Here is a 144179-nt window from a genome sequence, read left to right as displayed (position 1 = left end):
ACATACGTGAAAAATGACATACCGTCACTGAAAAAATGTAATCTGTAAAAATTTGTTTACACATTTCTTCACAGCAAAGAGTAGATCAAAATTATGGAAAATAATGGAGAAAAGAGGATACCCACAACATCTGATAAGAACATTACGTAGCATGTATCTTAATACCAATATTTGCATTGACAAAGGGAAAGGTCCAGGTAAATTAACAACAGAAATTAATGGGGGTGTTAGACAAGGGTGCCCACTATCATCCACTTTATTTGATATACAGACGTGGACAAATTATTAGCAAAATTGAAGATTTTTATTACATATTTTTACAAAATATGATTCTTCAGCTTAGACTACAGTTGACATTTTTGCGTATTTCGAAATTATTAGCAAAATTGAAGATTTGTATTGTATATTTTTTTTTACAAAATTTGACTCTTCAATTTGGACTACATTTGATATTTTTGCATACTTACAAATTACTAGCAAAACCGAAGATTTTTATTGTATATTTTTACAAAATTTGACTCTACAATTTGGACTACAGTTTACATTTTGGATATTTCCAAATTATTAGCAAAACTGAAGATTTTTATTTTATATTTTTACAAAATTTGACTCAATTTAAACTGCAGTTGACATTTTTGCATATTTACAAATTATTAGCAAAATATGAAGATTTTTATTACATATTTTTACAAAATTTGACTCTTCAATTTAAACTACAGTTGACATTTTTGCATATTTCTATCTATTGTAATGATAGAAATATGCAAAATTGTCAACTGTAGTCTAAATTGAAAAGTCAAATTTTGTAAAAATAGTAATAAAAATCTTCATATTTTGCTAATAATTTGTCCACGTCTGTATATCTTAACGAAGCCACTGATGACTGGCTGAATATTTTAAACTGTGACTTTATCTTAGATGAAACACCTGTAAATTGCCTTCTTTTTGCAGAGACCAAGTGGTGATTGCTGATACAGAATACAACCTCCAAAGTGCAGCTTATAAACTGAGTCAAATAACCAAAAGCTATAATTTAAAAATATCACACACTAAAACAAAAACAATGGCTCTCATTGGGACCCAGCATAAAAGGTCGAAAGTAGTTACTGACTCCAAAATTATTGAACAAGTTAGTAATTTTAAATATTTAGGATGCAACATTTCTTATGTGGAAAAAATAGATATGGAAGAAAAGATGCATAGATTTCAAGGTATATGTGGAACAATTAGACGGAGCTTAGGAAAAAGAACAACGAAAGAAACACACTTAAAACTCTACAAAACAGTAGCCCTTCCAGTACTACTTTACGGAGCAGAGACATGGACCTTAACGGAAAGAGACAAAAGACGACTAGAAGCCTCAGAAATGAAATTCCTAAGATCAGTGGCGGGATATTCTTTATTACAACACAAGAGGAATGAAGATATCAGAAAACAATTAGGGATAGAGGGAATAACACAAAAGTTAACAAATCAACGAAATAGGTGGATGGAACATCTAGAAAGGATGGAGGATCACCGAATTCCCAAGAAAGCTTTCCAGTATGCTCCAAGAGGAAGGAGAAATGTTGGTCGTCCTAGGCTTCGTTGGAGAGAACAATTCTAATGGGGACAGAACGGGCCTAATGGCTCAACCCTTGATGTTGATGATGATGAAAGAGTACTATCTGTTTGCTTCGTAAATCAAAACCACAGCCTTCTGGAACTGTATTCAATGTATATTCAGACACGTTTATTTGGTAAGTCAACCTCTGGAATGCTTACAACGGTAGTATTTCAAGTATAGAAGGCTGTAGTCTGTAGCTTGTGGTGGCCACTGTTACCAATTTAGTGACTGTCATTTTTGTTGTTGCACTTTCTATTAATAATTAAGTAAGGCACTTTGAAGCTTTAACATTATTTTAAATGATAAGTCTCAATGGACATTGCAAAATAATCTAACAAATATCTGAAGTAACTTGAAATTATTTTATTAAGAGATTCGTGTTACTGACTGCCAGTGGCGTAGCGTCAATGTAAGCTAAAAAGCTTAGCTTCCCCAGTTAATAATAATTTCATAATAAACCTGCAGTTTATGAAGAAAATTATTTATTAGTTTTAATAGAATTTATATTTATGCATTAAATATTGTGATGCGGCAGCTCAGGATGATTTGTGATGCAGCAGTAAACAAGAAGCCTGCACACACCAGCTTCCAAGCAGACCGGATTCTTCTGTGTAATCCACCCCGCAGATTTTCCATCCCTTCCTAAGCTACCCTAGTCGCAAGGCTCGCAAAGAAGCTAGCTTTAACATTTAAAATAAGTAGTTTCCGCATTATCCCTTTTCGTCTAGTTGTGTTCAGTTGAAGTGTTAGTGTGCATTGTGGCTGATATAATAAATAATGAGCGAAATAAGTTCCTGACACTAATTTACTTGAATTTTTTAGGACAATTGTACTATCAAAACTGACTTACGAACAAAAGTGTGATTTAAAAAACAAATGACCGACTCCCTTGCTGTCAATGAAGGACACAACCAAAAGACAGACGCATACTTACGTAATGATACTAATATTGTGATTTCTCTAAGTATGACAGGGAGTGAGCTAATGTTATACGTATATGTGTCTATTTGTTAAGAGATATGTTTAAACCGTGAAATCATATTTTATTACTTATCATTTGAGGTCATGCCTTATTGGTGTTACTTACGATGTTTCAACCAATCTTCGACTGCTGACTTGAAATTGACTACTATTTATTTTAAGACTATTTTTGTAATACGTTTTCTCATATTGCATGAAAGACAACTTGAGTTAGCTTCCCCTGCTCAAAATTTCATGCTACGCCACTGCTGACTGCACGAAACAATTTATTGTATACAACATGTATGTGTATGTTAGAGAGGGGGTATTCCTTCTTTAAATCGAGATATGCCAGGGGGAATATCTTGGTGTACCATACCTCCTCTGGTTCCCCCCCCCCCCCACTTCCCTCACTGCCTCCATGTAACAATATTCGATATAGAAATTACGAGAAAAAGCACCAAGTCTTTGTACAAAGAAATAATAAATGTATTTCTTGGGAAAATAATTTACCACACTTATAAGTAAAGAAGATATGACAAAGCTATCGTATTTTATTAACATCTCTTAGCTCATGTCTGCTTCAAACAAAATGTAGTTTGGTATAGAAAAGAAAATATCAATTAAAACACAGAGAACAAAACGTAAGTTTATTTTAATCCCTAATTAAGTTACTCAGTAGCTTCATTTTATACAAATACAAATTAAATGAAAAGAAGAGATACAATTTGGTGTGTAAACATTTTCACATTTTAGAAACATATGTCTGTCACACATCTTTCCTCTGTGATGGATGCTATCAACACCTGAATTTTGTTTCTCTTACAACATAGAGTACCATAAATTCTCTTCTTTTTCAATGACAATATATAAATCACGTTTCATAATGAACATTAGCTGAAATACTTTTCATTCCAAGCCATCCCTGTCAGGAAATGGGTAGTTCTGTTTTGATAACTTTAAATATGATAATCTTTACATGTTATTTTTCTTCTTCAATTCAAGGTCCATTGGATCCTACTCCATGATCCTGATTCTCCTTTGAACGATCCATTTCCTGATGTCTAGAAGGTAAGCAATCAATCATAACTAGCAGGATGCTATAATCAATTACTCTTCCCATGCAATTGTTCCAGTTCTGTTGGTAGTTTTATTGTCGCCAATTTAACTATTAATATAATTATGGATTCAGGACCTAGCTATCAAATGTTGAGTATGTGAATACACACATACATGCCTTTTTCTACTTACACTTTGAAGAACTGGAAAAATATTACAGTTAAAGACATCATTCCTTTTATCAATCCCTGCTTCCCTTCCCCTACATATTGACAGAGTGGTCTCTCAAATTATAATTGGCCCAGTAGTAGTCAGTCAGCTGACAAAGACAAAGTGACTATGAGACAATTCACTTTCCATCCTTCATCTAACGTATGATCTTATTACTATGACTGGCCTGACAGCAGCTTAAAAAGAGTGCTAAATAATGAATTCCAATTATAAATCAAGACCACAATTCTTTGCAATTCAGGCTGATATAGAACCATCTTGTGTAAACACTGTAATCAAGCATTGTATGAAGTATTAGCATTTATAACGTTAATGTAAAATAAAATTTTTTTATGTTACAACAACATTCTTATCAGTACTTTCTATATAAAGTCTACAATATTGCAAGTAGAGTTAAAATATCCAATCACGGTATGAATATTAAGTATATAAAAAAACAACATATAAACCAAAACTATACATTTTATACCCATTTTTGTTCCGATAAGTTTTGTTAATTTAACAATATTTTCTTTAAGTCCGTCATAAACTTATCTTATATAATAATGTGATATTTTTATTTCATTCTACTTGATGGACGTTTTCGGTTTTGTAAACCATCTTCAGATCACTGTTACCCCTATTGAACTGTTATACTGATGTGCGATGGGTTACATTAACCATATTGTATTAAAATATAAAATGTGAGATAAAACGTTGATGAATGTACATATTTAAAATGACTATTACACTTTTACTACGTCACACTACTTTTGACCAATAAAACGGTACGAAAGGATGTCTTTCAACCAATCATGGCTGCTTATTGCACAATTTTATTGCGTCCCTAGCATTTGTTTCTTTGTTTGCCAACATTTCAAACTGCACAGGTCTGGACGTCAAACAACAGAAAATTACAAACCACTCCAGTTGATGCACAGCACTTTCAAATATGACTCGCATTGGCATTCAAGAACAAGAATTAATAAAGATTACTGGTCATATATGAAGAGCACCATTCGGAAATCCTGAATAAGTTGAGGGATACATCATGTACATCAATGAGTTCACTTCTTTTAAGCACACGTCCAATATAACATCAACTGAACCACCAACCACTAAAACATTCAAATTTGAAAATTGTACTTTCAATAATTGTTTCTTTTAAAATTATTCATGTTTATTTTTTATTTCATCATCGTTAATTAAAACGTTTCTTGTTTATTTCATCATCCCTAATTAAAATTTTTCTAACACTTGTTTATATTATTTAGGTTATGTTTGTTATAGCTTCTGCTATATGATAATATGGATAGTGACGTATCAGAGATTGTTTAATACTAAGATTTATTGAAAATCATTTGTCAAGTGACATTGATTACTGGGATCCGGATAATTGAAGTGGAATGAAACTGTTCTAATAAAAATGAAACTGAATCAACAAAGCCTTCTTGACCAGTAACCGTCCACAGAGTTCAATGAAGATTTATATAGTTGGCACAACTGATAACAAGAAAACAATCATAAAACACTAGTACCATCTAGCGTAATGTTGAGATGGTACAATAATACATTTGAAGACAGTTGTATTTTCGTAAATCAATTAATATTTTATTGTATTGAAGTACTTTGTTACTTCTAATCTTTATATACTTTCTTCTAATCGTGTAATAGTCAGTTAAATCCCACTCGAGTTTTGATTTTCTCTAGATAAATCAAAACCTCTAGTGAGATTACTGTTGATAACATATTAAATTAAATTATTCTAAGATGAAGGTTTTGCAGCGTATACAGTCCTTTCAGATATGAAACAGTTATTTTCTTATGACCTTTTACATAATGACCTTTTGTAAATGCAGTCTCATGATAGTTTTATTATGTAAAAGGTCATAAGGAAATAACTGTTTCATATCTGAAAGGACTGTATACGCTGCAAAACCTTAATCTTAGACTAATTTAATATGTTATCATTTTAAATAAACTATTTTGCGCAACTACTAAATGTACATAGGCCAAATAGAAATGATCGGGACGAAATTGAAATACAAACTGCTGAGCCATTTATACCCGAACCCACGCTTTCAGAAGTCGAAATTGCGATAGAAAATCTGAAAAAGTACAAGTCTCCAGGTATCGATCAAATTCCAGCAGAATTAATACAAGAGGGTGGGAGTGCATTACATAGCGAAATTTATAAACTTGTACTTGCTATTTGGGAAAAGGAAATTGTACCAGAACAATGGAAGGAGTCCATAATTGTACCTATTTTTAAAAAGGGGGACAAAACCAACTGTGGTAACTTTCGAGGAATATCACTTTTGTTGACGTCGTACAAAATTTTGTCCAATATTCTTTTGAGAAGATTAACTCCGTACGTAGATGAAATTATTGGGGATCATCAGTGCGGTTTTCGGCATAATAGATCGACTATTGATCAGATTTTTTTTATTCGACAGATAATGGAGAAAAAATGGGAGTATAAGGGTACAGTATATCAGTTATTCATAGATTTCAAAAAGGCTTATAACTCGGTTAAGAGGGAAGTATTATATGATATTCTTATTGAATTTGGTATTCCCAAGAAACTAGTTCGATTAATTAAAATGTGTCTCAGTGAAACATATAGCAGAGTCCGTATAGGTCAGTTTCTATCTGATGCTTTTCCAATTCACTGCGGGCTAAAGCAGGGAGATGCACTATCACCTTTACTTTTTAACTTCGCTTTAGAATATGCCATTAGGAAAGTTCAGGATAACAGGCAGGGTTTGGAATTGAACGGGTTACATCAGCTTCTTGTCTATGCGGATGACGTGAATATGTTAGGAGAAAATACACAAACGATTAGGGAAAACACGGAAATTTTACTTGAAGCAAGTAGAGCGATCGGTTTGGAAGTAAATCCCGAAAAGACAAAGTATATGATTATGTCTCATGACCAGAATATTGTACGAAATGGAAATATAAAAATTGGAGATTTATCCTTCGAAGAGGTGGAAAAATTCAAATATCTTGGAGCAACAGTAACAAATATAAATGACACTCGGGAGGAAATTAAACGCAGAATAAATATGGGAAATGCGTGTTATTATTCGGTTGAGAAGCTCTTATCATCCAGTCTGCTGTCGAAAAATCTGAAAGTTAGAATTTATAAAACAGTTATATTACCGGTTCTTCTGTATGGTTGTGAAACTTGGACTCTCACTCTGAGAGAGGAACATAGGTTCAGGGTGTTTGAGAATAAGGTGCTAAGGAAAATATTTGGGGCTAAGCGGGATGAAGTTACAGGAGAATGGAGAAAGTTACACAACACAGAACTGCACGCATTGTATTCTTCACCTGACATAATTAGGAACATTAAATCCAGACGTTTGAGATGGGCAGGACATGTAGCACGTATGGGCGAATCCAGAAATGTATATAGAGTGTTAGTTGGGAGACCGGAGGGAAAAAGACCTTTAGGGAGGCCGAGACGTAGATGGGAGGATAATATTAAAATGGATCTGAGGGAGGTGGGGTATGATGATAGAGACTGGATTAATCTTGCACAGGATAGGGACCGCTGGCGGGCTTATGTGAGGGCGGCAATGAACCTTCGGGTTCCTTAAAAGCCATTTGTAAGTTTGTAAGTAAATCATTTTAAATATGTACATTCATCAACGTTTTATCTCACATTTTATATTTTATATTTTAATACAATATGGTTAATGTAACCCATTGCACATCATATAACAGTTCAATAGAGGTAACAGTGATCTGAAGATGGTTTACAAAACCGAAAACGTTCATCAAGTAGAATGAAATAAAAATATCACATTATTATATAAGATAAGTTTATGGCGAACTTAAAGAAAATATTGTTAAATCAAAACTATACAGCTTAAATTAAACATATTTTTCATGTGTACATTTAATCGCAACTAGCAACAGAGCAAAAGTTATTTTATTCAAGGGAGGTGAATGTCGTCTATGGTTAGGATCATAGATTTGACAGAATTATCCTGAAATGGCTTCCTTGTTCTGAATACTGGACTCCTGGAATATTTCATTATACATTACAGATCCCTGGATGGCAATGTTGTTGCTTTTCTCTGCCATTTAGAACTATTAACGCAATTTTATAAATCATTTTACTTTTAATTATTATAAAAACCGGTGTCATGGAGATAATACAAACTTCCTCATTACATGTTCTATGCATTTCACATCAACTCAGTAGTTTATGTTACCAAATATATTGTTATTTATATTATAATTTACATGGCATACAGAAATGAAGTCATTACTGTGCCTCAAATAAGAAAATATAGCTGTAACTGCTTATAATATATTTTGGTAGTTAATATTGATAGAAATATTGAAAATGTTAGTCGTTAATAATGAGATTCTTACTACATTACCTACTACAACCAACAGCAAACCATACAAGAAGAAAATATTTTATTGCCCGTAAGTTTAAAAATAACTCTTTACAATTGCAAAAGAAGGTAACTAATAGTGTAAAATAAAGAGCTACCCATTTTGGTAACTGGGTAGTTCCTGGCTTTTAGTTCAATTTATTTATAACGAGGAAGAAATTCTGACTATATTTGCAAAATAAAACTTCTTCTGTCTTTGGTCTATTATCAGGACAACTGCGTTATATATATATTTTTTTATTGGGTTATTTTACGACATATATCAACATCTCAAGTTATTTAGCATCTGAATGAAATGAAGGTGATAATGCTGGTGAAATAGGTCCAGGGTCCAGCACCAAAAGTTACCCAGCTTCTGCAGTTGTCAGCAACATAAACAGTTACTTGTGGGAGAAGGCGTTTTCCCAACTTGTAAAATAGTCACAATCTGCTTTCAGAGAAATGTCCCCAAGAACTTCCACACAACTGCAAACCCGTGCACCATTCAGTATTGTTCTCCTGTTTGAGAGACCGTACTGTATTACCTGTATGCAAAAGTCTTCCACGAATGTCAAAAGAAAACTTGTGCTAATTATAAAAAAAAATTGCAAATAAATTGAGCGGCTTTGGAAAAGGGAAACTGTGGTACATGTCGCATCAGAATACGGGATTGGTGTTACAACTGTGTGCTTTTTAATAGAAAACAAGGATAAAGTGCTACATATTACTGTATTTCATTGTGTTTGTTACTTATTACGAGCATAATATTGCACACTGTAGTGTCTGGTATGAAGACATCAGTGGTTGCAGCATGGCAGAAACTTTAAATTATGTACGAAACTGTATTATACACTTAACTGATTAAAACCATTCATGGTACAGTTTATATGATTTTTTTCAATTAACCATTCAGTTCCCCCTTTCATTACCGCAGATAATAGAGGTTCTACTGTATTAAGAATTTTTCCCACAACAGAATTATAATGAGGAAAATGACTGGCAGAGTTGAATTTTGATATAAACAATGACGAGATAATTTTGACCAGAACACTCTCGTTCAGAGATTACACATTCTGAACCTATGACTAGACCCTCTCAGATTTATAGCCCTCCTGAAGGAAGCCATACTAAGATTTTTATCATCCTTAAAAATTCGCCATCCTTAATTAGTAGGGACCGGATTTTCATGTAATTACATATTATATTCCTTTCAACCTAACCGTGCATAAATAACAAATCTTTGCGAATCTTGTAATTACCATTAGTATATTAAAATTTGATACTACATATTTTTACATATTTACCTCACATTACATATAAATCTACATATTTAGGGGGTTTATTCATCTTTACTACTCTAAAAAGAAAGAAAAAAAAAACTTCTGCTAGAGAAGTTTACAATATGAAATACACAGATTTAAAAAGCCTTTTTACCTACCCAAGAAAGGATATATTATGGGACGAAACATAAACGTCCTTAGTTCCAGGAAGTAATAGAGGCCACTGTAAATATGAGTGAAGAAAAGGAAACCTTTCTCATACAACTACCTTGTATTGTACAAATCACTCAGAAAGTAGCATTGCCTTCATGCAGTGGAGTGGGACGAGGACGACATGATTTGTCTCGAACTATAATTTATTGTTCTGCACACGTCTAACAACCTGTTCCCATGCAATTTGCAACCTTACCCACCCTCGGAAAAACCTGTATCAAGTCTGACATGAGCCACAATAAAGTAGCCGACTTTTGAAAAGAAGCTGGAGTAAAGGAACAACTGGAAAGTTGTTGAAAGATTAAAATAAATAATTTTTTCAGATTATTGCTTGACCTCTTTACTTTAAATTTAGTAGACCTATAAGGAAATGGGATTTTCTGAGCAATTAGAAAGTATGGTTCTCGGCTGGAATAATCCTACCCTTCTGAATGAGACAGGAATGTCACTTTTCAAACAACAGTTTGTATAAATGCCTATAGTTTGAGGTTTTAGTAGGTACTTTGTTTCTTACAGGGAGCAACTAAAATGCATGTGTCCCACATCTCCTCTTATTTTCTCCTAATCCAATAAAGCGAAACATACTGTTGTGTTATTTATTTCACTCAGTTCTCTAGTTTTAGTACTTACAGTATAAAGTGCAAGTGAGTTTATCTATTGCTTTTAACTAACTAAAATGGTCCCTGTATCTTCAACCCTAACGACAAAAATAAAATCATGGATTGTGATGGACGAAGCTTTCACTACAGACGGAAAAATAGTAATGTGTCAAGTGTGCGGTAAAAAAGTCGATTGCTCTATGAAATCACAACTGGAGAGTCTTATTTATCCTGTACCTGCCAGATATTGATATTAAATATTTTCATGATTTTACATATTTTGGTACATATTCAGCTTATTTTTCTTACATAAATATGTACACATTTCACACCTTGATATTACATAAAAATCCGGTCCCTATTAATTAGGTTTGAACCCATGAACCTTGAATCTAATACCAAACAGATGTAAGACTTGTAACAATTATCATTTCTCAATTACTTCCTGACCTTTTATAGTAACACACACAGCAGTTATGAAAATAATTATCCATTTATTTAATAAAAAGACAAGCATTTATGTTGTATTTATGAAATATCAGTACTCCAGTTGTAAGGAGGGTTGCCAGAACTGGTTTCTGAAAGTCTGAAACTTAATTGTCATTCAGTACCCATGTAACTTGCAAAGAAAAACACTATATGTGTTATAATTGAATTTGTTTTGATAGAATGAAGTACATGGCCTAAGATTTTCAATACCTACAACAAGACATACCAATTATATAGTATCAAAATTTTTATATTACTTCTAATTTTCAAAAGCAAAGTACAAACCCCAGCATCTCCCAGAAATCTGGCAACCCCAGCTCTAAGTTCTGATGTTTAAAAGTCATTAGTTTATCTCCATTTTTGTAGTAATAGTAGTAATATAGGCGCAATCATTTCATAATACATATAAAACTACCAGCAACAATTCTGGTTTTCTCAAAGAAATTACATATAATCTTCTATGTACTCTATCTGTAACACAAGTTTTATAAAAACACACCTCCTTACTTTCCAAACAATTACGTTATTTAGTGAGCAAATAATACATTTAAAAAATAGCTTTTTTAATTCCGTGTCAGGAACTCAAAAATGTTAAATTGTCCTGAAAATAAAAGTAGAAAATGATGTGTCTGATCTGGTTTAGCTTATTGGCATTGATGTCCCCAAATCACTCATGCTACACACAATATTGTTTAGGAAAAAACCTCTGCTTTTCCACAGTCAAGACCTTTAATGCTACAGTTATTTCGTACTCAAAATAAATCAACCAAAACTTCTAAGACCATAATTATAATACATATAAGTCGCTTCCTGAATCAAATTTCACAACCATTTTCTGCATTATCTCCAATATTTTTAACATCTTTGTTGATTATTTCCGATCTGTCAAATGATTTTACAGATATAACAAATATAAAACATATACTTCTATGTACTTCAAAGGACTTCCTATGAACAAAACGAGAGAAAGGTGTGTTTCATTGCTTTGAACATTAATACATACTCCATAATTCTATCTTCACAAATATATGTAACAGAACTAACAGGATTCTTGTTGTTACCAATTACAAAGTTGCATACAACTATTGCATTTTTCATTAAAACGTAATGTAACTGCATTCTTATAAAAATCCTATCACCCACATTTCACCACATTATGAAAGTTACATTAAATTTGTGTAGTTATAAGCAATCTTACTATGTCCACCACAGCCATATCAAATTTGTGCTTCTGTATTGTATTTTAATACAATAAATATTCATAAAATTATATTTTATTTAACTGATGACATTTCCCGTTTCTGGAGTTATAAATAAGAAATTATATGGCAGGTTTATAAAGTTGGGAAATCAGTCATGGTATAATGTAAGTACTATATTGGCAACGACCAGATAAAGTTTTGGATTAATTTCTGGAACTTTAGAGTGAAACATTACTGATACTGTTGTATGTAAATCACTATAAAGAAATTTCCATTTAAAGTTTCATACAGGTATTTATAAAAATATTTCTATTCTGAATTGAGGGAGAAACAGTAATACATAAATGTTCTGCACTTTGCATAAATACATCACAAACAATACAATTTTTCTTACGATAACTTTGAATACAAATATTAGGTAGTCATATCAAATATGATCAAACACATATATGAAAAATGAGCATGATAAAATTGCCATAGATAAGAGGGTCGCTCATTGGATTTTCCTAAACAAAAGAAGAACTGCTAGATTCAATGTCATGACATATTTCTCTCACCACGAAAATATTTGTATCTACAATAACATATATTTATTATTGCAACTAGTTATGTGACGGGGGGGGGGGATATTAAAACATAAACACCATGAAATGCATCTTGTTCCAGCTTTAAAAATATCTGATATAGAACTGACACTACAACAAGTTTTACTTTAATGTATATCACTATATTTCATATTTCCAAAACAGAAATTAATACACAAATTTATTAATATTCTGTTGATGCAACATCATTTCAAAATACAGCAACATTCCAATTTTATGCCTGCGTGTATTACTGACTGTTTGAACCACTAAGGATTTTTAGTTTCACGAACTTGTGACTCCTGTCAACAGCTCAGGAAATAGGGTCATAACTCAGAGATGAAAGAAATCTGAATAAAGCAAGGAAAGAAGTTACCTCACATATCGAGAAGGAATAACTTTAGAAAACGGCTCTCCTCTACAGAGTGTCTCGTAAGTCTGGAACCATAGATCAAAGCTCTTAAGTAATTGATTAACTAGCGGACTTACTCGTGTTAAGTATGCAAGTCTGTGCGGCTTACAGCTGTTTCGGTGCTTCATCACACCATCCTCAGAACCTACTAGATCAAACCAAGAAATGGATTCGGAACACCTCAAAATCTGTGCTTCATTGGCTGGTCATGATAATATCTTTGAAAAATATTGGAGTGCAAGAGGTCAAATGACTTTATTGTCAAACACCTGGCATTAGAAAACAACAACAACAACTAGATCTCGGCGTCATCTCGAACTTCTCTACCTGTTGTGTGGGTGCGTTTGATTGTTGAAAAGTGGAGTCAAATAGTGTGTGTGTGTACTGAAATTGATCTGTGCGTTGAGAATTTGATCAGGGTGTGTTTTAGTGTGTTTATATATTTCATATACACCCTGATCAAATTCTCAACACACAGATCAATTTCAGTACACACACACTATTTGACTCCACTTTTCAACACTTTTCAACAATCAAAAGCACCCACACAACAGGCAGAGAAGTTCGAGATGACGCCGAGATCTAGTAGGCTCTGAGGATGGTGTGATGAAGCACCGAAACAGCTGTAAGCCGCACAGACTTACATAATTAACACGAGTAAGTTCGCTAGTTAATCAATTACTTATATTCAAGTGTTAAAAGTAGTGTACGCAAGATTCAAAATGGATTATCAAAACAAAGCTCTTAAATACTGTATCTTCTTTTTTACAGGTACTTCTGAAGCCAGTGTGATGTTGTAAAGAGGAGTAATATTCAAGTGGTTCTGTTTGTTAGCAGCTGCAACCACAGGGAAGTTGCCCTGGAATTTAATCGGTTGCACCCTGAAAGAGTGCCAATTATGCAACAGTTGCATAAGAAAACTTATTGTCTGCTTGTCTGTTGACGTTCTCGTGGTCCACTGAGCAGTTTGTCTACTACGTCCGTCATAATTTTAACGAGGTTTTCCATCCAGCTTTGAGGGTGCAACCGATAAATTCGAGGACATCTTCTTGTGACTGCAGGTGCCAACGAACAGAATCACTTGAATGCTTTCCTCTTTACTTAACTACGTCACTCTGGCTTCAGAAGTACCTGTAAAAAAACAGTATTGCAAAGATTTGGCCTATGGTTCCAGACTTATGGGACATTCTGTACAATGATCAACACAGCAAGTTAACACCAAAAATGTTATGTTCATGAAATGCTAGTGAGATATTGCAGCCTCCTTCCTTCTGCTCATTACAAGATACTAGTGGGGGTGTGGAATTGTAAAGAAATGAACCTAATAAAAAAAGGTAAAGGTATCCCCGTAACATGCCATGAAGGCACTTGGGGGGCATGGAGGTAGAGCCCCACACTTTCCATGACCTCGGCACCACGCTCTGACCGCCTTTTACCCCCGGGAAAGACCCGGTACTCAATTTTATAGGAGGCTGAGTGAACCTCGGGGATGTTCTTAAAGTTTGGCAACGAGAAAAAACCCTGTCACCTCCTGGGATCGAACCCCGGACCTTCCAGTCCGTATTTAGTTAAATTTCATCATAAGATAAATAGTCAGCTAGTCTTCTAACTCGACATTAGGAATTCTAGATTACCAAGGTTCTACTGTGTCCCAAGCCTTGCCTAACTGTACGAACCCATTGCAGATCCAGTCTTTGTAAAACCAAGTCCTGTGTTACAGCGTCATGGTCTATGGAATCATGCCTAAGACTTGGATTACAGAATACGTGCTGGTTAGAGTCCTCATAGAAAATAAATTTTCTCATGAAATTTCAGCCAGTGTATGAGACCAGCACTCACCCAATGGAGAGCTATGATAGGTGGCGAGATCTATTCTCTGCAGCAAATCTCCTGTATATAAGAACCAGTCAGAGATCGTTGCGACATTGTAATATAGATGGCTTGTGCGAGGGAGTGACATCTCATATGAGACGGCGATACTGGAGCCAGAGGGTGCATTACATATTTATCACGTTGTAGCTCCTAAGATAGTCAATCAATCGCGCTGTAATTTTTATGATTGATAGGTGAATGTCTGAGGAAAGCATAGAAAAAAATTCGAAATCAAAATTTTTTTTTTAGAAACAGGGAGAAAAGATAGTAACTTCGAAGTGATTTGTTCAAAATAGACATTTACACTTTCAAAAGTTGGTAAGTGGCAAACTTTTTTATTTTTCACGTTAGATGGGGGTTGGTTCAAAGTGAGAGAAATGTTGAAAAAGAATGGAAATTACTTCAATTAAAGTTATTGCTACTCAAAATCTTTTATTATTATCCACTTAGTCACTCATAACGAGTGCACCTCTGCACATGTATGGACATTGTGCCACTGTCATACATCTATGACGCAGTGCATGAGGCTAGGCCACTAGAGGGGACCCAAGAAGTGGAACTTAAACTGAGAGGATTCGATCCGGCATCGGGATGGGAATCCGATGTGGCTTAGTGGATAGAGCATCAGCACGTAGAGCTGAAAACCCGGGTTCAAATCCCGGTGCTGGAGAGAATTTTTCTCCGTTGCACTCATCTTTCATCAAAATCTTTACTAGTTTCCAAGTTACAGCAAATTAAACGACCATTTTCGCTTTGTCGAAGTACTCAAGTCTTTTGTCTGTTAAAAGAGGAAGAACGCTGAAATATTAAAAAAAAAAAATAAATAAATAAATAAAAACTCAAACTCTAAATATCAATTGTGCGTGGTCTGCATAAAATACAATCTTTTATCTTTCTTTTATCACTATCACTTGCTTTACTGAACAACAAAGTGTAACAGAAATTTTCTTTCATATGAATGAGAAATGACCTGCTTTTTGTGCAAATATAAATACAGAGGAAAAATGATAAGAGCGTGTCAGCTTGAACGTGTGTGTTTGTTTTCTGTTTTATTGTATTTACGTGTCTTGAGTGATGCAAGTGTTCTAAACATTACCGCTGTTCTTCTGGAATGTCTTAAGATCAAACACTGCGCTATAACACATATCCTTGTGATAATTGTACAGAGGGAACGGTGTGATCTAAAACTAGGGTTTTTTTTTTTTTCGGACGTACTTATAAATGCATTCTCTTTATATCTGGCAAGCTACTGAATTTCATAATTAAATAAATACCCCACCACCAACGTTCCCTTTGACAGCGATATTCCTTTATTAGGCAACGCTGCATTCCTGTGATTCGCAGGAGCTGTGAAGCTGCTGAAGGTCATTTGCAGGAGATTTGCCGCAGAGAATAGTTCTGAAAACCAGCTGTAAAAGCTGGGTGGATCATCATGCTGACTATATGATACATCTGTTCTGGTTGGACGATCATTCAACTCTACTAAGGCATGTGAATGTGAGGCCAGCAGCCAGCTGGTCAGCCTTGGTCCATCATGGGTTGTTCATGCCATGGAAATTTATACTGTGTTGAATTTCCATGGCCTTGTGATTTCATAAGTGTTGTTGTTCAACTGCAAGATTTAGACTCTATGGTCTGTTCTATCACCAAGGCAATCTTCCCATTTTGTCTTTGGTACTGAAATTCTAAATTTAGTAACATTTATGGTAAGGAGTCGACCTGGTTGGCGAGTTGGTATAGCGCTGGCCTTCTATGCCCAAGGTTGCGGGTTCGATCCTGGGCCAGGTCGACGGCATTTAAGTGTGCTTAAATGCGACAGGCTCATGTCAGTAGATTTAATGGCATGTAAAAGAACTCCTGTGGGACTAAATTCTGGCACATCCAGCGACGCTGATATAACCTCTGCAGTTGCGAGCGTCGTTAAATGAAACATAACATTAATATTTATGGTAAGGGTAATACTTCAATACGTTATACTTAAAAGAATAACTGGATAACTGGACATCAATAAGGAGAAATAACTGAAATTATTAACATTAAAATACACGTAAAAGTTCCAATTCTACCTATGGTATAGTGACCAAAATAATGAATGGAATGTGTTGTCTGTTCTTATTTTCACTCCACGCTAAAACGGAGTAAAAGACTTTCAAATAAATGTTAAAATTATTTTGCGCATATATCATGATAATGTTCAGTTTCCCTCAAACACTACTTCTTCCTCCCTCCCTCCTCCTCACATTCTGATTTGGTCTGATTTTTACCACTAAACTTAACATTTCTTATTCTTTACCCTTCAACCTTAGCAATGAAAGATGTCCGAAGTGCATGTGAAGTAGATACAGAAAAAAAGGTAAAGGTAAAAGGTATCCCCATAATATGCCATGAAGGCATTTGGGGGGCACGGAGGTAGAGCCCCATGCTTTCCATGACCTCGGCACTAGAATGAGGTGGTGTGGTCGGCACCACGCTCTGACCGCCTTTTACCCCCGGGAAAGACCTGGTACTCAATTTTACAGGAGGCTGAGTAAACCTCAGGGCCATTCTGAAAGTTTGGCAACGAGAAAAAATCCTGTCACCATCTGGGATCGAACCACGGACCTTCCAGTCCGTAGCCAGCTGCTCTACCAACTGAGCCACCTGGCTGCTGAAGTAGGTACAGAAGGATTAGAAAAAAGACTTCATGTCCTCAGCAGCAGAAGTGAGGAGTGATTACCGTCAACCACTTTATCCTCAGAAAAGAACGTCCCAACACTAGTTGAACGGGAACTATGTACATTTGTAAGCGCTATTCTGTCAGTCATTTGAAGATATCCCTTATTTCTAACTAATAAATAGTTTATTACTGTATGCATAAACTTTAAATTTCAATGGAAGGTATAAAAATGGATCTCCGTATGGAACTTTTATCATTAATGCATATCTGTATCTTTTAAATGACTTATTTTACATCACTGGTGCAATCAAAACTACTCCAATTGAAGCCATGCAAATAATCACATCTACAGAGTGATTTATATAGAACTGACACATTTCTTTCTTTAATTATTCCGTTGGAAATTCATTCAATGACCCAATTTTAGCACCAAATTAAGCAGAATGTTCTGGAGTTTCGATTCCTTGTCACTAGATGCGCAGATGTTTATGTTTTATTCCTATTGTTGGCAGCACTGACCCAATTTTAGCACCAAATTAAGCAGAATGTTCTGGAGTTTCGATTCCTTGTCGCTAGATGCGCAGATGTTTATGTTTTATTCCTATTGTTGGCAGCACTGACCCAATTTTAGCACCAAATTAAGCAGAATGTTCTGGAGTTTCGATTCCTTGTCACTAAGACGGGCAGATGTTTATGTTTTATTCCTATTGTTGGCAGCACTAGATGCGCAGATGTTTATGTTTTATTCCTAATGTTGGCAGCTGTTTTAGACATTTTGTGTCAACGTGAAAATGCAGTACACATTAAATCAACGACTCTTCCTTGTGAAGCAATACTGGATTACGAATTCAATTACAGCTACTCAAAGGGCATACCAGAGAGAATTTGGTGTTCGCAATCCTCCCAAAAGAAACACAATACTGGGACTGGTAAACAAATTGGAAACAACTGGATCTCTGGTGAGTGAAAAGGGCAAGCATCGTTCATCTAGGCTTCCCACGGTTGTTGTTGACGTAAGAGCATGACTGGAGCAATCACCCAAAAAATCATTAAGACATTTGTCACAGGAGACAGGGTACACCTACTCAATGTGTCAGAGAGCCTAAAGCCATATAGGGTTACGGTTGGTCATCAGCTACATGAACCAGATAAGGATAAAAGACTGAATTATTGTCGTTGGTTTCAGACGTTCATTGTGCAAAATCCTGCCATATTGTCCATCACATGGTTCACAGATGAAGCATGGTTCCAATTATCCGGTTATGTGACGACCGAATAATTTCCAGGAACCTGTGGCCACCGAGATCTCCGGATTTGACAACGCCGGACTTCTTTCTATGGGGTTACTTAAAAGACAGGGTTTACGCCACACGTCCCCAGACATTGGATGATCTGAAGCACAACATCACACAGGAGATTCAAGCTATTGACAACAGAGTCCTCCAACGAGTGGCCAGTAACATGGAACGACGTGTTGAGTTGTGCCTTATGCATGATGGAGGACATTTTTAACATTTGCTATAGAGGTAAATAATCTCCCAAAATTCCTCTACATTTTAGGCATAATAAGTTGTCGCTAGTACAATTCGTTTTGAAACAATTAATGAAAGAAATGTGTCAGTTCTATATAAATCACTCTGTAATAAACCAATTGTAACAGACCTTGAAACACAAGCCCTTTTAACCTATGAAAAATTAAGAAGGCTTCCAAATTGGGATAAATGGAGTAAATACAAAGATTATAAATTTACATTGAGGACCCGAAACGGATACATACAAGAGGTAGAAAAGCTTAAACAAAATCTAGAAATACCAAGTGAAAAGGAAAACTTGCTGTCTCGATATAATCCACTTAATAACTTCAAAGTAGACTGCTGCCTTGATCTTGATGAAGTCTTCAACAAAAAAAATATAAATCCAGAAATAGCAAAAGCCATTGCCCTACAAACAATTATATCCACAAAAGGACTGGTTATACATTTACACTGATGGATCTCTCAAAGATCAAAACACAACAAATTTTGATGGCGAAGTTGAAGCCATTTATACATCACTTCAAAATGTATTTGTCTGGCTAAACCATGCAAAAACATAGTCATCCCGTCTGACTCCAAAGCTGCAATCCAGTCCATCAGCTCAACTACATCCCCTAAAATGGAAAAAGTAAAAGAAATTCATTGCATGGTAAAACAAATTCAAATGCTAAATATAAAAGTGGTCTTCCAATGGATCCCGGCCCACTGCGGACTGAACGGTAACGAGAAAGCAGATATGTTAGCAAAGAAAGGAACTAAAATCAACTTAAAAACAAATTTCAAGTTCCCATATGAATCAATAAAACGAGTCATAAAAAGAATAACAGTGAACAGGCAAAACATCAAAATTCAAAATGGAAAGAACCATTCAAAGATCCAAAACTAATTCTTGATCTACCTCGAAAATCTGCCGTGGCCATGTTTAGATTGATTACTGGTCATGATTGCCTCAGTAAACACCTCCATCGTATTGGAGTACTGAATTCACCTAAATGCTTACTGCGCACCAGAGAAGAGGACATGGAGATGGAGCACCTGGCTAATTGTGAAACTCTTAGGACATTTGTGGACCTTCCATCAAAATATTGGGAAACAAGAAGGATGATGACTTCATTGTTAAATCCAGAGCATTACATACACACACATCACTTTGTTCTGAAGCAGAAGTTTTACAATTTTGCTGAAAAAATATTAGATTTTAACAATATTTTTGGATGAGAATTTATTCTTAGGAGAGAAGTCTTTGTATATATTCCTGTCACAATATGACTCAGGGTGCTTTTCTGAAATAATTACTTCACAGTGCATTTACATAAATCAAAAAGAGACAAAATTCTAGCAGGTATACAGTATTGGAAAATATGTTAGCCTATGTAAATTAAATCATGAACTTTTCTTTTGTGAACTGAAATACCAATACTGGGGTTTTACTATAATCTCCTCATCCCCACTATTTAAAAGTAAAGCTTTCAAACTGCTGGTGACTAACATAATCTGACTGCTCAATATGACGATTCTTATTAAACAACAGGAAGTTTCACTTTTCACGTTGAAATATTCAGTACCATTAACTTGACTATAATATGATATGTAAATTCAATTAATTGTTTCTAAACCCAACGTAAGATTCAAATACCAAGAGCAACTGGTTACAATGTAATTCCTGTAAATTCTGCTTTACATTACCCTTCTTCATCGTATTAATATAATTATATTAAGATTATGCAGTAATCATTAATTTTATTTGCAGGGATGTGTGCAGATGGCACAAAACTTTGCTGCAATTGGTCAATTAAGATCTTATTAATAGTGATAAAATAACCAGTATTTACAATTTATTGTAATGTTCTGGATTTGATTATCACATTAAAATTTTTTCATATTTGTGCAATACACCAAATATTCATATACCCTGATATAGTACAGGGCATATGAAAAGTCCGGTAACACTTTCAATATTTTATTACACAAAACTACTAATGATAGCACTTTCAAACACACGTCAGTTTAAAGTCAAACTCTCAAAGTTCTGTTTACACCTTACAGAGATTCAATGTGTGAACCACGAGTGACTCGGCAGAACGAAAACTGTACAGACCTTTCTTCTTCATTGAGGCTACTGTGACTGGACATTCATATCTGGACATGTGGAGCAATGGTTGGTGCCTCAACTTAGACCAGATCTCGATGATTTCATCTTTCAGCAAGATGAGGCTCCGCCACATTTCCACATTGCAGTTTGTGCTTACCTGAATACGGAGATGTCTGATCGTTGGATAGGACGTGCTGGAGTAAGGAACAGATGTTTCATGACATGGCCACCAAGGTCACCCGATATGACTGCATGTGACTTTTTTCTATGGGGGTCCTAAAGGACCGTGTGTTTGTACCTCCTTTGCCACATGATTTAGAGGAACTAAAAACCAGAATTCGAGACGCTGCCGCCACGGTCACAGAGGATATGTTGAAAAGGGTATGGGAAGAGTTTGATTATCGTTTGGACATCTGCCGAGTCACTCGTGGTTCACACATTGAATCTCTGTAAGGTGTAAACAGAACTTTGAGAGTTTGACTTTAAATTGACGTGTGTTTGAAAGTGCTATCATTAGTAGTTTTTGTGTAATAAAATATTGAAAGTGTTACCGGACTTTTGATATGCCCTGTACATCTGACCAGAGCTCCAAAAATTCCCTCACTATAGACAAATTATATGAGACAAGGTGAGTGACTTTCTAATTGCATTTAAAGTAAACTTCCCCATGAGCAAATCATTTCTTTATTGAGACTAGTAGATTTAATTTCTATTTTCGGAGGTCTGCATTTAACAAATTACCAGAATGAAATTAAAAAGGGAAATCAATGTTTTTTTTTTGGCAGGTTATTTTACGACGCTTTATCAACAGCTTAGGGTATTTAGCATCTGAATGAGATGGTGATAATGCCGGTGAAATGAGTCCGGGGTCCAGCACCGAAAGTTACCCAGCAGAAATCAATGTCGACAAACAAAAATAATGTTATAACCTGTTCTGATATGTACCTTGCATGCTTATTTATTATTGTAATTGCATTGAAAAGTCCTTGTTAACATTTAAATGGGGGAGGGGACATAAAAGACAAGAAAACGCCAATAGTTTTGACATTTTCAATTATCCACTAGATATGTAACAAGATACTGATTAAAAAAAAAACGCACAAATCACTACTTTATAAATTTCCCACATTTCCAGAAATAAAAATAACAATTACGAGATCAAATGCACATTTTAAAAATATAATTAAATGTGAAGTTGGAAGTCTCACTATTACAACATAAAAGTACAGCATTATAATTTACAATCTATACACAAGCAGTATATCCTCTTCTTTTGTACCAGGTAACAAAAACCACTCCAGTCCAAAACTCGGATAAACTCCATAAGGATCAAAATCATCACTCCCGAAACACACAAGCTCTTCTCCATTGATTTTAACCAGCAGTGCACACAAATGCACACATCCCCACTCTTTAACTGAGCTCACCATATAATAAAGATACAGTAACAAAATGAAGATAGAAAAAGTAATTTCTACTTTAACTTGTTTCTCACATCTTTGTTCTACATCTGGATGATTTTTAAAAAAGTCTTCAAACCATCTTCTTTATTGATGTGTTTCTCTTGATTTCAAAGTCAAAAGTAGCTGGAAAAATTGCAGATAAGATAATGTATTAATGCATTATTGTATGTAAAATGTATACTTCATTTAACATAGTGTGTATATTTTATCGGTCTTACTAATAAAAACTCTTATACAGACGTTTAACTGTCTTATACTTACACAATGAATAGCTCATTTATAAGTCGTGTGTAAATTCTTTACTAATAATTAATCACTATATATGTCGTGTATAACAGTACAACTGTTACACAGCCACGTCATAGTTTTGTCATTATTGCATTACGAAAGATAACAGAATAACTGATGTTCTCTACTGCATCCAATAGTATGCATTAGTGTGCCACACTAAAGGTACGGTCAGACGTCGCTACTTTCGCAGTGATGCAATACAAAAAACTGCGCAACTCTTGTACTGCGACGTGTGAACAACGGTGCAACCCGAAAAGTAGTGGCTGCCGAACCTGCTGCTCGCTACTTTTCCATGCTGCGCGCAGCTTAAAAGTAGCGACGTGTGAACAAGGTTCTCAGGGTTGCAGCCGCAGCATTTTTGATATCGGTTTTGTTGAAACTTTTGCTGTGGTTGCGACCAGTGTTGCCACCCAAATGTGCCAATGATATTTTTATTGTTTGGATGTATTTTAATGTTAGATGTGATGAAAATAAATTATTTGTAACAGTTATTAAATACACAACACAGTCTGAGCATATTTGCGACGATATAATTCACTTTTTTTATTTTCTGTAGCGTAGTTTCAAAGAGGAGGGTTGCCAACATTGATTACGTGAATATGCTGTTGGTTATCATTTAAGTATATAGACGTTTCTAAAAGCATTATAGTAAAAATAATGCCAATTTCTGAATACTAGTTAGGACAGAAGAGCAAATAATAGATAAGTAAGTTTTCGCATGAGTTTATTAATAATGCGAACATAACCACAAAATGTATATTGAGAAGTCAACACGGAGGTGGAAACCTGCAGCATGACTGCGGCTGCAAAAGTAGCACCTTGTGTGTGAACAGACTCGCAACCTCCAGTTGCAACTTTTGCTGCACTCGGGTTTCGCAGCACGAAAAGTAGCGTGCAGCGTGCTACTTTTGGCTTACGTGTGAACACGACACGCAACTTTTGCAGCTGCAGTACAAAAGTTGCGCAGCAAAAGTAGCGACGTGTGACAGTACCTTAAGTATTGATAGTACAACTGGGCCTGATGTTTATCACGCTATATTTTGGTCAAAGAGTACAGCTACAGCTAATTATTCTGTGCTCTTTGGTTTGTTCTTCTGTGATTACAAGGCAATCATCATCATCATAAAATGACAATCAATACAAACAGCTGTTAGAGGGGCAGCCTTTTTTTTTTCTCTATATACAACGCTTAAACAAGGGGTTTCGTGTATATAACTACTGCAAAGCAATTCCCATGTATAGTTTTTTTTTTATTTTAGTGGGTTATTTTACGATGCTTTATCAACAGCTTAGGTTATTTAGCGTCTGAATGAGATGAAGGTGATAATGCCGGTGAAATGAGTCCGGGGTCCACCACCGAAAGTTACCCAGCATTTGCTCATATTGGGTCGAGGGAAAACCCTGGAAAAAACCTCAACCAGGTAACTTGCCCCGACCGGGAATCGAACCCGGGCCACCTGGTTTCGCGGCCAGACGCGCTAACCATTACTCCACAGGCGTGGACCCCATGTATAGTTACAGGTTGCTTATGCATGGTTTATTAGTAACATTTTCTGTCCCAACTCTGCATAAGGCTCGTATAAAAATTATACACGGTTTATTAGTAAGACTACATGGCTATTATGATTCATAAATGACATATAACTAGACAAAAAATTGTTTGACAGCCGTCTGCACGTTTCTGTCGATCCCATGGTATGACAAATGTCTCAATTTCGGTGGGAAATATGTTGAAAAGTAGCTCAACAGTTGCTGTATCTATTCCAATAAATTTTTCCAATGAAAATGTGTGTTCTTTCTGTAAACGGCCCCAGGAAAACTTATTTTTTTTATGGCCCTCGTAATTGCGCTCAAGTGGTCAAAATTTGTATAAGAACTTGTTTTGACATTATTAACATTGTGGAAGGAAAAAAAAAACTTTTTTATCTGCCCCCATGAGAATGTTTGCTTGACAGCTCCCGAGCGTCCTTTCTTATTTTTAAGATCCAGGATGCCCAGCTTTTTGGCTAGCTTCTTCACTTCTGCCATGTTCAGGTTCCTCTTGTGCTGAGGTCTCTGACATGGCAGAGTCATATTTTAATTCTTCCTCAGAGTCCCCAGTTACGGAGTTCTCTGAATTCTCAAGCTCTCTTGACCAAGTCCCTGCAATGTGAATTGACACATTTCCAGATTCCTCACCATGCTCTTCTCTAGAGTCCCCTATTAGGGAGTGCACTGTTTGTTTTGTTCCCTGGAATAACATTTAGCAGCAATCTCGGCTGGGGGGAACATGTTAATGACACAGCGGGAAAAGCATGGAGAGCATTACACTTAGTGATGAGGGTACTAAGAAAAGGCTCTGATAAATCCAAAGAGATTGCATATAAATCACTAGTTCGTCCAGTAATGGAATATGGTGCTGCATGTTGGGATCCTTACATATTAGAACATATTAAGACACTGGAAGATTAAAAAACGGGCTCTCAAGTGTTGTCGTAATAATTCACCATTAAAATGGGACACACTCAGGGACAGGAAAACGCGAATTCGATTATGCACAATGTTCAAAACATACAGAGGTGAGCCTGCCTAGAGCGAAATAAAAAATAGGTTGCAGCTGCCAAATTACTCTTCAAGGAACGACCACTCATATAAATTGAGGGAAAGAAGACAGAGGACGGACACTGGAAAGTTTTCTTTTCTCAATCATACTTTCAAGGACTGGAATGCTTTACCTGCAGACTTACTAAAGGCTTTACCAATAACCAAAAATATATTTAAAAATAGGCTTAAGAACTTTACTAATAGACGGTAGTATATTATACACACTATGTAAAGGGTGTAATTGATATTTTGTTATTGAAGTGTTGTATCAGTGAAGAAGTGTGTTGTGTCAGTGAAGTGTGAAGTGTGTTGGGTAAGTGAAGTGTGTTTCTGTCAGTGAAGCTTTATAGTTTATAGTGGCAGTGCAAAGTATTTGAACAGTGAAATGTTTTTGAAGTGTCAGTGAAATGTGTCGTAGTTCCAGTGCAGTGAGGGAGTTGTCAATGAAATTAGTGTCGTGCTGAAAGGTACTTGTGCAGGTATGAACATATCATACTCGTGGGTTTTAGTTCTAACTTAGAGTTAAGATACATATTAGATTTACTTTAAATGTTATTTTAAGTGATCGTGCTTCATTTAATTTAGGATGCTCCCTGTTATTGTTATTATTATTATTATTATTATTTATTTATGATTAATTGTGTTTATTCAGAAATGTGAGGTACACCATTACATGTAAAGAAGTGCTGTGAAGAAATATATATCATATCATATCATATCATATCATATCATATCATATCATATCATATCATATCATATCATATCATATCATATCAATTGTGTTTATTACGGTCGTTATTGAGTGTAATTAGCTACCACTGCCACTGGGTATATACTCATTTGCAATGTGAATAAATACATACATACATAAAAATGTTGTTCCTCTGAGAATGGAGGAACTGAAGTCACCACCCCTGAACCCCCACGGAAGCAGAAGGCACCCCAGTGCCATTCAGCCCTCAGCAAGATACCTTACACCTTGGCTTGTGTATGAAATGGTATAAATATTATTATTATGTTATCAATTAATTCTGGGATAGAGAACTTTTTTTTTTGTGAGCTATGAGGAGAGGTCAGAGTATTAAAATCTTATGGAAACTTACATAAATATTAAGAAACTACAGGAAATAATAAAGTGATCTTGACCTTGGGATAATACCATTTATTAAATAAAGATATGAAAAATTATGTTTAAGAAGATACATAATTATGCATATGCTTTAATGCAGCTGCTTTTTAAATTGTGATCAATAACAGTATTCTTTACTTGTTAGCAGGCTACAAAACATCACTTCGGCCACAAATGACCTTTCACATTCCGGATCACACTCAAAAGATCAGCTACACAATTAATATAACCACTGGTACTTACTTCTTAGGCAAGCTATTTGAAGTCAGGTTTGCCATCTTCTCTTCCCAGATGTAACCTTTCTCCGTCTTGCAATGACTTTATACGATCGGACTCTGTTTTTGGCTCTTCTTGTAGCAAAGACTCCAGATCGACGTTCTCCAAATTTACACCATGAGCAGAACCTTTTTTTTTGGTGATCATACAAGACAAGTTATACAAATTTAAGTATATTCTTAGAATTTATAATTTATAATTTCTAGATATGCTGTAAAATTAACCCTGTAATTAAACTTTAATTTTATTAGATATGACGCAACATCATTAAAAAGGCTAGAGCAGCGTTTCTCAAACTATGGTCCACGGACCACCTGTGGTCCTCGAGGTCTGCCCTTGTGGTCCTTCAAAAAAGATATAAGAAGAAATAAAATTCAAACGAATTGCATATCACACTATAGCTGAAAATCTCAGAGTTTTTAAATGACACATTGCAATCGCCTTTCACTTTTTCTACCAGTACTAATATTTTATGAAGTAATTTCTTACCCTATCTATCTACCCACTCTACTCTCAGCAACAAATGAGGGATTTAAAGCACTATGAACTATGAACGTGGCATTTCTCACCATCTTTTCCCTGCACATCTGGTGCCGAGCCTCTAACCCAGCCAGGGACCACTTGAATTCATAACAGAGGACCAATGTATCGAACCTTTTCATGTATTGATGTCTTTCTTGATAGTTTTGCCGACACCCAGTCTGTACAATACATCATACACCAATAAAATAGAACGTGTCAAATTGCATCTTTGTTTATTGAAAATTGTGCATGTTTCTGCATTAATTTTTTATTTCTTTTTCCAGATGACGATATAAGACATTTTAGACTAAGCCTACTTTAAAATCCGACAGGTTTACTTTTTACACTTGCGTGTTTCGTCTCTATGTGCTGTTTGAATTTCGCAGGTTTCATACAATCGTTTGAAAGCACTTCGTAACAAACAACGCACCAAGGTTTAGGTTCACTCTCATTGCCACACCAAGTAAATCCAAATTCGAAATAATTCTTGTCATATTTACGAAAGTATTTTTTCTTTGAATAGCTATCACTAGGACTAGATATTTCTGTAATGGCACTATAATCACTGATATTAATATATTTCTTCACACACACAGCTTCTGAACTATTAGCACTGCCTAAATGAAGCGTATCATGTTCCTTTCTTTTCAAAGATCTGGATCGAAGTCAGTTTTCCATCATTTATAATGGACACTATTTAACAAACATGGACAACTACTGCATGTACCACATAAGAAGGATTTCCAACAACTAGCTGCTAACAGGCAAGCAATGAATGAACAATGCACAGAATTTGTTATAAGTTACTTGTGATTGGCTACAAAAATATAATTAGAAAAGTATTATGATTAATTAATTCTATTTTAAAATATAAGTATACTGGTATTAAAATATGCTTTCGAAGGGAACAAGAGTAAGGTGGTCTGCGGAACTGTTCTGACTTAAAAAAGTGGTCCTCACTTCAAAAAAGTTTGAGAAACGTTGGGCTAGAGTATCAACTTTCTACGTCAGAAATTCATTTTCAATTCCTGAAAAGTTCCAATGGAATTTGTAGTGAACACAGATCGTGTATGGACAGCTTTTCTCGAAATGTTCATTTCCCCGCCATCATTTTACTTTCTGTCGATAATTTACAAACATCCTTGTCACCAGTGCAGAATACAACACACAGTTACTACATATTATCATATCAAATCAATATTTCAACTACGAACCTGCGTGAGCTAGGAAGAGATCCTTCAGAAATCCAAGCTCCTTTGTCAGCATACGTATTTTCTCCTCCAACATCTCATTTTCTGTTTTGAGTTGATTTACACGTTCCAAAGTTTGCTGAGTACGAAGTTTGCTCTTCACACGACTCCTCTTCACTGCCTGTCAAATATGTATAAAAATAGTTTAGCGACTTTCATGTTCCGACACTAATGAACAAGAATGAAAATGAGGCAATTCAATTATATTTCATCGTACAATTTGACAACTCCAACATTACAATGTTATACAGTAACGCTTTAACAACACTTAAAACAAGAAATGGAAATACAAGACATTTAAACATGTTTAATTATATTTAAAAAGTATGCAAATGAATTAAAACCGTTCTTGTTTAACCCTTTTAACTAGTGCATAAATAATGTTGTTGTTGTTTTCTAATGCCTGGCGTTTGACAATAAAGTCATTTGACCTCTTGCACTCCAATATTTTTCAAAGATATTATCATAGTCAGTCACTGAAGCACAGATTTTGAGGTGTTCCGAACCCATTTCTTGGTTTGAGTTGCACAATGGGCAGTTAGAGGACTGATAGCACTTAAAATTATTTTAATATTCACTCCGACATGACTGAGAAATTTCTTTTTATCTGTCTTCACAAAGGGTTATTTCATTATCTGTACTTAAAAACAAGTGAATTTACATTAAATACTCTTGGATTATTTGTGGACTTAACGATACTTATAGCCTAGATCATATATGTAACAGATAGCTTATCCCTATGTTAAAATCTGCAGCACTTTGAAGAGAACTGCCAGGATCGTCACCCATCCACCGTGAACGAACACGAGATGGCAGTACAGTCGCTAATGCAATTCAAATGGGAATTATGACGTGACTCCTTATGTAACAACTAGATGGCAACATAGTAAACCTGACAAAAGTTGTTAACGTCAAAGCCTATAAGGTGGAGCTATCTGGGTATATATGATCTAGGCTTATAGCCCTTATACACAAGGTAAGGTTTCAAGTACAGATATTATGAAGCCAAATGGAGGGAAGGAAACTAAAGTTGCCATAATGTAAAACAGGATGACTTGATACATTTTGTAGGTTGATGTTTCGAAACAAAACAAAACATATCAAGTCCCTCCAGTGTATCAAGTCACCCCGTTTTATATACTGGGGGACTTGATACGGTTTGTAGGTTGATGTTTCAAAATGAAACATCAACCTAAAAACGTATCAAGTCATCCCCCAGTGTATCAAGTCACCCCGTTTTATATACTGGGGGACTTGATACGGTTTGTAGGAAATGAAACATCAACCTAAAAACGTATCAAGTCATCCCCCAGTGTATCAAGTCACCCCGTTTTCCAGTACTTATTTTTAATATCAGCACAAGGAAAGGTCAAGTGGTTAACATCAGACTTCGTGTACAACAACTTCATTAATGGTTTGATAGGCAGCAAGAGAGGAACCCAGAATTGCTATAGATGTTATGCTGAGAGAATAATTCATTGCGACTTTCCAGTATCGAACCCTTATTCTCTTAGTCAATAGTCATTCTACTAACTGTTATTAAACTGAAGGTTATAAGCATGACATTTATTGTACCAACAGAAAATGGGAAGAGAGAGAGTGTGTGTTTGTGTGTCAGAGAGAGAGAGAGAGAGAGAGAGAGAGAGAGATGTGTGTGACCATGTGAGTATGTCCAAGTGAAGATTTAGCTTGTTTGAAACATGCCTTCCTAGATGAATAGGATTGAAAGAAAAAGTAATGCCATTCATTATCTCATAAATTCTCCGAAAAATGCCAAAGACTATATCTCACTTGTGTAATTACTGAAATAAAATCATAAACAGTTCTATTTATGTAACCATGAATAAGATATGATATGCGACTAGTGAAATGAAAGGAATTTAAGATAGAGCCGCTACGGTATAATTTACAACCTCTTCAGAAAATGATGAAATCACAGTAACATTAAGCATAATCCTTGTAACCTTCCTAATTTTATCATATTTCTTAATTAATCTTAATATGAATGCAATGAAATTTTCCCCAAAAGAATCTCAGAATTTTTTTTTTTTGTTTAGTCAACTGTCTGAAGACACGTTTGAACCTCATAAGTGATGCCAATAAGGCATCACTCATGAGGAAACTAAGACAGGAGAAATGGGGTAGAGTGGCCAGTTTCTTTCCCCTCCAATGCATACATTGCTGACTAGTAACATATTTCAAAATTAGCTACGTGTAAAAAACTAAATTTCACAGGAGAGACAAAAAAACTTACTAATATAAACAAAATTACATGTCAATTTAATTATTTTAAGGTAAGTAGGTGCATTTCTCGCATAGTCTTACATTACTATACAAAGATTTACTGCAAAATAATTAATAATGTAATTGTAATCAGAGTTTAATTATTTTATGAGACACGCAGCTAGTTCTGATTGTACTTATTTCTTAGCAGAAAATGAGGTACAATACTTTACATTTTACAGTCTCAAAATATAAAATAAATCATTGTACAACCTAAAACATATATGACTTTCAAACTTTATGATTTTTCTTACATAACTTAATGTCATTTTAATTATACAAAGTGGGTTAGTTCGGGGTAGAAGAAGATATTACATGATAGACGACATTAAGATATATGGAACATATGAGGAAACAAAGAGGAAGGCAGAAAATAGAAAAGACTGGAGAAAGTTGGGTTTGCAGTGAAAGACCTGCCCTTGAGTAGAACACTAAATGAATGAATGAATGAAAGGTGGGTTAAAAGTTGCTTTCCCCAACACTTCCTTACATTTAACTACGTGGCTGCAAAACGGTATTTGTCGAATACAGGGGGGAGAGCCATCAATCCTTTCTATTTAAGGCTTTAAGAAACCAACCTGGACAAATACCCAATGTCCGATCCCCACCTTCCCGTGGTGCAGCTGTTAGAAAGCATAATTTTACAAGCTGAACTAAAGGGAGGGGCTACTCATCAATTAGCACTGGTCAGCTTGATGAGTTAATAACTGAATTTGGTATAATTTTCCTCTATTCAATACCAATTCCCTCTTTACCTTTCCTATCCAGTCTTCTGACTGAACTCTTACTTTCTTCGATCCCGACAGTCTTAGAGCATTCGAGGCCTAGGGTTTCATTTCACTTTCCTTCCTACCCTTTCTACTTTTCTGTTCCTAGTGCTGACCTGCTATGGCACTAAAATCGTCCTCCAGTGGCTTAAGGAGGGAAAGCTGGTGATCAACAAGATCTCCCAACTAGGTCTAGTAGACCCATCGACCAACAGCAGGTGTGGTCCTCCAGACATTCTGGGAGTTATGTGTGAAGTAGCCACCAAAACGTTAAAATATGGTGTTCACTTAAATCGGCTAAAACTTGCTATTTAATCAAGAAATGGATTCAGAACACCTCAAAATCTGTGCTTCAGTGGCTGACCATGACAACAGGCTATCTTTGAAAAATATTGGAGTGCAAGAGGTCAAATGACTTTATTGTCAATCACCTGGCATTAGAAAACAACAACATTTAACTACATTCAATTTACATTTGACTAGACATTCCTTTACAGATTTTTTTCAAAATGGGAGCCCTGTTTCTCGATACACAATTCACAACGTTTAGACACTGATTTATAGATGGCAGAACATAACTGAAGGATTTTAATCGATTTTCACGAATGAATGTTCGATCATCTGTTACAACTGATGCAGATCCTGCAGTTTCTGAGCAAAACATTTTTCAGGTTACTCCTCAGCGAAAAATCACATTTTATCAGGTTGCATGATCAGGGTGGCCATTTTGTTGTGCCACGACGGCCAATCCATTCATGGAACTACTGATTCAATAAGTCCCTCACTCTTACAACAAAATGAGGTGGTGCTCCATCTTGTTATATCAACTGCATATTAGTAAAACGAGGGCTGTTTTCAAGACATGACAAAGGAAAAACAGTTGACGCACGAACATGGTTGCCAACACACCACTTATTACACCAGCTATTCGTTTGTTCAAGCTATGACATCTGTATATGTGTACAAGTATGAAACCTAATACTGGGGAAAGTGACTTTTGACCCACCTTGTAGTATTGTAAGTTGCTTTTCATAAGAATATAATTTCAACGTTCATATTTTTATAGTGCATTTTTATTGTTTTACCTAAATTAATTCCAAAGAATTTATTAAATTATTTTTGTGAAAACAATTAAAATTTTTATAACCCATGTCGTACGTTTCCAGAAAAGAAGAAGTAGGGTTTGAAAACTACCATTTAAAATTAATGTAGGCTAAGCAAATTTACATGGATAGCTCACATAGGGAGCTCTGTTTATGGAAGTGAGTATGTATGCTTCGACTTATCGGCCAATATTGCATGCGGCCCTCGAATTATTCAAAAGTTTAAATGTGCCCCTTGAGTAACAAAAGGTTGAAACTCCTTAATCTATTCCATATTTATCCATTTTGTGAGATACAGAAACAAAGCAATAAATCGGTTATTGCTTGTTGGCAGCAATCGTCTAATTTGTACTTAACCGATGCAGTTCTGTCAGGAGTGCTGATCTGCAGTTGAACTTCGCATCACATTTTATAATACGCAAAAATGATTAAAACGGGATGTTAACCATTACCAATGGTTTAAACTGTTTTTTTTATAATACTGGCCCTTAATAACTTCCATGAGCTGAGACAAAAGTGACTGCATTTTAATTCAAATAAACAAGATTGTATTATTGCGTAACAGTTTCCATGACAATAGTGCAGCAATAGTAATGGTAGGCGGTTATACCACTAGGACCACAGACTATGACTGACTAAAAAATCAGGTTCACCTTTGACATAGGTTTATGTCCCGAATAATATGCAAGTTACCAAGAGCAAACTGTCAATACTGAACTTATTTCATTCGAACTACAACACTTTCATTCCAGAGATGAAGTCACTCATTCCGTGCACATCAAGTATGAAAGGCTTAACACCTGCCAACATAAATTAAAGTTGTGCCGTGAAACTTGAAACTACTGTTATCCCCACTTCAGTAGAATATTTATGTTTTTCTAAATTTATATACTTTTTTCGGTAATTGAAGCGTCGGCTGGAACAACGTTGTAAGTTACAAAATTTTCATTTGGCGTGTTTCCGTGTAATAATGTTGTATGTCATGTTACTTTGCTATACTCCTTGGCTTGCAACTGTCCATCAATGCAGTACGTGAAATCTGTCCACTCAAAAGTTTGCTACCCTCATAAGAACAACATTGTATGTGTACAGATTTTTGCAGCTCCTGTAAATTTTACCAAATGTAACTTATAACGTTGTTCCAGCCGACGCTTCAATTACTTCTCTGCCAAATTTACAGAAGCAATTTTGTTTTTCAAAATCTCCAATTTTATGAGTTTTACATCATGTTGAAAAAGAAAATAAAAGCGGAAAACACGAAATGTGAAGGTAATTATTTTTATCTCTACCAAATTACCTCTATCAAAAGTAGGAAACAGAAAACGGATGTAGGTAAATTCTCATTTTTAAATAGAACTATAAATGATTGGAATGACCTATCTGCAGCGGTCTTTGAGGGCTGTCCTTCCTTAAGGAGATTCAAGAATAACTTAAAAAGTTGTGTATAAAGTGCAAATTAAAAATAAGGTGACATTTAACATTTAATTTTTTAAGGTGACATGTATTTATTTAGCCTTACGAGTTATTTCCTTGGTTTGACTAGAAATGTTTAGCTTAAATGTAGTTCTGTTTATAAGTATGCATAATGGTGTAATTATTTGACTTATTTGAACTGTTGTATCAGTGAAGCGAGGTGAATCAGTGAAGTTATGGTTTTACAGTGCAGTGAATAGTTCCGATCAGTGATAATTTATAGCGTCAATGAAATGTCTTCTATAGTGTCAGTGAAATGCGTCATAGTGCCACTACAATGAGATGAGAGTAAAGTGAAAGACTATTGAAACTTATATAGGGCTTATACATATGTAGGTTGTATTGTAAAATTAGGTATTTTATGTTCTATTATTAATTGTAATTATTGTGTTAAATTATATTGTGTATTTTTATTGTATTATGTACTGTATATAATTATATTGTGTATTGTATGATTGTATTGTGTATTGCAATTTTATTGCGTATTGTTTATATTGTGTATACCACTGCCACTGGGTGATTGCCACTTGCAGTGTAAAGAAATACATACAAATTTATATAGGAACAGCCAAGCGGCCAAGGTATGTTTCAAGGTTAGTGGCTTATTTGAGGGGATATATAAGTGACCTTGCAACATTAGTAGGCTGGTTACTTATATATCCCCTCAACTAACCCACTAACCTTGTCACATACTTCAGCCACTTGGCCATACCTATATAAATTTGGCAGAGATATAAATAATTAAAAATTTTTTTGTTCACAAAAGTTTAAATTAGAACACTGATTATATTTCAGATTAAGAATATCTTGACTTACTGAAAGCTTTGATTAGACCTACTCAAAGTACCTAAACCATTACTGTCTGTAAGGATAACTATAAAACAAATGAAATATTGGTTAAACGAGCGTTGAGCGGATTCCGCCGATTTTGGAATAGACACCGACGCACTTAGGTTAGGTTAGGTTAGGTTAGTTTAGGCTTTTATTATCCCGTCAAGATGAAGGTGAAAGCGATTGAGTGTGATTTTTTGTTTTCTATGTTGACAGTTCAAGTACGTCGGTGTCTATTCCAAAATTGGCGGAATCCGCTCAATGCTCGTTTCACCGAAATATTAAATGATAACTTCCAAATCATAATATGTTATTGTTGTCTTCTAATGCCAGGCGTTTGACAATGAAGTCGTTTGACCTCTTGAACTCCAATATTTTTTAAAGATATTATCATGGCCAGCCACTGAAGCACAGATTTTGAGGTGTTCCGAATTCATTTCTTGGTTTGAGTTGCACAATGGGCAGTTAGGGGACTGATATATTCCAATTCTATGCAGGTGTTTGGCCAAACAATCATGGCCTGTTGCCAATCTAAATGCAGCTACAGACGATTTTCGTGGTAAATCGGGAATTAACCGATTAATTAAATCATAATATAAAGTTTCATATTTAGGACCTACCTGATTATTGCGGTCACGTCGGCGTCGATAATCTTCTCCTCCAAGTTCTGTCGCACTACTGTTACCACTTCCTCTGTCTTCACTTCTTCTCCTTCCTCGACCTCCTTTCTTCTGGCCACCACCATTATTCTCCTTGTTCCGTGGTGCCATATTTTAATCCAAGTGAAGTTATTTGCAATATATTTAATTTGAGCTGACGCTTCGTAAAACTCAAAACTATAAAATCACGTCTGTTCTTGGTTATGTATGACTAGAAAGCAACTTTCAATGATCCTGTGAACGGAATGGCACCACTTCAGCTCTCCTAAAACAAAACAAAAAAGATAGGTCTACAGTAGGTTAGAGTTAGTTTATGTATAATTAAAGGGATCGTATCTCTCAAGAGGATCATTTTGTAAATAGTTTTGGACAATTACTCCTCAAAGTTACCATATATCTTAATTTCACTCAATGAAATTTGGTGTCATATTTTGTGGATGTTCTGCTAACCAGCTGATATCTTATTTCTTGTTACTCTAATACACCTTTGAACGAAGAGGAAGTGCACACTGAGCCACCATCTATTTTATTAATGATCATAAATTCAAATTTATTGAGGTTACAAACAAATGCAATCCAAGTAACTTACCTAAATTGTACGTCAAGTAAGAAATTAGGTTACCTCTATCTTAAAAGTAGAACTTAAGGCATGATAATAACCACGTTGTGATAAATGATGGCATACTTTCCAAAATAAAATTATAATTGAACTCAATGAAAATATTTCCTAACAACATGCTCCAACAATAAAAGCACTGTCCCTCTGCCCAGAGTACATAGGCCCTACTACAGTGAAATTGACTAAACAATATTGACATCTACATCCATTCACGAAAAGAAGCATAAACAACTTAAAGTTTAACTAAATCTACGCGCATGACTATTTCTAATACACAAACAAACGTAACAGTCATTATTGGCACTGCTGACTACTTTAATAATACAATAATTACTTGAACCTTGACTTCAAAAATATTTATTTTACAAGACTGTCACTAACAGATTATCTAAGTTCATTGATATATCCATTAGAACATGCAAAATAACACATACTCTGGAACTCCTCATTTCAGCAATATTATTCCACATATACATCGACAAACTCGTATTTTATTACAAAATGTCACAACGAGTTTCTTTGTACCGAACTTCATTCACTCATTACACTTCCTTCGCCATCATGTTTTTGTGGGTGACGAAATACTCACAAGATGGCCTTGACAGACTAGAGACTAGACGATAAACGTGTTGCGGTTGGCGGGGTCGAAATTTCTTTTATTAATTCATTTAAGGTCTAAGATGACGTCATTCAATGACATCTTCGTACATTTTGAACAGTGTTGCCAACTCTAGGGATTTATTCCTATCTGGGGATACATAGCCGGAGAGAGAACGGTTTCCTTGGGGGGAGGGGGGAGGCAAAGCAAAACCATAGAATCCCGATATAACGAGGTTACGGAGGATATCATTTACTCCCTCCCCTGTTATAGCTTGACCGTGGTACAGTATATCGGAATATGATTATTTAATAAAAAGTATTTTTGGGGTGCATGTTTCTTATAGTGTTACATCTATATCCACGATGTTTCGGACCGAGTTGTATAGGGTTTCAACTGTAGGTCTACTACAAATTATAATAGGGCATAACCATAGGCAAAGTTATGGGAGGGTATGTGGGAGCACTGCCCCTCCCCAAATTTGCCTGAATTTTTTTATATTAAAATTATAAAATATAGAATTCAAAAGACTTTTCTTGCTTTTGTTTATGAATGGGATATTATTTGTAAATGCTACCATCGTACCATCTTCCTGGAAAATGGCTATTTTCACAAAAGAAAGGACTATGGTCGTTTTATGAAAACTACTGAAAAATTTCACTCATTTAACATGGGACTATGGTGTTTTTTCACTAACACCTAATTCAGTAGATGGCCGCTGCTGAATTCTAACACAGGAGTACAGGCTGTTGCAAAAGAAGGATTACAGTGCTTCCATTCCTCAAACGAGGTATAGAAATTCTCATACATTCAGAAATTTAAAATAAATATTATAGTCTAGACACATGATCTCAAGACATTAATTCGTCAATTTAGGCACAGAAACTTAATCATAAACAAAAGCAAGAAAAGTCTTTTGCATTCAATGTTTTCTAATGTTAATACAAAAAAGAAAAAAAAAAAAAAAAAAACGAGTGCAGACAAGTTTGGGGGGACAGTGCCCCCCATGCCTCCCCCATAACTCCGCCTATGTGGGGATATAGGCATAATTACCTAAATTCATTGTTTATAGGGATTTTTATTAATTTACCTTTAAAATTATTTTTGTTTCATTTTATTTTCTATTTTAATTTACATACAGGCTATTTAAAATTTGTGTTAAGTATTTTCTCTAGATTGAGATTTATTGTGAAGAGATTTGTGACATAAGAAAAATAATATATTTAAGATTAAGAAAACTATACATTTGTGTAAACCGTAAACGAGTAGGTCTATTAAATTAATCTTCACTTTAAAACTAAAATAAATAAACCTTCATATGAAGTTTTCTTTGTATAAGATGATATTGAAGTTCCATCATTCCAAAAATTTATAGTGAGAAGAGGGAAATTAGGGATACTCAAAAAATAAAAACTTACCAATTCCCCTTGGTTGATAGTAGTTTACGAGGGCTAATGAGTGCAAATATATTCAATTAAATGCTTATAAAGCCGTTTAATAGTGTTCTATTTCTTATTATAAGTTATGTTAACCCTAGAACACATTCAAATCAAGTATTACCATCATACAATGTGATTATTTATAACAATTATTGCAAAGTTTTGTATGATGTTCTTTGCAGAAAGTCTTTCAGCAAATTGTACAATACATTGCAGTCATTCTTCTCTTTTTTAATTGGCCAACTGTAGCACATTGTTCTCTTGTTCATAAAAGAAGATCCAGTAACTTCTTGGTGATTTTCGTTCTCAGTATACATTTGAACGTTGAACAGAAATCTGTAGGAAGAGTTGGAGTACCGTTGTGTATTACAATCGTCGTAAACTCCAGTTTAGCAATCTGAAAGTTAAATATTTTGTTCTATATACCAGCGGATTTTAACTGATGGATTGTCATCCGGAAGATAATTATAGTAACATTTTTATTACGTTGGCAATGAAGTTACTGAAAATATAGTGACATTTATTGCGTTGGCATCAATGTTTAAGAAAGAGATCTTTCTAACTCGTTGGTTGGCATACATTTCCCCGCGATTTTCATAATGGTGCTATTTGTTTGTAAGGATTATTGTTATAATACTGAAGCTCCAGCCAAGAAAAGAACAGAAATTACACATATGAAGAAACTTTACATGGAAGCAAAAGTTAAGATTGTAAAGGTTATGTTGCTTTTCAAACAGCAATAATAATTCCTACCATATGATAGAATTTTGGTTTTAATTAGTACTCCTAAACAGGAAGGCACCCATCCTGGGTTCCAGCGAAAGTGCGTTTGTTTCCATAATCAATGCTATAATCATTTTGTTTTATTCATGTATTTTTAGTTGGTTATTTAACGACGCTGTACCAACTACTAGGTTATTTAGCGTCTGTGAGATTGGTGATAGCGAGCAGTGGCGTAGCATGAAATTTTGAGCAGGGGAAGCTAACTCAAGTTGTCTTTCATGCAATAGGAGAAAACGTATTACAAAAATACAGTCTTAAAATAAATAGTAGTCAATTTCAAGTCAGCAGTCGAAGATTGGTTGGAACATCGTAAGTAACACCAATAAAGCATGACCTCAAATGATACGTAGTAAAATATGATTTCACGGTTTACACATATCTCTTAACAAATAGACACGTATACTTACGTATAACATTAGCTCACTCCCTGTCATACTTAGAGAAATCACAATATTAGTATCGTTACGTAAGTATGCGTCTGTCTTTGGTTGTGTCCTTCATTGACACACTTTTGTTCGTAAGTCAGTCTTGATAATACAATTGTCCTAAAAAAATTCAAGTAAATTAGTGTCAGGAACTGTTATTTCACTCATTATTTAATATATCAGCCACAATGCACACTAACACTTCAACTGAACACAACTGACGAAAAGGGATAACTCGGAAACTACTTATTTTAAATGTTAAAGTTAGCTTCTTGCGAGCCTTGCGACTAGGGTAGTTTAGTTAGAAAGGGATGAAAAATCTACGGGGTGGATTACACAGAAGAAACCAGTCTGCTTGGAAGCTGGTGTGTGTAGGCTTCTTGTTTACTGCTGCATCACAAATCATCCTGAGCTGCCGCATCACAATATTTAAGGCGTAAATATAAATTCTATTAAAATTAATAAATCATTTTCTCCATAAACTGCAGGTTTATTATGAAATTATTATTAACTGGGGAAGCTAAGCTTTTTAGCTTACATTGACACTACGCCACTGATAGCGAGATGGTATTTGGCGAGATGAGGCCGAGGATTCGCCATGCATTACCTGGAATTCTCCTTATAATTGGGGAAAACCTCGGAAAAAACCGAACCAGGTAATCAGCCCAAACAAGGATCGAACCCGCGCCCGAGCGCAAGTTCAGACCGGCAGGCAAGCGCCTTAACCGGCTGAGCCACGCCGGTGACTTTATTCATGTATAACTGCACGTGAAGTGTAGGTGACAATCTCCTATTTTTGTATTGCAATTAATATTAGTGTGCTTTGAATTTGTTGTGTACATCATTAGTGAATATTTCGGTAATTTGTTAGAAATAGTGCATGCTTCTTCACGGACGTATGCTTTAAATCCCGTGTCGAAGGTACTGGTTTGAAAAGAAAGGTTCACCAATACTGATAATAATGGTGTCTTTGACCTGGAATTTTTAATCTACATTGGTAAAGTAAGGTGCACTGTTCCTAGCAAATTATCATTATTTCAGTATGTACAAGTTTTGATGGAGAAATCGTTGCAATAAGTGAAAGTCTCAGGAATCTTCTATGCCACATCAATAAATTTAAGAATGCTGTTATATTGTCAGACTCCAAAACAGCTATTCTATCAATAGTCTCTAAACACACACCTTCATCTCAAACAGCAGAAATAACTAAAAATGCTCTCTCAATTAATATCACTCAATAAAAGAATTGTATTCCAATGGATACCATCCCATTGTGGAATCCTGGGAAACGAGAATGCGGATGCATTAGCAAAGAAGGGCAGCACTGCTACTTACAGACCTGTTACTAAATCTACGTATTACTCTGTGAAAAGATTTATTAAATCTACATACTTAGACTTCAACAAACAAAATTTGATAACACAATCTCAAGGGAAAAAATGGAACTCTCTGCATCAAAATCCACAGTTAATTCCCGATTTACCAAGAAAATCGTCTGTAGCTGCATTTAGATTGGCAACAGGCCATGATTGTTTGGCCAAACACCTGCATAGAATTGGAATATATCAGTCCCCTAACTGCCCATTGTGCAACTCAAACCAAGAAATGGATTCGGAACACCTCAAAATCTGTGCTTCATTGGCTGACCATGATAATATCTTTGAAAAATATTGGAGTACAAGAGGTCAAATGACTTTATTGTCAAACGCCTGGCATTAGAAAACAACAACAACGACGACGACGACAACATATTTCAGTATGTTACGCCTACGTATTTTTACTGGTAATAAATGAGCGGATATTTGGTATTAGGTCTATAATGCCATTTAGATCACGAACAACATTTTTAAAAGAAGAGCATAAGGTGGAGAGACGTTTCCGCTAAAATTCAATATCTGTTGTTGCTACCAGGGACCCGTTTCACAGTGCTAACAAATTACAAATTAACAATTTACAAATAACAAGTAAAACATTACAATGCTTGTAAACTGAATCGAATCCCGCTCAGGAAAGGTAATTTAAAAATATAATATGTTCATGGTGAATCTTTCGTACACTACTTTTAACACTTGAATATAAATAATTGATTAAATGGCAATCTTACTCGTGTAATTATGTAAGCATGTGCGGCTTACAGCTGTTTCGGTGTTACTTGACACCATCGCCAGAGCCTACTAGATCTCGGGGCTATCTCAACTTCGCTGCCTGTTTTGTGGGTGCATTCGTGTGATGGAGAGTTGTGTCAAATAGTGTGTGTGTTCTGAAATTGATTTGTGTGTTGAGAATTTGATTAGGATGTGTTTTAGTGTGTCTTTATATTTCATATTGTTCTAGTGTGTTGAGTTTTTGGGTTGTATGTGTAGGATTTCCATGTCTGTATTTATGTTATTGTATGTGTGGTTAGCATTAGTTATGTGCTCGACATACGAAAACAAAAACACACACAAGATCGCATCCTCATTCAGAAAACAGAAATACAATACAGCATACAGAACAGAAAACACACTACAAAGACATCTAAACACACGAACAACACAAACGAATAAATACGACCACACAGGCGTATACAAACTCACATGCAATAGTTGCGACAGTTTCTACATTGGACAGACAGGTAGATCATTCCAAACTCGATACAAAGAACACATTAAAGCAATAACCAGAGGACACAATACATCTACATATGCCGAACACATAACTAATGCTAACCACACATACAATAACATAAATACAGACATGGAAATCCTACACATACAACCCAAAAACCAAAAACTCAACACACTAGAACAATACGAAATATACAGACACACTAAAACACAACCCAATCAAATTCTCAACACACAGATCAATTTCAGAACACACACACTATTTGACACAACTCTTCATCACACGAACGCACCCACACAAGAGCCAGCGAAGTTGAGATAGCGCCGAGATCTAGTAGGCTCTAAGGATGGTGTCAAGTAACATCGAAACAGCTGTAAGCCACACATGCTTACATAATTAACACGAGTAAGATCGCCATTTAATCAATTATTTATATAATATGTATTGTAGTTGGTTTAATGTAGGTTAAATATAAGTGATGTGTAAAATTAGTGACATTGTGAGTGATATAAAATAAGTGATAAGATGTGACAGGGGAGGAGGAAAAGAAGGAGAGTAGTAGGAGGAGAAGAGGACAGGTGTGTAATTTCGTTTTTATTTCCGAGTAAATAAGATGACGTCATGACTGGCTGTATTCGAAATATTCGCCGCTCCGGTATTATGCACTTGTACCGTAATTTCAATTATTCTACAGATATTTTACCATTTAAATGTATTAGATTATTTAAAAAATTTTAGGTGTAAATTCATTTATTAAAATTCTTGACAAGCATACTTACTGAATATGAGCTATTCCATCTCAAATCGACCGAAATACAGAGTGTTCCGCTTATAAGTATAACAAAAGAAATAGCTATAACTTCTGAATTAATACAAGTATATAGTTGAAACCAACTGCTACAAAGAATGAAAACTGGGAATTTTTGTTACCTTATGCTCCATAAACCTCAACATGGCTTCCATTGGTGGCACGGGAAATATCCAACCGGTATTCAACCTCGACCCAAGTGTTATGAAGCATCTGTGGTGTAACATTGTTGACAGCAGCATAAATTCTTTCTTGTAAGTCTGCCAAATCACGTACTGGCGTCCTGTAGACCTGGTCCTTAACAAACCCCCACAGGAAAAAATCAGGTGGTGTTAGATCTGGTGATCTGGCAGGCCATGTGATGTACGGTGATCCTCTTCCGATCCATCTTGCAGGGAATTGTTCGTCTAAGAATGTGCGAACCATGTTGGCAAAGTGTGGTGGAGTCCCATCTTGCTGGAAAATTGCTCCATCTGGGAGTTGTGGCACAGCATACAGTTGCAACATATCCAGGTACGTGTTTGCAGTGACTGTCTTTTCAGCAAAGAAATAGGGACCAATGATTCTGTCACGCATGATCCCACACCAAACATTCCATTTAGGGGAATCCCGTTGGTGTTCAATTACGACACTTGGATTTTCCGACCCCCAGATGCGACAATTGTGTCGGTTTACTTTTCCACTGACGTGGAAGGTTGCCTCATCTGAGAAACAGACTCGAGTTAGAAATGTGTCGTCATCGTCCACTTTATCCAACATTGTTTCTGCAAAGCGTTTTCGTTCCAGTTTATCATTCGGCGTAATCATCTGATGAAGTTGCAGCTTGTACGCTCGCAAACGCAATCTTTTATGGAGCACTGTATGCACTGTTGTTGGTGGGATGTTCAACTGCACACTAGCCTGTCGAATGGATTTCCGCGGGCTTCTCTGAAATGCCTCGCGAATGCGTTCGACATTTTCGTCAGACACTTTACGCTTGGAATGTTTACCTGCATTAGACAACAAACTTCCTGTTTCTCTGAGCTGCCTATCCCATTTCATTATTGAGACGTACGTCGGTACAGCTTCCCTCGGTCTAAGATTGTACTGACGGCGAAACAAGCGCTGTACACGAATTATGGATCTATGTTCTGCTAATGACAGCACACAAAAGGCTTTCTGCTGTGGCGTCCACATGCTGACTGACTAAAGATACGATACGAATTCTCTTATTTAATGATCTGCGCATGCGTGAGTCTTCTAAAAATAAGTAACAACAATGGATTAAAACTTCCCAATTTCCTCTTTACAATGGTACCAATCTTAACCCATTTGCATGCATTGTTATGAAATTATAACTATTTCTTTTATTATACTTATAAGCGGAACACATAGAGAAAATTGACCTTACAATTTTTAAATACAATGAAACTTTTTCTGTCCGTAGACAACTGTGATACAATGCTTTGTGCAAAGTTTGAGGCATCAGAACTTCATAGTGTTTAAATTAAAAATATTTAAATTTATCGTATTTTCATAAAATTAGCAACTTTAAACTGTTATAGCTCCGAAACCCTTTCACCCAATGATCAAAATCATGATTTATTTTGATGCTGAGAAATTAAAGTTTATATTGACATATACTTTCCTTACTTTTTATGGAAATGGATAAATTTAGATTTTTCCTCATTAAGACACCTTTGCCAAGGAAAAAATATTTTAAAAATATATGGTTAGATTCCGCATTGAAAGTACAAATAAACACATATTTTTTTACTGGTGCAACGTTGATAAGAAAGTATTGAAAATATCAAATAAAGAAAATAAATAGTACGCGCGTGAGCTAACCAGCTGACTGTGAGGCGGGAGCTAGCCGAGGCAAGCAAGGCCAGGAGACATACTGTACTCCAACCACGAGAAAGTCTTTGGGACTGAGACGAAGCGGGGTAATGCTGTGAATGAATGTTGATGTCATAAGGTCACACACGTGGGTACTCGTATCTGCATTGGCTAGCTCTCACAGCACAAACAATAACATTGATACACACATATTGATACTACCCTAGTTATAAAATTAGATCACTGTTAATCTCCTGGTCTTTTAATCTCTTCATACAGGAAATAACATATGCAGGAGAGCGCATGGTTTTAAACTGACGTTATAACGGTAATATTATCAGCTACTTCGCTCCAATAGATGACGCAATAGTAAGCACATTCCTTTCACGGTTGATCTCCTGGTTGGAGAACAGTAAACACGTGATGTGTCGTCTAGCAGAGCATGGCTGTGCTAGCTTTATCACAGGTTTTCATAAACACGGGAGTAAAATGACGCCCAACGCTCGCTTATCTTCAGCTCTCGGCCAGTGCATGCGGTACTGCGCCGTTCAAGTCTAGGCGTGTGAAAATATTCTATTTAATACCCTCGAAACTTATTGCCGTACCGCTAAGCAAACAGTGCCGAATCCCTCTTAATAATGCAAGGTTTTTTCTCAATATTTTTTTTTTACATTTTTACAAATTGTCAAAAAGCCTAAAAGTAAGTAAAATCAGATTATCTGTCTCTCTGTATACAATAAAAATAAGGATTACTTCTTAACATAACCTATCAAATGTCACCTTCAAAATGAGCTCTCGTTCAATGTTCTGCAGTAAATGGTTCTAGAGTTCTGAGCGCTGAAAGAGGCTTGTTTTTATAAAATACTCTAAATTTGTCGCTCAATAATACGAAAACCGTTTGACTTTCGATAGTATATTTTTGAAAATGCACTCTCCTCAGCACCTTGTATAAATAGGGAAAAAAATTAGAGTATAAAAAAATGCGAGGTTTTTTACTGATCGATTTAATATGGAATAGCCCGTATACACATTTTAAAGCTTAATTGCAACTTATCTTTCGATCTCTTGGTTTTATATCAGATAGCAGTCAAAGTCGCAAATGGCCCACTCTGTAAAATTTGAGTTAATAAAAAATAGGCTCACCTGGTATCAATGAAGAAACGTAAATCCTGGTTCTCCAAAACCTTTTCAGACTTGTCTTGGAACGTTTGCAGCAATCCTGGGTGCTCTGTTGAACTCTTCTCTTTCACACACATTCCTGGACAAAAGATGCATCATCGAAGAGATTAAGACAAATTCGTCAATAAAGAAATTACACATACAGGTATAAACAACCGCTCTCGCACAAAAAAATTTAACATTTTCAATTATTTTAATATAAACTCCCTTATTATACAGTCGAGACTGTTCGGTTGTAACGAAAAAGTTGCATTTAAGCAAAAAGTGTTATTCATTGACGCCATTTGACTTATCTTCGAACACATTTTAAGTATGAAAATTAAAATCCGTAGCTCTCATATCGAATTTTGCCTGAAGCTACATCGCATTTTACTTTTGTGCGAGATCGTGCGTATTTGCTTGTTTTCCGCACAGAACCAATACGCGGTAAGTGTGAAATACCACATTCAGTATTCCCAACGTAACACACATAACAATTTCCCTATTCTTACCGCTTATGCGCGACATTCATTTTACTGCTTTAGGCTTTTAACATATTATTTTTAGAGACGTTTAACATAGTAATAATTATAAATTGGAAACTTACCACTGCAATTTCACCTAAATTGCAATGTTAATTATTGTTTTTAAATATTTGCAAAACTTAAGTAAAGTCTACTACTCCACGAAACTTATTGCATTCCTGATACAAGTAACATTAAGGAAGCCGTAAAAAATCAACAAGATTCCAGATGCCGATGTTATTACTGCAATATGTTATATAAATAATATTGTTAAAATATTAAAATGAAAAATAAATCATTACATAACCTTACCGTTTGTTTTAAGTTCGCATTTATAGACTGGGGGAAAAAAAGACAGACGTATATCACGGCCTGCTGGAGTATAGTAAACACAGAAAACATTTTATAGCAACAATGTTGAAAAAAGATATTTTGGTATTCCGAAGTTGGCGTCATTAAACAGAAACCAACATGGAGATTTCATTGCAACTAATTAGAAATTCGTCTTTCAGGTATGTAATAAACGATCTTCGCACAAAATAATGTACGATACATGAGCGGTATGTTTGTTTTCATGTTCTCGGAAATTAAAAAAGCTCAACTACGTTTCGCTTTTTCAATCTTTTCCTCGACCATAAAAACGTCAACATACCGCTCTTGTAACGTATATTACTATTAAAGCATTCTTATGCTTTATTAACATAATTAAGATCCAAATTCAAGTCTATTAAGTTTTAAAGCGCATAACGTACGTGGAAAGGGAAGTTCCAATTCTCTCGTAATTTTTTTATTGGGTTATTTTACGACGCTGTATCAACATCTAGGTTATTTAGCGTCTGAATGAAATGAAGGTGATAATGCCGGTGAAATGAGTCCGGGGTCCAGCACCGAAAGTTACCCAGCATTTGCTCGTATTGGGTTGAGGGAAAACCCCGGAAAAAACCTCAACCAGGTAACTTGCCCCGACCGGGATTCGAACCCGGGCCACCTGGTTTCGCAGCCAGACGCGCTGACCGTTACTCCACAGGTGTGGACCACTCGTAATTTATTTCAAATGCGAAATATGTCCTTGCTTTATTACATCTAATCAAGTTATAAATCAGGACTTTATCGATTCTAAATTACTTGTTTTAACACATTGTCTTCGACGGGTTTGCAAGCGTTTTTTTGAGTATATACCGAGAAAGAAATCGTCAGTTGTCACTCACCTCATCAAACGCAGAACCCAACCGTATACGTCTCCCGTCGCCGGTTATCTAAGCCGAGGGCTCGAGTTCGAGCCCAAGTTCCAACCACCACAGGCAGAGGGCAGTTGTGTGTTGGGCGTAGTTCAGCCAATGAGAATGCACACAGTAATAACGTCTGAACATTTTTTTTCGGGCATTTGTTTGCTATTTGTACAAAGTACAGTATTGCCACAGTCTAGTATATACAGCCACGAAGCTCAATACGGTGTAAATATGCATCCAGAGATAGTTACTAACCACTAGGATCGCTAAAGCTACGGTTTGGCTACGACGATCTTCGTCGAACGAACATCGCCGACGATTGAAATCGCCAGCGGTCATCGTCAGAGAGTGGTTTCTTTACCATCGAACTTCGTAGAGGGATAGTAAATTGTTTTATATAGTTGACCATGTCTGATCAGCTGATATGTGGATGACAATATGATAACGTTATAATATAAGTTTTGCCTTGAAAAACAAGTACGGATCTTTAAAGTAGTTAATGTCATGTTTAGAAATATATATACAGAGGGGTCTTTTAATTCACTGATATTAAGACATCTTGAAAATGAACCCACCAATTTTAAGGAATATTTCAGACTTTCTTCGGAACAATTTCATTTTGTCTTAAATTCAATTGAAAATGATATTGTAAAATTACCCACAAAATTTATTCACAAACCAATAAGCCCAGCTGAAAGATAAGCATAACCTTAAGGTAAAAACCAATGATATAAACGCTTTATTTTTACTTTTTACAATGTTATTATTTTCATTTAGGAGCATAATGTTACAAATAAAAAAAATAATGTGAGGAGGTTGTTGCACTTCTCTCCTTTGTTCGGAATTCCACTTCACTTACTATTTCACACTCAAACTTTTGCTTCAGTAGCTAAATCTGTCGCATCGTGTGTGTGTCTTTCAATTATGAATCACTTTACTCAATTTGTACTAACAGTTCTGGTTGTTGCAAAATATAGATTTGTTATTGTTTACGTTGGTTCTTCTTTTTGGCTCATGTCGAACGGAGATTTGTGTTTAATCAATTAATATCTCGTCTTCATTAGTGGAGAAATTGCAGAAAGATTTCTGTTTCACCGCCATTATGGTATGTATGATGTATAAATGACATGTTATTAAGTGATTTAATTCTTGACTTACTGTAATTTTACAATTGGTTTCTCGGCGATGATCGCCAGGTTTTTGCCTCCAAGGCAAACGACAACGATGTTCGTCGAGCCCAGAGATATTCGTTGACGTTCATCGCCGTAAAGAAACCATGCCCATTCAAATCAACGGGACAGATCGCCAGCGATGATCGTCGGCGAAGATCGCCGTAGCCAAACCGTAGCTTAAAATCGTCTCATTTCAGACAATGCGAAATAGTACCGGCACAGTCTATTGTTCCTAGCACCCTCACAACTCAAGATTCGTGACTGTATATACTAAACGACATTTCATACAAGTTGAGAGGATGCGAAGGCATTTCTTTCCCCTTCTACTTGCCCTGAGTCCGTCAGTATAACAGACCGGTAGCTGTTACCTCTTATACCTGCACCCCCCAAGTTGTACACACAAGAAAATAAAATATTAAATAAAGTACATAAATGGATATAAAATACAGTGACACAGATGTTTGACAATTACATGTTTCAGTATATTTTAGTGTCGTTTTTACAAAATTTTCAACTAATAATTAAATAAAGGGACGCTAGTTTGTATTATGAAGTCAGGGGGGAGTGACACAATGCAGATTGTTCCGTCGTTTATGCTGTAGAGTAGCAACTAGCAGCGAAGAAAACATTTATCTCCTGCTGTCGGTAGCTTTTTAATGTGCTAATTGATATAAACAACAATGAAATGAAATATAAACGCTTAGTATAGATTTTATAAATCTAGATTACCGGTAAACGTTTTCAATAATAAGAATTTTCACTATGTTCAAAGTCAATTAGTCAAACGTTAATAAGATAGACAGTAGCATCTTCCCCTTCACGGATGGTAGAGAGTGTGAGTAGAGGGGAAGGCCTATCAACCAAACTGAAATGGGGATTAGGCTGTGGCATTACACAAAAACAAAACATTTTCATATAATACAGAATGAGAAATACGTTTCAATTATGTACTTATTTAATTTATTGTAATAATTAATGTTAAATACACGTATACAATGTCTTCTTCACAGGGAGCTTTACCTGAAAGCTATACCTGTTTTTTTTTTAAATGCGACATGACAGGAGCGTTGCGATCGGAAAAACAACCGAATGTCACATAGCGTGTAGACCTGTTGCTACATAGCAACAACGGTTGAGTTGCCAAACTTACAGTTGCCACGTGGCGAGTGCTTAATAGCTCTGTTGGCGACATCTACTGTGCTCACAATGTTAGCATTGGTACGTTTCGTCTTTAATTCTCTGTCGATTTTTGTATTGTTTTCTTATCTTCGCGTCAATTGTCAACGAATGTTTTAACGTCAGCCATCTTAACGTCATTTGCTAGCTTCCATCAGCTGGCAGCGTGGTAGTCCATATTGGCAACATAGCAATCTAGTTCCAAGCTCGGCCGCTTAACTGTCGTGTCCCATCTTAAAAAAAAAAAACAGGTATAGATTTACGTAATGTCTTCAACTGTCTTTCACATCTCAATAGATAAATGAATAAGGGAATATTTATTGTCATCAAAACATCATACACTTAACATATTGAGCCGTTCAGAGCAAAAGTGATGTAAGTCAAAATTGGGTAATGAAGTTTAAAGTAAAAATTCTGTAAAATACAGTGGCCTTCCTGATATTCACTGACTACTAATAGTTTAAATAAATTGAATATTAATTGCTACTTTGCGCTGTATTTTACAGAATGTTTGTTTTAACCCTCATTACTCATTTTTACTTACACCACTCTTGCTCTGAACGGCTCAATCATCCGTTAATGGCGGTTTTATCACATTTCTGTCTTCTAGGTACTTGTCTTAAAATACTTATTGTAAAACATATCGAGGGCATCATACCAGAAGGCGTATCAAGAAATACAGCGTTATTAAAATATCTTAATGGAACCTATTTATGTTTGAAAACAATCGATTAAGAATTACAATGGACATGAGGAAGAATCAAAGAAAGGACATTGTTAAGTAGATAGGAAAAATTATTCTATAGCCTACCTTTTATACTTCACATAAATAGTTCTTGTTAGTGACCTTGATTGAATTTTTTAAAGTTATGTAGTATGGGTATTCAGACTTTTTGTTGTCCCTAATCATTTATAGCTGTTTAATTCTATAACATAATCTTACATTTGTCACTTTTGCTTATAAACACGTTTCTTTGTTCTAAAAATAAATGCCGTTGTTACCTTCACTGCGTATTAGCGTCAGTATGCGTCATACTTTTATTTACTTGTATTATTGTAAAACCTTGTCACAATTACAACTTTTGAAACGTACATTCCACAGGAAAGGCTACAAATAATCAATATCTAAAAAAAATCAATATTATTGTCCGTATTTATAGTCAGTTGTAACCCATTTTTTTGAATTGATGGCGTTAATATCTTCACATATTATTATTATTATTATTATTATTATTATTATTATTATTATTGTTATTATTATTAACTATTTACTAGTAATGTTACATTTTATAATAATAACATATATGGAGAGGAACACAACACGAGAAAAGAGTAGGCCTATATCGAAAATAATCAAACAAGCCAAAGACCACCGCTGCGAAGTACAATACAGGGACATCATTTTATTTTTACTAACATTTTTAATATTAACTTGCCTATACCTCTGGATCAACGCCGTTTGCTACCCCTTTCCACGACTGGAGTTCGATGATACTGGCGTAATATACAAACAAATCACTTTACTAGGTATAGGAGGGAAGAAAAGCAGTTCATCCATTTACGTAAACTAGGAAATATTGCGCTTTTGAGTTTGATCATTTTCATTAGGTTTCTGTTTAATCAAAATATAGTACAGTATTAACAATGAGTGTTTTTACTTACGAACTGAGTTATCCATGCGGACGTATTCATTATGCAGTGTATATTATACTGTCTACATCACATTAGCGTACAATATAGAGAATGAAGTTAAATTGAAAAATAATCATAATATGGCTATTTAAACACATTTTTTAAATGGTGGCCGTTCATTTCGATACAGGCTTCAGTTCTAATGAGCATATTATCGCACTATAGACTATTGTACCTAATCCCAATTACCAGTTTCGTTCTTCGTACTAGTAACTCATGTTGAAATAATTCTGTACCTACTCTATAATAGAGTACCTTACATACTGTAAATTCAATCTTCACTTTTGCCTATTCCGAAAGGATAAAATTACTCAGACATGCCATCTACTGTCCGTTCAAGTGGTTTTGTCGCAGGTTCGTAGGTCGTAGAAAGGAGGGGGAATCACGTGACAGTTAATTACTTAACGAGGCCCTTCTATTTAAGTATTTCAAACAGTTTTATAATATTACGTAGATGTCTAATTCCTAAAAGAAATTAATGTTTTCATAAAAGAGCTAAGACAGCCCAGGTACTAGACTTTACAGAGGGGCGAACAGAAGCAGGTGGGGGAAACCGGGATGCGATGTAGGCAAACGGACGACAGTACCTGTGGGAAAATATGATTCAATATTGAAAACTCTTTCGTCACTGGAAAACGCGAACATATTTCTGAAACGTACTATACTCACTAACTCAGTACTGCACACGCGGCCTCTGTTCTGTATGGAGAACGGTTGTAAGTTTACTAGTAGAGGGGGTGGGAGTGAAGTACATTCAAAAACTCTGGTACAAAAAAAATTGAAGTAAAAATAAAATGATGTCCCTGTATATACAGTTGCGAAGCTCAATACGTAGTAAATATGCAAACATTAGATAGTTGCTCACCACTAGGATCGCTAATGTCGCCTCATTACAGGCAATGCGAAATAGTACCGTCACAGTCTATTGTTTCTAGCACCCTCAAAACTCAAGCTTCGTGACTGTATATAGTAGACTGTGATATCACCGCAACCAGCCGTCTGCTGCACAGAGACCACAGCATCTGTGAAGCGTTAATTGGAGCAAGCACGTGGCTCAATAAAGAAAATAATTTTAAAACATTTCTTTCGCCAGTTTCGCCCATAACCACCCTCGCTGAAAAATGTAGTTCTACGTACATAAACTTTCTTTCTATTATTTTGCCCCACATGTAGGCCTATATTTCTTCATTCATCACTCATTTGTTTCTCCACCCAATTGTCCACTCATTTGTTCATTTTTTTTTTCACTCATTTGTTTCTTGACGCACTTGTTTGGTCTTCAGTTCATTTGTTTCTTTATTCGTTCTTTATCTTGTTGCATTACAAAATATTTCATTTACAATGTATGTGATCTTCATGCATCTCTTTGGCTGTACTGGGTCACCATATGATGCAACGATCCGGAGGATTCATCGTGGAATTAGAAGGACAGTCCCATGTCATGGAAAATTCTGGTGAATTTGATAGTGATCCTAGGATGCGAGCCTCTTCAGGACTGTGGACGTCTATGCGTACTTTTTCAGCATACTTCTTCCCCTTGTCCAAGCACATCATCTGGAAAGTAAAGCTCTCATCTCTGAACACAGTAAAGATACAAATCTATATATATAATTTGAACTGGTAATGGAAATTACTGGAAAATGGCTGAACGGATTTTAATAAATGATCCCTCATTTTGAAGCTTGGAACCCAAAGTTTTTCAGAAAAATTGTAGTTTTCAGTGAAATGCCAATTTTCCTACATCATTTTCCTTTTTTCCAAAATCCATCTTTCTTCAGTTTTGAGAACTAATTAATTGCATTTAAGATTAAAACAAAACACACACTACAAACAACAATAGGCTATTACACGAAGGCCATGACCTACAAGATTGCTGACATATTTAGAGTTCAAATACAATTGGTTATTAAAAACTTCAAGATTTACTAAAATCATTTACAGGCCTGATTCTGCAGAGTGTAATTTTCTGAGTACAGCTGTGTATTGGATATTAAAATCTACAAAACTTGAGGTGGTTTGATGACCTTATTACCATTAGAAATGAAATATTATTGTAGTTAATGCCACGATGTGACTATTTTTCATTATATATATATATATATATATATATATATATATATATATATATATATATATATATATATATATTAATGCTATATTGATTATACGAAAGTGAAACGTTTTAGGGTTATATAAGTAGATGTAGAGAATATTTTAAATTAGATCTAAATTTATATAATTTACTGAGTGGCGGCTATTTTATATAACTACAAAACTTACGTAAGATGATAATATTGTTATTAAAAATAAAATATTTTTATAGTTATTAATCAAGTGGGGTTGGGTCTTTGTCAAATACATAACGGCGCTGTGGTGTAGATATTTATATGCGTAATTCTCTTCAGTTTTGGCTCGAGAGAGCACAAAAATTATAATTCCTAAGGAAAGACCAAAAGGTATTACTTACTGATAAAATAAGAGGCCTACAAAATGTTGTAGTCTCCCGATCCTTTCAGCAAGATCTCTTAGCAGGATAAAATGATTTTACCCTTTACATTTCAAGCTCTATATGGAGCAGCTATACCAAGATGCTATGTCTATTGTTCGAAAGCATAGCAAATCTGACTTTAACTTTCACCTACAATCCACAATGACCTGAAATAGCTATTGCTTTACTCCCACATGAAAAACCCACTGATCGTCCTGACATTGTTACTTGCGTTTTCGCGTTGAAAATCAAAACTGAAGGTGGATAAGTTCAAGAAAAAGTATTTGGCATAAAAAAACATTCAGAGGGAATATGTTTCATTGTTATGGAAGCAAATAGCTTTCAAAATGTCTGGTATTCTTCATTGAAAATAAATCTGAAAAATTTTTATTTGAACGTCTAATGAACTTAGTTTGCAGCATTTGCTGCACAGGCCACTAGGACCAATAGAAAACAGTGTAATATTTCATGACATAAATCATGCCTAGACATTTGATTCTATCCATAATAATACGAGGCGACAGATCTCAAAATATTTCTTATCTAGTTTCTATGATTTTCCATAAAACAGAAACACATTTTTGTAAGGAATTTTTTTGATAATCTACTTAAACCTATGTATTAAAAAACCAACAAAAATAAAATCAGTCTGCAGAGATTCATCCTTCAAACTTTAAACATGATAACAAAATAAGACATAATATTTTGGATAAGATGTTGATTGGAAGCCGTACACTAAATAATGCGCTTTCTGGAACTGTGTAACTCAGGGATTTGAAGGTACGTGGAACCAGAACAAGTAATTATTGGCCTACTCTCTTCGAGAGAAAGTCTTTTATTTCTATCAGAGTCAGGTTTCTTTCATGTGCTGAAATATGTGATACAGGGTCAAGAGTTTTACTTCCCTCCGGTGAAAGTCATACGGGCTATTACATATGAAATCGATCAGTAAAAAACCTCGCATTTTTTTAATACTCTAATTTTTTTCCCTATTTATGTAAAATGCTGAGGAGAGTGCATTTTCAAAAATATACTATCGAAAGTCAAACGGTTTTCGTATTATTGAGCGACAAATTTAGCGTATTTTATAAAAACAAGCCTCTTTCAGCGCTCAGAACTCTGGAACCATTTATTGCAGAACATTGAACGGGAGCTCATTTTGAAGCTGACATTTGGTAGGTTATGTTAAGAAGTAATCCTTATTTTTATTGTACACAGAGAGACAGATAATCTGATTTTACTTACTTTTAGGCTTTTTGCCCATTTGTAAAAATGTAAAAAATATTGAAAAAAAAAACCTTGCACTATTAAGAGGGATTCGGCATTGTTTGCTTAGTGGCTCGGCAATAAGTTTCGAGGGTATTAAATAAATTATTTTCACACGCCTAGACTTGAACGGCGCAGTACCGCACTCACTGCCCGAGAGCTGAAAATAAGTGAGCGTTGGGCGTCATTTTACCCCTGTGTTTATGAAAACTTGTGATAAAGCTAGCCCAGCCATGACTGCTAGACGACACATCACTTGTTTGTCTCGACTACCTACAGTCAGCTGGTTAGTTCACGCGCGTACTATTTATTTTCTTTATTTGATATTTTCAATACTTTCTTATCAACGTTGCACCAGTAAAAAATATGTGTTTATTTGTACTTTCAATGTGTAATCTAACTATATATTTTAAAAATATTTTTTCGTGGGCAAAGGCGTCTTAATGAAGAAAAATCTAAATTTCTTCATTTCCATAAAAAGTAAGAAAATTTGTTTATATGTCAATATAAACTATAATTTCTCAGCATCAAAATAAACCATGATTTTGATCATTGGGTGAAAGGGTTTCGGAGCTACAACAGTTTAAAGTTGCAAATTTTATGAAAATACGATAAATTTAAATATTATTAATTTAAACACTATGAAGTTGTGATGCCTCAAACTTTGCACAAAGCATTGTATCACTGTTGTCAACGGACAGAAAAAGTTTCATTGTGTTTAAAAATTGCAAGGTCAATTTTCTCTATATTTCGGTCGATTTGAGATGGAATAGCCCATACAGAGAATTTTATCACCTTTTAAATTCTATCGCCAAGAATATACATTCGTGAAGAAATAATAGTAATAGTAATATTAATAGTAGCGGAGTCCGTATAGGCCAGTTTCTATCTGATACTTTTCCAATTCACTGCGGGCTAAAGCAGGGAGATGCACTATCACCTTTACTTTTTAACTTCGCTCTAGAATATGCCATTAGGAAAGTTCAGGATAACAGGCAGGGTTTGGAATTGAACGGGTTACATCAGCTTCTTGTCTATGCGGATGACGTGAATATGTTAGGAGAAAATCCACGAACGATTAGGGAAAACACGGAAATTTTACTTGAAGCAAGTAAAGCGATCGGTTTGGAAGTAAATCCCGAAAAGACAAAGTATATGATTATGTCTCGTGACCAGAATATTGTACGAAATGGAAATATAAAAATTGGAGATTTATCCTTCGAAGAGGTGGAAAAATTCAAATATCTTGGAGCAACAGTAACAAATATAAATGACACTCGGGAGGAAATTAAACGCAGAATAAATATGGGAAATTCCTGTTATTATTCGGTTGAGAAGGTTTTATCATCCAGTCTGCTGTCCAAAAATCTGAAAGTTAGAATTTATAAAACAGTTATATTACCGGTTCTTCTGTATGGTTGTGAAACTTGGACTCTCACTCTGAGAGAGGAACATAGGTTAAGGGTGTTTGAGAGTAAGGTGCTTAGGAAAATATTTGGGGCTAAGTGGGATGAAGTTACAGGAGAATGGAGAAAGTTACACAACACAGAACTGCACGCATTGTATTCTTCACCTGACATAATTAGGAACTTAAAATCCAGACGTTTGAGATGGGCAGGGCATGTAGCACGTATGGGCGAATCCAGAAATGCATATAGAGTGTTAGTTGGGAGACCGGAGGGAAAAAGGCCTTTAGGGAGGCCGAGACGTAGATGGGAGGATAATATTAAATTGGATTTGAGGGAGGTGGGGTATGATGATAGAGACTGGATTAATCTTGCACAGGATAGGGACCGATGGCGGGCTTATGTGAGGGCGGCAATGAACCTTCGGGTTCCTTAAAAGCCATTTGTAAGTAAGTAAATATTAATAGTTGTTGTTGTTTAGTCAACTGTCCGAAGACAGGTGTGAACCTCACAAGTGATATCAATATGGCACCACTTATGAGGCAAGTAGGCCAGGAGATAATGGGTAAGGTGCGCAGTTTCTTTCCCCCTCCATTGCATACATCGTCGATTAGCTACATATTACATTAATCACACTTCAGATGCATTCAAACTATTTATTGTTCTTCCGCTGACACATATCGTCAAGTGAGATGTACTGCCTGATGTACAGTAGTGGCAAAAAAAACCGGACCGACCCTTGTAGCTGAATTCAGAGCCTTGTTCACTCCAGAGCACGATACAATGGTAACTAAGACTTTCGTGTTCGAATTTTGCCTGGGAAGGAAACTTTTTTTGTTCCTTATTCAAAATTATTCCCAGTACTTTTGGATTGCTGGTAAAATTCATGTTCTGGGAATAATAAGTTAATTAAGTAGTAAAATATCGCTGCAATCGAAAAGTATTGGGAATAAATTTGAATAAGGAACAAAAAAAAAGTTTCCTTCCCAGGCAGGATTCGAACCGCGAAAGTCTTGGTTACCAGTCTATCGTGCTCTGAGTGAACAAGGCTCTGAAATCAGCTACAAGGGTTGATCCGGTTTTTTTTGCCACTGCTGAACACTGACGCTCAAATATATCTGACCTACGATTTTATGATTGTGTAAGCGAACTTTCTGACTACGGGATAAGTCAGAACCAATGATATAAAATATTGACAAGCTTTGAAATAATTCCACTGGTTCTTAATAGGTGGCACCATTATTGAGGCGGATAAAAATCTGTTAAAACCATAGGAAATCTTTAAGACTTGAATACTTGCTGAAGGTGGTGTTGATCATACTTACTGTAATTTTACTTAATTATGTGTGATAAACAGACTTCGAGACTTGGGACCCGTTACAACAAGTTTACTGTGCATGTACTATAGGTTGTTGACTCGCTGCAGGTAGTGAAAGGTAGAGATGTGTTGAGGTAACAACGTTGCTATTTAGAGTAGAGTACGGTAGTATGGGGGAACACACACACATATCTACATTCTGAAAGTAAATATACATTACACAATGACAATGTGAAAAGAATGTGAAAAGCATTTATTCTCCTGTCTTTTATAAGCATTTGTTTAATTATACACAGTGTTAATGGTGGAAATAAACATGTAGCAATTTTAATTTCTTTATTTATCCTATTGGTCGTCTTTAGGAAGTGCAGTTACAGAACCGAATTGCAATGTACTACAAGATACATTTTCAGTGTCTGAAACGTAAATCTTTTTCGGTTATCTGCCAAACAAAGTTTGTACTGTGGAAAGCTGCGCTCTACGTCGCCTGACGTGATAGGAGCAAAACGAAAAAACCTAACATCATTGCAGTCTCTAAGAGACAGTCTTTTATTCTCGGGTGACTCTTGTCCACTAATTTGCTGTTTATGCTACGCAATGTTCCATATCCGTTATTTTTACATAAAATTGATTTCCACTTCTGTTTTACACGTTCAGTAACCGGTGTACTTGATGTCTCATTAATTCTCTGTGTCATTTCCTCAACTAATTTGAGGGCTTCCGGTATCTCTTGCTCTGACTTTTCTAACCGTGTAATAGTGTCAGACACAGTTTGAAAATAGGTTTGTATGAAAACCAAATTATTCGTCAGAACCTTCAAATCCAGAGCGTTCTTCTTTGCATATTTGTTGGCATTCATTCTACAGTACCCCCACCCACTGTACGCTTTACCACTATACTCAGTACGCCGTTATGCGCATTTCCCACTGAACTGCTCTATTGGGTCCGAAGTCTCGAAGCCTAGTAATAAAGTAAATAGTCAAACATATGTAATTTATAAGAGAATACTTACATTACCATATGATAGAAACAATAACTGTTCATCTGAAAAATCTTCCAATCCTGGTAGAGTTGGCTGGGGACCTTCGCGTTTCTTATATCTCTGGTAAGCCCAATATGCCTCCCTGATACCTCCGTTGTCTGCTATATTCTCTTCCAATGTACGATGTCCGTCCACCTATCGACAGTTAATAAAACTGTCACATATGTAGATATGTTACTGTGTTGTAGGTTTGTAGACGAAGTGCTGTGATAAACAGATTGATTCATTGCCTTACAGAGTACGTTTCTGGGACCATTTTCATTACAAAAGTTCATGTGAACATAGTCCAATTCACAATAATTACAATGCTGTATCAATTTGAAAATTGCGTTACTATGAAACCAAAAGATTTAAAATATTAAAACAAACGAGAACCTTGTTTCCAAAAGGTACTAAATCCCAAATTTTTCAGGGGAAAAAAAAAACTTTACTCACAGCTCTTTGAGTATGTAGGGTAAAGTTGCCTAATTCCGTGATACGTTATTTTCACTGAATGTCACAGGGTTGGGTATCTTGCTAGGAAGTTCACCGATGTCTCAAAAGTAGGCGAAAGATAATCTTTTGAGAAAGATATCTGGCGCTATGGTCGAACGGCAAAGCTTTGACTGACATTCAACTTAAAAAAAGTATCACGGGATTAGGGGTATCACGGAAATAGACAACTTTACCCTACTTCTAACTTCATAGATATGTTAAGAGGTATCAGATGACAATGCCTGTCAATTATTTCTGTTTTGACGTAAAGCCCTTGGGCTTTATAGCATACATTAAAATTGATTTGGCACTTTATGGCATAAACATTGTCAATATTAGTCACTAATGCTAGACTATGAAAAAGCACATAAATCACAGGCATTTATAATGGGACATCAACGACTGTTAAGTAAATTAAACACAGGTGACTTATCTCCTGTTAAAATGAATGAAACTATTATCCTTTACAGTGACAGAGTAAAAAATCTGGGAATTTATATGGACAATAACTTAACTTGGAATACTCAAATCACATATACATGTAAAATAATTTTTATGAAAATTCACGCACTAAAAATAATCTGAAATTTCCTTCCGTTGGTTCTCAAGAAGAATTTAGTGCAGTCGCTCTTGATGTCTCATTTTGATTACTGTGACACTCTCTACACTGACCTTAACATGAGACAGACAGACTACAGAGTGTTCATAATGCATGTGTTCGATTTATTTGCAACGTCCGTAGATCTGACCGTATCACACCTTCACTAAATATGCTGTCCTGGACCCGTCTCAAAGAGCGAAGAACTATTCATTCTCTCACGTTACTCTTCAATATTCTTCAGAACTCTAACCCTAGCTACTTAGCTTCTCGTTTTCAACATTTGTCCTCATATCACGAAATAGATACTCGCTCACAACACCATATCACACTCTCCATTCCTAAACACAGAACATCCTTCTGCCCTTCATCTTTCACCGTCTCTGCAGATCATCTCTACCACAACATGTCAGAGACTGTCGCACATTGTCTAATTTCAAAAATAAACTAAAACTGTACTTTTTCAATTCAGATTCCTTTCAATTATAAGCCCTTTTCTCTGCGATAGTTTTATAAAAAAATACATATTTCTTTCTCTTCCTTTTTTTGTTCTCTTGATCACCAGATGAATTTATTATCATATCCTTTTTATTGTGGATTTCATTTAAATTCCGTATTTTTTATTATTTTATTAAATTCCATTTGTTGTATTCTTCCTTACGTTTTCCCTATTAACTATTTTTACTGAGTTGCTTTTATTATATTCCAATCTTTAGATCTGTATTTTTACTTTCTTTTTTCTATTATAGTATTATTTTCATATTGTTTAGTACCGATTTTGTTATGCTCTTATTTTCTGTATGTTAGTATTCTGTTCTTTAACATTTTGTTAAATTTCACTGCTTGTATACTTTGTGACCTGGTAGAGTGTAAGAGAAGGCCCTATGGCCTTAACTCTGCCAGTATAAATAAATGAATGAATGAACGAACGAATAAATGAATGAATGAATGAATAAATAAATAAGTAAATAAATAAATAAATAAATAAATAAATAAATAAATAAATAAATAAATAAATAAATAAATAAATAAATAAATAAATAAATAAATAAATAAATAAATAAATAAATAAGTAAGTAAATAAGTAAATAAGTAGATAAGTAGATAATTAGATAAGTAGATAAATAGATAAATAGATACATAGATACATAGATAGATAGGTACGTAGGTGGGTAGATAGATAGATAGATAGATAGATAGATAGATAGATACGTAGGTAGGTAGGTAGGTAGATAGATAGATACGTAGGTAGGTAGGTAGATAGATAGATAGACAGACAGACAGACAGACAGACAGACAGACAGACAGACAGACAGACAGATAGATAGATAGATAGATACGTAGGTAGGTAGGTAGGTAGATAGATAGACAGACAGACAGACAGACAGACAGACAGACAGACAGACAGACAGATAGATAGATAGATAGATAGATAGATAGATAGATAGATAGATAGATAGACAGACAGACAGACAGACAGACAGATAGACAGACAGACAGACAGACAGACAGACAGACAGATAGATAGATAGATAGATAGATAGATAGATAGATAGATAGATAGATAGATAGATAGATAGGTGGGTAGATGGGTGGGTGTTTGGGTGGGTGGGAGTGTGGGTGCGTGAGTGAGTGTGTGGGTGGGGGTAAGTAAGTAAGTAAATAAATAAATAAAATAATAATAATAATAATAATAATAATAATAATAATAATAATAATAATAATAATAGTAGTAGTAGTAGTAGTAGTAGTAGTAGTAGTAGTAGTAGTAGTAGTAGTAGTAGTAGTAGTAGTAGTAGTAGTAGTAGTAGTAGTAGTAGTAGTAGTAGTAGTAATAATAATAATAATAATAATAATAATAATAATAATAATAATAATAATAATGAATAGTTCAGAAACGTTGTATTGTATCGATGATACTTATTACAAGCAAAAATGGATAATTAAAATGGTAGAATTTTGTTTGTAATTACATTCGTATTAAGAAGCTCTCTGTATCAAGGCTTTTAATTTAATCGGAGCTACTATGGGCGAACCATTTACCTGTATACCATCAATACTGATGTTGGAGTACTGTTTGACGAAGCATTCTTCTTTATCTTGATACTTTTCAAGCGTTGTCTCTTTCCACCAAGATTTCTGATCGCCGTATTTTCCATAAGATTTCCCTGAAAATATATAAATTTACTACTTAACAAATTTGCATTAGTACTTCATTTCTTTTTAAAATGATTAAAACTTATTAAGTTGACTACTACACTTTTACTACGTCATTCTACTTTCGACCACTAAAACGGTACGAAAGAACGTGTTTCAACCAATCACGGCTCTTTATCGCTACAATTTTATCACTTCCCTAGCATTTATTTTTATCACTTCCCTAACATTTTTTGTTTTTATCACTTCCCTAGCATTTGTTCGATTGCCAACATTTCAAACTGCAAATTCTTTACGGTACTATAAAACATGCTTTGCCATCGTCATTTGTTTCTCTCATAGATAGTCGACTGAAAATGGCGGCGCCGTTCAAATGTTTTGGTGAAGGTAACATTGTTGTTGTTTAGTCAACTGTCCGAAGACAGATCTGAACCTCACAAGTGTTACCACAGCCTAGTATATACAGTCACGAAGCTCAATACGTAGTAAATATGCACCCATAGATAGTTGCTAACCACTAGGATCGCTAATATCGTCTCATTACAGACAATGCGAAATAGTACCGGCACAGTCTACTGTTCCTAGCACCCTCATAAACTCAAGCTTCGTGAATGTATATACTAGACTGTGGTGTTACTAAGAAGGTACCACTTATGAGGCAACTAGGGCTGGAGATAATGGGATAGGGTGGCCAGTTCCTTTCCCCCTCCATTGTATACATCACCGACTAGGTACTTGTTACACTAGTCAGACTTCAGATGCATACAAACAATTAGAGTTTGGAAGGCTTCCGTCTCAGGTCGTATATCACACTATTTCATATTTGTACTCCTATTTCATATTTGTAACACTTCTTCTATATATAGACGAGAATATTTATTTTTATGTGTATTCTAATGGAAAATATTATAATTATATTTGATTTTTACCATTACTATCGAAGCCATGTGTAAGCTCGTGGCCCAGAATTGCTCCTATGGCACCATAGGCAAGGACACTGCAAGAAAACAAAAACAGTTTAAATAGCAGATAACAAATTACACTTATTTGAATATTAGACCTAGTCTTGTTTTATGGTACTTACTCTAAACCTCTATGATGGAATGGAAATTGTAAAATGCCGGCCGGAATAACTGGAAGAAAAAAGAAAAAATTGGTACTGAATAAATAAATAAATAAGCATTATTGACTACGACAGACAAATGAGAGCAGATTATAAAAAGGATGCCGTAAAACAAAATCCTAACACAATACTAAATTACATGCCCCCTCCAAAATAATGTACATATAAGCATAGTCTAGTATATACAGTCACGAAGCTCAATACGTAGTAAATATGCATCCATAGATAGTTGCTAACCACTAGGATCGCTAATATCGCCTCATTACAGACAATGCAAAATACTACTGGCACAGTCTTTTGTTCCTAGCACCCTCACAACTCAAGCTTCGTGACTGTATATACTAGACTGTGTTAATACTTTCAACATCCGTATAGTCACACTACGTATTCAGCTTCGTAACTATATATACAGGGACATCATTTTATTTTTACTAACATTTTTAATATTAACCTGTCTATACCTTTAGAGAACCGGAAAAACCGCTTGCTCCCCCCCTCCAAGACTGGAGTTCGATGATACTGACGTAAAACACAAATCACTCTACTAGGTATAGGAAGGAAGAAAAGTAGTTCATCCATTTACGTAAACTAGGAAATATCGCGATTTTGAGTCTGATAATTTTCATTAGGTTTTTCTTTAATCAAAGTACAGTACTGTATTAAGAATAAGTGTTTTTACTCACGAAGTGAGTTATCCATGCGAACGTATTCATTATGCGTTATATATTATACTGTCTACAGCACATTAGCGTACAATATAGAGAAAGAAGTTAAATTGAAAAATAATCATAATATGAATATTTAAACACAATTTTGAAAATGGTGGCCGTTCATTTCGATACAGGCTTCAGTTCTTTTGTGCATATTATCGCACTATAGACTATTGCATCTAATTCCAATTGCCAGTTTCGTCCTTCGTACTAGTAACCTATGTTGAAATAATTCTATACCTACTCTACGTACTGTAAATTCAATCTTCACTTCTGCCCGACCCGAAAATATAAAATTACTCAGACATGCTATCTACTGTCTGTCCAAGTGGTTATGCCGCAGGATTGTAGAAAGGGAGGAAATCACGTGACAGTTAATTACTTAACGAGGCCCTTTTTTAAGTTAAATTAAACAGCTGTATAATATTACGTAAACTTCCAATTCCTAAGAGAAATTAATATTTTCAGAAAAGAGCTAAGACAGCCCAGCTTTTACAGAGGAGCGAGCAGAAGCAGATGGGGGGAAATCGGGATGCGACATAGGCAAACGGACAGTACCTGTGCGAAAATATGATTCAATATTGAAAGCTCTTTCGTCACTGGAAAACACGAACTTATTTCTGGAACGTACTATACTCAGTAACTCAGTACTGCTTACTATCTGCGGTCTTGGTTTTATGTGGAGTTGGAACTTCATTAGTAGAAGGGGTGGGAGTGAAGTAGGCTATATTCAAAAACTCGGGTACAATAAAAATTGAAGTAAAAATAAAATAATGTCCCTGTGTTAGACTGTGGTATTAACGTCATGCTTTGCAGGCGCTAAGTTCGGTTGAAGTTAGTCGAGTAGGCCTATGACAAAGTTCAATATTCGTCGATGTTCGTTCTGCAGAAGGAGAACTGTGGTGTTTGTTCCACCTTGTTACAAAAATATTCCCTGTCCTCCATTCCCACTCGTTCTTATTTTAACCGCGTAAGGATTTTAGCACATATCTTGCGATTTAGTTTTTCATATGAAATAAGACGAAGTTTGTAAGGTCTTAGTTGTCTCTCTGATATTCAAAAATTGCAGGACACAATTTTAAATCGCTTAAGAAATAGAGCACATAATCGGAACTATGAACATATATATTTTTAATATATTTTGTTTGATTTATTTATACGTATATACAGGGTTAGTTAAAAGTCCCGCACCACCTAAATAACATTTGAAGCATGTGGTTCAGTGACATGAAACTTGGTATGTGGGGATAACCATATACTAAGAACTCAATAATGGTATTACCGAGTTTTTTCTACTTCCGGTAACTCCAACTCTCTTATTTTAAATGGAACACCCAATATATATTTTTTATTTTTGAATAAAGCTCATTACGAGCTTTTCAAAAATTACGCACACTTGATACTTCTGTACAAATTCAGTGTTGCTTAGTCAAGAAAACAGAAAAGTGTATCGAATATTAAAACAATAAATGCACTACCTAAATAACTTTTGAAGCATACGGTTCAGTGACATGAAACTTGGTATGTAGAGATAACCATATGCTAAGAACTCAATAATGGTGTTACCGAGTTTTTTTATACTTCCGGTTTAACCGGAAGTAACTCCAACTCTCTTATTTTAAATGGAACACCCAATATATATTTTTATTTTTGAATAAAGCTCATTAAGAGCTTTTCAAAAAGTATCCAAACTTGATACTTCTGTACAAATTAAGTGTTGCTAAATAAAAATGGAAGTGGTGCAAGATATTCCTAAAGCCTGGTTAAATCATTCCTTAAATGGTTTCTATGATCGAGTGACACATTGTAAAGCAGCTGAGGGCTACCAATTTGAACACATAATTTAGAAGGTGAGCTAGCTTTGTTTTGTTTTTATTAAGGAAGGAGTATTTTATTATTTTAATATTCGATACACTTTTCTGTTTTCTTGGCTTAGCAACACTGAATTTATACAGAAGTATTGAGTGTGGGTAATTTTTGAAAAGCTCTGAATGAGTACTAGTCAAAAATAAAATAATATTGGGTGTTCCATTTAAAATAAGAGAGTTGGAGTTACTTCCGGTTAAACCGGAAGTAGAAAAAACTCGGTAATACCATTGTTGAGTTCTTAGTATATGGTTATCCTCACATACCAAGTTTCATGTCACTGAACCGTATGCTTCAAAAGTTATTTAGGTAGTGCGGGTCTTTTAACTAACCCTGTATCAGTGATTTGTTATATAAAATCATTAAATAGTGGGAACAACTGGATAATACCCACGGCAGAGCAATGTCGATAGTCGACGTTACTCGCTGGCCACTAGTCACCAGGCCGTACCGAGCCGTGCCAAACAAAACACAATCGAAATGGTGGTAGTAAAATTCGCGACTATATTCTTAAATAATTCACTGCATTAGTCAAGTGCAAGACTTCTGGCTTCTGTTGCATTCAAACAATTATAAAATACGATAATTTGGTACAGGGAGCATCCGTTTTTGATGCAAAGATAATTTGTTTGGCTTGTTTCTTAAATAAAATTACGAAATGGCGTTCCTGTGCTTAACATTTAATAAAAAAAGAAATATAGCAAAACTGTTTTGTCTCGAGACTCTCATCTAAGTCACGTAATCTACTTCAATATATTTGCGCAAATATATCTTGTAGCTAACAATGGTGCTATCTCTCAGTAATGTTCAGAACGAAGGAGGTAGAGAGAGAAAAGAAACAAATTTCTCCCTCCGACGACGCCACACACCAACGTCGTGTTCTTATGTTGGCAAGATTGTGTATTTACTTAAATTTGGTGCTAAACGTAACGGCACGGTTCAAAGATACCGTGGGAATTCTTCAGTTTAGCGGAATAGTGAAATCAGATTTCTTACAGAAACTATCATTCTTTCAGTTCATGCATTTGGTAGCTACTCACGGATAACATTTTCCTTAGTGCTGTAACGTGCATTCACTTCCAGGGTGTGATACTCACTCCAACTGTTAGCGTGAAAAAAACAGAGAGACAATGTGAATTTTAAATGAATTACTAAGATCCTTAAAAGAGAAGAGCAAGAAATCTGAGAAGGTATGAATGCCTTTATTAATATTGAAGTACAGGTATTAATAAAAATGTCCGCGTATATTCGTCTGACTAATGTGGAACGTAACACGAAAACAGACAATTACCTACTGGTCTGTTTCAGTCACGGTAAGATTACAAGAAGCAGGAAACATCAATGCACTCTATGACTGCTAGACGCCAAATCCAAGAGATTGTGCTATACCATGCATTCTCTTAACCCATCCAGAAACTTCCTCCCGCCAGAATTAAAACAGACTTTAGTGCAAACCCTCGTACTACCACTGTTTGACTATTGCGACGTAATACTTACAGACTTGACAACTGACCTTTCGAACAAGCTGCAGCGTGTGCACAATATGAGTGTCAGATTCATCAGCAATGCTCACAAATTTGACCACATTACACCCTCGTTCAAATCTTTATCCTGGCTGCAACTTAGTAACCGCAGAACACTTCATTCGCTCTCTCTTCTGTTTCGAGTTCTCCACACTTCTATTCCAAATTATCTTCGTTCCCGGTTTAACTACTTATCCTCCAATCACAATCTAAACACCAGGTCACAGGAGAGCCAAATCCTAGCAATTCCTGCCCATAGAACATCCCACTATTCATCCTCTTTTACTGTCTCAGTCCCCCGTGAATGGAATTCTCTACCTCAGAAGATTAGGGGCTGCCAGACAATAACCACTTTCAAGAAAAGGCTAAACGATTTCTTACAGGCGCAGTCAAATTGGAGTTATAATTGTGATCGAGTTTAATAATTTAATTTAATTTAATTATGACTATCATTATTATTATTATTGTTATTATTATTATTATTATTATTATTATTATTACATAATTATTTTATTGGTGTTGTGAAGATGAAAAGAATTTTCATTGTATTATATTAATTATGTATTATATTGTCTTGTATTGCAGTATTGTATTGCTTTGAATTGTATTGTATTGTATTAATTATGTTATATCCATAGCATTGTAGTAATTTTCTATCATACTGGTTGAGTGGAAGAGAAGGCCGAATGGCCTTAACTCTGCCAGTTAAAATAAACCATTATTATTATTATTACTATTATTATTATTATTATTATTATTATTATTATTATTATTATTATTAAATGTACTCGTCCTCAAAATGTTAGCCCAGCGTATAGGGAATTATAATTATGGACACTTCGCGTCAGTACCTTTGATGTAGCGTGACTGGTTTAAATAACCTTCAAACCAGCTTGAGCGTGAGATTCTGATTTTTCCCTAGAGCTGGCGCTGACATCACACCAGCTAGCAGTAGACAGCGGAATATAACAGACATACATACATGTTGTATTCTAGCGGAAACCTTCCAAATTACTACGCACTGATACTCTCTTTCACGGGAATGTGTTAGTTTGCAGTTAGAAGCTGAACTGTTGAAACGTTTATCATTATTGCGTTTTTGAAGGAAGTGAAAATTTTGGCGGTAAGTTATTTTCTTGAATATACATTGTTATTCCTCAATGTTAGAAATATTAATAATATATATTCTTAAAGAGAAATAATCTACGTTTATAGCAATGTATGTTTAATTGATTTAGTTTTTAAATTATGATAAGTTTTGAGGTTATGACTTGCAACATAAGTGTGTCACAAATATAAAATACTAGTATTATTAGTATTCCATCTTTATATCCTGGTTTTCTGTTTCGTTACTAATGTTGGTACCTTTCAAAAAGCTTAGAAAACAGTGGAATGAAAAGGCAATGCAAGAAGCCATAAAATAATTTCGAGAAAAGACGTGAGAGACTATTCATCTGGATTCAGTATTGCGGTTGGGAAAACACCTTCTAATGAAGATGTTGAATGCTTGTTCTGTGTTTTTCTTAGTAGAGGCCATTTTGACTTAGAAATTTTGTTAATACTGTAACTTGTTAATAGTATTCCGTATTTGTACTTCTATTTTTATCAACAGTAATCTCACTAGACGTTTTGATTTTATCGATAAATCAAAACTCGAGTGGGATTTAATTGACTATTACACGATTAGAAGAAAGTATATAAAGATTAGAAGTAACGAAGTACTCCAATACAATAAAATATTAATTGACTTACGAAAATACAACTGTCTTCAAATGTATTATTGTACCATCTCAACATTACAAATATTACGCTAGATGCATGCTAGATGGCAGTAGTGTCTTTATACAGACACTGTAATGATTACTATTCAATAAATCTTAATATTAAACAATCTCTGATACGTGGCTATCCATAATATCATATAGCAGAAGTTCTTTTTATCCTCTCAGAGCAGAAGCTATAACATAACCTAACTAATATAGACAAATGTTAGAAAAGTTTTAATTAACGACGATGACATAAAAAATAAACATGAATAATTTTAAAAGGAATAATTATTGAATGTACAATTTTCAAATTTGAATGTGGTTGGTGGTTCAATTGATGTTATATTGGACGTGTGCGTAATAGACGTGGAACTCGTTGATTTAGGTCTACATGGTGTATTCAACTTATTCAGAATTTCCGAATGAATAATTTTAAAAGGAATAATTATTGAATGTACAATTTTGAAATTTGAATGTGGTTGGTAGTTCAATTGATGTTATATTGGACGTGTGCATAATAGAAGTGGAACTCGTTGATTTAGGCCTACATGGTGCATTCAATTTATTCAGGATTTCCGAATGGTGCTCTTCATTTATTTGTAAATCGGATTTCAGAAGATGCATAGATATGATCAGTGATTTTTATTAATTCTTGTTCTTGAATGCCAATGCGAGTCATATTTGAAACTGCTGTGCATCGACTGGAGTGGTTTGTAATTTTATATATATTTTTGACGTCCAGACCAGCGCAGTTTCAAATGTTGGCAAACAAAGAAACAAAAGCTAGGGACGCGATAAAATTAAACAAATGCTAGGGACGCGATAAAATTAAACAAATGCTAGGGACGCGATAAAATTGTGCGATAACCAGCCATGATTGGTTGAAATACGTCCTTTCGTACCGTTTTATTGGTCAAAAGTAGTATGATGTAGTAAGAGTGTAATAGTCAAGGAAATATGTTCGATTTTTAGGAAATATTTTTTTTCAAAGTTCTATAACATCTTACGAACTTCTAAGTCCTGTGTACCATTCACAGGAACATTCAGCAATAAACAGAACGATACTTTACGTTCAGTATTCAAAACAAACAAACAAAATGGTAGTCCGTTAAATTTAACACTTCCTCTATATTATAAATATTGTCCTTAATGGCATAATAATCCACCTTTTTACGAAATAATGCTTCATATTGATTTTTTTTATTTCGTTTTTGGTAACTCTATAGCATCTATTAGATGCTTTATGGTTGTGCTAACAGATGGAGTTACTTGTCAATAATGTGACGCTGAAACGTATGTTCAGGTTACTACCCAGCGACAGTCCTGGTATATTGAATTTTATGAAGACGTAACAGGTTTCATTTGTTATTTATATAGGCGTACTCCATCTCAATTTATGTCATTCTTTAGATTTGTTTTATAGTTGGTAAAATTACTGTTGTGTAAATACGACTTTTGTCAACAAGTACGTTATTTTTTATTTTACAAATAATATTTGATGCTATTCTGTTACATTAGATGGAAAAGAAAAAGCTAGAGAAGAAAGTTAGTAATTGTGCTTACGTGTAATTTCTATATTTCTGGTTTGGTTTGTTCACCTTTTTCAACAACTCTTCTACTTGCAATGACTTCGCCTGCAATACGTTCCATAGATATTGGTTCTTCTTTAAGTTCAGCTGTTCAAAAACCAAAATTATAATTAAAACACTTACAAAAATAATTTTTCAGTCGCTAGTTAACTCTTGAATGTGTTTAATTATACGTCCAGTAATAACACAGTAATTAAAAATAAATCCAGTTCAGTAACTAGGTTCCATCGTAAAAGAGACATGTCGACCACTTATTTAATTCATTTCCTTCAGACAGATCCAAAAACATTTAAACGCACATACATGATATTCTGTTTTATTTACTCGAGAGAATATCATCGAAATGATAGCCGTCCTAATCTTGGATTTAAAATATCGGCATCCTAATCAATTCAAATGAACAAAAAAGAAAATGTTAAAAAAATACATAATGAAATTAAAAAAAATATTCTGCGACAAGATGTGGTACCTATCAAAACGATAAAAATTTATTGAAAATAAATAATATACATTGAATATTATAAAGATGAATAGAGATGATGATTGATGATGTTCAATGAAGATTTTAAAATGGTTGACGCAATTGTCTGAAGAGTCTTATCAGGAACCTTTAATTTTCTGAGGATCTCCAATGTAAATTTGGGAATTGTTCCTCGCGCACCAAACATAAGTCCAATGACATTCCAATCTTGAATATTATATTTATGACTGAGATCATCACAAAACCAAGCGAATAATACTAACAATAGCGATAAAATGAAAAAAAGTTATATACAAAAAATTGACAATACAAAAAACACGTCCACGTCCACGTCCACGTCCACGTCCACGTCCACGTCCACGTCCACGTCCCCGTCCACGTCCCCGTCCACGTCCACGTCCACGTCCACGTCCACGTCCACGTCCACGTCCACGTCCACGTCCACGTCCACGTCCACGTCCACGTCCACGTCCACGTCCCCGTCCACGTCCACGTCCACGTCCACGTCCACGTCCACGTCCACGTCCACGTCCACGTCCACGTCCACGTCCACGTCCCCGTCCACGTCCACGTCCACGCCCACGTCCACGTCCACGTCCACGTCCACGTCCACGTCCACGTCCACGTCCACGTCCACGTCCACGTCCACGTCCACGTCCACGTCCACGTCCACGTCCACGTCCCCGTCCCCGTCCCCGTCCGCGTCCGCGTCCACGTCCACGTCCACGTCCACGTCCACGTCCACGTCCACGTCCCCGTCCCCGTCCGCGTCCGCGTCCGCGTCCACGTCCACGTCCACGTCCACGTCCACGTCCACGTCCACGTCCACGTCCACGTCCACGTCCACGTCCCCGTCCACGTCCACGTCCACGTCCACGTCCACGTCCACGTCCACGTCCACGTCCACGTCCACGTCCACGTCCACGTCCAGGATATGAAAAATTATTAGAACAATATTTTTATTAATCCTACTAATTGGTCTATATCAAGAATGAAATCAAGGATCACTAGAGTGGGCATTATAGGATAGTAGTTAAGTATAACTTCTGGGTTGCATTAAAAAAGAATTGATTATTCAGTCTATCTTCAATCCACGTCCACGTCCACGTCCACGTCCAGCGCTTGTTACCTAAACATGGAGTATGCTGTGGACGAAACGAACACATGTGCTTTTTCTTCAATCCTTCAACTGCAACTGTCGTAATTTTCAATGGTGTTACATCATCTATTCCACAGTTCTGCCAACCTGAGCATTATTTATGAAATGACTCTCCTACCACTTACACTGAAAGTACAGCAAATGAAGTTCTGAAAAGGATCAATAAAATAAGATAATGAATTTTAAGTTTATGTATACTTTACAATCATTTACTAAAATTTTGAAAATAAAGTTAAGAAAAATGGAAGAAGAAAAGAACATAATTACAAAAACACGCAAGTTGCAATGCAGTAATCTCTTTTTCTAGCTTTCCTATCGCAAAGGTGAGATGAAAGAATGTGATGTTGAGTGTGGAAATCTTCGTTCTTACTGTAAAATCCTGGTGGAAAGATTGGATGTGCTGTGACTTTGGAAAGGCTCTCGGAGAATGTGATAATGAAAAATTTGACGAAATATACTTAAAATAATGGTTATATTAGTTGCCTGCTAATCTATATATATATATATATATATATATATATAATTTGAACTGGTAATGGAAATTACGGGAAAACGGTTGAACGGATTTTAATAAATGGCCCCTCATTTTGAAGCTTGGAACCCAAAGTTTTTCGGAAAAGTAGTGGTTTTCAGTGAAATGTCAATTTTCCTACAGAATTTTCATGTTTTCCAAAAATCCATCTGTTGTCAGTTTTGAGAACTAATTTTATTGAATCACGGCCGACTTGATTGAATTTCAAAACAAAACACACACTACAATAAACAATAGGCTATTACATGAAGGCTGAACGGATTTTAATAAATGGCCCCTCATTTTGAAGCTTGGAACCCAAAGTTTTTCGGAAAAGTAGTGGTTTTCAGTGAAATGTCAATTTTCCTACAGAATTTTCATGTTTTCCAAAATCCATCTGTTGTCAGTTTTGAGAACTAATTTTATTGAATCACGGCCGACTTGATTGAATTTCAAAACAAAACACACACTACAATAAACAATAGGCTATTACATGAAGGCCATGACCTGCAGGATTGCCGACATATTTAAAGCTCAATTCAATTTGTTATTAAAAACTGATTCTGCAGTGTATAATTTTCTGAGTACATCTGTGTATTGGATATTCAAATCTGTGAAATTTGAGGTGGTTTGATGACATTATTACCATTAGAAATTAAATATTATTATAGTTAATATCATGATGCGTCTATTTTTCATTAATTATACATAATATTGATGCTATATTGATGACATGAAAGTGAAACGTTTTGAGGTTATGTAAGTAAATGTAGAGAATATCTTAATTTAGATCTTCATTTCTATAATTTACTGAGTGGCTGCTATATATAACTACAAAACTTAAGTAAGATAATAATATTGTTATTAAAAATCAAATATTTTTATACTTATTAACCCAGTGGGGTTGGGTCTTTTTCCATATACTTAATGGCGGTGTAGTGTAGATATTGATATGTGTCATTGTCTTCAGTATTGGCTCGAGAGAGAGCAAAAATTACAGTTCCTAAGGAAAGATCAAAAGGTTTTACTTACTGATAAAATAAGAGGCCTAGAAAATTTTGTAGTCTCCAGATAATTTCAGCAAGATCTCTTAGTAGGATAAAATGATTTTACGCTCTACATTTCAAGTTCTACATGCAGCAGCTATACGAAAATGCTATTGTTCGAAAGCTTAGCAAACCTGACATTTTTTTAACTTTTGCCTACAATCCACAATGACCTGAAATAGCTACTGCTATCGTCCTGACATTGATAATTGCGTTTTCGCGTTGAAACTCAAAAACTGAAGTTGGATAGGTTCAAGAAAAAGTATTTGGCCTAAAAAATCCATTCATTATTATGGAAGCAAATAGCTATCAAAAAGACAAGTATTCTTCATTGAAAATAAATCTGAAAAGTGTTTATTTGAACGTGTAACGAACTTAGTTTGCAGCAGCATTTGCTGCACAAGCCACTAGTATGTATGTAATTTAACTTACAGGTTTATATTTACGCTCCAAATATCCTGGTTCAAGTAGCCAGTCCTGATGGCCAATATATGTGATGATAGCCTCTGATTTCTCTATGGCAGCATTCATAGTGTCACTATCAAGCCAGTCTGAATCACGCACAAGGGACTCGAAGCTTCTCTTAATGTCATTCATCATATTTGAAACCTGTTCAAAGAGAATATACTGTATTAGATCTTTGCTGAGCAAAACTAAGAAGTATAACTTATAACCACAATTTAGTTTATTATGAGGAAACAAAGAGGAAGGCAGAAAATAGGAAAGATTGGAGAAAGCTGGGTTTGCAGTGAAAGACCTGCCCATGGGCAGAACACTGAATGAATTAATTAGTTTAAATAACAGTTCTACTTACACACTTACAAATGATTTTTAGAGAACCCGGAGGTTCATTGCCGCCCTCACATAAGCCCCCCCATCGGTCCCTATCCTCAGCAAGATTAATCCACCTCCCTCAAATACATTTTAATATTGTCCTCCCATCTACGTCTTGGCCTCCCCAAAAGTCTTTTTCCCTCCGGCCTCCTAACTAACACTCTACAGGGTGAGTTTTAAGTCCACCGATAAACTTCAGGGGTTGGTTTCTGACTGGAAATGGAGCACAAAAGTTCATATCACCTTGTGTCCGGAAATGCATAATTTCCACGTTAGATGGCACTGACGACATTCTCTCATAACTTGCAGTGTGCGTTTTGTTTGTTGCAGATAGTGTGATTTAAGCAACGTAGAAGCACAATGGGCCGGTATTCATTCCAGGAACAAGCTGAGATTGCGAATTTATTAAATATGTTATTAAATGGTCAAACAGGATATATTTGTTATAGTGACAGTTAATATTTGAGGAGAAAAATTCGCTCCGGCGCCGGGGATCGAACCCAGGTCCTTGGTTTTACCCTAGATCATATATGTAACAGATAACTCCTCGCTACGTTAAAATCGGCAGCACTTTGAAGAGAACAACCGCCAGGATCGCCACTCGTCCGCCGTAAACGAACACTAGATGGCAGCACAGTCGCTAATGCAATTCAAATGGATATTATGACGTGACTCCTTATGTAACAACTAGATGGCAGCGTAGTAAACCTGACAAAAGTTGTTAACCTCAAAGCCTATAACCCCGACATATCTGTTACATATATAATCTAGGATTTTACGTACCAAGCGCTCTGACCACTGAGCTACCCCTAATTCAATCCACAGCACCGGATCGAACTCTGCTCCTACAGTGTCCCTTTTGTGGCCTGACTCCAAGTTGGGCATATACGTTGACGTTTATATTTCAAGTCAACTGGCATTGTACCCTCTGTTAGTCTAAGCTGTTTTAAAAAAGGAGTTCGCTATTCATGTATAACAGTCTTCAATGCACTGCCTAATTATCTTAAAGATTTGAAGAACAACGAGAAAAGGTTCAGAAAAGAATTAACCAAATTTCTACATACTCATACCTTCTACACAATTGATGAATTGTTTATGCTTGTGAATTGAATTATTCTACTTAAATGACATGTACAATTTTATATAGCTCAACTAAAATATGTTTTTATATTGACTTAATCTGTTTACTATGTATTGTATTTTTTGTTTAGCATAACTGATGAATTGTATGTACTGAAAATTGAATAGTATACTGTATAGGTCAACTGATGAATTGTTTAAGCTTATAAATTGAATTAATCTACTTCATATGAATTGTATAGCTTAACGAAAATAAGTTTGTAAATTGAACTAATTTGATTGTATATGTTTGTATAGTTTGGCTGATGAATTGTATATGTTCTTAAATGATTACTAGTCTGTGTAGCTCTACTGAGGAATTGTATATAGACCTACTGTAAATTGAATGGTAATATGTATAGCTCAACTGATGAATTGTTTATGATTATAAATTGAATTAATCTACTTGATATTAATTGCACAAATTTGTATAGCTTAATGAAAGTATGCTACTTTGTATTGTATATATTTGTATAGTTTTGGTCGATGAATTGTATATGCCTTAAATTGAATAGTAATCTATATAGCTCTACTGATAAATTGTTTGTGTTTGTAATTTGAAGTAGTTTGCATGATATGTATTATCAATTTCTGTATATCACAACTGGTTGAATTGTTTATGCCTTAAATTTAATTAAATTGTTTTGTAGTATAATATAGCTCAACTTATGAATGATCGTTTGCGTTTGTAAATTTAATAATCTGATTGGCTATGTATTGTATACTTTTAGTAGAGCCATCGATGTAGCTCAGTCGGCAGACTCGCTGGGCTGCTGATCCGGAGCTGCGTTCGGGCTTGGGTTGGATCCCCCTTTGGACTTTGGTTTCTTCGGAGGTTTTCCCCAGCCGTGGGACTGAAGCCGGATGGTCTATGGCGAGTCCTTGGCATCAACCCCTTTGATTTGATTACCCCCTTTGATTTGATTACCTGGTTGGGTTTTTCCGAGGTTTCCCCCACCGAAAAGGCAAATGCCGGGTAATATTTTGGCGAATCCTCGGACCTCATCTCATCTCACTATATCTCGCCAAAATGTAAAAAAATTGTACAAAATTGTAAAAAATTGTAGAAAATTACTAAATTGTAAAACTATAAAAATTTGTAAAAATTGTAATTGTAATATTGTAAAATGTTGACATGTTCCACATCTTAAAGCTTCATTGCTAATGTAAGATCTATGGAATAAAATAAATGAATGAATGAATGAATGAATGAATGAATGTACAAGGAGCGCACTCAGCTGAGTGACTAATGGCCGGGATTCAACGTAGCGCCTGTCACGCACGACGGCAGTGTGTATATTTTAACACTCACGCCACTTTTAAAGCGATTTTCGCAAATAGAGAAATGCTATTTGAAAATGCTTGTAGCTATTTTATGTTAATTTGTAGACCATTCATTACACATGCCAGCTTCAATCGGGATGAGTTAAGATCGTGCTCCAACGCTGCTGTGGGACTTTGTTTCGGATCCCGATTGTGCTGATTACACTGGTCAACAAAATTAAACATATTTTTTGTTAAAAGATTAAGAATGGATGATCGTCACAGCATTTGTCGTGCTGAATCTGTTTTCAAAATGTTTCTATCACGCACGGTTTTTGAGTAATTATATGAAATGTAATTAAACTTTTTATGCTCGACCATGCCGAAATGTAGTAATTATACACCTGGTAGCAGTCCTTTAATGCACCTCATTAAAGTACACCTACTCATTAAAGTACAGGTGTTCAGCCAATGACAACTCAGCTTACAGGTGTTCAGCCAATGACAAGTCAGCTTTTTTATTTATTTATTTATTTATTTAACCTGGTAGAGATAAGGCCATCAGGCCTTCTCTTCCCCTCTACCAGGGGATTACAACTACAATATAAAGAATACAATTATAATTATAATTAGAATTAATATTGAATCTACAAATACAATAAAAATCAAAGTACTAAAAGAATTAACAGACTAATAAAAGCTAGACAGTTCATTGTAAAAATTAAGAAGAGAGAATTTTTTTTTTATTAACTAAGTAAAAATTAAACCTACTCTACGCAGTAAGAAAATAATAAGTTTGCCTTTGAACGCTACTAAATTCCGACAGTCTCTGATGTCACTGGGTAGGGTATTCCACAAGCGCGAAAGCGAGATTGTGTATGATGATGAATACGATGATGTCTTATGTGTTGGTATGGCTAGTTTGCGGCTATTTTGCGTGCGTGTGAAGAGATTATGATATGATGACAGGTAACTGAAACGGGAGGCAAGGTAGGTAGTTGTAGAGGTGTGAAGGACTTGGAAAAGGAGAACAAGAGAATGAAAATTTCTACGTTCGTTAAGCCGTAGCCAGTTTAGAGTTTGGAAGGATGGGGTAATGTGGTCAGCGCGACGGACATCGCAGACGAAACGAACACAAGAATTATGAACACGTTGTAATCTTTGCGACTGGTTGAAATTGAGGTCGGTCAGTAGAGAATCACAATAATCGAAGTGGGGCATTACTAGTGTTTCCACTAGTATTTTTTTGAGTGATAGCGGGAGGAATTTTCGAATGCTGTTTAAGGAATGTAGTATGGAAAGCACTTTTTTGGTAATATGGGTTACTTGATAATTCCAGTTTAAATGCTTATTAAAGTAAACTCCAAGGGTTTTAACACAGGAAGCAAAAGGGATTATTGTGTCGTTTAACTTGACTGGAAGAGTAGGAGTAATGTTGCATAATAGACGTTGGTGTCCCACTAGGATTGCTTGTGATTTTCTTGCATTGAGAGTCCAACCAAACTTTCTGGCCCATGCAGATATGGATTGAAGGTCCTCGTTAAGATTGTGTATTGCGTCATTAAGTGAGTCAGGGGTTGTATGGATATAGATTTGTAAATCGTCTGCGTAAAGGTGATGCTTACAGTGCAGTAGAGTCTTGTACCGTTATAAAACCGCAAGTATCGATTATTCTCGGATATGCAATCGAAAGAGAATTAGCGAAAAGTCACGGAGGCTGGAAATCCAATACTGTCGCAGAAGGTTATGTTCTGTTACTATAATAATTAGCGTTAATTGTAAATAATATTCAAATAAATTCAATTTGTTATCTCGTTTTTCAATGTCAAATTCAATAATCAAGGTTATATCTAGTTTAACGGGATTACATCAAGGTCAATGACATTATTGTTCCTCGGAAAAATCAATACTTTCGCGTCTGCGCACATCTCACAATTCACGACCTAGAACAAGGTCACTTCCGATATTGTCAGATACAAATAAAATGTATACATCTGAATAATTTCAAGTTAGAAATATGGTCGAGTATAAAAAGTCGTATGAAACTTGCCTATAATGGTAATTAAGACGCTCGTATGAATATTATGAAACTCGCTTGCGCTCGTTTCATAAATATCCATACTTGCGTCTTAATTACTATCATTATAGGCTCGTTGCATAATGTACTATTCTAGTATTGATACCTTGTAACATTTTACCTGAAATCATATTTATTTACATAAAACGTGTGTGAACAGATATATTTCAAATAGACTGTGACTATAATTAAGATTTTACAGTATGATTAAGATTTTTTTTACATGTTCCATATTCTAGCTGTGAAGCGATGTACGAATACCATGGAATGTATATAAATACAATACAATACTAGTCAATTGTTTAAGAATGAAAAATAGATTACCTTCTTGACAGTGCTGGAGATGTCATTTCTAGATGCCATTAAATAGCCGGCTATTTCCTTGAACAATGTCTTCACTTGGTTAACGCACACAGTTGACCTGAATAAATCAGTATTCATAAGTTACAATGAGATTTATTTTGGTACAGTTTTTACTAATAACGTAATAAGAGAGCAGGAAATAAATCAATAAAACACCTCTAATATTATGATGTTTTCAGAATGAAAACGAAATGTGAGACGGTTTAATAGATGCATGATTGTTAAAGATAAATTGAACGACTTGTTGAAACAGTTACAGTTATGTTTATAAAGAATTTATATAGGCATAGTTTTGTAGGAAATAACTGAGGAATTTGAAATTTCTCTCTCACCATACAATCAGGAATGTATTTAGATATGTGACTCATAGGCTACTCATAAAATTGATCAAATTTTGCTTTCAAAATCATTACATGTAATTATCAAGTTTACTTAGCCTGACAAAACAGTTGCAGTGAATCCTTTAACATAGGAGATGTGTTTTTTCTGTCTCTCTTTATTTCTTGTGTAGCTTTACATTGTATATAGTGTATTTTTTTCTGTTTATTTCTATTATTGTATTTGTATTCCTGGTGTTGTGGAAGAGAAGGCCTGATGGCCTTAACTGCAGCCGAATAAATAAATAAATAAATAAACAAACAAACAAACAAACAAACAAACAAACAAACAAACAAACAAACAAACAAACAAACAAACAAACAAACAAACAAACAAACAAACAAACAAACAAACAAACAAACAAACAAACAAACAAACAAACAAACAAACAAACAAACAAACAAGTAAGTAAGTAAGTAAATAAATAAATAAATAAATAAATAAATAAACAAACAAACAAACAAACAAATAAATAAATAAATAAATAAATAAATAAATAAGTAAATAAATAAATAAATAAATAAATAAGTAAATAAATAAATAAATAAGTAAATAAATAAATAAATAAATAAATAAATAAATAAATAAATAAGTAAATAAATAAATAAATAAATAAATAAATAAATAAATAAATAAATAAATAAATAAGTAAATAAATAAATAAATAAGTAAATAAATAAATAAATAAGTAAATAAATAAATAAAGAAACAAATAAATAAATAAATAAATAAATAAATAAATAAATAAATAAATAAATAAATAAATAAATAAATAAGTAAATAAATAAATACATAAATAAATAAATAAATAAGTAAATAAATAAATAAGTAAATAAATAAATAAGTAAATAAATAAATAAATAAATAAATAAATAAATAAATAAATAAATAAATAAATAAATAAGTAAATAAATAAATAAATAAATAAATAAATAAGTAAATAAATAAATAAATAAGTAAATAAGTAAATAAGTAAATAAATAAATAAATAAATAAGTAAATAAACAAATAAATAAACAAATAAATAAATAAATAAGTGAATAAATAAATACATAAATAAATAAATAAGTAAATAAATAAATAAGTAAATAAATAAGTAAATAAATAAATAAATAAATAAATAAGTAAATAAATAAGTAAATAAATAAATAAACAAATAAATAAACAAATAAATAAATAAGTGAATAAATAAATACATAAATAAATAAATAAGTAAATAAATAAGTAAATAAATAAATAATAAATAAGTAAATAAATAAATAAATAAGTAAATAAATAAATAAATAATAAATAAGTAAATAAATAAATAAGTAAATAAATAAATAATAAATAAATAAGTAAATAAATAAGTAAATAAGTAAATAAATAAATAAGTAAATAAATAAGTAAATAAATAAATAAATAAATAAATAATAAATAAATAAGTAAATAAATAAGTAAATAAGTAAATAAATAAATAAAAAAATAAATAATGCATGCTGTTGAAAATTCGGGCATGTTATTGTGGCAATGAAGCAGTCTGGTGAGAGAATACTCCAATTCAAGGGTTCAGAGCCATAGTGGGCCAAGTGCCATTTATTAAAAGGAGAGAAAACAAGTCTTAAAGTTAGTTTTAAAGTGCATACTTTAAATTACTTGCTATATGTTTAATTAAATCTGTGGCTGGTTTGACACATTTTAAGAACAGAGAAAACCTGCTCACATAAGTACGTCGTACCAAACATACCGGTACCGGTACTCATTATTTTTGCTGCATGCCTGTGCAGACATGGAAAACGATCAGATGAGATATAATGGTAGAATGTAGTTATATCTTCAGTTATTTTGAACTTCACCTCAAGAAAACTGTCACATTTGAGATCTAGGCTATTAATTCCATTTGAAGCGTAGACGGAACTGTGGATATATCAACGGAAAATGGGATCATGAATTTGTGAAAATCCAACTGAAGGGATTCTATTTCACCGAATCGTTCCTCAAATGCTTTATCTAAGTTAGTCAAAGACTCAACAAATGCAGCATATTGTCAATTCGTAACATTAGACACAAATTTGCTTAGGTTTGGAAAATGAGGCAAATTGCGTTGTTGCATTTGTTGTGTCCACAAATTAAGTTTCATTCCAAATGATTTAATTTTATTGAACAAATCAGGAGATCTTTACCTTGTAAGGAAACATTCAGGCCATTTAAATGATTTGTCACATGTTAGGAAAACCAAGTCTACAAGCCAGGAAGGGTCGATCAGCTGGGGAAAAGCTCGAGCTAGCGCATTGTTACGTCATCACAACGTAATGCACCTCGCCCTGCCCTAGCTCCACGTATATGCACTGAGTGCAGATTGCCCTCTGTGAGCATCCTGCCTAGGACTCGCGTCACGGATTGCGCGCTGGTTCGAGTCTTCATGGAGGAAGATATTTTCTCATGAAATTTCGGCCAGTGTATGGGACCGGTGCCCACCCAGCATCGTGATGCACTTGGGGAGAGCTATAACGGCTGGGGGGATCATCATGCCGACCACATGACACCTCCATTCTGGTTGGATGATCGTCCACCTCTGCTTCTGCATGTGGACGTAAGGCCAGCTGCCAGCTGGTCGGTCATGGTCCTTAATGGACTGTAGTGCCTCGGATTATTATTATTATTATTATTATTATTATTATTATTATTATTAATAATAAAGTCCCGCTGCTACTCAGAGACTAGGAAATAGCAACTGGCAAGAGGATATCCAAAACACAGGCAAAACCAAATTATTAGAGATTAGGTCTAATGAAATTATCCTTAATTTCAAACATATAAGCCGAAATATGTTTATTTTTATTTTATTGGGTTATTTTACGACGCTGTACCAACATCTAGGTTATTTAGCGTCTGAATGAAATGAAAGTGATAATGCCGATGAAATGAGTCCGGGGTCCAGCACCGAAAGTTACCCAGCATTTGCTCGTATTGGGTTGAGGGAAAACCTTGGAAAAAATCTCAACCAGGTAACTTGCCCCGACCGGGATTCGAACCCGGGCCACTTGGGAAATATATTTAGAATATGCAATAACGGCAATAATCCTCATGTACTCATATGCATGTTTTAAAAATCCGGTCCCTAGCTATAACAAATATGACTTCATTCAGCCAGAAAACAAAGAAATCTAAAAATTTACTAAAGATTATAATTTTATTGGTCCTACAGAATATATTTGTTATGGTGACAATTAATATTAGAGAAGAAAAATTCGAACTGGAGGAGGGGAGTTCGATCCGGTGCTGTGGATTTGACTTCGGCGTAGCTCAATGGTGAGAGCGCTTGGTACGTAGAACCAAGGACCCGTGTTCGATCCCCGGCGCCGGAGCGAATTTTTCTCCTCTAATATTAATTGTAAAGAAATCTAATTTACCTGGGTTTTGATACTTGTTCACCGGAAATCGTTGTTAAAATCTGCTGTTGAATATCTCTCATAACCCTATTAGTTAGGGGCACCAATTGTTCAATGACTTGCCACCACACGAATCTCTCTGAAATAAAGAAAAAGTGATAGTTAATAACAGATTGTTTTGAGTGTATGTATATGTATGTGTGTGTGTGTGTGTATAACAGAGGAGTCTGTAGTATTCGGGACTATCAAACTGCGATTCCTTACTGTAAAAGTTCAGGCATAATCATAGTATAGTATATAGGGGAGACTGTTGTACCTTTAAACACTTTTCACATTTTATTTTTTTTTAATTTTGACAAATAATAATAATAATAATAATAATAATAATAATAATAATAATAATAATAATAATAATGATTTATTTAACCTGGCAGAGTTAAGGCCATACGGCCTTCTCTAACACTCAACCAGGAGTAAAGACTGCGTTACAAAAACACTACAAATTTACAAATTACACTACAATTTTACACACAAAACTGAATAAGATAATAATAATAATAATAATAATAATAATAATAATAATAAAAAATAAACAACAAATAAGAAGAAATCAGACATAATATATAACATACAGAAAGAAAGAAAAAAGCATAATAATATTTGAACAGCAGGTCAAAATAAATGAGGCATACAAAAAAAAGACAATTATTCATAATAATAATAATAATAATAATAATAATAATAATAATAATAATAATAATAAGAGTAAGAATAGTAATAATGATGATAATAATAATAATAATAATAATAATAATAATAATAATACTAATAGTAGTAATAAAATAGTGCAGTACAAAGTATACAGTGAATACAATATTTCTAAGTACACACAATAAGGAAAATTAAGATTATATATAGCTCAACTTATCACATTAGAGATATAACATTATCGGAAAATATGAAAACAAAAATATAAAATAAGTTGAATATCATTAGAACATAAAAAAATGTGAATACGTGGAAACATGCAATACAACACTTGTCATAATAGTAAGTTAGTTTGGCAACTCGTCATAAGATAATTTTCTAACTTGGATTTGAAAGAATTCAATGTTCGGCAGCCCTTGACTTCAGGTGGCAGAGAGTTCCAGTGACGAGAGGTAGCAACAGTGAAGGATGAGGAATACAGAGACGATGCGTGAAGTGGAATTTCTAGCATGTTATCACGTTGTGATCGAGTATTAATATTATGATAGCGAGAGAGAGTATGAAAGCGAGCGAATAAATAACAGGGGGATGAAGAGTGCATAATTCGATATAAGAGAGAAAGTGAGTGCAGATTTCTCCTCTCATGTAACCTAAGCCACGATAACTTCTTGAAAGAAGGTGAGATATGATCATAGTATCGAACATTACAAATGAAGCGGACGCACGCGTTATGAACACGCTGTAGTTTCTGAGCGGAATCAATCCTGAGATCACTGAACAAAACGTCGCAATAATCGACATTTTTATATGAAAAAATGCTTGAAATAATTATTGGAGATTCCTTTACAACTTCCTGTATGTATTTTCCTGTTTTACAGATCTATTAAGAATGGAAAAAATAAAATGAAGGGATATGTAATGTTTTCAAAGGTGTAACAGGATCATGTACCTTGGAACATACTCTCTTGTAAGTTGAAACACATGTCATATAGCTGTAAGAACTGACAATCATATTCAAAATGTATTTGCCATCATAAACCAGAGCAGGCTTCTCTGATTGAGATTTTATTTCCTGGAGGAGCAATAACTGCATCAACAGCTTTCTTCAAGGTATCCGGATCGATTGGGGGCCTCTTAACTCCAGACTTACTTCGTGACATAATCTTACAATAAAAGAAAAACAAAAACCGATAGTATCGTGTACCTTGGAACATGTTCCATGGTGCAAGATGTTTTGTGTTCAAAGTACAAGAGGATGCACTTTTAAACAAATATGGCTCCCAAAACTAGAGATTCGAATAAATCTTGAAAATTAAAATAAGTTATTACTCACCAGATGATAGGGAACACACTGTACTTGATTGATAGTAACAAATACAATCTGGTTTTGTGTTAGAAAACATATATCAACTAACGAAATGTTTACTTTTGGTACTAAAAAATGTTTTTGTCTACAGAACTCACACTTTGCAATAAATCAAACCGAAACTACGACCAGAGCTACTTAGCGGCTTTCTCTACAGTCTACTTCAGTTTGAGTCCTCTAGGTAGCAGCAAAAATTAAAAAAACAAAAAATGTTCAAAGGTACACTATGCTAAAGGTACAACAGTCTCCCCTACAATCACGAAGCTTGAGTTGATGAGGGTACTAGGAACAATAGACTGTGCAGGTACTATTTCGCATTGTCTGTAATGAGGCGATAGTCGCGATCCTAATGGTTAGCAACTATCTACGGATGCATATTTACTACGTATTGAGCTTCGTGACTGTATGTACTAGACTGTGGTATAATTATGGAGTGTAATAGACACCGAGATGCGCCAAGTCGCACTAATCAATTTCGTTTAGAGTTTATTAGTGAGTTAACGTGTTCTCAGTTCTGTGTTAAAACTATTATCATTGTGCATAAAAATACTGTTCATTGTTAGTTATGTTACGACATAAAATGTTAGGTGGTCTACTCAAGAAAAATATAGTCTGATTATATAAGTTACTAAGGGCCGTATTCATAGATATTCTTAGCGCGGGCTTCCGGTGGATGATCAGCGAACTAATGTTTTTCGAATTCATAAATCAGTGTTATCGATAAGATATGATATGAATCCTGTACAAGTAACCAGTCGATAGCCGGGGCTAGTTTAGCACGCTCGTAGTGCGGGCTAGCGAAATGCCTATGAATAGCACCCTAACAGTCTTACTAATAAAACGTGTCTAATTTTTATACGAGACTTGAGCAGAAAATGTTACTAATAAACCATGCATAAGCGATGGATGTATAAACAGTCTGTAACTATACGTGGGAATTGCTTTGCAGTAGTTATCCACACGAAACTCTCTGTTTAAGCGTTGTACAGTAGTAGCAAAAAACCCGGACCGACCCTTGTAACTGATTTCAGAGTCTTTTCACTCCAGAGCACGACAGACTGGTAACTAAGATTTTCGTGGTTCGGATCCTGCCTGAGAAGGAAACTTTTTTTTGTTCCTTATTCAAATCCCAATACTTTTCGATTGCTGGTAAAATTCATGTTCTGGAAATAACAAGTTAATTAAGTAGTAAAATATCACTGCAATCGATACGTGTTTGAAATAAATTTGAATATGGAACAAAAAAAAGTTTCCTTCCCAGGCAGGATTCGAACCACGAAAGTCTTAGTTACCAGTCTATCGTGCTCTGGAGTGAACAAGGCTCTGAAATCAGCTACAAGGATCGGTCCGGCTTTTTTTGCCACTACTGTACATAGAGAGAAAAAAATGGCCGCCTTTTAACAGCTGTTCGTATCGATTGTCATTTTATGATGATGGTTGCTTTGTTACCGCAGAAGAACAAAACAAAGAGTACAGAATAATTAGAATAATATTGCTATAGTTGTCATTGTTTGACCAAAATATAGCGTGGTAATCGATCAGGCCCATTTGTACTATGGTACTTAGCGCGGTACGATAGCGCACACTATCGGATGCAATAGGGATATCTTATGCGAAGTTTTACCGCTAGATGGCAGGAGAGTTCCATGCGGCGCAACATGTTGTAGGGCTATGTCATATGCTACAGTTGATTATGTTTTCCCGCTTGTTGGTTTTCTGTGCGTGTCAAAATTATATTTACAATTATTTTGTATAACCTAGTAGCCTATAATTGAATATAATTCAATATTTTCTTACCTCATAATTTAATTTAATTTAATAAATAATAACGTAAACCTGTATAATATTGAGCGATTCCCCGAGATGGGTGGGGAAATCTGCAGTATGCAGAATATACTGGGTGTTCAGTTCAAAATGTGTCTTGGCTCGCTGTATGCCGTCATGTGGCTAGCTGATGAGCCTAGAGAATTCAATCTTCCTACACTTCCGCAGCTCAGGTGTATAATCTAAGAGGCAGAGAAGTTGGCTAGCAAGTACGGCGTTCATTCTGAAGAGTACGTGCCGATACGTACGGTAACGCCGGTAGTGGCAGGAATGTGAACTGTTTGGAAATACGTACTGTCGGGATATGGGGAGAGGGTTAAGACGATTACTTACGTATTTCTTGACATTAACTTCGACGGTCAACATGGACACGGAGCATTTGATTTGTGTTGTGGAATGTTACCGTACGCAACCGATGATAACAAATACCCTGCGTACGACTTGCCGGCGCAAAACACAGTTCGAAAGAGGTTATGGTAGCACACAGACCGTACAGACCGCCATCTGTTGCTACGACGTTCAAGTTATACCGTACACGTTCTCAAGTTCTGATTGAAGAACATATAAACTGGAACTCGCTTCAAATCGGTGACCCAACAACAGTGACGTCATGACACACTTTGAAATGAACACCCAGTAGATACGAGTAAATTGAATGTTCATGAACCTAAACGAAAACTCTGAGAACGAGGTGCAGGAATAAAAAAATAGGAACTATGTCGAAAGTGAATATTGCCCTCTTTATTCATTAGTATTTAAGAACCGTACGCTAAAAACAGGATATGCAGCCACCAGTGTGTTTCTTTTTATAGGGAAGGGACTATCGAGACTGAATTCCTTGTATTTTTTCTGTAGTTGCAGAAAGATCAAATGTAATTTTTAATGGGATGATATAATATGATCGCAATAGTATCACGATTAGTCGTGCGTTTTGTAAGTTAAGGACATGCAGTTTTGAACAGGCCCTACTATATAGGATGATTTTGAAAATTTGAAGTTAAAACATGGTTTTAATAATTAGGGTACAGTACATTAAAAACATTATTCACGAAATGAATTTCACTACGGATCGTCCTGGATAATAAGCATTCCAGTTTATCGAGAGTTTACTGCAGGTGTAAACTCCTACAACTATTGCATATAATCTAAGCTAACATAGCTCGCTGTCGATATTGCATATGCTTTTATTAATTTTTCTTTTTCCTCTTCCAAAATGAAACTATAGTCAACAATTCCTTACTTGAAGTAGTTACTTTTATTTAATAGCTAGCACTTTCCAGGCACAATTTAATTACTTGTATTGTTTAAGGTTTAAAGCATATATTTAGAATATTTCGGGACCTGATTGAAGACAAAAAGCTTTCCCTGGTGTTTACATATAGGAACATAACAAAAATTTGCCATTTTTAGTCGTTTTTAAGAGTATTTAATATACTAATACACTACGTATATCCTCAATGTTTATATACCGAAAAACAAATGCATACGTAAAGCGCATCCCTCAAAGTACACGTGCGCTATCTGTTGGTGCTAGTTCAGGATATCCCTATAGAGAATCTCAGTTATTCTGTTCCCTTTCGCAATAAAATAATGACGAGACTATGACGTAGCTGTGTAACAGTTGTACTGTTATCTACGACGTATGCAGTGATTATTAGTCAGGAATTTCCAAACGGTTTATAAACGAGATATTCGCTGTGTAAGTGTAAGGTACGAGTAGTTAAACGTCTGAATAAGAGTTTTTATGAGTAAGACCGTAAGAGATTACTGCTTATTACATTAAACTCTCCCTATACAAACAACTGGAAAAATAAATAATTAAGGCGATCTATGTTTATCCGGTGCTTCATGATCTGTAGCAAATTGGTGGGAACAGAAGAAACAGTATTTCATTCTATCATCAAATTACCTACTGTCGAGTAACTTAAATATCAATATCTGTAGCTAATAATTAATTTAAATGCTGTGTTATAGTGACCGTATTTCGACTCCGTATTTTAGTAAGCTTTCCAATTGATTCATTTATCAATAATTTGATCCAGACAGAATGTTTCTACAGTAGAGTTCCAGAAATTCGACATCTACAGAAGATTCTCTATTTTTTTATAGTTGATAAATTACAACCCTTCGTAAAACTCGACATTTTCGCAACTCGACACCCTCTCAGTCCATGAGACTCTACTGTATTTCAAATAACCGAGGCGAACGTATGTCAACAGATTACTCTCTCCATAACTTCTTTAATGCACTTGAAGGATCAATGTATTTTCACAACAATTACTTCTAAAAGAAGTATTTCATCAATTTATTTTTGCATAATCGTAAATTAAGAAAACTTCGTAATGTTGAGTCCGGTAATTCTATATTGTAATAATTTTGATACACCCAATATTACTTGATTACTTACGTATTTTCACGATGTCTGTGTTAGCTATCAACCAAGCGAGATTCTGGAAGTAATTAGTGTGTTCGATGGAGACAGCATGCTCGTTCAGGTCGAAAGTATTGTTTATCCCGGCAGTGAGTTCCTCCAAGAATGTGGTCCAATTAACCTGTGCCACGTTTAAAATCCTTTAAATATTCAATGATGTATATAGGGTGAGTAAATAGTATGGAACAATGCTTGTAACTTTTCTATTTATAATTTTGTGAAGAAACTATTTATGCAAAAGTTGTAGGGTAACAAAGAAGAAATATTTTGAACATGTTTTCAAATACAATGCTTTTCATTTAGAAAGGATGTGGCAATGAATATGTTTTTTTTTTTAAATAGCACCATGTACTTATTTCTCCATTTTTGGATTCTCCAGGTCTCAGTACGTACAAAATCATATTTTTATTTATTTATTTATTTTTTTGCAATTTGAAGAGTTCGCGGGAAAAACGATGAATGTCACATTTCTGTTAAGGATTAGATAATGATCTAATTGAGTCTATAACTACAAGATGTAGTGCTGTTTCTATAGAAAATAAAGGAAAGGATTACTGTATTCGTGGTGATAATTCTCCTTTTTAGCATTTTTCATAAGAACAACATTAAATTTCGTAGTGATCTATTGAATTAGATAATGACATCAACCATAACAAAACTGTGACATTCATCGTTTTTCCCGCGAACTCTTCATTTATAAACTATTCTTTTGTAAAAATGACCTCTTTTGATGGCAATGTATGTGTACTGAATAAAGAAAAATTTTAATGTTTCAGTACATCAATTTGAGGAGTCTTTGAATTAAACAGTTGAAGACAAAAGCTAATAGGAATAAGTGAAAAAACTAATAAAACAATTGCATAACAATATTAATATTATTTAAACTTATAATTTTAAAAAGTACACATTGTAGGATATGCACTATTGAAATTTAACTGTAATAGTAATGACATACATGGATTTTAAAGCAAGAAAACTCACTAAAACCAAAATTAGCATTGTTGTGTTGTATCACGTGTTCAGGTCACAAATGTGCTCAAAATGGCTCTCATTTACTGCCAAAAATTCATAAATTTATCTTTGAAAATGTTTTTTTTTAACCATTGTTATTCATTTGTTTTTATTATCAAATACAAACTTTCAATCTCATTAATAGAACATTATGGTAAATTTACATTTTATGTAACAATATTGCTCCATTTTTTATTGTAGTCTAAAAAGTAAACAATAGTGGTTTTCTGCACAAAATCACACGAACTTCTTTCTATTGCAACATTTTAATCTCTCCCGCTTCCGTAAAGCAGTATCATTTTAAAATAAATTTCTGGTTGTGTGATTTTCGAAACTGGGTAAGAGACTTCTAGTTTCTAATAATCGTTGAGAAACTGCTACAAAAGTTCGCCGATTAGGTAACGTTCTTTAAGGAAAACGTTGACTGTACTTCCTTTTTGCCTCACTTGAATTACGACGACTTTCTCCATAAATTAATAACATACAATATTCCTAAACTGTGAATGACATTGTCGAATACCCTGTACTGAACTGTCATCCGCTCGGCAGTAGAGCTATGGACAGAGAGCTTGAACTCAGCTGATCCGTACTTACATATATGCAGAGTACTGCCTGCTGAACACGTTGCCACGTCTCTCACGCCAGAATATTAACAAATTTAAGCATGCATTTTTATTTAATTTCACGAAAACGTAATATAACACACAAATATTTATTTAAACTAATATTAACTCTTTGCTAGATGTATCTACTGATGTAATTGTTTTCGTAGTTTTAGTAACTATATAAGTAGTATAACGCAAACAAAATAAGAAAAGAAGTATTTTTTTCTGGGAAAACAATCGAGTTTTGACCCTACGTTGTATAGATATTTTTTGACCCCGTAGACCGTCCCCGACGACTGTTAAAAGGACGGCAATTATACCGCTGTATATATATACATACATACATACATACATACATACATACATACATACATACATACATACATACAGTCGGCCTGGTTGGCGCAGTTGGTGTAGGGCTGGCCTTAGATGCCCGAGGTTGCGGGTTCGATCCCGGGTCAGGCTCATGTCAGTAGATTTTGTGGCATGTAAAAGAACTCCTGCGGGACAAAATTCCGACACACCGGCGATCCTGATATAACCTCGGCAGTTGCGAGCGTCGTTAAATAAAACATAACCCTTTTTTTACATACATATATACATACATACACATACACACTACACATGTACTCGCTATTTGAATTCATACACAATGCATGCTTATGGGTATAACATATCCTTTAATGAAAAAACAATTAAAACTCGCTGAATTAACATCATTTCAAGTACGTATGTTTAAACAACCCTGAAATTAGAATCATAATTTATTTATTGAAATCAAAATGAGTGACACCATCTAGTTGAATAATGAAGTGAAATGAATGTGGTGTTATCTATCTACGATGCTTCTTTTTTATTTTATTTTATTGCGTTATTTTACGACGCTGTATCATCATCTAGGTTATTTAGCGTCTGAATGAGATGAAGGTGATAATGCCGGTGAAATGAGTTCGGGGTCCAGCACCGAAAGTTACCCAGCATTTCCTCGTATTGGGTTGAGGGAAAAACCCGGAAAAAACCTCAACCAGGTAACTTGCCCCGACCGGGATTCGAACCCGGGCCACCTGGTCTCGCAGCCAGACGCACTGACCGTTACTTCACAAGTGTGGACACGCGTTGCTTCTTCCTCGATAGATGGGCAGATAATTATTTCCTTCGACTTCGCCTGCGTATTAGTACTACCAATTTCATTCATTTAATAAAATAATTAAATTTCAATTTAAATAAACTACAATAACAATGAATACAGGTATTACGGTCAGACACACGCACTAAAGAATGGAGTAAGAATCATCAGCATTACAAGGGTGAATGTGATAATATACTTCGCACGAAAACATGACGACCTTCCCTCATCCCCTTCACCAGTTAACTGCTGGCACGCGCAAGGGATAAACCCTTAGCCGAGTTGCCAATTCTTGAAGTCATTGCGATTTGCGAATGTTTTTCAAACTGATTTCCGTGAAACCGCGATTTTCAGAGAGACTAGATTATCTTTGTAAATATACCTTAATTTATAATTACTAAAACAAAATTTGTATAAAAATGAACAAACTTATTTTAAAAACACTTTATATTTATATTTTCACTAACATGTTTTACCTAAATAAACAAAGAACTGCAGAATTATATAATAAGTGTTAAATTCTCATGTTATTGAAGTTCCAGAATTTTATACTTAATTAAGGATGTTGCGCTGGTAAAATTTTCGGAAACTGTGATCATTGAATAGCAATTTATAGTACAAGAGAGTAAGATTAGATTTTATCCGCTTCGCCTTGGGTGATAATTTCCACGAGCGCATAAAATCTGTTTACTCTAGTGTGCTATGCAATATTTTATTCATTACCGATGTAAATTTAATTTTAAATTGTAGGTTTTTTCTTTGTAATGTGTTGTTGGCGAAGAAGTTCATATATATTCATTTTAATTAATGCCAATATGTTGGTTGTCATGTTGAGAGTGATTTAAAAACATTTAATTCACTGCTGTAAGTTAGAAAACTTTTATTCACTGCTGTGAATAATGTCATTATTTAGGTTGCTAAGGACGGCGAAATAAAGACCAGTTTAGATACCAGTCATGGATAAATGTATTCCTTTTACATCATTTTTTCATAACACGAAAATCATATTAAAGCACGAAAGAATATATTTGTTTCTCTGCCAGTTTAGTTTCTGATTCGATGCAAATTTTCTGTAGGCCTAAGGAACGTTATAAGATACGAAATATGATTTAATTAATTAAGGGGGCATGTACACTTCTTATACCTTAAAATTCTGTTATATAAAATATAGGCCTAATATAAAATTTAAATTTCTACACCAACTATTGAAGTTCAATCAGGTAAAAACAACCTGTATTAGTTTTTTTTAAATTATTTAACGACACTATCAATTACTAGGTTATTTAGTGTCGATGGGATTGGTGATTGCAAAATGATATTTGGCGAGATGAGGCGAGGATTCGCTATAAATTACCTGACATTCGACTTACTGTTGAGAAAAACCTCGGAAAAACCCCAATCAGATAAATCAGCCAAAGCGGGAACTGAACCCATGACCAAGTGCAACTTCAGATCGTTAGTTAACTCAGCCAACTGAGCTACGCCAGTGGCTCTGTATTAGTTCTGAAGTTATGATTTTTAATGTAAAGTGCGGCATTGGCTGTAATAGCTGTTAAGTGGAAAACGGCATGAGCTTTTTCTTCTTCTTCGCAAACTATAGGCCTATTCCTTAAAAACCCTATTCCTGGTAATTCCGAAAGTGCTGGATAGAATCGAATGAAATTTTTTCTGCATTCTTAAACGTAATGTACAAATCAGGCCAGAATATTTCCGCAAGTTTATTTGCTGTTGGCGATCTCTCTTTCGCGTACTGTTCATATACTGTTCGACGGAGTAAATCACGCATAAAATCGTCTATCATACCGAATTCTGTTTTAATTTGTTTATTTTCTCTTTAGTTGGTGAACCGTAATTCTTAATTTCTATGCCCCATATATATTTTTTTACCAACTCCGCCGGTTGCTTCCGATGTTAAGGGATTGTACTTATCAAACTGCCTCAACTTTCGATTACTCTATGCATAGAATTTCTAACGTTAGACACAATATTTTAACACTTTGTTTTCTTAGCTACACTCCTCTGCAAATAAGATATTCTGTTTTCTTCGACGGTGTTATTTGTTCTTGTGATGGTCCTGGATCTTCAAGTGAATCAGGAGGCCTGACTGCGGATCATCTGCTCCAACACTCATTAATCATGGCCGGAATAAATTAGATATATTGAAGCGCACAACGGTATAAATCAACACGTCGACAAATGTCTAAAAAGATACTGAGAACGGGTGAAACCCAACAGGTAGAGGCAATGACTACTAGATTTGGCAATGCTGGGATCTATTGTATTTCTGCCACGCGGCTAGGGGTTGAGTAGAGAATGGGGGTTTATGAGGGATTACCAATTCCAAGAAGAGAGGCCGTCATGTTTCCGAGTCAAGTATAACATTACCTAGGTAAATGTCTGAATCCAAAACGCTTGACTGATATACAGAATGGTCAAATATGGTTACTACGCACCTTGCGGTCGGTCTTCGCTCCGCGAATACTTGAGTCCACGATAATTTGCAGTTCTGGAATTGTTATCACCACTTTGTTGTTGGAAGAGGGTGCGTTTTCAGATGCCTGTTGGTAAAAACTTGGTTGGAGCAAATTACTGAAGTCGATAGTAAGTTTCAATAAGGCTTTTGTTTTTCCTTTTCCGTACAGACTAAACCGATAATCAACATGATTCAAATCTGCTTTACAGGGAGCTTCACCTGAAAAACTAGATTTGCAACATGATTTCTGACGCATGCGCAGATGATTTAATCTCGGGTTATGGTTAAATAGTAAGAAGCATCTTCTGTATTCTGCGTCAGATTCTAAATAAAAATAATAGTACGAGGGTCACACTGAAAGTCATGTTCAACCCATTGTTATAAATCATAATTTTTATTTTTTTTAGAAAAAAACAGGTACACCATCTTAATCTACAGAATTTTCTATCACTTTTCAACATAGTCTCCATTTCTTTGGACACATTTTTCCCGCCGTTCTGTAAGTTTCAAAATTTTCTTGCTGTAGAAGTCCGTTCCAAATTCTGCGCACCGCTACCCCAATCTATTTGGCTTCTCGTTTTCAAAATTTATCCGCATATCATCAGCTAAGTACAAGATCTCATCATAACAATTTACTCATTATACCCTACCACAAGACATCTCTATATTCTTCATCCTATACAGTTTCAGTTGCTAGAAATTGGAACTCGCTTCCGAGTGATATAAGGGGTTGTTGGACAATAACTTCATTTAGGTCAAAATTACATAAATTCTTACTTAACAAATTAATTGTTGATTAATATTTATTACATATAATGAAACTAACATCTGTCCATACTTATTATTATCATTAATTTCTCTAAATAGATTTACAAAACCTCTAACGGCAATTACATTAATATTCTCATTATGTAAATGTATTTTAGATTTATATATTTTTTTCTCCCTGTAACATAGTTCTAGTAAGCTTATATTAAATTAATTTTCATCATTTTACTAGCTATCTCAAATCTCAAATTAATTCTAATTAATTGAATTAAATTAGCTCATAAATTAAGTTACTACTTTGCCTTATACGTTTATCTAAATTTAAATAAATATGTAGTCTACTAGTCGTTAAAACTTAATTGAAGAATATTACTGGAGAACCTTTTAAGTGTAGTGTAAATATTCGTAATTTAAATATATATTGTATTGATTAAGGCTGGTTGAGTGGAAGACAAGGCCTTATGGCCTTAACTCTGCCAGCGAAAATAAAACATTATTATTATTATTATTATTATTATTATTATTATTATTACTTCATCTTCCCGAAGACACTGACGCACCGCTTTCCGGATGTTCTCCAGCGTCTCGTAGCGTTGGCCTCGCAGCTTTTACAGAACCGATAAAGATGGTAGTCGGAGGGTGCCAAGTTGGGACTGTAGGGAGATTGCGGAAGAGTTTTCCACCCAAATGTTCTGATTTTCTCCACGGTGACACGATCAGTGTGAAGCCACGCGTTATCGTATTGCAGGATGATCTTCTTTCCAGGGCGTTTCTCGCGCAATGCACGACGGAGCTTCAAAACTGTCTGAATATAGCGGACAGCATTTATGGTCTGTCCAGGTTCAAGAAATTCAATCAAAATGCATCCCAGAACTCATGAACTCTTTCCTTGTTGCGTTCCGTGGAGGCAGTTCGAGGGCGATCGCTACGAGGCTCATCTTGGATGCTCGTGTTCCCATCTTCGAAATGTTTCACTCATCTCCTAACACTGCTGGCGCTCATGCACACATCTCCGTACGGGCTATTCCATATGAAATCGATCAGTAAAAAACCTCGCATTTTTTTGATACTCTAATTTTTTCCCTTTTTATACAAGGTGCTGAGGAGAGTGCATTTTCAAAAATATACTATCGAAAGTCAAACGGTTTTCGTATTATTGAGCGACAAATTTAGCGTTATTTTATAAAAACAAGCCTCTTTCAGCGCTCAGAACTCTGGAACCATTTACTGCAGAACATTGAACGAGAGCTCATTTTGAAGCTGACATTTGGTAGGTTATGTTAAGAAGTAATCCTTGTTTTTATTGTACACAGAGAGACAGATAATCTGATTTTACTTACTTTTAGGCTTTTTGCCAATTTGTAAAAATGTAAAAAAATATTGAGAAAAAACATTGCATTATTAAGAGGGATTCGACATTGTTTGCTTAGTGGTACGGCAATAAGTTTCGAGGGTATTAAATAGATTATTTTCACACACCTAGACTTGAATGGCGCAGTACCGCAAGCACTGGCCGAGAGCTGAAGATAAGCGAGCGTTGGGCGTCATTTTACTCCTCTGTTTATGAAAACCTGTGATAAAGCTAGCCCAGCTATGGGCTACTAGACGAAACATCACGTGTTTGTCTCCTGGCCTTGCTTGTCTCGGCTAGCTCCCGCCTCACAGTCAGCAGGTTAGTTCAAGCGCGTACAATTTATTTTCTTTATTTGATATTTTCAATACTTTGTGATCAACGTGCCATCAGTAAAAAATATGTGTTTATTTGTACTTTCAACGCGGAATCTAACTATAAATTTTTAAAATATTTTTTCCTTGGCAAAGGCGTCTTAATGAGGAAAAAACTAAATTTCTCCATTTCCATAAAAAGTAAGAAAATCTGTTTATATGTCGATATAAACATTAATTCTCAGCATCAAAATAAACCATGATTTTGATCATTGGGTGAAAGGGTTTCGGAGCTATAACAGTTTAAAGTTGGTAATTTTATGAAAATACGATCAATTTAAATATTTTAAATTTAAACACTATGAAGTTCTGATGCCTCAAACTTTGCACAAAGCATTTTATCACAGTTCTCTATGTACAAAAAAAGTTTCATTGTATTTAGAAATTGTAAGGTCAATTTTCTCTATATTTCGGTCGATTTGAGATGGAATAGCTCGTACGCACCCTGAAGTCTGAGGTGAATTTCAGCAGCAGATTTTTCTTCTTTAACAAGGAATTTAATGACAGCAAGCTGTCGAAACGAACCTTCGTTGCCGACCATTTTGCAAACATTGCCTGTGGTCACATGATAGAAGTAAATGACGTCACAATATGTCAATACATAGTGTAAAGTCTATAGATTATGAGCATATAATCGTTTTTGTTACATTGTTGAAATTGAAATTATAGCAATGTGTTGATAATGACTTTCAGTACGACCCTCTGTATATAATCAATAAATGTACTGTACAAGGACGTGAACAATTTCGTGAATTAATAACGAATGAAGAAATAAATAATGGAGAAATAAATAAAAAAACACAGTTAAATGGCTAAGCATGTAAATATAGAGACACACAGAAAAAATAATTAAACAATTCTCACCTCACTAACATTTCCGGAAATTTCCAGCACATCTTTTATGACCGTCTTGTAGATCTCCTCGTCATGTTGCTGTTTATCGCTCCAAGTGTCTATATGTTTCAAGATTTCTGTCATTAACTGGTCCCGTAGCTCCTCTTTCTCAATTTTCATGAAAGAGATCACTTTCGGACTGGCTTCATGTTCTCCTATTATACTAAATATTTCTGGGGTCTCTGGTGGTGAACGAAGCTGTTAAGTGAAACAAATTAAGACGTGCCATTACTTTCTCATTTAATTAATTTATATTCGTTACGATTTTTACTCGAAAGAGAATAAAAAATTTGGCTGACAAAAACTGCATAAGAATAAACATAAAAACGTGTATGTATTGTCGGACCATCGGATCTACGCTCCTTCAGCTCTGTCGTCGTTCTTGGAAAAGTTAACGCCTCTACTCACCCCATTCCACCCGTTTCTCTCCCACTACGACAAACAGCAGGCCACGAACCTTGCCGAATAGGGATGTTGCCAAACTTCCGTCAAACAGTGTCATGTCTCTTGAATATTGCTTATAATACTGTAAGGTTAATCATTACTTATTCATAATTTAATTTAAGTAGGTCTAATGTCGCTGATTGACTTATGCAAAATGCTATTACTTGCTTAATAATATTTCTTTCGCCACTCCGTGCTACAGTATTCATGTTGAGTTGACAACACTGGACTGCAAGTGCAAATAAACTGTCCCGCAAGAAGGCTCAAAATTGTGAGTAGTGGGAGAGAGAAAGAGAGAGGGATAGAAAAGAGAGAAATAGGAATACAGGGGGAGAAATGAATTGCCGAGGCTGAAAAGGAATTAAGGTTCAGTTCGCATATCTTACGGGGGCACAGATCCGATGGTCGGACTATAAACACCATCATGCTATAGCTACCTGATAATTATAATCTTAATATTAATAAAATGATTACAATTAGGCCTACTACAATATTACAATTGAGGACTTCTACGTAAAAAGAGCACATTAAAAAAACTGCTGTTTTTCAGGAAATTGTGTTTCAAGCTTTCTTATGATTGTTGTAATTTATTTATTTATTTTTATTTATATATTTATTTTGCTAATAATTGTAAAATACTTTAGCTCACCTCTGAAAGAGAAGAGAAAGAGATAGTGAGAGAGAGAGAGGTAGAGGAAGAGGGAGAGGGAGAGAGATACTGGAGGAAGGAAGGAAGCAAGAAAAAAGAAAAGTGGAGAAGAAACCGAGGAAGGAAGAAAAATGGAAGAAACTAAAGAAAGGGAGGAAGAAACATGAAAGAAAAAAAATTGTGGAGAAAAAAAACATGAAAGAAGAAAGAAAGAAAATGAGGGAAGGAAAACATGAAAGAAGAAACAAAAGAAAGGCAGAAAGTACAAAACGAAACGAAAAATAGATGAATGGGAGAGAAGAGGGAACAAATAAAGAATATGGAAGGAAAGAAACACTGAAAAAATAAAAGTAGAAAAAGAAAGTATACATGTGAAAGATAAAAATCATATAAAACGTAAATTAATATAATAAACAAATATATGGATGTACTGTATATTATAACTAGGCTTCGAGACTTCGGACCCGATAGAGCAGTTCAGTGGGAAATCCGCATAACGGCGTACTGAGTATAGTGGTAAAGCGTACAGTGGGTGGGGTGCTGTAGAATGAATGCCAACAAACACGCAAAGGAAAACGCTCTGGATTTGAAGGTTCTGACGAATAATTTGGTTTCATACAAACCTATTTTCAAACTGTGTCTGACACTATTACACGGTTAGAAAAGTCAGAGCAAGAGATGCCGGAAGCCCTCAAATTAATTTAGAAAATGACGCAGAGAATTAATGAGACACCAAGTACACCGGTTACTGAACGTGTAAAACAGAAGTGGAAATCAATTTTATGTAAAAATAACGGGTATGGAACATTGTATAATATAAACAGCAAATTATTGGACATAGGGTCATCCGAGAATAAAGGACTGTCTCTTAGAGACTGCAATGATGTTAGGTTTTTTCGTTCTGATCCTATAAAATCATGCGACGTAGAGCGCAGCTTTTCACAGTACAAACTGTGTTTGGTAGACAACCGAAAAAGATTTACGTTTGAGACACTGAAAGTGTATCTTGTAGCACATCGCAATTCGGTACTGTAACTGCATTTCCTAAAGACTACCAATAGCATAAATGAAGAAATTAAAATTGCTACATGTTTATTTCCACCATTAACACTATGCATAATTAAACACAAATGCTTATAAAAGACAGGAGAATAAATGCTTTTCACATTCTTTTGACATTGTCATTGTGTAATGTATATTTATTTTCAGAATGTTCATATGTATGCGTTTCCCCATACTACCATACTCTATTCTAAATAGCAACGTTGTTACCTCAACACATCTCTATAATCTTTTCGCTGTAAGAAAAATCCTAATATAAACAATAGCACGTGACTGCAGTGAGGCTTCATTGGGCACTGTTTGGCGCCATAGATTCTCAGTACGTGTTCCCGCCTACTGTTGTACATTCTGTTTCATATTAAACATTTCCCGTTACTCGTCAAGTAGGCCTAACCTCACTACTATGCATTCATTTGTTTAGGAAACATTCACTTTTATAATTACTGTAATTAAAACTCACTTAACTTAATATATACACTTAAGACTATTTTGTTTTTGTCCGCTTTTGAGAGGGTTTCCACACTTATGATTAATAACCACACACACCGAGGATGCAGAAGCCATACTTCAGTACCACGTGCTTACATGAACAACTACGAGCTCAAGTGATGCCAGCTTGTTACAGGAACAGATTACCTCGGTATTACTGTTGGTATTCATCCGCGTTCATAGCACATAACAAAATATAAAAGTAGCGTTTCTTTTACATAGCGTTTTACATATGAGCGAGGTTATATGTTTCATCGTATTTAACAACTAGAATTCAATTTTTTATTTTCACATAATATAAGATTATGGTTTCCAAATACGAACTATGTTCTCCTGCGTAATGTGAGTGTTTCGACTTGGAGCCAATCATGGATATGACAGCATCGTGCTTACGTTTACATTAGGATTTTTCTTACAGCGAAAACTGTATACCTACCTGCAGCGAGTCAACAACCTATAGTACATGCACAGTAAGCTTATTGTAACGGGTCCCAAGTCTCGAAGCCTGATTATAACATAACATAAATATGCAGTAGTCAATAAGAGATATAAACAAGTGTCGCAAGTGAGATGGTTTGACCTGTAAGATGGTGGTGTCAGAACTATGATCCACATTCAGCGCAACCAGAGAGTTGAGCTTCAAGAGCTTTTGGAGTTTGGCCAAAGTGGTTGCTACGTCCCAGCCCTCCGCGGTCTGGCTGTCAGGAATCTGTCGAGGCAGGCTCACCTCGCCCAGCACCTCCATGACGGGCTTCAGACCCATCTTGTCCAGTGTGCCTGCAAGCATATGCACATTAATTTACAATGAGAACTTTCGCAATGTAACAGAGAAAAATTCGAAAGCAGGATCTTTTGATTGTGATCTGAATGTTTTTCTCGCGGGTCTCAATCAGAGGAAAAAGTTCTACTACTATACTAAGGTACCAAGATTCGATTCCCGATAGATGTGAGAAGTATGTGAACATAAAAGCAGTATACGATGAAAGAGTAAGGGAACGGAGAAAAATTCTCTCCAACACCGGGATTTGAAAACGGGTTTTCAGCTCTACGTGCTGATGCTTTATCCACTAAGCCACACCGGATACCCATCTCGGTGTCGGACAGAATCGTCTCAGTTTAAGTTCCAACTCTTGGGTTCCCTCTAGTGGTCGCCCTCTGCACTACGTCATAGATGTCTATGAACCTAGGACTGAAGTCTACACTCCGTTCCATTACTCTTTCATCGTATGATGACGCAGAATATCTGCATGGAAATATCATATGTACTTCGGTACATTAAAATAATGTATATGATATGCGTAAATCACTTCGTGATTTAAGACGGCGCTTATTCCGTCGGATCCCGGCCAACCAGTCACTCATAACGAGTGCACCTCAGCACATGTGTGTGGACTTCAGTCCTACGTTCATAGACATCTATGACGTAGTGCAGAGGGCGACCACTAGAGGGAATCCAAGAGTTGGAACTTAAACTGAGACGATTCTGTCCGACACCGAGATGGTTATCTGGTGTGGCTTAGTGGATAAAGCATCAGCACGTAGAGCTGAAAACCCGTGTTCAAATCCCGGTGTCGGAGAGAATTTTTCTCCGTTCCATTACTCTTTCATCGTATGATGATGCAGAATATCTGCATGGAAATATCATATGTACTTCGGTACATTAAAATAATATATATGATATGCGTAAATCACTTCGTGATTTAAGACGGCGCTTATTCCGTCGGATCCCGGCCAACCAGTCACTCATAACGAGTGCACCTCAGCACATGTGTGGACTTCGGTCCCGCGTTCATAGACATCTATTACGTAGTGCAGAGGGCGGCCACTAGAGGGAATCCAAGAGTTGGAACTTAAACTGAGACGATTCTGTCCGACACCGAGATGGGTATCTGGTGTGGCTTAGTGGATAAAGCATCAGCACGTAGAGCTGAAAACCCGTTTTCAAATCCCGGTGTCGGAGAGAATTTTTCTCCGTTCCATTACTCTTTCATCGTATGATGACGCAGAATATCTGCATGGAAATATCATATGTACTTCGGTACATTAAAATAATATATATAAAAGCAGTAGGTAAATTTCATCAGATATAATTTATTGTAGCCTATTAGACAGATTGATGAGCAAGGACAAGAAAGACAGACTGACACCCGTGATCACATATATAAGAAATTGGCGATCCCCACGTTAAAACGGTAACATGTAAAAAAGAACAACCATCAGGATCGCCACCGTCGATTGATAACGACCGCTAGATGGAAGTACAGTTGCTCCATGCAATTAAAATGAGAGTTATAACGTGACTTCTGTCCCAGTCGCTAGGTGGCAGCACACTGAAATTGATAAAAGTTATTTTGTTGACGTAGTACAAAATTTTGTTCAATATTCTTTTGAGAATATATTATTCTAATGTACCGAAGTGCATGATGTTTCTGTGCAGATATTCTGCGTCATCATACGATTGGAACGGAGAAAAATTCTCTCCGGCACCGGGATTTGAACTCGGGTTTTCAGCTCTACGTCCTGATGCTTTATCCACTAAGCCACACCGGATTCCCATCCCGGTGTCGGATCGAATCCTCTCAGTTTAAGTTCCACCTCTTGGGTTCCCTCTGGTGGCCTACCCTCATGCACTGCGTCATAGATGTCTATGCACGTAGGACTAATGTCCATATATGTGCGGAGGTGCACTCGTTTTGAGATTATATAGACTATTACACTTTTACTACGTCACACTACGTTTGACCAATAAAACGGTACGAAAGAACGTCTTTCAACCAATCATGGCTGCTTATCTCACAATTTTATCGCGTCCGTAGCATTTGTTTAATTTTATCGCGTCCCTAGCATTTGTTTAATTTTATCGCGTCCCTAGCATTTGTTTAATTTTATCGCGTCCCTAGCATTTGTTTAATTTTATCGCGTCCCTAGCATTTGTTTAATTTTATCGCGTCCCTAGCATTTGTTTAATTTTATCGCGTCCCTAGCATTTGTTTATTTTTATCAATACCCTAGCATTTGTTTCTTTGTTTGCCAACATTTCAAACTGCACTGATCTGGACGTCAAAAAAACAGAAAATTACAAACCACTCCAGTCGATGCACAGCACTTTCAAATATGACTCGCATTGGCATTCAAGAACAAGAATTAATAAAGATCACTGGCCATAGCTATGCATCTTCCCTGAAACCTTATATACAAATAAATGAAGAGCACCATTCGGAAATCCTGAATAAGTTGAGGGATACACCATGCACATCAACGAGTTCACTTCTTTTACGCACACGTCCAATATAACATCAACTGAACCACCAACAACTAAAACATTCAAATTTGAAAATTGTATTTTCAGTAATTGTTTCTTTTAAAATTATTCATGTTTATTTTTTATTTCATCATCGTTAATTAAAACGTTTCTTGTTTATTTCATCATTCCTAATTAAAACTTTTCTAACACTCGTTTATATTATTTAGGTTATGTTTATTATAGCTTCTGCTATATGATATTATGGATAGTCACGTATCAAAGATTGTTTAATACTAAGATTTATTGAAAATCATCTGTCAAGTAACGTTGATTACTGGGATCCGATGATTGAAGTGAAATGCAAATGTTTTAATAAAAATGAAACTGAATCAACAAAGCCTTCTTGACTAGTAACCGTCCACAGAGTTCAATGAAGATTCCATAATTGGCACAAGTGATAACAAGAAAACAGCTACTGCCATCTAGCTTAATGTTGAGATGGTACAATAATACATTTGAAGACAGTTGTATTTTCGTAAGTCAAGTAATATTTTATTGTATTTGAGTACTTTGTTACTTCTAATCTTTATATACTTTCTTCTAATCGTGTAATAGTCAATGAAATACCACTCGAGTTTTGATTTTCTCTAGATAAATCAAAACCTCTAGTGAGATTACTGTTGATATACCAACCTAATAACAAGGCCCTTATCATTATTTCATATCTATGTTTTGAATTTGCACTAAAATTAAACTTTAAATTTAAGGATCAATTTAGTTCCTGATGAATTATTGTTCCTCCTTTCTTCATGGCTTCCTTCATGTTAGTGGAACACTTACCGGTATCCATGCAATGCTTGAAAAAAGACTTCATCTGACGTACAGGTTCTGGATCCAATCTCGAACTGTTCTCTTGTAAAAGCTCTGAAATTTTAACAAAAGTAGTCACCTAGTCTGTAGGAAGTATTGCGAAAACTATGTAGAATATGTGTAAATGAAACAAATTTATCTACAAACCCAAGAATCGCTTGTCTAAGTTTTCTTCAGCTTCTGCGAACCAAGAAGACGTAGATAATCCTTCCTTCACAGGATGCTTTTCGGGAAAGTTCCCGCAAGAGAACTGGTAGAAGTTCTCACAAGGATCAGCTGTTGGATCCATGGATTCTAGCAAATGATAAGCTGAAAAATCAATATTAAAAATGTGTCATTACTTGAAAATGATGACTAGGGGCCGTATTTGTCCCAGGACGTACTGAGATAAGACGTCATGTTCGGAGCATGGCACAGGTACTATCAGGGAATACTTGCATCTTGTTTGTGATGCAGTTGACATTATATTCATGATTCAAAACTAGACCTCGAATGTCCTTCTCTTTCAATCAATCAGTATAAAAATATATAGCAAATATATTGTTATCACATTCACATGGCGGCAAGTTTCCAAGAATTAAGTACGTCATATTCTTCTTTATTAATCACTAAAGAGAGTTTTACATGAAATAAATCATTTATGTGAACCCAATGGTTTATATTACTCATCTGGTAGAAGCTGCACCATCTTTTTTTTTAGAAAGCTGTGTTCAACTGGCTGAAATTAAAAAGAATGAAGGAAAACTTCATTTAAATATATACATACGTACTGATGGAATGTTGAAACTAGGATTTTTCGCGAAGAGTAGATCAGTTGTATATCAAAAGAATGCAATAATGTCTTGAGCTTGTAAATATCTCTTACATTTTCGATAACATTTGCAACAGTATATTTATGCAAAATAAATTTCTTGTCTATGATTGCCATCAAAATAATGAAGAGAAATCTTATTGTATAACTACTGGATTTTTACGTTAAATATTGTTTATGTTCCGAATACAAAGTAAGTATATGTTAATAAGGCCTTTTTAATTTTATTTTGTAAATAATTTCGTGATCCCCTCAGCTCTTTACACGACCCCCAGTTTGGGAACCACTGGTCAAAGGGATTCAACAATTAAGTTTCCTTGTCTTCCTGTAGTTCCGAAACTTTGAATATTTCTGCAGATGAGGCATGATGCAGAAACAGACAAATGTTCTTTCTCTTTGAATAAAGGATTTAGAGTCATATATTAAAACGGAGAAAGCAAGGGTTAAAATTAATTGAATACCATAATTCAATTAAACATATAGCAAGTAATATAAACTATGCACATTAAAACTAAATGATATGTCAATCTCCACTAAACTATGGCATTCACAGTCATAGTGGGCCAAGCGCCATATATTAAAACGGAGAAAACAAGGGTTAAAATTAACTGAATACCATAATTCAATGAAATATATAGCAAGTATGCACATTGAAACTAAATAATAATGTCAACATTCATTAAACTATGGTATTCACAGTCATAGTGGGCCAAGCGCCATATATTAAAACGGAGAAAACAAGGGTTAAAATTAAGTGAATACCATAATTCAATGAAACATACAGCAAGTATGCACATTAAAACTAAATAATAATGTCAACATTCATTAAACTATGGTATTCACAGTCATAGTGGGCCAAGCGCCATATATTAAAATGGAGAAAACAAGGGTTAAAATTAAGTGAATACCATAATTCAATGAAACATATAGCAAGTATGCACATTAAAACTAAATAATAATGTCAACATTCATTAAACTATGGTATTCACAGTCATAGTGGGCCAAGCGCCATATATTAAAACGGTGAAAACAAGGGTTAAAATTATGTGAATACCATAATTCAATTAAACATATAGCAAGTTATATAAAGTATGCACATTAAACTATGGTATTCACTTAACTTTAACTCTTGCTTTCTCCGTTTTTAAAAAATGGCGCATGGCCCACTATGGCTCTGAACCCTTAAAATACTGCTTTATTTGTACACATGCAGTAGTATTCAATAAATTTAAATGTTCTTACCAGATTTTATGCATTCCTCGCTGTTGCAGACTGGTCTTCCATTTGAGCTCACTGAAATAAAAACGATTGTGTTATTGATAATGAGTGATGCCACCCGAATTTGTATGTAAAATAGAGATCAAAAGAAGACACAGATGTTTCAGTCAAAAGACGTTTAGTGAAGTGAAAATTCTAACGAATTATGTAAAAGTTAAGAAGAAGCCAGGAAACGTGGTCACATTTCAAATTTTGGTAGGCCTTCGTATTATTTCAGAAACATAAAGAGAACACCGTCTGTGTGCTGCAAAAAAACTCCCAAGTTGGATCTTTGAATGGCTTGTATGATTTATTCATTAGTCTAATTTTCATAATAAACAAACAATGTTGAAGATGATAAATTATAAAGGGAAATTATGCAATTATTACTAGTAAATAATGTTACAAGATATTATGTTCTACTTTGTCAATCGTTTCCTAAACCTAAAAGTCTGTCAACGGAAAAGAATAAATTTATTTTAACTCTGTCACATTCCCGCCTCAAATTGTGGTAAAATTTTCATAGAACCTAGTTTATGGTAAGAAACGCCCATACACAGTTTATTACATATCGCAATTGCTTCTAACACAATTAACTGTTCATGTTTTAGTTGCTCATAATAACTACTTGCTTAAAGGAGGCAGTGGTGATTGTTCGTTTATGCTCGACCATGCTGAAATGTGGTAATTATACACCTGGTAGTAGCCCTTTAATGCACCTCATTAAGGTACACCTATTCATTATAATTCAGTTGTTCAGCCAATGAGAAATCACCATTGTGCCATTATAAATCCGCAAGTATCGATTATTCTCGGATATGCAATCGAAAGACAATTAGCGAAAAGTCACGGAGGCTGGAAATCCAATACTGTCGCAGAAGGTTATGTTCTGTTACTATAATAATTAGCGTTAATTGTAAATAATATTCAAATAAATTCAATTTGTCATCTCGTTTTTCAATTCTAAATCAATTTCCAGATTATATCAAGACTAATGTTCATGTTATTCTCTAGATTATATCAAGGTCAATGACATTCGTGCCTCGGAAAAAATCAATACTTTCGCGTCTGCGCACATCTCACAATTCAGGTCAGTTCGCTCCTCACTTACATAACCATAACATGAATACTTATGAATAATTTCAAGTTAGAAATATGGTCGAGCATAAAAAGTCGTATGAAATTTGCCTATAATGGTAATTAAGACGCTCGTATGAAAATTATGAAACTCGCTTGCGCTCGTTTCATAAACAAACATACTCGCATCTTAATTACTACCATTATAGACTCGTTGCATAATGTACTATTATCGTATTACGTCGTAGCATTTGAAAGGAAGTAACTATCATGATAGAAATATAACAAAACATGATTCTAACCTACCTACTTACTCATGTCACGCCTTGAATATATCCTCACAAGTTAAATATTTAGGTATTATTATTGACCAACATTTAAAATGGGACAAGCATATCTCCTTCCTTGTAACAGATTGTGTAAAATAATCCACAAATTTTCCATTCTACGTTCTTATTTACCTATAATTATATGTTTTGCATACCGTGTACTTAGCTCTGTTTCAATCAATAATTCAGTATGGTATATTAGGTTGGGGAGGAATGGAAAAATCGGCACTCCATCCTTTAAATTTATTCCAAAAAAAGAATTATCAAAATTTGTCTATATAAATCCTTACATTACCCAACAAAATTAATTTTTCAGGAATTTGGTATATCAAATGTAGAACAAATTTATAAACAAACATTGTTGATTTACTTCCATAAAAATCACAATAAATTTAAATTTCATCTTCATGAATACTGTACGAGACAAAACTACAGTTTCTTTCTGAACACCCCCAAATGCCCCCTACACAACTACAAAGAGAAAGGATGCCTCTGCTCACGAACCCATATCAGTACGGATTGAATTCGGCGGACATGGTTTCCCATTAGAAAGCTCCTCTACTGTGTGTCCAATATACAGTCCCGAAAATTTCATTAAATTCTATGAACTACTTCGTGTAATGAAATAATGATAATGTTATGATGGTGTAATGTGGATGAATTTACCTATGTTTTTCGTATCTGAACTATTTACGGCCTTTTTTTTATCATACACTCATAGAATCTGCCATTCACGTTCTACAGGGACATCATTTTATTTTTACTAACATTTCTAATATTAACCTGGCTATACCTTTGGATCAACGATTAAGGACCGGAAACACCGTTTGCTACCCTCTTCCACGACTGGAGTTCGATGGTACTGGTGTAATATACAAACAAATCAATTTGCTAAGTATAGGAGGGAAGAAAAGTAGTTCATCCATTTACGTAAACTAGGAAATATCGCGATTTTGAGTTTGATAATTTTCATTAGGTTTTTGTTTAATCAAAATACAGTACAGTATTAACAATGAGTGTTTTTACTCACGAACTGAGCTGTCCATGCGGACGTATTCATTGTGCAATGTATATTATACTGTATACAGCACATTAGCGTACAATATAGAGAATGAAGTTAAATTGAAAAATAATCATAATATGGATATTTAAACATATTTTTGAAAATGGTGGCCGTTCATTTCGATACAGGCTTCAGTTCTAATGCGCATATTATCGCATTAAAGACTATTGTACGTAATTCCAATTACCACGTTCGTACTTCGTATCAGTAACAGCTCATGTTGAAATAATTCTGTATCTACTCTATAACAGAGACCTTACATACGGTAAATTCAATCTTCACTTCTGCCCGATCCGAAAAGATAAAATTACTCAGACATACTATCTACTGCCCGTCCAAATGGTTACGTCGCAGTGTCGTAGAAAGGGAGGAAATCACGTGACAGTTAATTACTTAACGAGGCCCTTTTATTTAAGTTATTTTAAACAGTTGTATGGGTATAATATTACGTAGACGTCCAATTCCTAACAGAAATTAATGTTCTCAGAAAAGAGCTAAGACAGCCCAGCCAATAGCATTTACAGAGAGGCGAATAGAAGCAGGTGGGAGAAACCGGGATGCGACTTAGGCAAATGGAAAATAATGCAATATTGAAAGCTCTTTCGTCACTGGAAAACGCGAACATATTTTCGGAACGTACTGTTCACTATGACCGTAAGGCTACTATGACTGTATATGCGGTCTTGGATCTGTGTGGAGGACGGTTGAACTTCATTAGTAGAAGGGGTGGGAGTGAAGTACATTAAAAAACTCAGGTACAATAAAAATTGAAGTAAAAATAAAATGATGTCCCTGTATAAATAAACGGCTATAAGCGAACAGAATTGCAACTAGCTATGAGTCTTTTGTTTGTAAAAAAGTTACATGAGGCATTTATAGCGGTGTTGAAGAATATTTAATCTTTTGTAATCACGTGACGATTCATTTGATGTTACACCCTATTTTTTATTATTGCGTGTAGCACACCGTTGCTGTGTTTGGAGTGTGTTGTGTTTATTTCAGTAGCCATGGAGATGAGAACCTTGGACTAGTGTAACATATACAAACAAAAACTAGAACGTATTGATTATCACTTTACAACTACCTGATGATATTTCTTGTTGCTGGATAAATTACTTTTTTCTTTTATGGGTAGTTTTATTAGTGTTAATACAAAATAGGATAGACTAAAGTATAAAGAAAGTGATTAAAATCAAACAAATAAAAATAAAGAAAGTAAAAGTGAGTAACGACGAAAAGTAAAAGTATAACATAGAACTCGTGTTTTAAAGTTGAACCACATTTTATCGCTATATTTTACCGTTTCGCATTAATTCACTGTGATTATATTGTTAATATTATTCGTATTTGCAATTTATTTTCTTGGCTGTCATTGAAATATACACAAAGGTATGCTGTCAAAAAATATAACAACTACATGCGGAGTGAAACAGGGTTGTATTCTCTCTCCGATCATATTTCTGATTATTATGAATGATATTATGGAAAGGTCTGTTGGCAATGCTAGAAGAGGTATAAGATGGGGATTAAACGATACCTTGGAAGATCTGGATTTCTGTTTGCTCTCCCATAGTTTTGGTGAATGCAGAATAAAGTTAATACTTTATTAGAAGTAATAAAAGGGGCTCATATGAAAATAAACGTAAAGGAAACTAAAGAAATGAGATTAAACAGTAAAAAGACAGATAAAATTATAATAAATAACAATAACATTGATACTGTTCAAGAATTTAAATATTTGGGTAGTATAATTGACAAGGATGGTGAAGCCTTTGAGGATCTAAAGAACCGATTAAAAAATGCAAATAGTGCATTTGTCCAGTTGTACCCAATATGGAAATCTTATATTATATCTAGATCTACAAAAATTAAAATCTTTAACAGTAATGTGAAATCAGTCTTATTATATGGCTATGAGACATGGAAAACAAATAAAATTATACAAAATAAACTGCAAACATTTGTTAATAGATGTTTACGAAGAATTAAAAAAATTAGATGGCCAGATATAATCACAAACTCAGAACTATGGAAGATAACAAATCAGAAAGAAATCACAATATAAATCAAAAGACGAAAATGGAATTGGATATGGCACACAATCAGGAAAGAAGATGGAGCAGTAGAAAGAATGGCTTTGGATTGGAACCCCCAGGGTAGTAGAACAAGAGGTAGGCCAAAAAATACATGGAAGAGAACAGTTTTGGAGGAAATTGCTAGGGAGGGGAAATCATGGAGCGAAGTGAAGAAGTTGGCTACAAATAGGGTCCGATGGAGGTACTTTGTGAATGCCCTATGCTCCTCATGAGGAGATACAGGAGTTTGATTGAGTGATTGATTGATTGATTGTCATTGAAATTACAAAACTTGAATAATTTTCTGTTAAGTTAATATAGCCGTCAGAGTATAAATCTTCGTTTTATGTTTGCACACACAAGACGTCACTCTTAATTCCAAGGCTTAAGAAATATGACTTGATTTATAAAATTGTGAAGTTTAAGTGATGTATTTAATTCGTATTTGACGAATTTACACGAAACAGTCATTCGTATGCTGAATTCACTTTTAATATAGGTAATATTAATATTTACGAAAACTGACATTAAAAGTAACGGACATATTAAAAAGTATAACAACATTCCAAATAGCTCTACCGACAAAGGGATAATGCTAACTATTGAATTACACATTTTTATGTTTGCTATTAAGTTAGGTTAGGGTATATGATATAATGTGTTTTGTATATACCACTTGCTTATTAATCTGTGTGTTTTATGGGCAGTGCTTGGATTTTAATCATAGATGAGGAGGGAGAAACCTACGAAATAGGACCGGGTGTACAAAGCACGGAGTCCTCCTGCTAGCATCAGGGACTGTCGGAATAAAATTGAATTCAAACGCAAACTTACTAGGCACTTGGTCAGTAATTGATTTCTTGTAAATAGTTTCCTTAATCTATGACAAAATATTTTAATATCCAGTAATTTCATCACTATATAATTTTGTTATTCTAGGTTTAATTTGTAATTCAGTAAATATAAAATATTCTTTGTTTTTCTATGATAAATTATCTAGCTTTAATTAGTCAGGTAATCTTTTCGTACTTTGATTTTTATTGTAATTGCAATTGTAAATTTAATACTAATTGTAATTTTATTTGTAATTGTAATTGTAAATTTAATACTAATTGCAATTTTATTCTTCATATTATAGTTGTAATCCCCTGGTAGAGGGGCAGAGAAGGCCTGACGGCTTTATCTCTACCAGGTTAAATAAATAAATAAATAAATAAATAAATAAATAAATAAATAAATAAATAAATAAATAAATAAATAAATAAATAAATAAGTAAATAAATGAATAATTAAATAAATTAGTGAGTGAGTGAGTAAGTAAGTGAGTAAATAAATAAGTAAATAAATAAATAAATGAGTAAATAAATAAATAAGTAGATAAATGAATAATAAATAAATAAATAAATAAATAAATAAATAAATAAATAAGTAAGTAAATAAATAAATAAATAAATAAATAAATAAATAAATAAATACTACTACTAAATACTAGTTAAGAGATCCGTGCTCTGGATTTAAGGGCAAATTTTGATCATTTAATACATTTGTATGTATAATTTATGAATAAATCTATTTATTATTGTATTGTATTGTAAAAATAAAAGTAAGAGATATAGGAAGAATAGCACAGAAAGAAAGAAGCAAGAAACTGATAAATTTCAGTAATAAAAATAAATAACGGTATAGAGAAATAAGTTGACAAGTCCAGAGACAAAAAAATTAAAAATGTATAATTTACAGAAACATAAACATATTGTAACAAGCAAATAAAATTGCATAAATAACTTAAGTACAGAAAGATAAGTAAATTAATAATTATTAAATAAAGAAAAATTTCAAAGTAAAATAAGACAATTAAAATATTACGTTTCCACTATTTTCCGATAAATACAGTAAACTTAATCCACATTGGTGAAAATTCTTTTGTAAAGTGAATTTCGACTGTATTCAGAATCGTGAACATAGACGTATGTATCAGTTGTAAAAGTCTTTTAGTGAAAGGAATGCAGGTCAATATTTCGATACATTTATTGTCGGTGACTCTTGCGTGTGGGAACTATGTCACCATATTTCAATATGGCTTAGTCACTGAATGTGCGTGATATGTCAAGTAATACTATCCGACTTAATTATTTGACTCCTGTGCAAACGTGCGGTCATTTGTCAGCTTTGTATCCTCCCCTCAAAGCACATATAATTGACGTTTCCTAACAGGAACGAGGTAAATTTCTTGAGTTTGTGGCGGAGAGATTTTCTTCGATTTCTTCGGTATTACCTGTTATTCCCATACTAAGTTTTATCGCAATTACTTTATCATTTAATCGGCTTTAAATAGTCTTTATACTTCAAAATGGACATTGAATAAATAGTAATAGTAATAATAATAGTAATAATAATAATAGTCCATGTATTATGGGTCCCTATCACCGCGGCATGGCGCGTCCTCAGGTTGCGGATAGAGGAGACGGCCTCCAGATATGGAGGGTAGCTGCGGATATATTGAATAAGCAGTCGTGGACAGCCGATGAGGGGTGATCCTCCAGCTTGGGGGTTGGGCGAAGGGCTAACAACCCATCACCGTAAAAAAACAGCTTGTTACGAAATCTTCAAATAAGCCTCGGAATGGGACTGATTCTCTGGCACGACCACAGCAAAGGAATAAGGTTCTGAGATTTGGTACTTGAATATTTGGGGCTAAGAGGGATGAAGTTACAGGAGAATGGAGAAAGTTACACAACACAGAACTGCACGCATTGTATTCTTCACCTGACATAATTAGGAACATTAAATCCAGACGTTTGAGATGGGCATGACATGTAGCACGTACAGGCGAATCCAGAAATGCATATAGAGTGTTAGTTGGGAGGCTGGAGGGGAAAAAGATCTTTGGGGAGGCCGAGACGTAGATGGGAAGATAATATTAAAATGGATTTGAGGGAGGTGGGATATGATGATAGAGAATGGATTAATCTTGCTCAGGATAGGGACCGCTGGCTGGCTTATGTGAGGGCGGCAATGAACCTCCGTGTTCCTTAAAAGCCAGTAAGTAAGTAAGTAAGTAAGTAAGTAAGTAAGTAAGTAAGTAAGTAAGTAAGTAAGTAAGTAAGTAAGTAAGTAATAATAATAATAATAATAATAATAATAATAATAATAATAATAATAATAATATTGGATTGGTCCATAAGTTCGCAGTATTCTTCAAGCGTTACTATAGTGACATATACAGGGTGAGTCAGGAGGAAAGGTACATGGTTTGAGGGGTGATAATATTGGTGATTCTGAATATAAAAGTTCATATGAACGTATATTCTATTCTTAACGGCTTCGGAGAAAACTAATGGAAACAATGAGGAACGGGAAAAGTGCAGGAAATAGTAAATTAAAACATTTTTACCTTATGTTCTGTTTAATTGTGTACTTATCTTTACAGAACATGTTCAAAAAGTCCACCGTCAACTTCAGTGCACTTCGCAGCTCTTGTATACAGCTGCTGTGTTGCTGATCTGAGCTGATTCGGACATTCCTTTACTCCAGCACAAGCATGTGAAATGCGAGCGAGAAGTCCCTCCCTTGTTTCCACTTTGCGCTTGTAGACTTCGCTCTTAAGCCAACCCCACACACAGTAATCCAATGGAGTAAGGTCGGGTGACCTAGATGGCCGAGAAACGACTCCACCGCGACCGATCCAACGCCCATTGCACATTTAAATGGTCAATAAAGACAATACTACAAACTAATGTCATTTTGGTTGCGTCCGCATGTGAGTTCTGATGGACATGAGACTGACGCCCGTAATCTTCGAACAAGTGTATGTCAGATACTGTTAAGAACAGAATCACCAATATTATCACCCCTCACACCATATAACTTTCCTTCTTACTCACCCTGTATATGCGTCTTACTATAGTACTATTAAATGAATGAAAGTACAGAAAAACGCTACGAACTTATACACCAGTCCAATAATAATAATAATAATAATAATAATAATAATAATAATAATAATAATATTTTAAAACTTCTTTGTAACATGTAATTCAATGGCTTTTGTGCGAGATCGTGCGTATTTGCTTGTTTTCCGCACAGAACCAATACGCGGTAAGTGTGAAATACCACATTCAGTATTCCCAACGTAACACACATAACAATTTCCCTATTCTTACTGCTTAAGCGCGACATTCATTTTACTGCTTTAGGCTTTTAACATATTATTTTTAGAGACGTTTAACATAGTAATAATTATAAATTGGAAACTTACCACTGCAATTTCACCTAAATTGCAATGTTAATTATTGTTTTTAAATATTTGCAAAAATTAAGTAAAGTCTACAGCTCCACGAAACTTATTGCATTCCTGATACAAGTAACATTAAGGAAGCCGTGAAAAAATCAACAAGATTCCAGATGCCGATGTTATTACTGCAATATGTTATATAAATAATATTGTTAAAATATTAAAATGAAAAATAAATCATTACATAACCTTACCGTTTGTTTTAAGTTCGCATTTATAGACTGGGGGGAAAAAAAGACAGACGTATATCACGGCCTGCTCTAGTATAGTAAACACAGAAAAGATTTTATAGCAACAATGTTGAAGAAAGATATTTTGGCTTTCCGAAGTTGCCGTCATTAAAAAGAAACCAACATGGAGATTTCATTGCAACTAATTAGAAATTCGTCTTTCAGGTATGTAATAAACGATCTTCGCACAAAATAATGTACGATACACGAGCGGTATGTTTGTTTTCATGTTCTCGGAAATTAAAAAAGCTCAACTACGTTTCGCTTTTTCAATCTTTTCCTCGACCATGAAAACGTCAACATACCGCTCTTGTAACGTATATTACTATTAATGAACCCGGAAGTTTATTGCCGCCCTCACACAAGCCCGTCATCGGTCCCTATCCTGAGGAAAATTCTACAGTGACATAAGTCAGTTTCCACAAACCTTTTTTGATAATTTATTGACAACTTACGGAACATCTGCTCGCTTGGAAAAAGAGACATAAGTATTTCTCTCATTATAATAATTCATATAGAAGAAAATCAAATCGACATAAACCAGTGTAAGGTATCAATAAATTATCAAAAAAGGTTGTGGAAACTGACTTATGCCACTTTTCCCAGACACTGCAGAATTAATCCAGTCCCTATCATCATATCCCACCTCCCTAAATTCTATTTTAATACAGGGTTCCTACAAAAGATCTCTCCGGTTTCGAACACATGTAATTTACGTTCTATGAATCTGAGGTGCATGGAAATAGTGCCTCTGTGGACGTCCCTATGTTGTTCGCTGTTTGCCACACTCTGGTGTAAGAGAAGTTGCCGCGAGATCACGGCGCTAGCTGTGTAATTACGTAGTTTTTTGGTTAACTTTGTGGTATTGCTTAATTCGGTGAATAATAATAATAATAATAATAATAATAATAATAATAATAATAATAATAATGGCTTTATTTAACCTGGCAGAGTTAAGGCCGTAAGGCCTTCGCTTACACTCAACCAGGATTAAAACTTGCTTACATAGTTGAACATAAAACTGGATCGGAATTAAGTAATTACATACAATTTAGGTACATAATGAGATCAAAAGAGGTAGTTACATAAAAATTTACCTCATAAAATGAAAATAAACAAGTGGAATACACAGTGGAATAGGTAGTTGCAATCGTGTTGGAAATGGTCACGTATATTCAGCTGCTAGAGCGACTATCGAGGAAGTACTCTTTGGTAGCTATAACTTTCACTGAATTTTGTTTGTGTTGCAGAATTATGAACTTAACTCTGTCAACTTCCTATTTAGGAATGTGTTTGTTCTGTTTTCACATCGTTATAATGACTTATAGTTTTCTTTTTGGTCGTCTAAGTGCAGATCTTTCTTTTGTTTACCTTCTGTACTAAATGCATGATACATTACGCAGGTGCTCTTTGTTTGAGCCCTGGTCAGGCATTGGACTTTTCTTGTGAAAAATCCATATTGGTAGGCCTACTCGTGGCGGACATGGTTGCAAATGGGACATTTAACAGTATTCTCCTGTTTCCCAATATAAGTTATTTATACAGGGTGTTTCTAAATTAGACCGACAAACTTTGGGATCGGATAGAAAATTTTTTGTTAAGGAACCCATGGGCTGCGACACTTCCTTTCAGACCAAGAGGGGTTTATGTCGTTATATGCTTCGATCGTACAGGACAGAACTGAAATAATTAGTTACGTAAATGTGAATAAACAAATCCTTAATGTTACAGGCACAAATTATTGACCCAAACATACAGAAAAACACAAACAAAACAAACCGAATGAGAAGGAAAAACACTCCCTTCAGTATTAAATTACCAGTATGGATCGATTGCTTTACTGTCTCATCACTACAACAAGTGCTGGAACACACGTCCATTGACTTCCACACAAGCAGTGCGTCGACGTGCATACTTTGTCGTACCATTTCAAAGAAGCGAGGAATTTCCCTGATTTTAGCTGATGCGCAGACATATAGGTATAACATACTAGCCGTACCCGTGCGCTCCGCTGCACCCGTTAGAAATAAATATAAAGTAATTACATGATTAAAATAGGATATTTGATCCAGGGAACATTCGTGTTTGATAGAAGGATAAATCGTTTAATATGTTACTTAATTTATATTGTTGATGAGAGAGAGATGGAACGGAGAAAAATTCTCTCCGGCGCCGGGATTTGAACCCGGGTTTTCAGCTCTCCGTGCTGATGCATTAACCACTAAGCCACGCCGGATACAATCCCGACACCGTTGAGAATCGTCTCAGATTAAGCTCCATCTCTTGGGTTCCCTCTAGTGGCCGCCCTCTGCACTACGTCATAGATGTCTATGCACGCAGGACCGAAGTCCATACATGTGTAGAGGTGCACTCAGATGAGTGACTGGTTGGCCGGGGTCCGACGGTATGGGCGCCGTCTTTAAATCACAAAGTGATTTATTACGCATATCATATTTATTTTGATGTACCGAAGTACATATGATATTTCCATGCAGATATTCTGCTTTCTCAGATGATGAGAGAGAGATGGAACGGAGAAAAATTCTCTCCGGCGCCGGGATTTGAACCCGGGTTTTCAGCTCTCCGTGCTGATGCTGCTCCGTCCTGCGTGCATAGACATCTATGACGTAGTGCAGAGGGCGGCCACTAGAGGGAACCCAAGAGATGGAGCTTAATCTGAGACGATTCTCAACGGTGTCGGGATTGTATCCGGCGTGGCTTAGTGGTTAAAGCATCAGCACGGAGAGCTGAAAACCCGGGTTCAAATCCCGGCGCCGGAGAGAATTTTTCTCCGTTCCATCTCTCTCTCATCATCTGAGAAAGCAGAATATCAGCATGGAAATATCATATGTACTTCGGTACATCAAAATAAATATTAATTTATATTGTATTTAAAATATTAAAATGCGATCATTTTGATCCAGAGACCACTCATTTGGTGCAATGAAAATTCCTTTAACATGTTTCTTAATTGTTATTACCAATTATTTTTGGAAAAGCGAAAATTAACAGAAAAAGTTTGGCTACAGATTTATTATTATGTTTATATTATATTATGTTATATTATATTATATTATGAAAAAGTGTGTTGATAACGGATGTACTCGAATTAGAAAGTTTTTAATTTGTTGTGGGAGCTATTGAATCTCAGGAGGAACAACTTTTACAACAGCGCAACATAATCTGCTTGGCTCATTACCCAATTTTTTTGCATTGCATTTATTGCATATGTATTTTATGTATTTTAACACGATACAATTGAGCATAGTTAAAATTTGAATTATAAAATAATGGATTGCTAAGCTAACGTACTATTACTGCATACTAAATCAATACACTCTCGTTGTTCGTTAATTCCCTGAGATAAAAATGAATATGTTCATAAACATTATTATAGGAAATACAGGAAATGAATATACAGAATAACCTATCAAGTTTTCTGTGCATAAGAAGCTATTTTAATCTTACCTGTCCTCAATTCACTCACGAGTTACTGTAATAACATTATAGCATTATGTCCATCCAGAGAAACTACACTTTCCAATGATGAAATAATAATTAATTATACAAATCGGTTAATTTAGCTTCATACAAACACAGAAACATTGTCTGTAGGCTATGTTTCACAGCTTTCGATTGTTGTGTCCAAGGCTCCTTATAGACGAAGTCATTTGTTTTTTAATTCAATACACCGCCTTAGATGGCAGTTATTTTAATTTTAAAACTCATTTATCTCATTAAATATCAGTCCTATCAAAATTTTTCAGAGAATAAAACTTATCAGAAATAATTTTTAAAGAAACGTTTGTTATGTAACATATTTCACAAAAATCAATAATAAGCGAGATATTTCGATTTATTTAATTCAGGCGCCCTTATAACCCCCCTTTTAAATAATGTATTTTGAATGCCATATAGCCTATAATCTAAGTTACAACGAACTTAATTTATATTCCAATTTTCATCGAAATCGGTTCAGCCATTATCACGTGAAAAGGTAACAAACATACAGACAGACAGACAGACATACAAACAAAAATAAAAAAAAAATTGATTTTCGGTTTCAGGGTGGTTAATTATATATGTTAGGACCAATTATTTTTGGAAAATCGAAAATTACCAGAAAAATTTCGGCTACAGATTTATTATTAGTATAGATATGACATACTAATACTATACAAAGGAAACAAAAGACAGATCCAAAACCTACATCAACACATAAACAAAATACACCCAAAGCTACACTACACATTAGAAAGTGAAAACAACAAATCCATAAATTTTCTAGACATCAGAATAACAAAAGAACACAACAAACACACATTCAAAGTATAGAGAAAGTCCACACTTGTGGAGTAACGATCAGCACGTCTGGCCGCGAAACCAGGTGGTCCGGGTTCGAATCCCGAGGTTTTTTCCGGGGTTTTCCCTCAACCTAATACGAGCAAATGCTGGGTAACTTTCGGTGCTGGACCACGGACTCATTTCACCGGCATTATCACCTTCATTTCATTTAGACGCTAAATAACCTGAGATGTTGATACAGCGTCGTAAAATAACCCAATAAAATAAATAAAAAAAGTATACAGAAAACCCACAACAACAACACACATACACAACACATCCAACCACCCCACACAACACAAACAAGCTGCATTCCGAACAATGGTACACAGACTACTCAATATACCAATGAACCAACAGGATTACAACGAAGAACTAAACACAATCAATTACATAGCACAAGAAAACGGATACAACCCCAACATAATAGACAACATAATACGTAAGACAAAACAAAACCACAAAAAAAGCAGAAGAATACAACACAAACACAAGAACACAAAAAATACATCACACTAACATACGAAAACAAAAACACACATAAAATTGCAACCTCATTCAAGAAATTAAACTACAACATCGCATACAGAACAAATAACACTTTACAAAAACATCTCAACACACAAACAACACAAACAAACAAATACAACCACACAGGCGTATATAAACTCAAATGTAACACCTGCAACAACTTCCACATAGGACAGACAGGCAGATTATTTCAATCACGTTACAAAGAACACATCACAGCCATAACAAAATTACAAAACACCTCCACGTATGCAGAACACATCACAAATGCCAACCACACCCACAGAGACATCAACACAGACATGGAAATACTGCACATCCAACCAAAAAGCCAGAAACTCAACACACTAGAACAATATGAAATATACAGACACACGAAAACACACCCCAACGATATTCTCAACACACAACTCAATTTCAAAACACATACACTCTTTGACTCTACACTACGAACGCACCCACACAGGAAACAAGAGGTGCCAAGACCAACAACGACCAGTTCCGAAGATGACCGAAAATAGGTCGAACCATGTTAACAAGATACGTTAATAATATTTAACACAAGAAAGTTCGTATCATACATATTCCGAAATATATAAGAATTGAAATGACTATTTTACAAAGTTAAATGCGCTATAGCAGAAATATTGTGTATAAACTTATCCTTAGTGCGTAATAGAGTCTGCGATATTGTTGCCATAGTTTCTACTTAGAAGGTATAAGAAACAGAAAAAAAATGTTTTTACATGTACTACACAGAACGCAAAGATTCTTTGATTTGACTCACCTGGGTGAGGTTTATGATTCAAGCTTCCCTGGACGACAATGACAATAAGGAGGACGAAAAGTAACACTGCTAGTACAACTACCGCTATCAGAAGTCCGATCTCCAAGCGTGTTCTCTTCTTCAAACTGGCAAAGAAAAATATATGTTGAAATAGCGGACGACAAAGGAAAAGTTACAATAATGCCAAAAATGAAAGAAAAAGAAAATCATCGGAAGAATAAGAGAAACAATAACTTTTAACCAGTTTTTAAGCCACAATCGCATTTGTTGCATTTTGCTACTCATCTTCTAAACTTTTAATGTAAATGTACAAAAGTGCGACAACCACATTGGACCTCCGAAACGAAGATGGTAATGAAGAAAATGAAATCGGAGATGTGTTTGAACTAATCTGAATTCAAATGAAATGCTAATGACATGGGCAATGTTAAAAAAGGAACAGGTGTTCAGGAATTGATTTCAAAGAGTTGGTGCAATTCATGTAAGTTAAGTGAACAATTTCTTCTTATTGATTTATATAATTCCATCGCATATTGTGAGCGAGGATTTAATTGCATGAATCTTGTAAAAACTGGAATTAGAAACTGCCTTTCAGTAAAAGAGTTAGCACACTACTAACAATAAATCTTGAAGGGCCTACTAGTAAAGGATTTCAATGATTAGAGTGCTCACAAAATAACGTATTTTAATGTGATGTAAATTCAGCAGTAATTGATTCTAAACCTACTTACGTCTAATGATTTACTTACATAGGTATATCTAGAGGGTGATAAGATGGATTGACAGTAATAAATCTTCAAGAAACAAATTACACAATTATTTTTAATATTGCACAGGCATTTTGAAGTCTGCACAAATATAATTTTTTATTTGTGGATATTCGGGATATTTAAGACTATGTATGATAAGACTTTCTTGTGTTAAATTCTAACGTACCTTGTTTACATGTTTCGACCTATTTATGGGTCATCCTCAGAACTGGTCGTTGTTGGTCTTGGCGCCTCTTGTTTTGTTTCCTGTGAGGGTGTGTTCTTGTGGTATAATGTAGAGTCAAAGAGTGTGTGTGTTCTGAAATTGAGTTGTGTGTTGAGAATTTCGTTCGAGTGTGTTTTCGTGTGTTCTAGAACAGTATGAAATGTACAGACACACGAAAACACACCCCAACGAAATTCTCAACACACAACTCAATTTCAGAACACACACACTCTTTGACTCTACATTATACCACACGAACACACCCTCACAGGAAACAAAACAAGAGGCGCCAAGACCAACAACGACCAATTCTGAGGATGACCCATAAATAGGTCGAAACATGTACACAAGGTAGGTTAGAATTTAACACAAGGATGTCTTATCATACATATTCCGAAGTGATAGTGTTAAAAGTTGTGTAATCAAGATGTAGAATTATTTAAGCTTAAATCCTGCTTTTAACTAAAATAAATAAAATCATAAAATTTTACACTTTAAAATTTAATTAACAAAATCAATTCCACCAACAAAATAAAACTGGAAATGAACCAATTGCAAGGGCGGCTAATGACTTTGAAAGTAGAGGAAAGTGGAATGGTGAACCAGAATATTCCAAATTACTTTTATTTCCCCTTCAGAAAAGAAAATCTCATAAAATTTCCAGTGAATCACATTCAGTGAGAAGCTATGATGTACACTGAACTACACCTGGATCTCAAAATGATGAATATTGATAATTGGAAGAATATTTGTTTTTCTGACATTTTAGGCCCGATTGTATAAACCATTTAATCTTAGATCAGAGGTTAAATTGATCCTCGTTCTAGCTGAACTTGGAATTTTGTGTTGTATAAAGTCTAATATGAGATTAATTTGTCTTAAACTAAAGTCAACGTTGACTGAAGAAATTTCTCCGATTAAGTTAGATGATCCAAGTTCAGTTATTTCTTTTCTGTTTGAAATATACGAGTGACAGATTGTGCAAATAAAATATCCATTATTATTAATATTAATAGATATGGTAGGTACATTTATATATATATTTCTTTCAATTTCTTGCCTTAATACACAAACAATCTTATATTTTATAAGGCTCTATCGTGTTCAGCAGTATGAAATAACATAACCTATAATTATATTATGTTTATAACAACCATTAATTATTAATGGATATGATAGGTACATTCATAAATTTTCAACTAAATGTATTACTAAACGAAAATTTTCGTTTTATAAAGCTTTATTATATTTAGCAGTATCAGACACCATAACATGTTAACAACTCGGAGAACAGTCAACCTTCCTCTTATTGTCCGCCATTATTTACATTGCACAAAAAAAAACAGTGTCTCCAACAGAGTGTACGGAAAGTCGTGAAAAAGTAGTTGTAAAGTCGCTAGATTTCTCATTATCAACAAAGAAAGATTAAATTTTGTCACTATGGGGTGCTAAAAAGGTCACTAAATCCCTATTTAAGCAATATAAAAGTTAAAAGAAATTGTTGTTGAAAAAGAGTTAAAGTCGCTAGATTGGCAACACTGCACAAACCTGTATAACATGGTCCGCGCATCACATATTTCACCTGTTTATGCGATGTTGCCAAATCCTTTTCACGTGAACTTAGATTGCATTTGAACCGAGGCAATTTGATCGCAGAAAAGTTTTATACAATAGAAGAAAAGTATATTCTATTACCCATGTGCTAAAAAGGATAAATGTTCATCTTCCCTCTTGCTTAAAAAAGTCCCTTGTGCAGACCCTTGTATTTCCCTATTTTGACTATGCTGACATTTTACTGACTGACCTCTCCAGCGACAACAAAATGAAACTTCAACGTGCTCATAATTTGTGTGTACGTTTTGTAAGCAATGTTCGTAAATATGATCATATTACCCAATCCCTGGAAACAATAGGTTGGCTTAAACTAGATAAGAAAATAAATTTACATTCACTTCTCCTTCTCTTCGAAATCTTGAACTCTTCTATTCCTTCGTACCTGTCGTCTCGCTTCACTTACCTTTCTTCCCACCACAATTTGAACACACGCTCTCGTCATGAAACAATACTAACAATACCATCCCATCGCACCTCCTCATACTCATCCTCTTTCACAATAGCCCTGCCAAGACTCTGGAATTCGTTACCTGCTAGCATCAGGGACTGTCGAAATAAAATTGAATTCAAACGCAAACTTACTAGGCACTTGGTCAGTAATTGAGACTCGTTCAGACATGGTTTCTTGTAAATAGTTCTCTTAATCTATCACAAAATATTTCAATATCCGGTAATTTCATCACTATAGAATTTTGTTATTGTAGGTTTAATTTGTAATTTAGTAAATACAAAAATATTCTTTGTTCTTAACTTCTATGATAAAATGTCTAGCTTTCATTAATCAGGTATTCTTGTCGTACTTTAATTTTTATTATAATTGTAATTGTAAATTTAATATTAATTGTAATCTTATTGTTCATGTTATAGTTGTAATCCCCTGGTAGAGGGGCAGAGAAGGCCTGACGGCCTTATCTCTACCAGGTTAAATAAATACTAAATACTAAGAAGTGTCTGAACTCGGTTCACTTTTCGATCTTCGATCAAAGTTGATCTTTAGTCAGGGAGTTTTATACAATTGGGCCTAAATGTGTCAGGAGATGGTAACAGAGATACGTGTTTTTTCAAATACTTGCCATGCCTTGCGAGTTGAGACAGGTACAAGGTTTTGCTGACTTCCTGTCCCAGACATATGCACATCTAGATTGACGTCACCCATGGTGCCGCTTATCTAAAATTAGAAATAATATTTTCTGAAAAGAAGTGTCTTGTAACAGGAATATGACGATGTACAGAAAAAGCAGCCTTGCACTGATTACGATATGTAACCAGGAAATTCTGATACGGGGACAGATTAGTATGACACTGTAATTTTTGTTGATAATAAATAGGTAATATTTGTCCGAACAGAACTTCAACTCCAAATGACTTCTGAACAACTATGTAACATTACGACTACCGGTATTTATAAGCTGTTTATATCGGGTCTAGGAATTCTCGTCACCAGAGATGTCGTCATTATTCCATCCCGTCACCGATTACATTTTAGTCCCCGGCGTTCTGGTCACCGATTAGATTTAATAATTTATTAATAGCCTATTTTATTGGAAACCTTTATCCCTTAAATTTACTACAGAAAAAAGTATTAAAAACTTTGTTAAAAAACCAGAAAGATTACCCAACTGAACTGTTGTTTAAACATTTCAAAGTTTTCAACATTAAATAAATGTGTTATTTTATTTTATTAAAATATTTTCATAGAAATGTTAATAACTTTGAAAGGTATATACACAAAATATAGAACTGAAAATATGAATTCTCTGCGTTTGTCTGAACCCAAATGTAAAACCAATGCAGCTTTTTATCATAGCATGATCAAGGGCCCAGATTATTAAACAAACTTTATTCTAACAGAGATTAAGGGTGTTTGACTGATATTTGACCATATTTTTAAATTAATTAATTTTTTATCAGACAATCTATCGAAAGTAGAGAAGTGATCTTGCATCATATTGTAGATATTACACATATAAATACACACAAAAAATTTCATCACAGAATGTTGGATAGTTTTTGAGTTATGTGGAAAACGCTTCATCTCTGCACAGTGAACTGAATTTTTAAAAAAGAAAAAAAAAAAAAAAAAAAAAATGTAAATAATTTTATGCTCGACCATGCCGAAATGTAGTAATTATACACCTGGTAGCAGTCCTTTAATGCATGTCATTAAAGTACACCTATTCATTAAATTTCAGGTTTTCGATTATTCTCGGATATGCAATCGAAAGACAAGGGAAACGTCACGGAGGCTGGAAATCCAATACTGTCGCAGAAGGTTATGTTCTGTTACTATAATAATTAGCGTTAATTGTAAATAATATTCAAATAAATTCAATTTGTCATCTCGTTTTTCAATCCTAAATCAATTTCCAGGTTATACATTCTCTACATTCCATCAAGGTCAATGACATTATTGTTCCTCGGAAAAAATCAATACTTTCGCGTCTGCGCACATCTCACAATTCACAAGTCATGAACAAGGTCACTTCCGATCTTCTGTCAGATACAAATAAAATGAATACTTCCGAATAATTTCAAGTTAGAAATATGGTCGAGCATAAAAAGTCGTATGAAACTTGTATATAATGGTAATTAAGACGCTCGTATGAAAATTATGAAACTCGCTTGCGCTCGTTTCATAAACAAACATACTTGCGTCTTAATTACTATCATTATAGGCTCGTTGCATAATGTAGGATTTTTAAATCGTAAAAACAATTTTTTCATATAGCAGAAGGACAGTGTTTTAGACATAATAATTTTCATTGTAGTACAAGGTACAGTAATGGAGGAAAAATATGTTGAATATTTCCTAAATTTTACTGCTGTAAGCTGTACCTAACCCCTTAAGTTTATTGATATAAACATTATTACGTATTATTTATGTTACAGAGGTGTGCAAATTATTTGAATAATCTTAATTTTAAAGGTTTTTTAATAGTTCCTTCACAAATATTATTTGAATTGATGAATATTGGTATGTATTGCTATACTGATGTAGGATATATTTACTACTAACAATGCCGGAAAGCATTGTTGTACATTGGTATTTTTCTTATTTTACAATTGTTATGGGAATTCAGAAATACAGATGTATACGTTCATTTGAACCTTGACAACAATGTAAACGCAAAGAACAATTTGTTTAAAGCATTTCTTAATTAATTTTTTATGTTTTCAATTCCGCCATAATTTCTGAATTCCCATAACAATTGTAAAAGAAGAAAAATACCAATGTACAACAATGCTTTCCGCCATTGTTAGTAGTAAATATATCCTACATCAGTATAGTAATATTATATACCAATATTCATCAATTCAATGAATATTTGTGAAGGAACTATTAAAAAACCTTTAAAATTAAGATTATTCTAATCATTTTCACACCTCTGTAAAAGAAATTTAAAACAAAGCATAATTTGAAAAAAACATGAAGTATATTATCAAAAAATAAAGCATAATGTGGGTTGCTCTAATGATAATGATAATGATAATAATAATAATAGTGATAATAATAATAATAATAATAATAATAATAATAATAATAATAATAATAATAATAATAATAATAATAATAATAATATCGTCGCTCTCATAATCACCAGCGCCACCACAGACACCACCGCCGCCGTCCCCGTCACTGCCACCGCCTCCACCACCACCACTAATACCACCACCACCAATACCACAACCGCCACTACCACCCCCACCCCCACCACCGCCAACGCCACCACCACCACTACCACTATCAACAACACCACCGCCACCACATTCTTAGCTTGGTCCGCACATTTAAATGCCATGGACCTGGATCGAACTACGGTTAATAAGTTTTCAATCCCTTTCTTTAGTGTTTGTCCTGAGGTCTCCAGTATTTCTACTTTCAGACCTAACACTTTAACAAAACATGAGGTCAGTCCGTAGTCAAACATCCGAAACTCGAAAAAAAAAAAAAAAACAAATATTTTTTCCGTTTTGAAGCGACTTCAAACCAACACCTTAACGACTCTGCGCACATCGATAGCTCTACTTACTGATATATCCGGAAACAATTATTAAAACGTAATTCTTTCACTAATAATTCTGGGTGGATCACAGGACTATACTTGTCACATGTTTCGTCAAGGAAATGTTCTCGCCATATATAAGGTCGGAGACACTTGCAATAGGCCAAACAGAGACGCCGACGATTGGCTGTATCTATTAGAACGACACGACAGAAAAACTATGCGTGACAATGGAGGAGGCGATTAAAACTCAAGGACACCGCCTACGAGGCTTGGAGTCGATCGAACTTGTCCACAACACATGGATCTCGGAAATATGTGGAAAGCCCCCACGGCTTCCTATTCGACAGTTAGGGGAACATGGGGCAGGACGGGGTAGTTAATGTTGGAATGCTTTATTTTTTGGTATCAAATAATATAAATGTATAGGTTTTATGACATATATGCTTTTGTGCGAGATCGTGCGTATTTGCTTGTTTTCCGCACAGAACCAATACACGGTAAGTGTGAAATACCACATTCAGTATTCCCAACGTAACACACATAACAATTTCCCTCTTCTTACCGCTTAACGCTTTAGGCTTTTAACATATTATTTTTAGAGACGTTTAACATAGTAATAATTATAAATTGGAAACTTACCACTGCAATTTCACCTAAATTGCACTGTTAATTATTGTTTTTAAATATTTGCAAAAATTAAGTAAAGTCTACTACTCCACGAAACTTATTGCATTCCTGATACAAGTAACATTAAGGAAGCCGTGAAAAAATCAACAAGATTCCAGATGCCGATGTTATTACTGCAATATATTATATAATAATATTGTTAAAATATTAAAATGAAAAATAAATCATTACATAACCTTACCGTTTGTTTTAGTTCGCATTTATAGACTGGGGGGGGGGAAAGACAGACGTATATCACGGCCTGCTGGAGTATAGTAAACACGGAAAATATTTTACAGCAACAATGTTGAAGAAAGATATTTTGGTTTTCCGAAGTTGCCGTCATTAAACAGAAACCAAGATGGAGATTTCATTGCAACTAATTAGAAATTCGTCTTTCAGGTATGTAATAAACGATCTTCGCACAGAATAATGTACGATACACGAGCGGTATGTTTGTTTTCATGTTCTCAGAAATTAAAAAAGCTCAACTACGTTTCGCTTTTTCAATCTTTTCCTCGAACATGAAAACGTCAACATACCGCTCTTGTAACGTATATTACTATTATTACATTGTAAACAAGTAAAAAAATATGCACTTCGAGTGAAATCCGGTCATTATAACCTTAAAATAAATTAGTTTTTCGAAATGTGTGTGTTTGCCCCGTTCTGCCCCACGTATGGGGCAAAATGGGGTATCTATTTTTTTGTAATAATTAAGTGGCAAAAGTGATAAAAATTATATACTGAAAGTGTGAATACTACAACATTTTACAAGTTTACTTGAGAAAAAGTCATTCGTAAAATACGCAAATGTGCGTGGCATCCTCGTCTTCACTGTCTACTCCTGAGCAACAATTGTGAGCCCATTTCAGACATGATACGCATCTAATCCAACCTTCTTCTGACAAACAACAGAACGAACAACCCATTACAGGAGGTGAAATTTAATTAAATATGACGTGGGGCAGGACGGGGTACTGCTCTGTTATGCCCCACCCCGTTTTGCCCCACAGTCACGATTTCTAAGTTATGAGGTATTGGCAGGAAAAATAACGCACGAAATTTAAGAAAGTTTCGGAATTAAAAGCCAGGTAATCACTCTATAACATGACATTAAAATAGATTATCTAAATAAATCTCATTTCTACTTACGTGTGACAAGAGAACACTTTAAAGTTGCAAATGAATGCTACAATATAATGCAGCAACCGAATAACATACAACAGATGCAAGGAATGGCAGTAAGTGTTGTGTGATGATATATTTACATGAGTTGACGAAGTTCTAAAAAAATTCGGTAGATTTGCACTACTTGTTGGGAAGATAAAGGCTATACCCCGTCCTGCCCCATATTCCCCTACACCATTTTCATTTCTCATGGATCGCAGTGTTGCCATATTTAGCGACAAGTCGCTAAATCTAGGGAATTTTGAATCAGTCTCGGCGACAAATTTTGTAAAATACGATTAGCGACTTTTCTGCTGATTGATATATTCTTCTACTTTTTCCTTTCTTTTAAGTTAAAACATTCAACTGAAGTCATGCACTTCTTAGTTTCAGAAGAGGCATGGGTGCATGACTGAGTCGTCTAATGATTCATACGTGAAAGCCCTGATCTCATATATTCGTGATCAGTGATCAGGGTTGAAAGATGCTGATTCAATGATTCTCACAGGTTAGGTCTCTCTCTCAATGCTACTGCTCTAACACCCATAAACGGCGGCAACTTTGATTGGCACGTGAGAGTCGCGAGCTCCAGCTAATTCTTGGTTCTTCTTCGTAACGCGGAGATTTTCCACTCCGAACCGACCCGAGACAATTGAGTTTTGGAATTTTGTGTCCATAGTTCGTGTGAAGCAAATGAGACTGTAGTTTTTGCTGGTTTTAATAAATTTTAATATATAAGATTTAAAAAGTGTTAGATTTCACAAAAAAAATTGTGGTCAAACACTTGGGCGAAAATTTCCACACTTACAATTTGCTAGAAAGTGTAGTGTCAGTGATTGGATCAAGTGCAGTGTATTCACAATCAGCTGCTCCCACACCTTCCACCTCAACATCACAGCCGTCAACAACACAACCAGACTCCGCAGAAGAGGGTGATGATGACGAAATTATGTTTTTCTCCGTATATTTATGTTTTCCTTATTTTTATTTAGTGATATTTATTATTAATTTTTAGAGACATTTTTAGGGATTTTTTAACAAACTTTGGAGAGATTTAGCTACTTTTTGTTGAAAAGTTATCGAGCTTGTAGGGCGATATGTTGGCATCGAGTAGTTACCATGGCCGCCTTTGGATCCAAGTATCGCGGGTCCTAACCTGGTCGAAGGTTTCAGAAGGGAAGAATAGTCTGAGTTTTTTTGTCGTAGATTAAGGACAATTATATTATCCATATATGTGGAAATAAAGCTAACCTACAGAATAAAACTGCAGTAAAAATTGCTTCGTTCTTATCATCCTCTAGTTAACGTTTATTGTCGTTTAACATATTGATGTAACATTCGTAGCAGTTGGTACACATGTTTGTCAAATGTTTATAATCTGTTGTCATTTATTTTCATTGTTTTCCATGACCGTTGATATAAAACCGTACTTATACATTATTATGACTGACATCAAAAAAACAAAAGACAGAGAAATTTCTCTTTAACGAAAGAAGAAATATTACTGAAAATTATTAATTATGAGAAACGGGACATTTTTGAGGTTACAGAACTGTGGTTATTTTATTTTATAAAATTAGCTACGTTTTCTCAGCTCTAAATCAGATTAGAGGCCGATAATAAAAAATTACACCCCATGTTCACAGCCACAAACGTACTTAATGTTATTGTAGACTAACGGTCTTACTAATAAAAACTCTATATACAGACGTTTAACTGTCTTATACTTATACAAAGAGTAGCTCGTTTATAAGTCGTGTGTAAATTCCTTACTAATAATCACTACATACGTCGTGTATAACAGTATAACTGTTACACAGCTACGTCATAGTTTTGTCATTACTTCGTTACGAAAGGTAATAGAATATCTGAGGTTCTCTATTGCATCCGGTAGAGCGCTCTAGTGTGCTGTGTTAAAGTATCGATAGTACAACTGGCTCTGATCGATTACCACACTATATTTTGGTCAAAGAGTACAAGCTACCGCAATATTATTCTACTTATTCTGTGCTCTTTGGTGTGTTCTTCTGTGGTTACAAGGCATCCATCACCATAAAATGACAGTCGATACGAACAGCTGTTAGAGGGGCGGCCATTTTTTCTCTATATACAACGCTTAAACGAGGGGTTTCATGTATATAACTACTGCAAAGCAATTCCCATTGTATAGTTACAGCCTGTTTATACATCCATTGCTTATGCATGGTTTATTAGTAACGTTTTCTGTCTCAACGCTGCATAAGTCTCGTATAAAAACTATACACGGTTTTTTAGTAAGACCGTACGTCGATACTCACAGTAGATTTCCAAAAGTGTCGTCCCCTGTATCAATAGAATTGTGCACCTGCATGTGAGTGGTATATTGATAGATTATGTAGCTAAAACAGATGTATGATTATTTGTGAAGGTTAATATTATTTTGAACTGATTGATCAATATTAAAAAAAATCTGTTTCATTTTGATCTAAAGGTTAGTTAGTTGGTGGGGTTTAAAAATGGCGCTTCAGCTACTATGGCTATTTGCGACTTTATCTAAAATTCTTTAAAAAATATTGATCTAAAGGGACGGCACAAAATTAATTATATAATTTCAAAGATAAAATATTCAAATAAAACAATTATGTGATGTTGAAATTTTCATAATTAGCGTGTGATTATCGTAATTAAATCACAGACACAAGGTGACATGAACATATTAAAATACAACTTGAAATTACAAATTCAGATGAAGCTATAGAAAAAAACCCTGTCTTCAATGATCAGTTATGCTCACTTCTGCTTTTCGTACCTTTATTTGGTAAACTCTAGAGATTTCCGTGGCTATCTGTTCCATGACACGTTCTGCACAAGATTCCCATTAGATATTCTCTGGCGGCAGCTGTTACTTTGCTACAGTTTAGACTAGACTACTGTTGTTACTCATCAGTAGGGCTAGGATTTTGATGAAATTGCATCTTTTTTCTAGTAAGCCAGAAAAATTGCTGCTTTAGTATTTATATATGTTATGTGATAAACCCATGGCCAGTTTGTCCAAGTAATGTTTAATTTTGCTTAACGAATGTTAAATTAACAGTCTGTTTATTTTTAGCGCTTTGTTAATGTATTTTCCATTTGTTCAACATAATTTTGTTTAAGATAACCAACACTTAACTATAACGTCTGTTAGCACTATTTTAACTATTCAACAGCAGTTGGTAATGATTCAACACATGTAAGAGAATTTTTGATTGGCCAAAATTAATCTTTATAAATTCTATACTATAGAGTGAGTCATGAAACTTGCATAAAATGACAACCTGTTATAGTAGGCCACGCTCCATAAACAAATAGTTGACAAATGAAAGTTGTAGGTGACGTGCTGAATAATAATTACAAAGTAAGGTTATATTTCCTCATTGGTATTATGGTTACGAAATACGAAAGAAATAAAATAACACTGATGTATTTAAACAGTCCAAAGTATTTTTTAAATGCTATATTACCAGTCATATGCTAAACATTCCCTACAGAGAGACACAAAATATTAATTTCGCAACTTCTGTTCGAACAGCTGTGGAGACATCGGCCATATTTAACTAACTGTTAAACGAGTTAACTGCCCGAAATACTACATTTAAAATTAACAAACTGTTAACAATATGTTAAACCAAATTGGTGTTGAAAACATACAATTTTATTAATTAACAAACTATTTAGAGTTTAACAGTCGTTAAATTTTCTAAGAATACTTGAAAAAACCGGCCATCAGTGTTTTAAAACATATTTGTTAGGGCATTTTTTTTGCATTTTTTTGTTTTATTCGGTCATTTTTGGGGTATTTTCATTTAATTTTGGCCATAAATCTCCATTATTAATGTAAAATATTGTTTATTTCCTTTGATATTTTTCATTTATTAATACCCATTAATTTGTATATTATTTTAATCGTTTTTTACACAAATTTTGTCATTTTAACGTAGTACACCTCCACGTAATGGATCAGTCCAACCACCCCTTCAATATAGACTCCTCTATACCTGCTAGTTCCAGATAAGAGTGGCCTTGTGGTGGACTACATGGAAACTACATCGGGTAAAATAAATAATTAAAGTGTACTACTTAGAAAAAATTATGTAAAATTAAATAAATTTAAATGTTGATACTAGAATTTAATTTAATTACTAGTCTAAATATTAATATTCCTACTGAGCCAATTATGTAAAATCAATTCTTAGGGCATTTTTAAGGACATTTTTGAAATATTGTTAGTTCATAAATCCATTGTTTTTAGGAAGTTTTTTCATGATTTATAGGTCATCAAAATCCTAGCCCTACTCATCAGTGTTGTATAATAGATGTTAGTGATTTATGGAGAAATGGAAGAAGAAACCATCTTTGTGTAACACAAATTTTATTCTAAGATCTAGCTTGCAAAATTACTTTGGATCCCTTCGGTTTTGTAGCCCATGTGATACAGTAAACACAACAATAAGCGAAATCATTTATTTATAATCACAAATATGTTATACATTGTAGAAAATCTAATCTATTAGTATCTTTATGTTGAAATGTACTCCTCCATAAAATAAATCTACTTTATACCATATTTTGAGAGCGCCTGACTCGGCTCTCTATTGAATTTCGGTAACGTTTGATAGAAAGTGTTTATAAAATGTTGGCAACAATATATTGCAGTCTGATTATTTTACAATATCCACAATAGTTTTCGAAATTCTTGTACTGTTTATTAAAAATGTTGGTAACGTTCTATAGAAATGTTTATAAAATGTTGGCAACAATATATATTTAATTATTTTACAATATTCACAATAATTTTTGAAATTCTTATAGTATTTATTAAAAATGTTGTTCAAATACACATTTTTACGTTTCTTTACAAGTATAAACACACTCATAATATCGAGGGCATCATATCAGAATGGCGTATCAACAAAATTGCAATTTTATATTAATCCGTATAAATATGGAATAATTATCCTAACTCTGTCTACATAATAAGGCACTTTATTTGATTTTTTTCTCATACCCATTGTAATTCTTAAACTGTTGTTTTCAAACATAAATGGTTCAATTAAGATATAATAAAACCTCGTTAATCCGGACTAATTGGCGAATAAATTGACCGGTTTAACGAAAATACGGAGTAATAAGGGAATAAATTGACCAGTTTAACGAAAATCCGGACTAACTGGGGAATAAATTGACCGGTTTAACTAAAATTCGGACTAATGGGGGAATGAATTGACCTGTTTAACGAAACTCCGAACTAATTGTGGAATAAATTGACCGGGTTAACGAAAATCCGGACTAACTGGGGAATAAATTGACTGGTTTAACGAAAATCCGGACTGATTGGGGAATGAATTGACCGGTTTAACGAAAATCCGGACTAATTGGGGAATAAATTGACCGGTTTAACGAAAATCCGGACTAATTGGGGAATAAATTGACTGGTTTAACAAAAATCCGGACTAATTGGGGAATAAATTGACCGATTTAACGAAAATCCGGACTAATGGGGGAATAAATTGACCGGTTTAACGAAAATCCGGATTAATTGAAATAACTTGAACGAACAATAGAAAGTGCACTATAACTCCGTGTATAGCAACAAAACACGTTTATTATGGTGTATTTAAAGGGCATAGACCTGAATACACTATACACTACAGTAAAATGTGTAATCGATAATAATATTTGTTTGTATAGTTAAATTACTTTAATGCAAACTTTCTACTTGGAGGATTCAGTAAGGAACTGTTTTCAGAACATGGGAGGAGTGATAGTAGGAGGGAGAAGAATAAAGTGCATAAGATTTGCTGATGATACGGCGTTGTTAGCAGAAGAGGAAATTATACTAAAGGATATGCTACTGGAGCTAAATGACAGCTGTGACCAGTATGGGATGAAGACAAATGCAAATAGACGAACAACATGGTCACAGGAAGAAAAATACAGAAGATAGACTTGCACATTCTAAATGAGGCAGTAGAGCAAGTGGACAGCTTCAAATACTTGGGGTGTACTGTAAGCAATAACATGAGCTGCTGCCAGGAAGTCAAAAGGAGGATAGCAATGGCAAAGGAGGCTTTTAATAGAAAAAAAGAGTATTTTCTGCGGACCTCTGGAAAAAGAACTAAGGAAGAGACTGGTGAAGTGCTTTGTATGGAGTGTGGCATTGTATGAGGCAGAAACATGAACATTACGACGAAGTGAAGAGAAGCGAATAGAAGCATTTGAAATGTGGATATGGAGAAGAATGGAACGTGTGAAGTGGACAGACAGAATAAGAAATGAAGCTGTGTTGGAAAGAGTGGGTGAAGAAAGAATGATGCTGAAACTGATGAGAAAGAGGAAAAGGAATTGGTTGGGACACTGGCTGAGAAGAAACTGCCTACTGAAGGATACACTGGAAGGAATGGTGAACGGGAGAAGAGTTCGGGGTAGAATAAGATATCAAATCATAGGCGACATTAAGATATATGGATCATATGAGGAAACGAAAAGGAAGGCAGAAAATAGGAAAGATTGGAGAAAGCTGGGTTTGCAGTGGAAGACCTGCCCTTCTGCAGAACACTGAATGAAATGAATGAATGCAAACTTGATGGATTCCTTTATTTTTAATACTATAGTTGTAATATTGTAATTATTGTAATTCCATAGTTCTAATGTATAAAAGTAATTCTTAAAACACAATTCTTCAATTTTCCCAACTCATCGTTTTTTTTTTGCCTGTCCGGATTAAGCGAAGTCCAGCTAATCGGGCTCCGGATAAACGAGGTTTTACTGTATTTCAGTAATGCAAAATTTGTTGGTATGACCTTTTGGTATGATGTCCTCAAAGTATATTCAAATACCTTTATACAATAAGAAAAACCACACTATACGTTAATATGCAGATGGGAGATACTCGTATTTCTTACATTATGTTGAATTATGCAGAACTCACAAGTGAATAGGAGAGAATATTTTTCCTTCTGTGCATTAGCTTTCTCTTTCTTTCTTTCTTTCTTTCTTTCTTTCTTTCTTTCTTTCTTTCTTTCTTTCTTTCTTTCTTTCTTTCTTTCTTTCTTTCTTTCTTTCTTTCTTTCTTTCAACCACTCTTATCAATACAAAACGCTTTCCACAAAACGACTACTTACTAGGGCGTTGTTTCTTAAGCAATATTCACACGAATGGAATCGTTTAAAAAACTTATTATGGAGGATATGAAAGCTATAAAACGAACTGCATTTGAAATATTATCAACGGTCCCTTAACTCCCGTCGCGTATGAAGTGAAGAGTTGGCAGGAGTTTTTGTTTTGGTACAAAGATGAAAAGGATGACTGTGGGATGTCCCTCCATCCATGTACTGCTTCTGGATACTTTATTGTAAAGCGAGTGAATAACTTCGTGTCAGAAAGAACCATCCTAAGGGAGGAATGTCATGAATTTGGTGTCAAAAATAGAGTTTTGGAAATATGTTTTTCGTAATCTATATAATGTAAATTACACTATATACAGGGATATCATTTTATTTTTACTTCAATTTTTATTGTACCTGAGTTTTTGAATGTACTTCACTCCCATCCCCTTTACTAGTAAACTTCTGCACAGAACCAAGGCCGCATATGCAGTCAAATCCGCCTTACGGTGATAGTAAATATTATTAAGATAGTGAGTATAGTACGTTCCAGAAATATGTTCGCGTTTTTTAGTGACGAAAGAGCTTTCAATATTGAATCATGAATCATATTTTCGCACAGGTACTGTCGTCCGTTTGCCTACGTCGCATCCCGATTCCCCCACTCGCTTCTGCTCGCCCCTCTGTGAAGACTAGTCGCTGGACTGTCTTAGCTCTTTTCTGAAAACATTAATTTCTGTTAGGAATTGAACGTCTACGTAATATTATACAGCTGTTTAAAATAACTTAAATAAAATGGTCTCTTTAATTAATTAACAGTCGCGTGATTTCCCTCCTTTCTACGACCCTGCGACAAAAGCACTTGAACAGACAGTAGATAGCATGTTTGAGTAATTTTCTCTTTCGAATCGGGCAGAAGTGAAGATTGAATTTACAGTACGTAAGGTACTCTTTTATAGAGTAGGTACAGAATTATTTCGACTTGAATTACTAGTATGAAGGACGAAACTGGTAATTGGAATTAGGTACAATAGTCTATAGTGCGATGATATGCACATTAGAACTGAAGCCTGTATCGAAGTGAACGGCCACCATTTTAAAAAATGTGTTCAAATTTCCATATTATGGTTTTTATTTTTCAATTTAACTTCATTCTCTATATTGTACGCTAATGTGCTGTAGATAGTATAATACACTGGGTGTTCAGTTCAAAGTGTGTCATGGTTCGCTGTATACCGTCACATGGCTAGTCGATGAGCCTAGAGAATTCAATCTTCCTACACTTCCGCAGAGGTGTATTACTCATCTGCCAGAGAAGTTGCCTAGCAAGTACGGCGTTCATCCAGAAGAGTACTTACCGATACGTACGGTAACGTCGGTAGTGGCAGGAATGTGAACTGTTTCGAAACATGTACTGAGGTGAGTTTTTTTCTTACTGTCGGGATATGTGGAGAGGGTTAAGACGATTACTTACGTATTTGTTGACATTAACTTCGATGGTCAACATGGACACGGGGCATTTGATTTGTGTTGTGAAATGTTGCCGTACGCAACCGATGATAACAAATACCCTGCGTACGACTTGCCCGCGCAAAACACAGTTCGAAAGAGGTTATGGTAGCACACAGACCGTACAGACCGCCATCTGTTGCTACGACGTTCAAGTTATACCATACACGTTCTCAAGATCAAATTGAACGCCTTGATTAATAGGCAACTTCTCTGACACAAAAGCTGAAACTCGCTTCAAATCGCTGACTCATCAACAGTGACGTCATGACACACTTTGAAATGAACACCCAGTACACTGTATAATGAATACGTCCGAATGGATAGCTCAGTTCGTGTTACAGAACAGTGAATTAAAAAAAAAAAATCTTTGGGGTACACACACACGCATACGCACGCGTCATTTCATAAGTCATGGCAACTATATTATATCAGCCAATAAAGCTGCAGGAATAGAAATTCACTATATGTGATTGAAGGTCACTAGAATGTTCTTCGCAATGCTAGTACCAAATTGCGTCCGGGTACAGGAGGCAATGGGTAAGGGAAATTGAAAGATGCGTAAATAGAAATCATTGTTTTATTATGCACAAAAGGAAACAAAGTACATTACTCACAGCTAACACCCTTCAAAATAATCCCCCAAAGACTTTCACACATCTTTGCCAACGATGATGCAGACGTTGAATACCATCGGCTGTGTGCGATGTGCACCACCTCTCGTCGAAACCCTGAGCGCTGTTAAGATGTCCTCCCTGTTTACAAACCATTTCCCACGCAGCGGTTTCTCCAATTGCAGAATGAGATTAAACTCGCATGGACTGAGATCAGGCGAGTAGGGAGGTTGTTCCAACGCACTATCATCCAATGATTCTCGTAGCTCAGAATGACACTGACGAGTATTTCTGCCACAAAGAACTGCAATTTTCATGTATGACCGCTGTTCAACTTTACTTAGATCCATCTTGGAGCACAGCCTCTAGCATACTGACTTTTGCGTGTGCAGTCAACTAGCCACCAATGCACACAGACGCAATCTGGCGGTGGCATCTCGTACAGGGTACAACAGGTTTTCAAACGTATATACTAAACTAACCACATTTTCGGTTATTCGGAAGATATAACATAGTTGCCATGATGTATGAAATCTCATATAATGCTATAAGAACATTTTAATGTAGTCTACACTATCACAATTAAATATACTTACTAAATTTTTGAATATACAAATAAAACAAATTATATTTTTATCTATACGAAGTAATGTAATTATGTGTGTATATTTTATAAATACAGGGTGTTTAAAAATACGGGGCATAATTTCAGGTATGTATTTCCCACATGTAGACAATCAAAATAGTTCATTACAACATATGTCCGGAAATGCTTCATTTCCGAGTTATGGCCTTCACAACATTGAAATTCACCGGAACGTTTTTCTTTCCGCAGGTCGTTGTCATTACAGAAGATGTTCAAAATGTCCACCTCCTGCTTGAATACAGACCTCACATCGATGTCTCATTGACCTGCGAACACGATCCCAAACTCCAGGAGTATTGCGTATGTCCTCAGAACATGCCACAATTCGATTCCGAAGGGATTCCAAATCAGGCACTGGAGACGAATAAACCAATGATTTTAAATGGCCCCAGAAGTATAAATCGAGAGGGTTCAGATCAGGTGAGCGTGGAGGCCAAGCAATTGGGCCACCTCTACCTATCCGTCGATCAGGAAACCTTCGATCCAAGTACTGAATATAACCTTCGCCTCTGAATGAACTGTCAGAGTGCCCTCTTAATGTCTCCTTTGACGGAAAGAAAAACGTTCCGGCGAATTTCAATGTTGTGAAGGCCAAAACTCGGAAATAAAGCATTTCAGGACACATGTTGTAATCAACTGTTTTGATTGTCTACATGTGGGAAATACATACCTGAAATTATGCCCCGTATTTTTGAAACACCCTGTATATATACATATATGTACTAGGCTATTTAACGACGCTGTACCAACTACAAGGTTATTTAGTGTCAATGAGATTGGTGATAGTGAGATGATATTTGGCGTGATGAGGCCGAGGATTCGCCATAGATTACCTGACATTTGCCTTACGGTTGGGGAAAACCTCGGAAAAAATTCAACCAGATAAAAAGTCGCTTCATTTAGATATGTGCAATAATTTCTATACATATTCTAAGAGAGATAATGAATATGGTAATACAAGAGTGAAGTGAAATTCGTTTCGTGGATAGATTGTATTTCCTTTTACATTTACTACAGAGTTTAGTGTCGCAAAGGCATGAATACATACTGTAGTACCCTTTCAGATTCACGGTTCACTACTACTTCCTGCCCTGAATTGAATCGCCTAGATTTTTATCATCTTGCCCAAATTCCCTCTCTTCTCCGCAAAACCAATAGATTCTCACAAAGTTTTCTAGATTTTTATCCGCCAAATGGGGGAAAAAATGTATTAGATCTATATAATCAGGTGCAAAGCGACAGCAAAGAGCGTTTTGGTACTTCTCCAATCATCTGTACTACACGAATATGTGCACATTTAATGAGCACATTGGCAAAATTACTATATAAAATGAAGAAATAATAATAATAATAATAATAATAATAATAATAATAATAATAATAATAATAATAATAATAATAATAATAATAACAATTATAATAACTGATAAGTAAACAAAATTTACCGATATAATAATTTCACAGCAGCTGGAATCTGTGTATCTTGAGTCACCAGATCGCACATCGCTGCGAAGGATTCATGCCGGTGTTCTTGGAGCACTTCCACGCCTCCGCGAACTCCGGAAAGTTCATCAGAGTGCCCAGCACTCTCACGGCCGATGGACTATGTTCGTCGGCAGCCATAGAGATTCCGTAGCTAGGTCCTTGAGTCAGGCACCAGGACTGAACAAACGGAGAGTTTTTCGTTGAAAAATTTGTGAAATTCACTTCATCCGTACAATCTTTCATCCAATTCCATTAATACGATTTCTTAATTCATTCATCCCATTCCTAGTTTCAATATATATTTTTTTCACTCGTCTATTAATTCGTTCCCTTCTTATTAATTAATCTTAGTATTCATTAAACTTTTAGTCCTTGCATTCGTCCATTAATTACTTTATCGATAGTTCAATTATTTATTCATTGATTCTCACTCATTTACGTGCTACCCCTAATCACATATAACAGATTGGTCAGCCAAATGTACTTTCAAGACAACAACTTTCATCAGTTCCACTATGCTACCACCTAACAACTGCAACCCTGATGGAATTGCATGGAGTAATAGCTTGAAGCAGTAGGCCTACAGTAAAACTCCGATAAGACGCTGTTGAAGGATCGCCTGTAAACCGCGTATTAACCGAGACCGCGTATTAGGCGGATATACCAATTTTGACTTCTATACAGTATCTATCAGTACTACAGTATTACTCCATTATGTAACTGCTGTACTGTAAGTCAAAGGTATTTACAATATGTACTGTACTTAATTCTTTCGAAAGGAGTCATTTATAGTTGTTTGCCATGTGCGTGTTCTCCAAGTCCTCATGTTTACCACACTTCAGTTTCTGCTATCACATCCTCCCGACGTCGCAGCTGCAGTGTTTGAGTCGCGATTTTTTATTATCGTCCTTAATGTCGATGATGGGATTCTTAATGAATCAGAGAGTTGTTTTTGATTAAGAGTACTCTTTTCATCGTACTTTCATAAGATTTCCAATTTTTCCGACACAAAAAGCGCTTTTCGTTTAACACTCATTGTAATCACACTCACTGACACTTCACTTCAATACAAAGGACAACAAACTGGCCAGCAAAAATTTCAAGAATTTTGTTACGGCCGAGTGAGGAGTGTTGTTTGAGAGAAAGGGTCAGCAAAAGGGTGGATTATTGTAACTGTATTGTATGTAAGCTTTAAGCGCGCAGGTAAAGAGTCGAATAAGAGAGTGTAACAAGAGGGTGGGGTATACTAAGGTATGAAGTATGAAGGTTTAAATGCGCAGGTAAAGGGTTGAATACCACTAATTTTCAGGTTAATGGTACTAGTAAGTTCAATGGCCAAAATGTTTAATTGCTGTTACAGTACATTGCTGAAAATTCCATCGAAAATATTCCACAAAAATTGCCTATGCGGGAATTGAGAGCAACGAACGGGGTATTTTATAAAGGCGTTATATATGAAGTGTGCAGGGACCAGACAAAAAATGCGTATTACACGGGATAGCGTAATAAGTGGGCGCGTCTTATCGAGGTTTTACTGTACTTCCATCTAGTGGTCGTTACCAAAAAAAAATCATTTTCGACAGTGGAGATATTGCTGGTTGTTCTCTTTCATATGTTGCCATGGGAATGGCCAGTCTGATATACAGGGTGATTCAGAATTTATGTTACAGAAAAATATGGTAGATAGAGTGTACTAAAAGGTTCTCTTTCATTAAGCAATGTGTATTCTATCTCGCACTGGTACTGCTCTACACTTGTTTCAGTGTTGTGGCTGATAGGCAATCATTCATATAAGGGCCAATGGCTTGACTCTTTACTGACTAATTTTTCAATGAAAGCAACAGACAATGACACTTAACTTGTGCATTACAGAAGAGCTTGGAACCGACGTCTCCTTTCTTGTAAACAATACTGGCATCGCCCGAAACATTGACTGCCGCATCCGTTCAAATATGCCAGGTGCAGTACGTATGATGTTACAGACGTCGACAATCCGTGCAAGAAAATCATCGACGTGGTCTGCAGGTGTGGTGTACACTAGGGTCTTCAGAAGTCCCCACAAGAAGAAGTCAAACGGATTAAGGTCTGGCGATCTTGCTGGCCATGGGACGGG

The 144179-nt window shown here is 35.0% G+C and overlaps 2 protein-coding genes and 1 non-coding gene across 3 annotated transcripts; 1 reads left to right on the top strand and 2 right to left on the bottom strand.

Annotated features, from left to right (window-relative positions):
- Window positions 1-22095: 22095 nt before the first annotated feature.
- LOC138700376 (CCAAT/enhancer-binding protein gamma-like) lies at window positions 22096-37080 on the bottom strand. The gene is made up of 5 exons (XM_069826963.1): window positions 36847-37080; window positions 35755-36058; window positions 28642-28798; window positions 26873-27033; window positions 22096-22749 (listed from the first exon to the last, which is right to left on the bottom strand). The coding sequence occupies exons 2-4, from the start codon at window positions 35902-35904 to the stop codon at window positions 26885-26887; spliced, it is 456 nt and encodes a 151-aa protein (XP_069683064.1). The 5' UTR covers window positions 35905-36058; window positions 36847-37080; the 3' UTR covers window positions 22096-22749; window positions 26873-26884.
- Window positions 37081-49937: 12857 nt separating this feature from the next.
- Window positions 49938-105765, bottom strand: LOC138700375 (neprilysin-11-like). Its single transcript, XM_069826962.1, has 16 exons — window positions 105606-105765; window positions 105429-105512; window positions 101925-102121; window positions 98671-98898; window positions 95294-95398; window positions 90075-90219; window positions 83791-83908; window positions 79982-80078; window positions 74797-74973; window positions 71142-71254; window positions 67330-67391; window positions 63675-63723; window positions 63520-63587; window positions 62477-62601; window positions 59332-59496; window positions 49938-53395 (listed from the first exon to the last, which is right to left on the bottom strand). The coding sequence occupies exons 1-16, from the start codon at window positions 105745-105747 to the stop codon at window positions 53222-53224; spliced, it is 2049 nt and encodes a 682-aa protein (XP_069683063.1). The 5' UTR covers window positions 105748-105765; the 3' UTR covers window positions 49938-53221.
- A 13537-nt stretch (window positions 105766-119302) lies between these two features.
- TRNAS-GGA (transfer RNA serine (anticodon GGA)) lies at window positions 119303-119374 on the top strand. Its single transcript has one exon. It is a non-coding gene; the product is annotated as a tRNA-Ser (tRNA).
- The last annotated feature ends 24805 nt before the right edge of the window (window positions 119375-144179 follow it).

This window comes from Periplaneta americana, chromosome 5 (genome assembly GCF_040183065.1).
Source record: "Periplaneta americana isolate PAMFEO1 chromosome 5, P.americana_PAMFEO1_priV1, whole genome shotgun sequence".
Lineage (NCBI taxonomy): Eukaryota > Metazoa > Arthropoda > Insecta > Blattodea > Blattidae > Periplaneta > Periplaneta americana.
The sequence above is the reverse complement of the archived record's forward strand: the minus strand, read 5'-3'. Positions and strand labels throughout refer to the sequence as shown.

Excerpts from the sequence above, each read along its gene's own strand:
- LOC138700376 (XM_069826963.1), bottom strand. The coding sequence starts at position 35,904 with ATGGCACCACGGAACAAGGAGAATAATGGTGGTGGCCAGAAGAAAGGA. Across the intron at positions 28,799-35,754 it reads GACGTGACCGCAATAATCAG|GCAGTGAAGAGGAGTCGTGT; the intron begins GTAGGTCCTAAA and ends CATATTTGACAG. Across the intron at positions 27,034-28,641 it reads TCTCTTCCTAGCTCACGCAG|GTTCTGCTCATGGTGTAAAT; the intron begins GTTCGTAGTTGA and ends CCAAAAAAAAAG.
- LOC138700375 (XM_069826962.1), bottom strand. The coding sequence starts at position 105,747 with ATGGATCCAACAGCTGATCCTTGTGAGAACTTCTACCAGTTCTCTTGC. Across the intron at positions 102,122-105,428 it reads CAAGCATTGCATGGATACCG|GCACACTGGACAAGATGGGT; the intron begins GTAAGTGTTCCA and ends ATATGCTTGCAG. Across the intron at positions 63,588-63,674 it reads TTCCATCATAGAGGTTTAGA|TGTCCTTGCCTATGGTGCCA; the intron begins GTAAGTACCATA and ends GTTTTCTTGCAG.